The 119,810-nt window shown below is 40.4% G+C and overlaps 6 protein-coding genes across 8 annotated transcripts in view; 4 read left to right on the forward strand and 2 right to left on the reverse strand.

The window, feature by feature from the left end:
• The window catches only part of LOC146629487 (stromelysin-3-like), an 18,198-nt gene extending 17,939 nt beyond the window's left edge, over positions 1-259 (reverse strand). The window contains exon 1 of the mRNA XM_085358637.1: positions 155-259. Coding sequence (XP_085214763.1) covers positions 155-259 — 105 coding nt within the window. The remainder of the gene's footprint in view (positions 1-154) is intronic.
• A 5,749-nt stretch (positions 260-6,008) lies between these two features.
• Positions 6,009-13,268, forward strand: ppp6c (protein phosphatase 6, catalytic subunit). Its single transcript, XM_085358638.1, has 7 exons — positions 6,009-6,137; positions 7,259-7,354; positions 9,048-9,113; positions 9,665-9,806; positions 9,920-9,999; positions 12,198-12,407; positions 12,512-13,268. Exons 1-7 carry the CDS (start codon positions 6,063-6,065, stop codon positions 12,758-12,760), a joined length of 918 nt encoding a protein of 305 aa, XP_085214764.1. The 5' UTR covers positions 6,009-6,062; the 3' UTR covers positions 12,761-13,268.
• Positions 13,269-17,568: 4,300 nt separating this feature from the next.
• On the forward strand, positions 17,569-42,877 carry scai (suppressor of cancer cell invasion). Its single transcript, XM_085358639.1, has 17 exons — positions 17,569-17,672; positions 21,274-21,398; positions 29,051-29,146; positions 29,266-29,352; positions 30,668-30,766; positions 31,849-31,945; positions 32,932-33,030; positions 33,228-33,380; positions 34,086-34,187; positions 35,093-35,194; positions 36,507-36,585; positions 38,857-38,956; positions 39,222-39,303; positions 41,058-41,130; positions 41,449-41,622; positions 41,844-41,944; positions 42,510-42,877. Exons 2-17 carry the CDS (start codon positions 21,292-21,294, stop codon positions 42,654-42,656), a joined length of 1,698 nt encoding a protein of 565 aa, XP_085214765.1. The 5' UTR covers positions 17,569-17,672; positions 21,274-21,291; the 3' UTR covers positions 42,657-42,877.
• A 9,125-nt stretch (positions 42,878-52,002) lies between these two features.
• Positions 52,003-66,630, forward strand: odf2a (outer dense fiber of sperm tails 2a). The gene is made up of 20 exons (XM_085358640.1): positions 52,003-52,034; positions 53,406-53,519; positions 53,686-53,799; positions 53,895-54,071; positions 54,576-54,769; positions 55,032-55,164; positions 55,306-55,431; positions 55,954-56,028; positions 56,144-56,215; positions 56,360-56,476; positions 56,699-56,884; positions 58,010-58,045; positions 59,451-59,560; positions 62,504-62,639; positions 62,849-62,959; positions 63,065-63,328; positions 63,820-63,920; positions 65,315-65,477; positions 66,063-66,188; positions 66,273-66,630. Exons 1-20 carry the CDS (start codon positions 52,032-52,034, stop codon positions 66,441-66,443), a joined length of 2,529 nt encoding a protein of 842 aa, XP_085214766.1. The 5' UTR covers positions 52,003-52,031; the 3' UTR covers positions 66,444-66,630.
• Positions 66,631-70,678: 4,048 nt separating this feature from the next.
• Positions 70,679-108,382, forward strand: sptan1 (spectrin alpha, non-erythrocytic 1). 3 transcript variants are annotated; one of them, XM_085360110.1, is made up of 55 exons: positions 70,679-70,786; positions 78,137-78,376; positions 78,464-78,589; positions 79,215-79,355; positions 82,313-82,593; positions 82,705-82,849; positions 82,949-83,103; positions 83,578-83,713; positions 83,865-83,966; positions 84,061-84,198; positions 84,282-84,392; positions 84,518-84,595; positions 84,690-84,845; positions 84,987-85,191; positions 86,368-86,549; positions 86,631-86,874; positions 87,038-87,160; positions 87,291-87,508; positions 87,838-87,930; positions 88,028-88,162; positions 88,367-88,515; positions 90,094-90,292; positions 91,129-91,233; positions 91,330-91,362; positions 91,468-91,503; positions 92,013-92,060; positions 94,007-94,098; positions 94,241-94,385; positions 94,463-94,644; positions 94,748-94,847; positions 94,950-95,147; positions 95,225-95,371; positions 95,467-95,570; positions 96,805-96,967; positions 97,227-97,241; positions 98,075-98,206; positions 98,576-98,713; positions 98,799-98,903; positions 99,073-99,281; positions 99,366-99,486; positions 99,919-100,040; positions 100,126-100,258; positions 100,355-100,453; positions 100,559-100,718; positions 101,854-101,930; positions 102,135-102,344; positions 102,459-102,755; positions 103,087-103,199; positions 103,562-103,579; positions 104,838-104,892; positions 106,659-106,855; positions 106,970-107,023; positions 107,102-107,248; positions 107,749-107,896; positions 107,971-108,382. In XM_085360110.1, exons 2-55 carry the CDS (start codon positions 78,140-78,142, stop codon positions 108,094-108,096), a joined length of 7,383 nt encoding a protein of 2,460 aa, XP_085216236.1. In that variant the 5' UTR covers positions 70,679-70,786; positions 78,137-78,139; the 3' UTR covers positions 108,097-108,382. The 3 variants fall into 3 exon arrangements, with proteins under 3 accessions (XP_085216236.1, XP_085216237.1, XP_085216238.1); XM_085360111.1 differs by lacking the exon at positions 97,227-97,241; XM_085360112.1 differs by lacking the exon at positions 92,013-92,060.
• Positions 108,361-116,228, reverse strand: dync2i2 (dynein 2 intermediate chain 2). Its single transcript, XM_085360113.1, has 9 exons — positions 116,065-116,228; positions 114,240-114,500; positions 113,897-114,006; positions 113,594-113,751; positions 112,949-113,058; positions 112,548-112,715; positions 109,101-109,333; positions 108,847-109,004; positions 108,361-108,722 (listed from the first exon to the last, which is right to left on the reverse strand). Exons 1-9 carry the CDS (start codon positions 116,140-116,142, stop codon positions 108,484-108,486), a joined length of 1,515 nt encoding a protein of 504 aa, XP_085216239.1. The 5' UTR covers positions 116,143-116,228; the 3' UTR covers positions 108,361-108,483.
• Positions 116,229-119,810: the final 3,582 nt, after the last annotated feature.

Consider the following 119,810-nt stretch of genomic DNA (forward strand, 5'->3'; position numbering starts at 1 on the left):
CACACACACATTAGAAATATCAGGTAACTTTAACATGTTTAATTCATTTATTCATGTCAACTTCTGTATTATTGGATGTTTGTTCACCATTGCATATGTGAACACTTTCCCATTCATAAGGATCTCTGAAAAGTGCATTTACGCTTTGACTCACCTGCAGCTGCTTGGCGGTCCTGTGGTCGTGTACCGGCAGAGAACAGACGCAGAGGAAAAGGTACAAAGGCAGGATGCTGCCGTAAAACACGGCACCTCGCAGCATCTTTTCAACGCTGTGACGGCGACCGTGCAACAGAGCGGACGCAGGAACTGCGTGGATGGAGTGAATGAATGTCGGCCCCGGTGTCTTTGTCCTACTCAGGTAACAGGTTTACTACACACGTGATTTAACCCCTTACACTCCCAGCGGTGCAACTTGTGGGTTTCGCAAACTGCTGTAGTCTGTAAATCAAAGCGAGTATAAGGACCACTGGGAGGTCTTTTGGATTCTTTTTTCCGGAATTCTAAGAAAAAAATCTGCATTTGGGTTTGTTTGTTTTCTGAATTCTGGAAGAAAAACAAAATCCAAAAAACGCTCATTTGTTCCTCTCTCCGGTCGCCCCAGTCCTCTTCCGTAGCACTCAGACTGTAGATTCAGAAAGAAGGGAAACCTGTGCGTCAGAAATGTCTAATCCTTCGTTCTTTTGGATTTTCTCTGGGAAAATGTGCGATTTCTCCCGCTTTTGGTGGAAATCACTTATGTAAAGACATTCTTTATTACTCTCAGATATTTTTTCAGCTTCTTCCTTAATGCTTTTCAGACACAACACGCATATGGTTATGATTTACTTGTCTGCCTTCTTTTGGTCCAGAGGAGGACGTAACTGTTCGGTCTTTTAGTAGGAGCAAATGTGCGTGTGTCACGTATTCACACCAGCAATGCATTCCCTTAAAATTATGAACCATTGGTCTATAATAGCTCAGATGTTTGCACATGTTCAAAACTTTATTCCTTTCTGCAAAAAGTTTAACGAATAAATGTGCGTTCCAAATATGTTTCAAATGCATGTTCTCCCAAATCTGAGCAGTAAAACTAACAAACGGAAATCAGTGACATGAACCATTTCTCTTGTTTGCAAGTATATATCTCGCTACGATTTTTTTCATCGCGGAAAAAATGTCTTTTGAGGATTTATGGATTCATTTTATTATTGTAAAACAAATATCCAGGATCTCAATTTAATAATCATTTAAATCCTTCAGATTTGAATATTTACTTAAAGAGGGTGCACCTTAAATTCTTAAATCTTACCATAACCTGGTTTAAGTTGTTATAATCACGTATTTAACAGTTGCTTTAAACTAGAAATAGCATTGACATTTCAATATATTTCTGGGGTTTAATGGTGAATTAAATCAAAACTACTGTACTTAACTACAAGGAAATTATATTCAAGATTCAAGATTGTTTCAAACAAGTAATTTGTTAAGGAACAGCTGATTAGATCAAAGAAAAAAAATGTTTTAAGGACTGGAACATATTTGCTGTTCAAGCCATCTGTTCATCACAAATCTTCCTGCAGCAGACTGAATTACCTGCAGCACTGCTGGTGAGTGGAAAATGTCTGTCTCCCGTCCAGGTTTCCCTTTGTGTTGCTCATCTAACTTTGATGCATCTGTGACTCATTTTATGGATATAGGTGTACTGTCTGAAAGGGACACTGTAGGCTAATAATATAAGACTGTCTCATAGTTACAGGACTGGAAATGTCTGACTGCTAATTGCACATTTACAGAAACAGTTCATCATGCACCAACGCATGCACTGACATTTGATTGTGTTCGGTTTAAAAGAGTGAGGACATTGTCTAATTACTGTTTGGTTGGAGTTTAACACTAGAATTACTGCGCCTTTTTTTTCCGCTGGTGCAAGTCCCTACTACTAGATTTACTAGCCCTGCGCAAATTTGCGTAAATTCCCCAGACCCTAACACCTCTTGGCACCCCGCTGAGATTTTCACAGGCCTTCAGCTCCATTGTTCTCCAGCTTTTGTTGTGCAAACACACCCTCCTCCAACCCCCAACCATGAGAGATTCAGGTCTTTCCTTCCCTGCAAGGCTACTTTCCTTCCTTACCTGCAGCGTACAATACACCATGTTAGTTTCTATGTGCAATATTTCTCATATGCAATATTAGTTTTTGTCAATCCTTGTCACTACATTGCATGCCTGTCCATAAACATATATACACAGAGTTGTACACATATTTAAATAGCCACACCTTAATGAGAGGTTCAGTCTGTACCAGCTACATCTCATTTCTTTGCAAGCTCCTTTGATCACATTTGCTAATTTACACACTGAACGTTAATATTAAGCACCCATTTCCAAACTACAAAATTATTAACTTGGCGTACAAGTTTCACATCTTCATGATATTATATTACATATTCATGTCACATATTCATGTGACAAACTTAATGTTTGTCACATGAATACGTTAGCTTCTTGTTCAAATGAACAGTTTTCTATTGGCCTAGGTGGAAATGTCTGGTTGAAAACAACAGTCAGGCAGGCACCAGCTCACTCAAGTGTGAGCTGGTGCTCATATGAGTCTAATGAAGCGAGGCTCTGTGGCATTCTGTATTAAATTCAAATAGATACTCTAGTCAATTCTATTTATATATGACCAAATCACAACAACAGTTGCCTCAAGGTGTTTATATTATTGTCACAATGAGAAGCATAGAAAAAAGTGCTTGTATAAATCGATGTGAATAGGTGAATGAGGCAAGTTGTATAAAGTGCTTTGATTGCTCAGGAAGAGTAGAAAAGCGTTGTAGCTATAAGAACCAGTCCATTATGTGTGTGGAGTTTGAACCCAAAATGCAGATTCCATTCAAATAAATGAATACGAATCTTTATTTAAAGGTGAGCCTACAAACCCAGACAACAACAAATGAGAATGTACAAAGAGGCCACACTGGCAGAAAACAATACAAACAGTATTATGCAACAAAGGGAAACTGAGGGCTTAAATACAGACATGTGGTAATCAGGGAGAAGGAACACACCAGGGAACACAGCCGAACAAAATCAGGGAAAAAGGCAGAGGGACACAAAACTGAACAACACAAGACGAAGACTAATAAAATAAAACAGGAAGTAACAAAAGATAGAATCACAAATGGGGAAGATGACTTGGCAAGGAATGGAGAGCACAGGGAAAGGTCGATAAATGAAATAAGGGCATTAATACAAACCAACAAATGTCAAGAATATAACCCAGCAAATCATGATATTGCAACCACAGACACATAAATTATCACTCTAAGGAAAAACCAGAAATACCAAATACAAATGAGAACACAACCTACGCTAAAATATAATATTAGATACACTCAAAACAGAAAAACTACAACAAACCAGGTCAAACAGAGTATATCAAACAGAAACTGAAAGTCCAAAACTGAAAACACTAGGTCCAAAACCCAATATCATGCAGTACCCCACCACCCACCTACTGTCCCACTGTTCAGGGAGAGATGCCAATGCTGGCAACTCAGTTCAGCAGGTCTGCCAGCAGTCAGATGGATGTGATGATGAAACTCTCTGGGCCGGCATCAGAGACAGAACAGATCAGGGGGTATGGCCAGGTGGCCTCAACGGGTTGAGGAACAAAACCAAAAACTTTGAGATGTTATAGGTGACCTAGTTGATCATACAGACAATTGGTCTTACAGGTAAACCCTGTTTATGTATCTTCAGTAAACCACACAAACTTGGTGTAGATTAAGTATTTTCGTCACTGAGCACTGACCTCACAGCCCATTGTTCATTCAGTGGTGCTTGTTTCAGTAATTGTGCAAAGGTACTGTTTATAAGGTTGGGAAAACCTGCAGTCAGGTGAGACTGAAGAAGTCACTGACTGAACTGTCGAAACGTTTCTCAAACTGAAAACGTCCAGATGAACAGAATCAACTTTTGGGGATTTACTTACTTGGATGATTGAGCGCATCAAGACATTCAGGATGGTTGTTTGAACCATTTATAGTTCAAACAAGGCCAAAAAGGACAAACTGCCCTAAGAGCAAACAATGTAAATGTTTAAACTCAGATAAGCAGCATGGGCATTGTTGTTGTAAAAACAAATATAGCTAATTTCAAGATGATTTCTGCAGTGTATTGCTCTCATTAATTATTTATTTCTTTATCTTTTTTTAAAAAATTATTTCTTTTATATTAAAACTTTGTTTGTATCTTTTAGTTGTTATATTGTTTTATTATTGTGTAATTAATATTTTTGTTTTTGTTTATAGATTTATTTGCTGTGCAGTACTTTGGTCGAAGTCTGTGTTTACATGTGCTACATAAACAAACCTTTTTTTCCTTTTTAAAAGTAAATTTAATATCTTAATAAATGTAACCTTTACAATCTACAAAGCTAAGTGAAATACACGTTTTATGTAAAATCACTTCTGAACACTCAATTTAGAAAATTCTAAACAGGAAAATTTCCATGTTTTGTTTTGTGCAACCTAAGGATTTTACAATTGTGTGTAAGAAGGTTACAGTTTATTAGTTTATAAGTTTTGTGGTGTTTTCGTTGTCATCCTTATTGACCTACTGTCTTTTGAGATTTCTCTCTCTTGATTTGTTCCAAGTGCACAGATCTATTAGATATAAAAGATTTGTATGTAATGCTACATGTAAAAACCCATGTTACAGTTGATTTAACCACAAATTAACAATAGATTATTGCAAATGTAAACCTGGTTACTAGTTTTACATCAGTATTTTGTCTTTTCTGGTGGCTGGTATATCATACATTTTAACTTCTCTGAAATTGTGTGTAAGAAGGTTACAGTTTATTAGTTTATAAGTGTAATGTTGACTCGTTATCTTTGTGTTTTCTCCTCTGATGTATTCAGGCTAAAAGAGTCTTCCAGAAGCCCTGCACACATTTTAATGATTTCACGTGGCTCCCAGTGTGAATGTGATTAACATGAAATATCAACCTTTATTTTTAGCTATAGAATAGAATACCTTTAGTTGTAATGTTACAGGTGTACAGCAAAATGTCAAGCATTTCCCTGAGTTGAATACATTTAAGGCAAGTTAAAAAAAAAAACAAGCAAGTGCTTTTATATTATAAATAAATTAAAAATAGAAAATATTAATGCAAATACAGACAAAATACCGACGATTATGAATTACAAGAGACACACGGACATCCATTTCACATTCCTTTGTGATATTGCACAGGATGTTCTGAGTGATGGCAGTGCAGTGTTATGAGACACTTTAATGACTTCTGCAGGGGCCTTTACTGATGTGTAGCGCCGCTGATGTTTGACGTTTCGGCTTCTGTGCTGGTACCTGAGTCTTGGTGGTCTTGTAGTAGTCTTGTATGCTGATACAATAGCTGTAATGTCACCCTCAGTGCAGCTGGCATGCACCTGGCATATGCTGCACTAAATATGCTTTCTACTGAACCACAGTAGAAGGACACCAGCAAGTGTTTGGAGAGGTCGTAGGCAGGAGATAAAACATTTTAAATAAAGTCATTGATTTATTTTTTTGGGTCAAGTTATTATTTATTTAATGTTAGTAAAGTTTGTTATGTAACGTGACTGCTTTCGTTGCCCCGCGCAATGTGTGGCTTCCATAATACTGTATGTAAACAAGTGGATGACACAGTGCTCGTACCAACAGGGGGCGATGTTTGGTTTAGTTGCACAATAAAGCCCATTGACGAGAGTCAAGTTGGCTTCAGTTCATTTCCTTTCAATGCGACGTTCGACATAAAGGTATTATAACATTCGCTATTATCAGCCGGAAATTTACTTAAATGAGCACTTATGGTAGATTATATATTTTCTTTCTTGACATTTCTAAGTTTAATTTAGTTGCTGTTCATTACTAGCCTCTGTGTCATTGGTAAATAGTTTTATTTTGAAAATGTGGGCAGGATGTGGTAGGCTGATTTGATGCAGGGAATTGAAGTTGAAAATGAAGGAGCGGCGAGCGAACAGGAAGAAGAAAAGGAAGCTAGCTGCAGTTTAGCTGCTTTTAGCGTTTCGATAATGGCGCCTTTAGACCTCGATAAGTACGTAGAAATAGCGAGACAGTGCAAATATCTGCCTGAAAATGATCTAAAGGTGAGTCGAAGTTTCTGGATTTAACTTCAGATAAGCTCTGTTAGTATTCGTAAAAGGTCATGGTGCGACTAGACGAGGTTTGTTCAACAAATGTGGCCGGTAGTTTTAACTGGGTTTCACGCTCAAGTAATACTCTGTTGTTTGTTTCAGCTTTTAAAAATGAATCTCACAGAATTATAACGCATGTTGACTCTGTTAAACACGTCGGTGTGAATAGTGAGGAAGGTGCCACTTAAAACATTGTAATGGGAACCACTGCTGTGTCAGTGTCTGCCGTTACCATAAGCCGTATTAACTTTAAATATAAGATATAGGTTTAACTGTGGAAAGATATCATGGTAGCCGAAATATTCCGATGAAATGTGCACTGGGGGTGTAAATAGCATAAGGAAGACAACATCTATACGTTTATTCATCCCTCTGCTCTGAGGCTTTGCTTGAAACGGCGATCAGAGCAGAGCTAAATATCAGACAGACTCTGAGTGCGTTGCAAAGAAAAATGAAACTTTCTGAAAAAGGAGTCATTTTGACTTTGTAAATGTCTCAGAATGAACTGAGATCAAAGTAGTTCCTAACTGTATTCTTTACATCCCATTTGAGTCCTTTAGTCACACTGCTGTGAAAATGTTTCACTTAAAAAACAAGTTAATATTCAGTAGGACATTAATTACTTCATACTTGGAAATAGATGGCCCCTATTAGTGCCCGATCTGACATAGGGAAAAATCTGGACTACAGCTAGTTTAATTAACTGTAACTAGCAGTTAAACTACTTACAAGATTACCACAGAAATATGAAATGTGAAAGTCACATGACTGCAGAAACATAGCACTCAGCTGAGTGCCTACCTTGTCACAGATCATGCCTACAAATCGCCTTTAAAGAGTTCTAGCGTTTCTAGTGCTGTGGTTCGGGAGATAGTGGAAGATCCTTCAGTCTGCATGTAAAAGTATTGTTGCACAAGATGCAGCACAGAATGTAAATCCCAACCCATTTCCCATTTTACAGTCCATCTGTAAGAATAGAATTTAATGGGCTGTGTGATACACACGCTGCCTTTAATATAGTGTGTTTCCAGGTGCCTGTGTCCACTAACAGTGTTGTGTTTTTCCTCCTGTAGAGATTATGTGATTATGTTTGTGATTTGCTGCTTGAAGAATCAAATGTTCAGCCAGTCGCTACTCCGGTTACAGTTTGTGGAGACATTCATGGTCAGGTAGGTCTGTGTGATTTTTGTTTTTTCTTCTTCTATAATTTTCTCCCAGGGTGATGCACAATTTTCACCATGGGCAAAATACAGAAGAAGAAAAAAATGCTTTATTTATCCCATATTTTGAAAATACTTTTGATTACAGAAGTGAATATTATTATTGTTATTATTATTATTATTATTATTATTATTATTATTATTATTATTATTATTGACCAGTAAAATATTTAATCATCATCAAAGCAAATTGAGTTTTAAAATGGCAATAAAACCACAACAGACTGATTGAGCATCTGTAATATTTGCTGCACTTCTGTTTTAGGAAACAGTTTTTACTTAGCCCCTTCTTGTCTGCAGCTTCAGTTCAGCATGCTGTTGATGTGAAGTTGTCCAAGACTTCAGCACTTTTTTTTCAGGTGGACAAATTTGTTCAACTGTTTTTGCAAGTTTGGGAAGCCAATCAGTATTCGCTTTGGGTCTGAATCACCACTACAAGCTTGTCCATCTTATTATCCAAGGACCTCACATTCCCCATATAATAGCTGGAATGGACATTTCATATCCCACTCTTCCACCTCAGCTCTTTGTTTAGCTCCAGCTCTGCAGCACCATTGTCTACTCTGTAGCTCCTCCGAGATAACAGGTCTCATTCCATCATGAGCAGTGGTGTACCCTGTGCCATGAGTCAACTTGTAGCAAAAAAGAGAGAGAAAGAAACCGCTAACAAGAAAAGCGTACCATTTACCATCTAAATGGAATCACTCCATTTAGATGGTAAATGGAGTGATTCTTATGTAGAGCTTTTCTACTCTCCCAGAGCACTCAGGGCGCTTTATATAACACGCCTCATTCACACAAGCACTTTTTTCTATGCTTTAAGCGCTTTCCATCTAACATTCACACACATTCAGACCGATGGAGGCATCAGATAGCAACTTGGGGTTAGTATCTTGTTGAAGGATATTTGGCATGCAGACTGGAGCAGCTAGGGATTGAAACGGCAACCTCCCAATCAGTAAATGACCCACTCTACCTCTACCTCTAAAGCTACAGCCACCCCAATATAGGATCGGTGGCAATATGTTATTGCAGTCATAAAAAGCATTTATAATACGAATATAATTTGGAAATAAGTTAAGTTAGGATTCTTTTTTTCACTAGCACCTACTTGGCTCTGCTCAACTTGACTCTGCTCTACTCTGCTCCGGTCATTTTTAATTGCAATTAATGTGGGTGAGGTCATTATGGCACACAACAACTGAGAACATCAAGACAATAATATACTCGCTGCTAAACCATTAGTAAACATCTGCACCTTGTCATTGGACCACGGTGTTAGTTTGGGTGTAGCCATTTCCCTCGTTGCCTGGTTTCAAAAATTCCGGGTTTGATTCTTGTGAAGGAGTCACTCTTGATTTATCCAGTGATGGCATGCAGTCAATTGACGTCAGGCTCGACTCGGCTCATTGGAACCCCGGCTGAGTCGGTACTATAAAAAGTAGCTGGTACCAGGTACTTTTACCAGTACTGGTACCTGTTGGGAAACCCTAAAAACCAAGTTGAATCAAGTAGTTACTAGTGGAAAAGGGGTTTTTCGTACCCCAGTTTAGTTCATTTTGGTTTCAAGGTTTATTGGTACGTGTGCTAGTTCTAATTTAAATATTTTGATTGATGAGTTCTTCTTAATCTTCCTCTCTAGTTTTATGATCTATGCGAGCTCTTCAGAACTGGAGGCCAAGTACCAGACACAAATTACATTTTCATGGTAAGTAAGCTCCCTTTACTTTTGCCTGAGCTGCAGCACATTTAAATAAATCTGAATGATGAAGGCTGTTAGGCATGTTGTAATACCATTACATAAAATTGTAATGCCTCTCAGCAGCTGAATCAGCCCATGAAAACCTATCATTGAGAATTTTTGAATAACGTGTAATGTTGATAATACATGATGTGAGGTGCCGCACATTTAAGTGGCAGGACTCATTATTGAAGAACGTGATTAATAGTTTCAGATGCCTTTGTTATTAGTTTTTGAAATTTCCCATTAAACGGTTCTCAAATTTAACTTAATATCGGAGCGTGTCTTACTTTTAGACTAGTGGGTTAGTTTATATTGTTTCTTCGTTTAGTCGACTAAGAAATTGGTCACCAGGAACATCCCTAGTTACATGTTGCTTTAACCAGTCTGCATTTGCAAGTTTAATGCAACTAGTTAAAATAAAAAGCAGGTGTTCTGTTCTCATACAAATATCCACCTTTTCCAGAACCTTTTTAGTGTCTGAGTCTTTAATAATGTCTTCTTGTTCTTCTTCCCAGGGAGATTTTGTAGACAGAGGATATTATAGCTTGGAGACTTTTACACACCTGCTAGCTTTAAAAGCCAAGTGGCCAGATCGTATCACACTCCTTCGAGGGAACCATGAGAGCAGACAGATAACTCAAGTGTATGGATTTTATGGTATGTACTTCACTTCATGTATTTATGGAAATACATTTTTTGTGTGTTTACTAAGTTCAAAATTCATTATTAACAATGGTTTACATTTTCTGTTTGTCTGTTGTTTGTTTTAGATGAGTGTCAGACAAAGTATGGAAATGCAAATGCCTGGCGGTATTGCACGAAAGTGTTTGATATGCTGACTGTGGCAGCTGTAAGTCTGATTCCTTCTCTCCGGTTACATGACATTTAACTATTGTTCCTTTTTAAATGCAGCATAATTGGAACCAGTGCATCCATAAAGACATCTTAAGTAGCTATTCACCCCCTGTATGTTATCTTTATGTAAATGGCTGCTTGTTACTTCATTTAATACATTATCATAATAAGCTGCAATTTAAAACATTGGGTCTTTAGCATCACAACAAAACAAAGAGCACACTGGTTTACATAACATTTTCTTAATTTTGGGGGGTTTAATATTAAAAGGTGCCTTTATCCAGCAGGCAGTTAGCTTTGCATTAAATATTTATTACAGTATTCATCATCACAGACAGAGCACAACAAGGATCAAGGCAATAATTCTCCAGGAATTCAATTAAAAAGTACTCTGAGGTTACTTCTTTCTTTTAATGATCTTATGGATATATAAGTATCCATATAATCTTCTGTAACAGGTGTATTACCAACACAAAACTATAGAACGCCAGAAAACAACTCACTCCATACATAAACGCTAGATGCAATCAGTGCTAAACCTATTGAAAATGGTCATGACACAGGCAGAATCATAACCATGACCGTCATCGCAAGCTAGTCTGTTTCAACAGCAGGAAGATAGATTTCAAGAAATTATGCATCCAAGGCTTCAGCTCACTTATGATTTTGGATGTGTTCTTGCTTTTAGAGAAGAGTAAGAACAGTAAAGTGTGGCAGACATTTTTGTAGAGTAAGGGTGTTTTCACATCAATAGATGGTTTATTCTGGTCCCAATCAATTTATGAGTTAATAAACTTGTAGCTTTTCCCTATGATTTGGTTTGAGAAAAATCCAAGTGAACTCAAAGGAAACCAGAATGAGCCGCTAGAAACCATGTGAGAATATTTAGTCCACTTATTGGCCAGGTGTGTCTGGGGAGTGAGCAAATACAGGAAGAAGGTGGTGTTTGTGGGACCGTCGGAGAATTTACGTTCACAGCTAGTTGCTAGCTCATACAGATCATTTTTTCATCTATAGTACCTTTCCACAATCTATAATACAAAGCGTACATGGCTACAATGCACACTTGGTAGTTGGTCTGGATCAAGGGCTGCAAGGATCCATTGAGTAATTCAAATAATTTGATTATAAAAAATCTTCGACCCACATTCTTTGCTTCAATGCATTGTTTAACACACGGCTGTGTAGCCTGCCAATGTGTTAAACAATGGAGACGTTTAACCAACGAGCCTCCTGAATTTATATTAAAATATGCAGATGAACTGTTAACTTAGTCTGATTACCAAGTTTACTTGCACACTGAACTCAAACATGAGCGGACACCAGAACTGCCTCGTTTCAGAACTCTTTTTGCCTCCTATTAATGTTAGGAAGCCAGAAAGAAGACATAGTAAAGATAATTTGTTATGCCTTAGTTTAGATTGAATATATGTCTTTTGACTGTATTGGGATTATTTATGTATTTTTGTATTTAAGAAAATGTTTCTTTTAAAAGAATTTTAATATGCCACATACATGCAATCGAAGAGTTGAGTTTAAATTTGTTGTATGCAGTTAAGTTTTAAAACATTGCAGTTTCTAAAATCTTCTCAAAAACCAGTGAGCAGTTCATTCTGAAAGCCTTGGGGGTTTTTTTCTCTTTTTGGGATATTTATTGCTTATTAATAAGAAGAAAGTATTTCTTAGCATATTACATGATTGATCAATGGAATAATCAATAGATTCCTTGATTTCAAAAATAATCGATAGCTGCAGTCCTAGATTGAGGTCAGATCATGTTCACTCCATAAACAAACCGTTCTGGAGTTGATTCAGAACTGCTCTGAGACCACTTCCTCCAAATGGTCTCAGTATGCTTGTTTGGCGATTCACATCTGCACAAATGAATCTGGCCAAGGAGGAAAACAAACCAGACTTTGATTTAAACAGACTAAACACAGAAGGTGTGAAAACACTCTGACACTGCCCTCTTCAGTTCTGCTACCAGATCTCATGAGCACTCTTTAGCAGCTGAATGTACTGCACTTCAAACTTTCCTGAAAGTTGTTCTGCTGTCAGGATTTTCCAGTTTGTGAAAGAGTAGAACAGAGACAAGCAGATGGCAACTTTGAAGTGTTGCTAATAGAGATGTCTATTGACTTGGGTTTATTCATTGATTTGTTCATAATAGTATGTTTTAAACCCTAATCCCAGTTGATAGATGAGCAGATCCTGTGTGTCCATGGTGGTCTCTCACCGGACATCAAGACTTTGGACCAGATCCGAACCATCGAACGCAACCAGGAGATTCCTCACAAGGGGGCTTTTTGTGATCTTGTGTGGTCAGATCCAGAGGATGTGGACACCTGGGCTATCAGTCCACGAGGTGCTGGCTGGCTTTTTGGCTCCAAGGTTACTAATGAGGTATGTTGAGCCATCCGTGTTGGAAAACCAGTCATTGGAAAGCATCCTTTAACCCAGGTGTGTCAACCTCCTTTTACTTACTTCTCTAATCTGTTGTGTTTTAGTTTGTTCACATCAACAACTTGAAGCTCATCTGCCGTGCACACCAGCTGGTTCACGAAGGCTACAAGTTCATGTTTGATGAGAAACTGGTGACCGTGTGGTCAGCGCCCAACTACTGCTACCGCTGTGGGAACATTGCCTCCATCATGGTCTTCAAGGACGTCAACAGACGAGAGCCCAAGCTGTTTCGAGCCGTTCCCGACTCTGAACGTGTGATACCTCCTCGAACAACCACCCCCTACTTTCTCTAATGATAAAGCGGAAGTTTTCTCTTAGCGCTACCCTCTGGACTTCTCATCCCTCAAATATTATTCAGCAAAAGATTACATGCAGGAAATCTTATAAGACTTCCTGGATTTTGTTTTTTGCACTTCTCTCTGTGCAGCTGAAGAGCACCTGTTGGGTCAGCCATCAGATCCATGCCGTGCTTCCTTCCTTTTTTGTAAACTCACAACATGTTTTAGGAAATTAACACAAGTTAAGAGTGTTTTGAGTAGCAAAGAGTTTCTTTAAGCTACAGTCTGTTTGCACCACACCCACATTCTGCCATAAAAGTAGGAAAAATATCTTTTTATACGCCCAATGCCAGACTCATACTGTTAAATGACTTCATATTTTAAATAATTACAATTTTTGATCTTATGTATCCCTCCCAAGGAAAGTAATTGACAAATATTTATAGTAGCGCGTGCCAACAATAGATGCATATAAGTGACGTGATAAATACTGTTTCCTTTGATTCACTGTGTAAAAAGCTCCTGAGCGATTCTCTCAGCGTTTTGCCTTAACTGCTGATTTCATACTTTAGCTTCAGTTTAGTTTTCCTTTTTTATTTATTCAGTTCAAAAAGTGTCTTGCTACTGCACATGGATTTTTTTTTTCTTTTTTAAATGGCAAGTTCCCACAGGTATCTTTCTTTTTAAAATTTCCCATCCATCTCTGCAGTGTGATGAATTATGGCATTTTATAAGCAGAATCTTTAATTGTGGAAAAATAAATAGCTGAAAAGTAGCTGTAATTCTAGGAGAGCATAGGCCTCTTTAACATTGTTTTCCTGTTTTTGTTTTTTGTTGTTGTTGTTTTAATTTCAATAAAACATTCTTCCTTAATATTTGCAAGTAGTTGTCATTTGAACCTTACTAATGATGTAATTTTGGCCCAGGATTGCCAAACTCAAATTTACTGAGGCTAAATGTAGGTAAAAGGGAGAGGTTTCAAATGACAGAAGCTATCTAGAGCAACCACATCTCTTACCTGACGTGACCCTTCAAAATTTACCCAAAATGCACTTTTTGAAGTTCTCTCCGTCAATCATCAGACAACAGATCAAACATCCAGGGCACCAGTGCTTGTTTCTGTTTCTTCTATAGGTATTAATTTGGTGTGGGTTTACTCCTAAAACAAGCTCAGTTTATTTATTTATTTATTTTATCCTTTTTGGCTTTACACTATGACACTTGGAAAGAATGTAAAATCAATGTGATTAACTTTTTTTTTTTTTTTTTTTAAGTTTAAATGTGTTTAAATTTCAATTTTTTGCTAGGCTTGGACCTTCCTCAAATTTTTGTTAACTAGGTCCAAAACCCCCTGCGGCTTTCTGCGGAACAGCGACTCAAAGGGAGAAAACCCGTGGAGGCCTCCCGCAAACAACAGATGTGCTAACCAGCGAGCTCAATTGCCTTCATCCTCGTGACTAAACTTACAAATCATGAACTTTAAAGTGTTATTCAGCTGCTCCACCAGCCCATCAGTCTGAGGGTGGTACATACTGGTCCGAACAGATTTACAGAATGGTGTGCCCTGGTCATTCAGTATCTATTTGAGGATCTGAAACACCGCCTGCCCCACACTTAGGGTTGCCAACTCCCTGAAAAATAAATAAGGGACACCTCGTGGCCAGGGCCGGGCGACCCAGTTGTCTTCACCCTTCCCAGTGTGGTGAATTTTCTAGCTCTTTTTTTTGTGTGTGAAATTATTTTTTTAACCATTTGACTTGAATTTGATTTAAGTAGATGTTTATTCTTTGTGATATGAACACATGTGAAACAAATGATCATTTAGCCATTTATTTTTAGCTCAAAATGACAACATTAACACAATAAAACAGGTCTCCTTCTTAAACAGAAGCCTGTCATGCTTAACTTTTGAGAATATAAGTAAATCTTTCTTTAAAAGAACTCTGTCCTGCTTAACTTAAAATAATAGAAAACAATAGAAAGAAAAACATTCTTGTAACAGTGCACATTTAGTGCATTTAGTACAATTGGCTTCAGTTGAGGTATTATTTCAGCTTTTCTAATGCTAATCAGCTGCTCCTGTTTGTAAACCCGCTTGTTCCCATGATTACGCATCTTAACTCATCATCATTATTCATCTATGTATTACTTTTATGTATTAGTCATCTATTTGTTGTAATCATCTATCCTTGCAGTTGTTTATTACACAAAATAAATTATATTATCACACTTCTGGCCACATAGCGCTGATATTCACTGCACATGCCCATATTAACTTTTTCCAGCCAGGTGTTTTCCTTTTCCCATTCTTCCCTTTCTCTGAGGGGAACAAACATTGCTGCTCTAATGCTGGGCTTACACTGTGCGGTTTTAGGCCCATTTTGAGCCGATTTTTGAGTGATCTTCATCGTGCGTCGTGTAGTATACGTGGGGTAACGAGAAGCGATTAACACCTCACGACCAGCTCCCGATCATCAATCGCTCGTGAGGGTCTCATCACAGCCGCTCACACTGCTCGCGCGCAAACACGTAAACGTTGGTGTAAAAGATGGAGCAGCACGGCTGTGCAGCGTGTGATCTGGACACAAGTGATGGAGGCACAACTTGTAGAACTTTTCAAAGCTCATCCGAGCCTTTTCGATGTGGCATCACAAAATTATCACGACCACAACAACCGTGAAAATAGTGGGATTTACACTGCTGCTCAATCACAGCTGCCTGATCAATGTTTTTCATTAGCAATTTAGCAAAGTTGATGGTGGTGGTGGTGTGTCTGTGTGAGTGTAATGCTGGGCTTACACTGTGCGATTTTTGGCCCATTTTGAACCGATTTTTGAGTCGTGCGACCGATTTGGCGATCGGCCCGATTTTGGCCTTCATCGTGCGTCGTGTAGTATACGTGGGGTAACGAGACGCGATTAACACCTCACGACCAGCTCCCGATCATCAATCGCTTGGTCGTGAGGGTGTCACCGCAGTTTGTCACACTGCGCACGCGCAAACACAAATGTCAGCGAAAAAGACGGAGCAGCACGGCTGTGCAGCGTGTGATCTGGACACAAGCGATGGAGGCACAACTTGTAGAACTTTGGAAAGCTCATCCGAGCCTTTTCGATGTGGCCTCACAAAATGATCACGACCACAACAACCATGAAAATAGTTGGATTTACATTGCTGCTCAATCACAGCTGCCTGATCAATGATTTTCATTAACAATTTAGCAAAGTTGATGGTGGTGGTGGTGTGTCTGTGTGAGTGAAAGACAGAGGGAGAGCGCGACAGATTTTCTGTTATAACCTTCATTTTATGGAGGCACAGTGTGAGTACTCAGGTCGCATCAGAGCATCGGGCCGTATAGTGTGAGACCTGCATCGTGACCTACCAACTTCTAACCCCTGCGAGTCAATTGTGCAGTTTGAGCAGGAGCTGAATAACGCGACTGAAAAAATCGCACAGTGTCTGCCCAGCTTTAGGTTTACTGTCGTCCGAGACTTGCACCGCAGTGTCGGCGTTTGTTTCCCTGTTGGCCATGCTTCTTGTTGTGGTCATCTGTTGTCTTCCGGTATTTTCTCCGTAAGCGACCTTTCCTCGACCAATGAGATGAGCGGTAATCTGAATTGTCATAAGTGTGCTGTCAGCTCATTGGTCACAAATCAGGAGAGGGGCTGGGAATTATGTTTTCAAACAAAGCGTTAATTCCATTAACATTTATAGACTACTTTTGATTCTCACTGTATTACGGGACAAAGTGCGTCCCTTATTAGCTCAATACGGGACGTGTACTTTTGTTTCGAAATACGGGACGATTCCGTTTTTTAAGGGACGGTTGGCAACCCTACCCACACTTATTGCAGAAATGGTGCATAGCAGCACTGCTTCGAGATACCGTAATCGACCACAACTAGTACAAAGCCTTATTCCCATGCATTCCAGTGAAATGGCCCAGTGAGGACCATACCTATGCACTCAAAAGGGACCTCTATTAATGTCAGTGAGTGCAAAGGCACTTTTGGAATGGCTGGCTGGTTAACCAGCTGAAACTCCAGGCAGAATGCGCACCATTGGCGCACATCCGCTAGGATGACCGGCCAATAAAATCAGGCCATTATCTGCTCCAGAGTTTTATCATATCCCATGTGACCGGCCATTGGGTTGTAATGAGTCGCCTGGAAAATTCATTTCCCGGGGCCTTTTAGGCACCAACCAGCCTCCCCTGTCACCACACCCTGAATCCTCTGCTCCACCCCTCCCCTGAACAGAGCCACAAACTACACCCCACGACACCCTAGTTTTATTTGTGGTTTGTTGGATATGTAAAGGTTGAATGCGAGGCAAAACCTTCAGCTTTCAGGGCCCTCCTCTGTGGAAACAGCTCCCAGTTTGGATTCAATACACAGACAACCCCACTCCTTTTTACGATTCTTCAACTAGGGCTGGGCTGGATCAGGTGACCCTGAAGCCAGCCACCTAAGCCTGAATTGAATGTTAATATTGAAACACTCCACCTTTGAGCCACCAGTATTTTGTAATCATTATCTAAAATGGCATTAAGGAATCATAGGATCATACTACTACTGGTAAAAATTTTGGCTATTAAAAACTGTAACGATGTGAAGCTCTTATTTTGAAATAGTTGACCCGGAAATAGCTAGCCAGTTGGAGTGGAGTAGTGCCAGCGGCGGTCCTCACCCTGCCTTCTGTTTCTCGTCGCCTGTCACAGCCTTTGAGCAGCGTTCAAGCTCGGACAGACAGCAGTCCAATCAACGCTGCGGGGGAACTCGTTAGCCGGTCTGGTGGCACTTCCACGCACTGAGATGCCAGGAAAGTCGCGCTTCAGCAGTAGAGCTCGTCGAGGCTTTCGCTGTGATTTTTGAGAAGCATCTCTGTGAAAGATAGTACAGTTTGTCACCGTTAGCCGGCTGCACAGGTAAGAACAAATGGCAATTACACAAGCAGAGGCGGTTAAAGCCCTGCAACCGCCAGCACTCAGTGTCACCTGCATATATGTGGTATTCTCTGTTATCTTTAATATCCAGATGCTTATTATGTTGAGATTTTATTCATGATGCTGATGTTAGATATCAGGAATGAGCTATGTTATTAGAGCTCATAGCACAATCACGCTCTTTGATACAGATTTTTACCGGCAAAGACAGAAATTTGAATTGGATTTAAATGAATGCCACCCATCTACCAGTGATAATAATATTGGTATTCAGTTTACCTAATTTTTTAAAAAAAATTCTCCAAACTTGATTGTTATTTTTGGAGATCTTTCTTCCAAACATAGTGACAAATACTACTTGTGCTGCATGTTGTGTTGGTTTGGAACAAAGAGATGTTCACAGGTGAGACAGGTTTTTACCAACTCTGCTGCTGTTAACATGATAAGTAAGCCACAAGGGAAAGCGAGAGAAAACAATGGTACACATGATGTATAGCATGAGATTGTCATGCAGACCTTCTCTCACAGCTTCTCGCCTTCATTTAAAACTGAGCATAAGTTTTAGGTACTACAAGTAAAATAAGGCTTCACACACTTCATACAAAGAACATCAGTTTCATGAAATAATTAGACAATACAAAAATAACCAAGGTGCCGTCTTCGCATGTCTTATTTAAGAAGCAGCTAGGGCACTCTAACTTACAAGACAGAAGTGTTCGCAGCATATTCTGAAAAATCTTTACATGAAAAACCTCACTTTTACCATAGCCTAAACGTATTTATTTAAATAAAAATATAAGCAGCACCCCAAAGTAAATGAGTGTAATGACGTGGAATGACACGTCATTACACTCATTTACTTCATTACATAAGTTAAGTAAAGATAGCTTGAGTTCCGTTCACAAGTTTTCCTGCGCACAGTGATAGTCACCATCCCACTAACTCACTTAACTCTAGACTTTGCTAATCTAGCATTGGACTAAACTGTAATCATAATAGAGCAGGGCGATATGGCCAAAAATATTTATCACGATATATATTTGAAAATTTGCGATAACGATATAACTGACGATATAATTGATGCGAGACAAAATACAACTCCACAACATTACTAGTGCAAAAAGACAACCTTCCATTTATTTTCACTTAAACAAGAAGCTGGTTTTTATGTACATTAAAAGCTTTATAAAAATGTAACAGTGCAAATGCAAATTCCTTGCTGAAAGTTTAACCAAAAGGCATTTCCAGTAGAAATGGGCTGACATATCCTGAGCATAACCATGTATAATATCCACTGAAGTTAAAAAGAGGTGCTTTGCAACATTAAACTGCAGTGTGCAGTACGTATTTTTCGGACCATAAGGTGCACGGGATTATAAGGCACATTAAGCGAAACAAAGCAGTCAGATAAATCAAACTTTATTAAACTCATTCTTCTTGCTTCCTCCACTTCTGTACCATTGATTCATTAATGTTGAATTCTCTGGCAGCTGCTCTATTCCCATGTTGTTGCAGTATATTAATGACTAACCTCGTGTTGTGGATGGATTATCTCAGTTGTTCTCCTGACTGAAGTTTGGTCCGTTTACAGCATCCTGCCATGCGATTGCATTTGTCTCTAGCCATGAGGAACCTTCACGTTAACTTTTATAAGTGGAAAAGTGTTAGTGTTCGTCCTCCAGCTTCACTGTTTATGTTATGCTAACATAGCTGTGTCGCTAGCGATCACGTAGCACATCATTATATACCAGCTAGCCCAACTTCAGTAACCCTACAAACGTCACTGCTGTTTAGTTTCCTGTCTTCATTTATGTTGGAAGTGATAGCAGAGCTGTACGTTTGAATTTTTTCAGAAATCTCTCAGTCTGAACATGCTATATCATGCTTAGGTAACTAGCGAGCTAACTTCCGATAGCTTCCTGCTAACTTCTAACTCCGTTAAATGTAATAACTTTTGTTTTCATGGATGCCTGGAAGTTAAACTTTATAGTTACACCTGGTAAAGCAGCAATGCTGATCGTTTTATTAAAGATGAAAGAATTGAGACAGTTTTTAACTCTAAGTGATGCTGCAGTGTTGTTTGACCTGAAGCATACAGAGTTTAGGACCCAGATTACTTCCAGATTTAAGAGCATCTTAGTCCGACAAATACGACAATAACGACGGCCGCTTGCATGTTCTGCAAAAAAATGTGCTTTGTTGTGTATCTGACTGACAAACACCAAACCAGTTCCACATCACGGAAGTTTCACCATTTTTACAAACCAATTCTGGTTCATCTGTTTCACTCAACAATCGGCCATGTGCGTATGAAAACAAAGGCACTGCGCATGCGCGTTTTACTCCCATTCTATCGCGATATTTCATTTTCCTATAGTTGCCTAACATTATACCGGTATTACCGTGAACGGTATAATATGGCCCAGCCCTAAATCATAATATTAGAAATGTAGAAACACTTAGAATAGCCCTTTACTGTCATTGTATCTATTCTGGAATAACTTGGTATAATCCATCATACATAACAGTTCAGTTAACATCCCGACTCTGCTACTGCAAACACTGACACGCCCACAGGCACGCCCACTCAGAAAAGGATTAATGGACTGTTAACTGTATTTCATGACATGCAGCTACATACATAACTACTCAATGTGACAGGGCTTTGTTTGTTGCTATTGCCGTTTCTCACCACATACACCGTCATGGCATCAAATGCCCACACAAGTACAGGAAAATTATACTTTTAGGCAGTGCTTAATTAATCTGAAAAATCTGTTAAGGTGAGGTTTATATTGAATTTCAATGTATAAAAAAATTCCTTTTTTAACTCTTCAGTTTGAAATTATGGATTTACATTACTTAAAAGCCAAACAGATGTAGAGCCACACACATGCACAGTAACTTAGGGGCTATAGCCAGACATGTTTATAGCACGGTAAAATTGTCATTAGCTGCAAATGATTTTAACATGCAGAGCATTAGCTGAACATTGTGCCCTAGCTGTCTGCTGCCTTGACCTGATTGTACATCCTTAGCAAACTGGAGACTGCAGCCACTGTGAGAATGAAATATGGGACATCCCAGGTCAACCTAAAAAAAGGGTGACCATGTGATGCATTTCCTCCTCCATAGTTTCTTATTTCTATTCATAAGTAAGTAGGGCACCAGTAAGACGCTTGGATAACTCCAATTATCAGTGTTTGTTCAGTAGTACAACCATGCATATCAACATGTTACATATGACTAGATTATTTTCAAGTCAAATCAAATTTATTTATAGATGTTTAAAAACAACTGGAGTTTACTAAATCATGATGTAAGTGTTACAGGATAGACAGTATCAGGAATTTGCTCCGGAAATCAAGACAAAAAAAACAACAACAATCTTTTGCTTCATTTTAACGGTCTAAATTGTTCCTCTTTAGTCAGTCACAAGTTCTGATTGGCTGACTTTCATGTAGTTTCCTTCCGTTTCAATGAGTACTAATATTTTTTTGTAACTGAAATGTTTTCTTTAATCCATCACCATCAGTCTATAGAGTATCGACCGTATACGGTCTGTATTTCTCTTTAAATTCAGGTGTGAAAAGTCAGTGTCATGACTGGAGCTGAGACTGAGGATGATATTCCATTAGGTGAAAGGAAGACTGTCACAGACTTCTGCTATCTCCTGGACAAGTCCAAGCAACTCTTCAATGGGCTACGGTTGGTTGGAATTTACTTTGTTTTCTTCTGTCTGCTGGACTGTGTTTTCTACTCTAACATTGGTTTACAGTGCATTGAACAGATACCCCTCAAGAGTGTGTTTTCACTGGATTATTCTGCAGCATTCGGTACCAGTGTAGGAAGTGGTGTGCCCTGTCTGTTAGAGGGGTGGATTGATGTGTAGCTCATGTAAATTTGTAAATTTGTTATTTGATGGCTTAAAAATGAATACAATGTAAACCATAAACATTTTTGGGTGCTTGCATTCATTTATTAAATTATAACTAAGAATGAAATGAGCAGAATATCACGTTAGTCAAAACAAATGTGTTTTAAACATAAAATCTGATATCCTGAAACTTCTGCAGGCAGATAAAATGAATAAAATGCATGCATATGAAACATTTTGTTGGCATTCTCCAAGGTTTTCTGCTTTTCTTAAAAGTTTGAAAAAGCTCTTTCTCTGGGAAGTTAAACTTCTTTCTTTTTAGTCAAAGGAGCTTGCAAAGAAAAGCGTCTGGACTTCTTTAAGTTGCTTGAAGACGTTTCACCTCTCATCCGAGAAGCTTCTTCAGTTCTAAGGTCAAATGGTGGGGAGCAACTTAAAGAAGTCCAGACGCTTTTCTTTGCAAGCTCCTTTGACTACGATGACCTGGATGACTGAGAACCTTCACAGACATATTCGTTCTTTTTACTCTGAGCAACACTTTTCATAAATTTCAATGTAGAACACTCAGGATTTTCCTTCACAGACACATTTTTGGTGCTCACGAAACCCCAAACACTGTGTTTAATCAAACATACAGCAGCTGAAGAAGAAACCTTCCTGGCGGTTTTAGCAGTGGTATATTGCAGAGTTGCTAACACTGGCTCACTTGCCTTTGTTTTGCACAGTGGAATATTTTGTTTCCTTTTGGGTCGCAGATCTACAGCTGCTGTTGTCACCTCCTCACATGCTTTAAACCCTGGTTGTACTAAATGATGCATTTTGGTTCAAATGCTAAAACCAGTTTCCACCTATTGCATTGCTATTTCATTCATATCGTAATATGACTTTCTTTTTCTTTTTTGTTTTTTAAATCACATAAAAATGTATACCAGTATCATCTTGGACAGTAGGATTGTGACACGACCTGGAATGTGCCACATTGGTGGCTTCAGTAATCTGTGAATGTCGCCTTTTTGGTAATGTTCTTCATGGCTTCATTCAGATTGAGTAATGGCAGGAATGGATAGACCTGTGTTACACACGAGTAAGATGGATAGTCGTGTGTTTATTTCATAAAAATGGCGATGATTGTGATTTATAATCAAAAAGGGCTCAAAAAATAAGAATTATCCAGATTATTTTAAAAAAGATAAAGATATTGTGCTTGATAAAACTAAAGACATTGCAAATGAATTTAATGATTTCTTTGTAAATGTTGGCTTTAATTTAGCAAAAGAAATTCCAGAGTCAAGAAATAATAACGACCTGAATAAACATATTACTCAGAATGTGTCCTCCATGTTTATTGGTGCTGCAACTCATAGAGAAATAATTAACATTGTGAAGACATTTAAAAAATAAAAAGTCCACTGACTGTTTTGGTATTGACATGATATTAGTTAAAAGTATTATAGAATATATAGTGCAACCTTTCGCATACATTTGTAATCTGTCCTTTCAAACTGGTGTGTTTCCCTCACAAATGAAAATAGCAAAAGTTATTCCAATCCATAAAAACGGAGAGAGATGTCAGTTTACCAATTATAGGCCAATATCACTACTCCCACAGTTCTCAAAAATTTTAGAAAAGTTATTTGTTAATAGACTTGATAAATATATTGAGAAGCATAATCTCCTAAGTGATAACCAATATGGCTTTAGAGTGAAAAGGTCCACTTCAATGGCAGTGATGGAACTTGTTGAAGGGATATCTAATGCAATAGATAATAAGGAATATACTGTTGGTGTTTTTATAGACTTAAAAAAGGCGTTTGATACAATTGATCATTCTATATTAATGAATAAACTAGAGAGATATGGCATAAGAGGGATAGCATACAAGTGGATGAAAAGTTACCTGGATGAAAGATATCAATATGTCGAATTCAATAATGTAAAATCTAAGCAGTTGAAGGTAACTTGTGGTGTTCCTCAGGGCTGTGTTCTGGGCCCTAAATTATTTATATTATATATAAATGACATATGTAGTGTTTCCAAACTGTTAAAATGTGTATTGTTTGCTGATGATACCACTCTGTACTGCTCAGGTAAAAACTTAGAACAGCTTCTGACTACAGCAGAAAAGGAGTTAAATATATTAAAAAACTGGTTTGATGTAAATAAGTTATCATTAAATATAAAGAAAACAAAATTGATTATTTTTGGCACTAGACAAATGAAAAATGTATCTAAAATAAGGGTTAATGGAATTGAAATTGAAAGAGTGTACGAAAATAAATTTCTTGGAGTGATAATTGATGATAAGCTGAGTTGGAAGTCTCATATAAACCACGTGAAAACAAAAATGTCAAAAACCATTGCTATTCTCTATAAAACAAAGCATGTCCTGAACAAAAAAACATTATACACACTTTATTGTACTCTGTTGCTTCCATATATGACTTACTGTCTGGAGATATGGGGTAATGCATATAAAACGAACACTCTTCATATTTTCAAGTTACAAAAAAAAGCTATAAGAATTATAAACCAATCAAACTATATAGAACCAACTAACATTTTGTTTATTAATCTGAATACCCTGAAATTTTATGATTTAGTTGAATATAAAATGGCACAGATAATGTATAAAGCACAAAATAACTTGCTTTGCCCCAGTACTCAGAAGCTGTTCAAAGTCAGAGAGAGTCAATATGACTTAAGGGGAACAGATTTCTTTAAAAAAAACAAGATAAGGACAAATATAAAGCAGAGATGTGTTTCTGTTAGAGGAGTTAACCTGTGGAATAGTTATGACAGTGATTTAAAAAGGTGTGGTTCATTTTCCTTGTTTAAAAACATGTTTAAAAATAGAGTAATAGAAAAATATATAAATCAAGAATGAAAAGAGCAAAAAGGAGGAAAAAAAACAACCTCTTGATTCTTTTGCTTTGATGTAGTTACTTATCTAAGGTGGAAAGTTGTTTTTTTGTTTTTTGTTTTTTTTGTTTGTTTGTTTGTTTGGTTTTTGCTTTGTTTTATTATTTTCTTCAAGCCCTGTGTACAGGAGCTGCATACAAAAAGATATTTTGTGAAAAGGGTTGGCGTAATAAGCAAATGCTTCAGCCAATACCTTTTGATTAGCCTTGTCTCATGCTTTCTTTCTTTATGGTAGATTTTTGTTCTGTTTTCACTGTTTGTTTGTTTTTTTTTTTCACTGTTTTCACTGAGATTTGAATTTGAATGCTAATCAATAAAATCAAAATCAAATCAAAATTTAAATAATTACAGGCAGCAATCTATAAGGAATGTGGATTATAAAATATTAGCTAAAATTCTAATGAATGGAGTTAATGATGTGTGTGTCATTATTGATAAAAATAGACTTGTAGTCTTCAGATGTGAGATAACTTTAAGAGAAATTGTATATACTGGCAATGACACAGGCTTCTTTATATAGGTTTGCATCAAAAGAAAGCGTTTATGTTTCACATTCCTACTTGTAGACAGTGATATAGACATATGTGAATTTTCATAAAAGTCCATTGTGTAAGTAAAAGTAAATGGCTTTTTGAGTGAACCTTTTAATGTTTCCAGTGGGGTGAAACAGGGATGTCCTTTAGGCGCTTTCCTGTATGTCTTTGCTATTAGTCTTCTGCTGAAAAAATGAATGAAGGTTCCCGTTTTAAGAGATATAATCTCTGTGATTCATCTAGAGTGAGAGCCATGGCTAATGTTGACATAATCACTAGCGATCTCCAATCTTTAATATCTTTCTTATAAACGTATATCTTGGAAACGGGATGGGCAACATTTATGCATCAACACAATTAACTAACTCATGCCACTTATGGCTATTTGTCGTACTTTCCTGATTTGAAGTTTGAAACATTTTATAACTGAAGCAGTTATCAGCTGAGCATTGCTGACCTATTTACACTCTTTAGAAACTAATTGTGATTGCTATAGAGTGCAAGCCATTTTAGTGGATTCATTTCCACCCGTTGTTGGAGTTTGCCCCAATTGCATTTTATGTTCCACCTTCTTGTTATGCTGCTTCTTCTCGTCCGCAATGTCAGCTGACAGAATGATCACGGACATAAATCAAAGATACCAACTGCGCTTTTATTTACATTTTACAAGTGAGATGATCACTTAGAGAGAAAGCTAGAAGCAACATGATGTCTCTATGATGTTTCTGAGGGCCCGGTGGCGCCAGTGTCCGGCAGCCTCGCCTCTGTCAGTGCGCCCCAGGGTGGCTGTGGCTACAATGTAGCTTACCATCACCAGTGTGTGAATGTGTGAATGTGTGTGTGAATGGGTGGATGACTGGATATGTAAAGCGCTTTGGGGTCCTTAGGGACTAGTTAGGCGCTATATAAATACAGGCCATTTACCATTTACTTGCTGCAGCTTACTGAATGTTACAGAAGGAAAAAGAAGTGTCCCTCACACTCTGAGCAGAACTCCTGAGATCAAGAAGCAGTACTGGTCCTAGATTTTTCACTAAGTAATTTATTTATAAGCATAGAAGTAGCCTGTTCATTTCAGGCATGAGTTAGGCAATCTACTAAAAGGAGGACAAATTAATATGTCCAAAACAGGCAGACCCAATTAGACGGCAATCCACATCTTAATAAAGTTACTGTTACTTTGTCCCGTGCATAAAATCACAGCAAAAGTAACTACTCACGCTTTTTATTTGCAAAATTGTTACTGTGGTTTGTTTGTTTGTTTCGATGTGACTTAATATAAATACAATGTAACAACAGAAGAGGATTTTATGCTGTAGACTGGGATTGTAACATCTAGTCCTTTATTGGATCTAAAAGTGCCATTTGTGTTGGGTCTGAACACACAATAAGAAAGGAAGAAATTTTATCAATAACACTACCCATTCTGGGTGAGAAGCTGAATGTTAAGATGTTGCCAAGCATGTACAAAGCTGTCATCAATACAGCAAAGCTTTAAAGCGCTTAAGCGTAGAAGCTCTTTGGTTTTTTTACACTTTTGTCTTTTGTACACAATTCCTTACATCTAGAAAAGATTCTAAGATTAGAGTTTGCTGTTGGAGTTGTAAAAAAAAAAAAAACCAACAAAAAACTGACAAGGGTCATGCTGCTCACAACAATTCAAAAAATGGCAACTACACAAATCACCCTGACTGAAGCCTTGGCCTTACTTGGTTCTTAATTAAGGTTGCTTGTTTTCTTTTTGTCATACACGAAGCAAGATATTGTAGTTTACACTTAATCTAGTCCTCAGATGCATTCCTAGTCACATTTCTTTTGGATTTGTTTCTTGCGATATTGTTAGAGTGGCTATCACAGCTTCAGAAAGCTTCAGAAAAACTGTTGAATAAACAGAGACTGGCCATCTGGAGTAGCAGGAGTTTTCCTGCTGAGTTGGTAAACCTGCCATTTGATATAAGCCAAGCTGGCCAGAACTGACACTAAGAAATTGAGTACAAAATGGGGCCAGGCCCCCGACTGACATGGATATGTTGGGTACTCCCAGTTTTTATGAAAAGTTTCGAAGTTAACTTGCATTTACTTTTCCAATAGTAAAATTTTAGCTCATATTGCCTTTTGAAGCCTAGCTCTTAGTGACTCTGTTCTGCTGAATGAAAAACTGACACAGATATAAACCAAAGCCATGACCGATGTTGGTGCTTCATTTTGCTATTTTCAAATGTACTCACAGTCTGCAAAAGCATCCCATTAATAAGTTAAAGACTGAAAGGTGTGAAAAGAGACATGCTCACTCCAGTCGTTGCACCGGAGAGCAACTTGGGGTTTGTATCTTGCCCAAGGATCTTTGGCATGCAGTCTCGTACAGCCAGGGATCTAGCGATTGTGGTTAATGGCTGGAAGTTGGGAAATCTCTAAAACATTCTAGCCCTACTGTTTGTTTTTCTGTGTTTCTGGTGGCTTGGCACCATATTTTTGTTATTGATCAAGGTTGGTAAGGTAGGCTGCCACTGTTTATGTCTAGTTGCTAATAGAATGATTTTTATTTCAGCTTAAATCTGGGACTTTAAGATGAAAAGAGAAACATAATACTTTTCAGACACAAGTTATTGTGTTATCCTGGTAAATTAATACTTTCTGTTAATTTTACAGACAGGCAGGACTGAAAGTGCCTGCTTCCTGGCTCTTACAATAATGCCCATCATAACTTCATCTTACTGGATAAAACAGATTAACTTTTAGGACATAATTTATTTTATTATTATTTTTTAGAAAAGGTGATAAATCTCAGTATATGTTATTGCAATACTCATACAATAATCATATTGTATGTTTAAAAATTATGAGTGAAGTATTGTGAAAGCGTCTTATGAGCTAGATAATCAGCCAGCCATCCTTTTGTACCCTGGTGCCTTCTGCTTGTTTTGTTCTGAGATGAGAGTGACGCACTGGGTTTGTGATGCATTAGTCAGGGCTGACGCTGCCTTTTGGTCACATTTGAATCATTGACAGAGGGAGCGGGTCATCAGGTCAAAGTTAGGATTTAGAGGGCGCACAAATTCAGAGTATTGTTGAAATATGAAGCACTATTGTTAAACATCCAGTTTAATTTTGGTTGTTCACCATTCACTGTAGTAATGTTGGCGTGTGAGCATTGTAAGAAGAGATCAGCTAGGATCAAATTTAATACCATCAATATATTCTCATATGTGTGTATCAGAATACACTAATTATGTATGCTATCCATGTAGGGTTTTGTCTCAGTTAATGTGCATTTATTGTAGTTTTCTGTCTTTAGTGCATGGTGGTTTTATGAGAATAAAAAGTGTATTTTAAGTTTACCTTGAAAATTTAAAAGCTTGAAAAGGTTTGAAAATTAACCATAGCTAATAACAATGTGCAGCATGGTGTCATTTTATTTACTGTAATTGTTAACCTGCTTTAAAAAGCTGTTTAGCACATTTTACTGGTTGAATATTGGAGCATGAAGAAAGGAAAATCGAATTAATAGCATTCATTAACATTTTAAGGTAAGGCTTTAAGCTGCCCGGTGTGTGTGGCCTTCGAGTGATAAGACAAGGATAATTGTAAGCTGAACATGTGAGATATCCTTGAGCTTTCAGGAAGGGATATGCTGGATGTAAAACTCAAGACAAACAGAGAGCATCTTTGCAACACTAAATGTGGCTTAATAATCACTTTTCTCAAAAACCGGTCACTGGAAGGCATCGTTGCAATTGAAAAAATAGTTTTCAAATAATTACTGAGCTCTGGGTAAAAAGACGCCCCATTTCTGTACAAATTTGTATAATGTGTGTTGCATGTAATGGAACAAAAAGGTCATCGCTTTTCCTTGAACAAAAAAAAGTAACTGGGGTCACAAAAAGCACCAAGAGTGCTAACAACTCTGTTTCACAAATGTTTTCACTGTTCTTTTTATTGGAGTTTGTTTGAAAGGCTGAGCACAATCAGTTGAATTTTTTGTGTGCTTTTCTTGCCTTCTCTTTCCTCTTTTATGCCGTCTTTTGCTGCAGAGACCTTCCTCAATATGGACACAAGCAGTGGCAGTCCTACTTTGGGCGGACCTTTGACGTCTACACTAAGCTATGGAAATTCCAGCAACAACACAGGTTATTTTTTTCTTGTACCGTTTAAATACTTGAATGAAGAATGTTCTTTTTTCTTTCTAAGGGTTGGTTTTATCACTGTCTCAATGTTAAGTTTGACATCTTTGTATACTTACTGACAGGCAGGTTCTGGACAGTCGGTATGGACTGAAGAGATGGCAGATTGGTGAAGTTGCATCCAAAATTGGACAGCTTTATTACCACTACTAGTAAGTGACAGGGCCTCCTGAGTCATGTATCAATGTTTTGCAGCATTATTAATTTGACTAAGGATAGGGTAGTCATCAGGTAGGATACATGTGTTGTTGCCTTTTGAATGAAGTGGACTGCTTATTGGGGTCCCAACATAGGGTCCCGAAAATTCCATGTCTGTTTAGTATCAGCATACCTTCCCTAACTCAGATGGTGGAAGACGACAGTATATTTTACCGTTTTCATGAAGACTTGCCACTGATTTTATTTCAGCATCACGTACATTCTTTGAGAAAACGACAGTACACTAAAATATCAAACACTAACATAGAATTATTGTTCTTGGCTGGCTTAGCGATAGCATGCTGTCTGTGCAGGCGCTTGCAAAGATCTGAAGTTTTGTTAGCAGCACAATGCAGATGTTACTGTATTGGATGCAGTCTCCACTTTACCATCGCGCAATTTTCTTTTTGTGCAATAAAAACAAAAAATTATGTCCTTATACACGCCGCAGCCTGCACCACTATTTTACTCCTCCTGCACACAAACTGAAATCTTTCCCATCCCTACTGCACCTAGAAGGTTTTTTCCAGCAACCGTTAAGGGAAAAAAAAAGAACTGGCAAAGTGTTGGGCATGATGAAATTAGCCACTTCTGCATAAGCAGGAAACGTCCAAACACTGTTTTTACAGCCCACAAAACTCCTTAAATGCACTCCTTAAAAAAATAATAATGATAATTTAATTCAGTGGCAACTACATCTGAAAAAGCTAGTCTGTCACCACAATGGAAGTGCCCATATTTATCCACTTCTTGTTACTACTTTGAGTATTCTAGTCATTATAACTTTAAATATTGCATTACTTAACTGCAAGCAAGCAATGTTTATTTATGTAGAGCTGTTCAAACACAGAACTCAGGAAGTGCTTTAGAGAATGTAATCCAAATTAAAAATTAGGGGAAAAACAGAAATCAGTGGTTTGTGGAAATTCCAACTAGAAAAGGTTTAGAGCAAAGAATCTCTAGACAGCTCTACTGTAAGACGATAGAAAAGAGATCACATTAGTCCAGTTTTCACATCTTTATGTTTTTTTGTTTGTTTGTTTGTTTTATCATTGAAGTAAAACAGTGAATACATGTTAGATCTGGTATGTTATGAAACTTTGAGAGCTCTCAGGTAGCCGCAAACAGCTCAGCTCATTGTCCCTGGTGTCAAAACTAAACACAGAAAAGCAAATGAATGCTGCTGCATTCGTTCAATTTATCAATCACCACTTGCAGATTTGTTTAAAAAGATGCAAATTTGAAATATGTATTCCTCTTTGTTGACAGCCTTCGTACCTCAGAAACAAGTTACCTGAATGAGGCCTTTTCATTCTACTCAGCCATTCGTCAGCGCTCCTACTACTTTCAGGTCAACAAAGAGGACAGGTAAGCTCCAGATATTTTTTGTTAAAGTAGTGTAAGTTGCAGTTTTTGTAAGATGTCTTTAAACGTTATGTATAATAAGCCTGTTTAAATTTACCTTATTAAGAAATGAGATCATACTACGAAAAAACTCCCAATGAAGTTAGTATGATTGCTGATTCAGAGAGGTGTACTACTTTGTCAACTATGTGTGAAAGTGGCTTTCTTATTACCTGGCTGGGTCACCATGGTGACTTATGCTCCAGGCATAACCTACTAGGAGTAGGTTATGTTTCAGTTTAGTCGTCTGGAACCTCCACATTTCACTGATTTTTTTTTTATTTGCACCATGTTTTAAGCGCAATTTAGGTTCCCCGCTGGGCAAACATGTCTCAAATGTGCAAGTTGTTGCCCAGCTGTAAATATATAAATGTTATAATTTATTATAATCTGCTGCCAAGTCTCTTTTACACAGTTGGAACTGCAGCTACTAGTAACCTAGAATGTTTAAAATGATCCAGTTTAAGCTTTCAGAGCTCTAACGTGCAGCTATCACATTTGATATAAACAGCAGCACCAAGATTTCCCTCAGCGTTGAAATAATTAACTGGAATTAAAATGTCTAATTTTTTGCTCGTTATGCTAAATCCCAAGATTAATGAATTTCTGCAGCATTAAGCTCTTGTGCTATTTGTTCTTGTACTGTTACATTTTTAAGTGTATAACATTCTTTATAGATTTTTATCTCCATTTAATCATTATTTGATAATGTGTCTGAGCGGACTGGACTGCACTCTTGGGGATCATTTAAGTGTGTAAGAGTCATATTATGTGTGAAACTCGCCTTTTTATGTGAGTGTGCACGATCTGATGTCTTTTTTTCCCAAAAATGAGCAAAATTTCTCTTTTCACGCTCCCAGAGTGTAGATATTTACATCAAATATTTGTTGAAAAGACAAAAATGTTTATTGGAGTCTTAAGAAACACAGGGTGAACCATTTGGTGGCTCCAGTCAATTTAATAAACACTGCTTCAACTGTGATAGTGCTTTATGTTGATTTGTTTGTGTTTGCCCGCTCATATTGTCTTTTCTTGTCTTTCATCAGGCCTGAATTAGTAGTGAAGAAGCTTCGTTATTATGCTCGCTACATAGTCGTCTGTTTACTTTTAAACAAGATGGACCTTGTCAAAGTTTTGGTGAAGGTATGGAAGCCATATTGTTAGTACTTTATATTACAGCTTGGTATGCAGGGTTTCAGTCATTAGGTAACAGTTTTAATAATGAGGTACATTCACATGACTATAATTACAAAGTGATAACTTTGTATTAATGTGTATATCGACTACTAATACTAGAACGAAAGGCATGTTATAGAGTAAAAAAAGGGGCCAAAAACAGCTAAATAAAGGAAGAAACAGTCAAAGTGTACCTATAAGGGAAAACCATTTTGTAATAGTCGAAACTATAATTTGCCAAGTGTAGTACCTGTCTACAGTCCACTCAATACCTTCAAAGTTGAAGATGCTGTATTATAATGCTTAAAAAAAATCCCCCTTAATATTAAGCTGAATTGGGTGAGGAGGAAAAGGTAAGTGTCTTGGTTTTGGACTAATAGCTTAGTAGTTAGTAATGAGGCCACTCGCATCAAGAGGGTTGTGCATGGTCTTCAAAATGTTTAGGTAGGTTGTGCAAGTCGGAGTAGTATCTACATGAATACCATAAGCCAAGTTTTCTTATGTTAAGCCTTATCTTTCTCAATTAAACAAGTCAAAACACAGCAATCAATGTAAATTCATTCACCTGTCAGTGGTTTTATTGTTTTTGCTGAGAAGTGTATTTTCTTAATTTGTAATAGAAAGTATGTTATCATTATTGGGTATGTTGCTCGTGTTGTCAAAGATCAACACTTTGTACATGTTGAGGTACCATTAACAGGTTTTGCAAATCTCTCTTTTAGGTTCTCTCTTTTTTTTTTAACGTTAGAATATTTTCTAGATCTAAGGAGCTGCAGATATTGTATTGAACTGTGCTAATATTTTGGGTTTTTTCTCCCTGTAAATGTGAATGAGGTAGTCTACTTCATGAATTTTGTTCACGATTTACTTTTATGATTGTGTAAAAATTCAAAACTGTTCGTTTTTTTTCATGACACCTCTTATTGCTCTTCCTGCCTATCTGCCATCTGCAGGAGTTATCTGAGGAAATTGAAGACTACACACAGCGTTTCAACACAGAGGACCAGTTGGAGTGGAACCTGGTTCTGCAGGAAGTGGCAGCTTTTATAGAGGTAAATAACCATCCAAGCCTAATACTGTTTGATGTTATTTCATTATGTTAGTAATTTATTCATTATATTATAATTGTCATGTTTGTGCACATACAGGTAAACAGAGAAGTCTCTGTTCTTCCTCTTGCCTGCTGGGTGATATACTGGATCCGCACTATTTCTTCAACTGCTCTTCTTCAATTGTTTGTCTGTAACAGGCAGATCCTGTGGTAGTTCTGAACGACAACAATTCTGTCGTCACCATCAGCAATCGGCTGCAGGAGGGAAGTGTGCCTCCACTGGAACAAGGCATGGTGGTTGGGCAGCTCATCCTTGCTGACGCACTAATCATCGGCAACAGTAACAACCAGGTTCTAACCCACTAAATCTGATTCATGGTTTCTCAAACTTAACACACATCAGCATGAGCAGCATGGTGGTGCAATGATCGGCACTGTTGCCTCACAGCAAGAAGGCTTGAAACCTGGCTGGGGTCTTTCGATGTAGAAGTTGCATGTTCCTCAATGTACCTTTGTGGTTTCCTTTGGATACTGCATGCATGTTCTAGTTAAATGTTATTTGTAATCTAAAGTGCCTTAACTGGGTACTAAGACTAGAAAAGCAATATATTTCTATTTCCACAATTGCTGCAACTCTTTTCAGAGAAAACTTGAGACATTGACTCTCAAGTAATATGGATGGATGGATTATTTTATTATTTCATATACGTCCTCTCTCTGGGCCTCTGATCTGATCTTTTTCTGCTTTCTGTGCAGTTTACACTAACATTCAGTTTCTGAAGTGCTGATAGTATTTGCACTGCTCACTCCTGGCTGTTATGACCCAAAAAACTAAAATATTTGTCAAACTTTGTAGGAGAAGATTACAATATAACCAGTAGTTGTTTTTGTTTCATTTTCATTATAACTGCAGCACTGATTTATCTTTGAGGGCTCTCATTTTTCTGTGTATGGCAAACAATTGTGTTTGTGTGTGACTTTGAATAATTTTTCAAACCACAATGAAGGCTGAAACAGTAACTTGATATATTAATATTGTTTTGTCATTTATTTTAGGTGAAGTTCAGTGAGTTAACCATAGATATGTTCCGCATGCTTCAAGCTTTGGAGAGGGAACCAGTAAACCTGGCCACACAGACCTCCAAGCAAGGAACGATGGTGAGTGTCAGGCACATCGTGTAGTGGTAATAATGGGCAAGCCCCCCTCCTTCCTGCTTTACCACTTGTCCATGTTGGCCCAAACAGTATGGAAGCCTTCCACAGATGCATTGTCATCTGGAATATCCTGGTTAATCCATGACTCAGTGAAGCACATCAGGCTTCTCTGACTCCAGGCAAGTGCTGTTGGCTCATGCAGCTTGTTTGCTAGCGACCTAACATTCCCCATTATACTACATGGGAGACTCAGCTTAAAGCTCTTCATTGCTTGAAGCCTCCACTGTATTACGGTCTCCCTCGTGCTCTTCTGTCCCCCACCTCTGCATCCATTTCAGCCACAGAGCGTGTGGTGTGTAACTGCCATGCCGCAATCCCATTCCTCAATGAAAGTAATAGTTCTGCGGCAACAAGGAGAAGAAAAACTTTCTCAACCCACATGTTTGAGAGAAAACTATTGAAAACAAACTAACATGCTACAATAATAAGTAAAAGACAAAGACAGTAAGGAAAAAGTTTAAAGTATGGATTAAAAATACAGGAGCAACTGAAACAGGCTGCATGCTGGTTGACGCATGTCCATCGCGTGAGTCTCTGATAGGATTTATCCACAGCACAAACTGTTCCTCTGTATAAACTGTATAGATTTGCACAAGAACACATTTACTGTCCAATCCCAATCTGCTTGTCTGTTAATGAAGATACTATTACTGTACCACATGTATAAATGCACAAATGGCTTATACATTTATAATGTATAGGGATCATAAAACCACATAATACACCTGTACACACAGCAGTGTGCCTCAGCCCCGGGCCTAGAAGCCTTTTGATTTCACTTGCATTTACATAAGGTTTTACAATCTTTTCTTTACACATGCAATGTTTTGTGTGATGTTTCTCCACAGGAACCCAACGAAAAGCCAGCGAAGAGAGAAAACCCTCACAAGTATTTGCTGTATAAGCCAACCTTCAGCCAGCTTTTTACTTTCTTGTCTGCCTCTTTTAAGGTCAGTATGATCGCAGGTTTCCTCAATAAATATTCAATAAGTTGAGATTTTTATCTCCAAGATGTATTATATATTTACATTATTTGCATTGTTAATATTTATATCCTCACTTCTTTCCACTGCTATCTGGGCATTGTTTTCAAGTTAAGCTCATAAAGGGAACATATATATATCCACTCAAGTCAGTAAATCAGGTAAATCGGTGGGATTGGATTGGGCATGATTGATGTCAGAGCCCAAACAAATCCATGGAGTGTGAGGAATCATTTGTAGACCTCTGAGTTAGGATGGTATCGAGGTACAGATCTGAGAAAGTGTGCAGAAAAATATCTGCAGCATTGAACGTCCCAATGAGCAAAGTGGCCTCTATCACTCACAAATAGAAAAAGTTTGGAACCACCTGAACTCTTCCTAATTGTGGCTTCCTGGCATTCGGGGTAGAAGAACCTTAGTTGAGGAGGTGACCAAGAACCCTATGCTCACTCTGACAGAGCTCCAACATTGCTCTGTGGAGAGAGAATAACCTTGCAGAAGCACAATCATTTCTGCAGCACTCAACTATTAAGGCCTGTGTGGTAACGTGGCTGGATGGAAGCCTTTCCTCAGAAAAGGCACATGACAACCCACCTGGAGTCCTTCAGGTGCCTTTTAGGCCATGAGATACAATATTTTCTGTTCTGATGAAGCAAAGATTGAACTCTTTGGCCTGAGTATCATGTCTGGAGGAAACCAGGTACTGTTCAGCACTTGGTCATTACCATACCTGTAGAGAATCATGGTTGTGGCAGCATCATGGTACGGGGATGTTTTTGGCACCAGCAACTGGGAGACTAGTCTGACTTGAAGGCAAGATGATTGTAGCAATGTACATAGATATCTTGGATGGTAATGTGCTCTAGAGCACTCTGGACCCTGGTCTGGGGTGAAGGCTCATCTTCCAACAGGACAGCGACCCTACGCACAGTCACGATAACAAAGGAGTCACGGCCCAGCCAGAGCCTAGACCTGAACCCGATTGAACGTCTCTGAAAAGATCTGAAAATGTCTTTGCCCCAACCCTTCCTGTCCAACCTGAGCTCGAAAGGTTCTACAAAGAAGAATGGGAGAAACTGTCTAAAAAATGGGTGTGCCAAGCTTGTATTATCATACTCAGACAGACGTGGTTGTGAATTGGCGCTATATAATTTCAACTGAATTGAATGGAGTTTTTCGGTTATCATGCGCTGTAAATTATTTAAGATTAGTAGTTATAGTAAAATGAAATACTTGAATTTGTGACTTAATTTTTTTATCTTACCACTTTTATTTCCAGGAGCTACCTGCTAACAGTGTTCTGCTCATCTACCTGTCAGCTACTGGAGTCTTCCCTACTGGGCATTCAGATTATGAGGGTATGTTTTTCTTTTTTTGTTTTGTTTTTTTTGTCTGTAATTTCATGGAATTTCTGAATACGATAATAGACCGATTCGGAGTGGAGATCAGTAATGTCATTACAGCTGTTAGCACATGTTTGTGGTAGGAAGTAAAAGTGAAAATACGTGAAAGAAATCTGATGAAATGTCTTGAAAAAGTCAAAAATGTCTGGTTCGTGAGACAGGCTTCCAGGTTTTATCTGATGTAAAGTTTTTAAAAAACATTCAAGCAAAGTCATGGATGTAACTAATAACAATAAATTAGAGACAACAGCAAATGCAACACTGCCATTTCAAGAGTTTTTTGTTATAGTAGGCATGTTTGCAGCACTCGTGTCCTGCCTTCCATTTTCTTCTGCTTATCGGGGGCTGGGTCGCAGGGGCAGCAGTGTGAGCAGAGAAGCCCAGATTCTTTTCTCCCCAGCCACCACCTGCAATTTATTCGGGGTTTCCTAGACCCGCCGAGATGTATAATCTCTCCAGTGTGTCCTACTGGTTCTACCCCAGGGCATTCTCCGAGTAGGACATACGCAGAACACTTTAACCATAAGGCATCCAGGAGGCGTCCTTGTCAGATAGCCGAGCCACTTCAACTGGCTCTTTTCGGGGAGTAGCAGCTCTAATCTGAGTCTCTCTCAGATGGCTGAACTCCTCACCTATGGAGACTCCAGCCACCTTTTGGAGAAAGCTAATTTCCCCTGATTCTACTCCCAATCTCGTTCTTTTGCTTGTGTCCATGGTTCAGCTTTGGCTTCATTAACTGGTAAATCCGCAGCTTCTCTTTCATGTCCACCTCTCTCTTCATCATGTACCGGTATAATGTCTGCATCACTGCAGCTGCGGCTCCAATCTGTCTGTCGATCTCCTGCTCCCCTCTTTCCTCAATTGTGAACACATCGTGCACAAAAAGCATAGCTGAAATTCTGAGGTCACCAAGCTGGAAGCCTTTCACCACTTGGCCACACCTCAATATTCTGCCCATAAAAAGTCTGAACAGAATCGTGACAAAGGGCAGCCCTGAGAGAGTCCAGCACCCAATAGAAACAAGTCAAACTTATTGCCGGCAATACAGACCAAGGGACTGGATTCCTCATAACAATGGGCTGAACACCCTGACTCACACAGCACCCCCTATAGGGTACCATAGGGTTATAGTCAAATGCCTTCTCCAAGTCCAAAAAACACATGGAGACTGGCTGTGCAAACTCCCACAGACACTCGAATATCCTCGAGAGGATAACGTCCTGGTTCAGTGTTCCCAGACACAGAACAAAACTCGCATTGTTCCTCCTGAATCTTGGGTTCAATTAACGGACAAACTCTCCTTTCCTTTGGCATAGACCTTCCCAGGAAGGCTGAGGAGTACGATGCCCCTATAGTTCCCTCCTGAGTCGCCTCACGGTTTGTCCATCCAAAAATCTTTTTCCATGGCTTCACCGCTCCCACACCACAGTTTGCTCTGCTTGGCCTGCTGACATCAACTGCCTCCAATGTGTTACAGGCTAATCAAGCCCAGCAGGACTCCTTTTTCAGCTTGATGGCTCCCTTCATGGATTACCACCACACCAGGCACCAATCACTTTGCCGCCACATCAAAGGGGATCTAGAATATGGATGGGAATTGATAAGAATTTAGCTGATTCCGTTTTCAACTTCATTTAACTATTCGGTTCCTTATCAATTCTCATTGAGTCCCCATTGGCTCAGTTTTGAGAGTCACCTCCATTGCTCAGCAGTATATCAAAGACATATAGGTATTTCCCCTCTGTTATGATCGGGGTTGGGAGTCATTATTTAAAGTTTATTACAATTAAAAGTAAAATTGTGCATTACTTAATTACTCCCAGGAGAAAGTAATTTGTTACACTACTCGTTACATTACTTTTGCATTTCACTTTAAAATGACCTGAAATGCATTGTCTTATAATTACCATTTAACAATATACAACTGAAATCAGCTGTTTACAGCAAGTGCAAATGAAACCGTTAAGCAGGATCAATAGGCAAGCACACTAACAATTAAAAGAAATTGAACTACTGGGAACCGGTTCTCAAGTCTCATCCCTAATGCAGAACAAGGTCCGTTCAGACTCAGTATACTTAGCCTCTCTTGGAATGCTGTTGAATTTGTACCTCAGGTGGTTGAAGATGTTGTGGACAGTGGCTTCTACCAAGCATTACCAATGCATATTTATGACCGATACAGTCTTTTCAAGTTACACCAAAGAAGCGTCTAACCCTTTCCCACAGGACCATATGATTTTGGAGGAGTTCTCACGAATACAAATCGAGATGTGGTGAATGGAGAGACGGTGCAGAAGAGGAATCAGGCCCAGAAGGAAATGCATTGGTGAGAATTTCCTAGCAATACTTCTAACTTTGCTTTGTTTATTCAGTTGACAGCATCTAAACCAAAATCAGAGGAAGTGATTTTACCTATTACTTTTACTAATAAGTAAATGACTTTCAGGCTTTCGTGCTGAAAGCCTGACTCTAAATATGTTTACATAAGTCATAATGTGTGACAGAGCTTACTAAGAATCTATCTATGTTACTTGAAAAGTGCAGAACCTCACTGAGGGTTTGCTGAGTTACATTTGCTTGGCATATTGCAGCCTTCATCCAGGAGACTTATTCCCTTTCACCCGGAAGCCTCTTTTTGTCATTGTGGATTCTTCAAACAGCACGGCCTACAAGGTATGTAGGTGAAGACCTTCCATTTCAGAGACGTTTAAATGGTGAGGAATTGTTGATGGGCAAATGGAGGGAAAAATGTGATGAGGGAATCTTTTCTCACCTCACAACACAACTTAAGCCCAATCAGCATAAAAAGAAATTCGCTCACTACGCATCACCTTGTAGTTGGCAGCTGAACACTAGTGGACATATGGTTGCATGGGAGATCCTCTAATTCAGGGGATGTGCAAGTTATGATGACAGGGCCAACTTGAAACCTGTAACTGAAAATGTTTGTTAGGTCTTTCTCATGCCTCCTTCATAAATTGCATGAACAAACACCCTATCTTATGTCAATTAATAGTTTTCTTCACTCCATTAGTAACAAGTACTCGCCTCAAAGTTGAGAATAGTTTTATCTGTGTGGATACCGCCACATTGCGTCACTACTAGTGTGTTCAAACAAAATGCAACGTGAAGTTTACATCCACAGTCTTTTGGAAAGAGGTGAATTGACAAAAGCTTGTGTTGTCCAATATGAAAAGATCAGTAATTCTCCGGTTCTTTGGCAAAAAAGTTGCTTTGTGGTGCAATATAAAGACACCTCAGCTGGAATTCTCTCATAGACTGCGTATTCTCCTAATGCAAGACTCTAAAATGTAGGGCAACCTTATTGATGCAGGTTGAGGCCATATGTAGCTGTAGGATTAAACTTGACTTTTATGTAGAGATGGGGGGGAAAGTGAGAGCAGTTGGACCAAGACGGCAAGAGAAAATAATCAACCTTTATAAATTGTATTCCTTTTGTAGAATGTTAGGGGCGAATATTCATGAGTTTCCAGGGATGTGCACATATTGTGTCCTAGCAGACTAATCAACACTGTTGTCACTAGTCAGTACCAGAGTTACTAGTGGTTTAATCTAATTGTTACATTTTAATTGGTGCTCCAAAAGGTCGATGGCCTCTCTCTTAGCGATAGGGTGACGGCTAAAGCTGTCGCCTCCTTGACAAGGTGTTCAGACGGGCACGTCCTACTAGGAGGAGGCCCCAGTGTATACCTGGGACACACTTGGAGAGATGGCTCAATGTTTCCCAGGATAAGTTGGAGGAGGTGGCGGATCGTGGAGGCAGGACTTCTCTGCTCCTCCCTCCACGAGCCGACTTCAGATAAGCGGGAAAAAAAATGGCTGCATAACTTGTTGTTTTGTTATTTTAGATTTGAACTGTTATTGAAGTGGTTGTCATGGTGCGTGCATCATTCATAAAGCATAGCTCAATGTGCCACACTTTAATCACATTTGAATAGTTTTTTAGTTATTCATTTGTTACATTTTAGTAATGAACATCTTGTCTCATCTTACGTAGATTTACATACATAAATTTAAATTAATATTTCAGCGTTTCTTAGTTTTAGACGAGGGGGGTCGAGGTAAGAGTAGGGAATTAAAATGTAGGGGATATTACTGTTAAAGGGGAGAGAGGGATGCTGAGAATGAAGGTGTATGAGAGAATCTGCTCATGGGTTTCCTGACCAAATGTGAAGCTAATTTTTTGCCAAAGTCGAAATATTTATGAATTGAGAAGATGCTCACCTCTGTTCACATCACACAGCACAAGTTTGTGTCAGACGTTCAGCTTTTGTATGGATGTCCCTCAATCTATCTTCAAGATAAAAATGTCACTAGTGTCCACAGCAGATATATCAAACGTGCCACTGTTGTTTGTAAGTATATTTCCATAATTAAAATGCTTGTTTCTGTCTTTGTTTTATTAGAATTTTACAAATCTATTTGGCCAGCCCCTGGTGTGCCTACTATCACCTACGGTATATCCCAAGAGTGTACAAGGTGGGTGTCACTGCAGAACCACACTCCTTTAACCAGAAGACCTAAACGAACTCCATCTTCGTCTGTTTGCCTAACTTCCTCTCTGTGGCTCCGCTGTCTGAGTGTTTTGGTTGAAAGAGAAAGAGGCTTTTAGTCTAATGTTAGTTAGACAAAAGTAAATTCTGGACTGTTTGTAGCAGCTGATTAATCCACATTTAACATGGGTGTCATTGGTATCTACCAGTATTTTTATGTTTGGTAAAGATGCTGCTTTCAGTGGAAGCTTTTCAGGCATCGAATTTCCTTTCAGTTTACAATGTCTCTGCTTCACCTGTTTAGATCAGTCTCAGCGTGGGAGTCTCTTCACTCTGTTCCTCTACAGTCCGCTCTTGGCTTTCTCCTCCGTGTGTGGCTTAAACAGTGTGCAACGAGGTCTTTGGGAAAGAGCTCAAGAATTCCTTCGCAAAGTGTACCGTGACATTGGGCAGATGCTAACACGATCGCGGACCATAGGTATGTTATGGAGATTAGCATGGACTATGAAAGGGTTACTGTGACGACCCATGTGTACTGTATTTGTGACCATCAGGTGAGCTTTGTAGGTCCCTCCATGAAAATAAACTTCTCTCTTTCTTGAGAAGTTTAAATCTATGGTGGATTTAAGGCTGCACTGAAATAAATTGTGATGCATTCGTCTTCTGTTGATCGACTTATTTACACATTGTTTAATGCAGATCAAGCCTTTTTGCAGTTCTTTGGTGACGAGTTCCTGCGGCTGCTGTTGATCCGCTTTGTGTTCTGCTCCGCTGCACTGAGACTGCATAAACTCTTTCGGGTAAGTCTGCTTTCCTCAAGGAGCCACATTGTTTAAGTTTATATGCCAAAAATGCACCATGCATTTCCACAAACCAGTGTTTCTTAAGCACTTGCAGTAAGTCGTATTTATGCATCATCAGGAGGTCATGTCATGTCAGCAAATACTCAGTAAATGAACCCACTAAAGTCCCCAGATTATTACAGGTTGACAGTTATTGATTATTTTAATAATCAATATTTTAATATTAATTATTCCATCGAGTAACTCAATAAAAAACACTTATGTTATTATGGGGGCAATAATAAATAATATTAATAAATGAGAATAACAGATGAGTTTCAAAATAAACTGCTATTTTTTTTAAATTTTATAATAGTTTACCTGCATACAATAATTTTTTAACCTTCTCATTGTGTTTAAATGCTATTTAAATCATGTATTTTTTAAATTTCTCGTAAATGAAGGAAGCTCTTCTTAACGCTTAAACCTTTGATTCTCACTTCAGAGTGAGAACCCTTCAGTGACCACCAAAGTATTTTTGTCAGGTAGCTAAAACACAATTTGGATGTTTGTGTGCTTGCAGGAATCTCAGAGTTTCCCGGAATCCTATCCAGAGCTCCCCAAACAGGACACAGTGGAGAGCAGCCTTCTACAGAAGCATATTTTGGAGCTGGCGACCATGCTGGACGTGCAGAGCTTATTTTGGGATGATTCACTGGAAGCCTACTAACATCTTCACACAGGGCAGTATGGCGTATATGTAAATACAGACTCCACTGCCAAAGCCCTCATGGTCATTTTGTTTTTTAACAGGTAATGAAAAAAAAAAAAAACCCAACATGCAAGTTCATGTCCTCCATGTAAGTGTTAATGTCATGCAACAGAAAGATGTTCACATAGTTTCTTCTCATAAATTCCCCATTTTGACTCTCATTGGCTTGCCTGGTAAATATGAGCAACATAAGAGTAAAACAAATGAGATGCTCCACATTACTGTTCAACTTACTAGTTCTTGTTTATCAGCTTCTAACTTTTTTCATGACAGCAGACTATCATCAAGATGATAACAGCCTTGGTAGTTTGTTGTAAAAAGATTTTTCATCATTTATTAACGTAAAGGAACAAAGAAAGGAAACATTCTTGGCAGCTTTCATGTGGTTTTTGATCCACCTGTAAAAAAGACAAGCATGGTAGAGCTAAAAATGCATCAGGAAATGTAATAGTTATTATATGAGCACATTATTCACCAAAAATATTATTAGTGCTGGAGTTTTGTGTTTGCCAAACAGCGCTTGGTGTATCAACTTGCAGCACGCTAAAGGTGCATGAGGTTTTGTTTCGCCACATGTTGTGAGTTAGTCGCTTTCATATCATTAACAAACTAATTCTGAGACTTTTTTTTTCAGCCTTGTGTGACGTGATAGTGCTTCATTTCCCATTTCACTGTGCTGTACTTGCATGCTAAAAAAGGCAAAGACGTGTGTCAGTTAGTGTGCTCCAAAGAGGATGCTCCACCACACAAAAGAAATTGTAGATGTTCAGATGACTTGGAATGAGAAAGTAAAGGGAAGTAGTGCATGTGTTGCATGGGCCTGTACAGTTTAGTTAGTCAATTGGTGAAGACAATCTAGTGAGAGGTGGGAGAGGTGGTGACCTGTCAGAGGTTCAAATTGTTGTGCTTTCTGATAACACAGATCGTTACTTTTATTACTGAAATGGATAGGCACCTGTTATCTTCATGACGACAGCATTAACGTGTGGCCTGCCACCTAATCAGAACATTCTTAGCTGCTTTCTTATAAAGCACAAGAAATACCAGTCGTGCTCCTCTCGCTATGTCCTTAAGTCATTGTTGTCACCATACTGGCTGGTGGCTTTCACTCCTTTAAGCTCAAAGATGGTTCCAGGCAACTTTGCACCACAGGAATTCAGGGCTGCCCCAAAAGTTGACTATGAATGCCAATTTATCAGGATCCTAAAAGCAAAACTTATGGCTTTCTGGATGAGCTTTGTTTCTACCCTTGCCTGTGGCCCCAAGCTGCAGGGAGTGACTTTAGAGATTATAGCCCAGAGCTTCCTTTGAACCAACTGTGGTGTCTCGTGGCGATAAACCGCATTCACACTGGAAGTGATTCCTACCAACATATCGATGAGAAACCACAGAAAGTGAACAGTATTTAGTGACTATGGGTTTAAAAACATGCTGGCGACGCAACTTCCAGGTGAGCGACTTAAATGACCACCAATGAGAATGAAGAATACTGTTGATTGACAAATGACCTGGTATTAAATACATTAGAGGCTCACCTAAGTGATCGGGCATCAGCTTCAATGCAATGTGCAACGAATGAGTCAGTCAGAAGAGCCTCAGAGTACGGCTTCTGCTCCTCCACCTCGAAAGGAACCACGTTAAGTTGTTCCAGCATTTGACTAGATGCCTGCTAGGTGAGGTGCACGTCCTACAGGGAGAAAAAACCATGACAGTCCCAGGACCCGCTGGAGGGTCGAGCTTCCCTGCAATCTCTGCCAAAACTACAGCCTTCAAATCCTAGACCCATAGATGGATATTAGAATCCCTATTAGCTGTGTCTTAAAGGAAAGCTAATCTTAGTGGGGTCCAAACTACATTAATATCAAATCCATATGAGAACTTGCATAGCACAGTACTAAAACTTCATAAAAGCATACATAAATGTATAAAAAAGAGCAATTTGACATATCTGCGATCAGTTATATTAGTGTCTGTTGCAAATTTTGCACATTTGTTTGTGCTTTAAAAGCATTAGACTGCTACGTATAGACTTTGGCTTTTGTTGTTGAAATCTTAGAGTTTATCCAGTGAGTGAGTCCCCAGTAGGTTGTAAGGGCTGCTAATGCAGTAGGTTTGTTAGCGATCCTGGAAACTGTAGCAGTTCAGAATGAATACTAAAGAGAATGCTGCACTAGACCAGCCTGCGAGTTCCTGCAGTGGAAAACCGCCTCCCATTTGCCATTAAATGTTTAATTCTCAATTCACAATCTGTCTCTCACAGAGGCTTGGAGGAATTTTAGCTCAATTTTACCTCCAACTTATTGGTAGCTTTCTTTGTTTGATTATTTAATTGTCTTTTAGAGAAAACGTTTGATGTTTTTGGTCACACTGAAATGCATTCATTGTTGATTTGGTCTTTTTATGTGATTATTTGTGAATAGAAGTGTGTGTGTATATATATATATATAGTATATAACATCACCAACCAGTTCCATTGAAACCTCTAACATCTAAGAGGTATTAGCTAAAAAGAAAAATTGTCTTTATATTCAAACTTTCAGTATTACATTGGCTAATATGCATGCCTCATATCTTTAATGTAGTGGGGCAGATGTAAAAGGTCCAAAGGTTTATCAGGAACTGCTGTCGATTTATTCCTGGCAGCAGCAGGGGAAAGTGACTGCACATGGCTGCTGAAATTTAACTGCACTTGTTGAAATGTTGGAATGATACAGCAATGCAAGAAGCAGCTGGTTGAAATGACATTTGACTTTTTAGTGTTGATTTTTTTGTTATTGCCACCATTGGAGTGTGCACACATGATGTATAATAGTGTTGCGCAGAGATGTGTTTGTTCAGTATTTTGCAAGACTATGTAATCCATAATGAAATATGAAGTTAAAGCGAGGAGGAGCAACATGGTAAAGAGGCCAGTTTGTTCTTTGACCATTTTTCTCTAGTTACATTCCAGCTTTCCGAGGATGTGAAGAGAGGCAGAGGACGAGTGTTTTCTCAGTGTTACATTTGTCTATGGAAGTCAGCTGTTTCTACATTTTCTTTTCTTTTTACCGTAATGTGTTTCCTGTATTGACAGTTATGACATTTAAAATATTGTAGGCTTGCACTTTATGAGATTTAATGTTCTTCTGATCTTGTTAGTTGTTCTTTAGTCCAGAAATTGAAAAATACTTTCATGTTGTTGTTCTTCATACCAGCCCTACACACTGGTGACCTTCTTTCTCTTGAAGAGTAAAAGTTACGTGGGTCACTGATTTTAAACTTTTCATCTTTTGTCATGTTTTTAATAGCAGTTGGCTGTATTAAGTAGGCAGCAATAACATGTCATTTACATGTGTGAAAAAGAATGAGAAAGATTTCTGTGGTGCTCAAACGTAATGCTGTTGGTGAGGATTGCAATACCAATGATGTTTTCTAACACTTTGTATCAATGGTACACAGTAAATCCTCAAACACTGCATACTGACAAATTTGTCAGGTACTATTCCAAAAGTCTTGTTTCTGTGTTGTTATAACTTCTTACTGTACATTCAGTTCTCAGAGCTCAAAAGATCTCTGAAAAGGTTCAACACTTTGGCCTGCTGACACAAAATTAGCATTTTTCTATTGGAAAATAACCCCAAACACAAACTGCTGCTGCCCCTTCATCGGAATTATAACGACGAAACCTGATAAATAAAAGAAACGAAGAACGTAACTTTGAGCTTCTGTTAACCGTTTGTGGAACTTCTGTTTCTGTTGTTCATGTTCAAAACATCACCACAAATGCAACATTTGTTATGTAGCAGCACTTGGATCATTGATGCAAACAGTGTGTATTATTTAAAGTTGCCTCTCACAGATGTTTCCTGAAACTTGTTTTTTTTTTTGGGGGGGGGTTCATGTTGCAGTCAATTTTATACTACTCTACCCAGCAGCGTATGAAGCATGGTGCGATAACATGTTTATAACATTCTGTATGATGGAAATGGGTCGTGAGTCACATGATTTAATGGCTATGTGAAGACTAGATTGTTAAAATGTTTTTTGGTGCAATATTCTCGAGGTAAATTCACTGCACATTTTTTATTTTTTTTATTTTTTTTAAACAATAGAACAAAAAACCCATCAGTAGTTCATGCAAAATAACAGCTATGTTAAATAAAATGTCAAGTTGTGTAAACAAGGTACTAAAATTGTATCACTAAAATAGCTTCTGTGAACAAAATATTAACAAGCTCATCTTGTATGATATGTATGAATTTGATTAAATAAGGTAGCTTGTGAGAATGAAATATTTACAGATTATACAATTATGCAAACAACATGTTGCAAGTTGTGCAAACAAATTACTAAGAAGGTGGATTCTGTGAGACGGATGGAACTTTTACAGGCATAATATGACCAAGATGACTCGTGTGGGAAACATCACTGCGCAAACGAGAGACTGTCACAGTACATGCTTTACATCCTTTGGTCGGTGTTTTTAGGAGGATTTAAATACTACTAGCAATGAACAAAAACAAATGACACATTATACACTGCAAGTCGAAATGTAAAAGCAGTGTGTGTTACAAGCTAAGTACCCCCTATGATTCAGAAACTCGTAGAACCACGTTTAACAACAATAACTCAAAGTAATCAGAAAGTCCCATCACAGCATTTTAGTCAGGTTGAGGTCTGGACTTTGACTTTTTTCAGTTATTCTGTTATAGATTAGCTGCTGTGTTTAGGGTTAATGTCCTGTTGATGACCCAATTTCATCCAGGCTTTAACTGTCAGACAGATGGCTTCACATTTAAATCTTGAACATTTTGGTATACAGAGCAGTTCATGCTCCACTCAGTGACCGCAAGGTGCCCAAATCATCATCGCTCCACCACCGTGCTGACAGTTGGTCTGAGGTGTTTGTGCTGGTGTTGTGAAATGGAGCTCTTGGGTTTGTTGCAGTGTTTGAAAGATTGACACATGTCTTGAATGTTTTCCACTTGTGAATAATCCGTCAAACAGTGGACAACAGATTGTTTGGAAATGGCCATTTAACACTTGCCAGGTTGATGGGCAGCAACATTTTCTTATTAAAGATCGTTGTTGATGTCTTTCCTCTTTGGCGTTGTGTTAACACACCTGAATGCTCAGGAGCAGCAAACTACCTAAACCTGAGCTTATATGGAGGTGCTCACACTTGCTGATGATCAGATAATCAAGTGGATTTGATTAGCAGTGCCTGGCTGCTGCTTGCCATCTTAATTCCTTTTGAAGCAGTTAAAGTGTGCCTACTTTTTCACACGCTGCTTCTGCATTTGACACAAAATTTAATATGTTGTGTGTTATGTTGTTGTTCATTACTGCAATGAATTTATCAGAATGTGTAATCTGCAGGATTATACAGAGGATATCACTACTGTAAACTAAAATGGAAATCTAAACCCTGAAATCCAACTCTGTCCAAACCACAAAAGACTTTTTATTCCTCTTCTGCTGTCAAGTTGCTATTCCTGTCATAATTATCTGACATGTTGGGTGTTCAAGGACTACAAATGTTCAGCGTTTTGTGACATAAATTTGCCTTATTTTGAAAAGTTTCACTCTTTTATTTTCCAGAATTCACACGGTCATATATTTATATTTTTGTTGCAATCATGCCAATTCAGTCCATTTCAAAGTAATCAAAGTGAAAATGCACAGAAGATGCTGTGATTTTTGAAGGCCAGCTATGGGGGTGAAATCTGCCTAGGCAGTATTAGAATCCAACAGAGCACAAGAAATAAACTTGTTTTTGACATGGACGCACAAAGCCCCAACTCCACGTCAGCAACCTGCTAACGCACGTCACAAATAACTGCCAACTGATCAATTCTGATTTCTTCCCCAGATGTGCAGGGGTCCTTTCTACTGTTTTCTACTTGTAAAATTGTCCAAAAGATGGGAGCACCCGTCCTTTATACCCACATGTGTCACATGCTTGTGATTATCAGTGTCAAAATGTCAAATGTATTTTTAATATTTCTTTAAAAAAAAAAAAAAAAGAACAGATGTTTATCTGTAAGCAGCATGTTTGTTTAGAGTAGGAGGTGCCAAAGACTGGTGTATTCTCATGTTCCCATCTTAACAATGATTAAAATCAGTTATTGTATCACATGTTGCTTTTTTTCCCCTCTGTGATGGAGCCAATAATGAAAACAATATTTGGCTTCATTAAAGGAGTGTCCTGTGTCACAACAGAGATGATGTGTGTATGTTTCTTTATTGTTGTATGTTGTTTGTGTTTAAAGAGTTCTGTGATACAATCAGCTTTACCCGTTTGTAAAGCAAGCCTTTAGCTGTGTTGTAGTGTGGGGGAAAAAAAGGCTAGTGTGCCTGAGTAGCACCTTAAATCTAAAAGCAGCCCATTAGCTGATACACTCAACAGATGTGTTTCAAGGTTCAAAGATTTCAAATATCTTTCAAAGATTTTCTTGGGGCACTGGCTGCTATTTATTCGTATGAATCATGCAAGCACAGAAAAAGGATCTAACTCAAGGAATAAGTCATCTCTACATATAACAAACAACGTAGAATCTAAACATATGTGGTAGACACTTTTTTTCATTTGTCTTATTCCTGTAGTTGAATATTTTTCCATCTACAAAGTTATGGAACATACAAGTCTTGGGCCATATCCTGATCACTTAACCCCCAGCCACTGAGAGAAGCTGCAGCTCTAAGATAAGATAAGATAAGATAGAACTTTATTAATCCCTCGGGTGGGTTCCTCTGGGAAATTCGACTTCCAAAAAAAGCACAGCAACGACCGAAGTTACAGTTACAGAACTGTTTTTTTTATATATATATATATATATATATATATATATATATATATATATATATATACACACACATACATACACACACACACACACACACACACACACACATATATAAATACAGAGACAAATATAAATAAAATATACGAAGGGGATAAATAGAATAAATAGGAATAAAAAATAAAAATACAAGTGAATTGCACATTTCAAGTATTGAGTCTATTGCACTGTTGACTATTTACAAAAAGTATTGCACAAGGTATTGTACAGTGAGGTGAAGAGGCACTACAGCTTAGTTGTTCCCCCCTCCTTTGTCCTCCTGTTTCCCCTCCCTCTCCCCTCCAGAGAGGAGTTAAACAGTCTGATGGCGTGTGGGACAAAGGAGTTTTTAAGTCTGTTAGTTCTTGTCTTGGGGAGAAGCAACCTGTCACTGAACAGACTCTTCTGGTTGTTTATGGCCGTGTGCAGAGGATGCCCAGCATTGTCCATAATGTCCATCAGTTTCTTTAATGTCCTTTTCTCTGCCACTGTCACCAGAGTGTCCAGCTTCATGCCGACCACAGAGCTAGCCCTCCTGATCAGTTTCTCCAGCCTGGATGAGTCCCTCTTTGCTGTGCTGCTCCCCCAGCACACCACAGCATAGAAAAGTACTCCAGCAACCACTGACTGGTAAAACATCCTCAGGAGCTTCCTGCAGATGTTAAAAGACCTCAGCCTCCTGAGGAAGTACAGTCGGCTTTGGGCTTTTTTATACAGGTGCTCTGTGTTGCATGACCAGTCCAGTTTATTGTCCACCCACAGCCCGAGGTACTTGTACTTGTTGACCACCTCCACCTCCTCCCCCTCTATCTGAACTGGCAGTGGACCTTCTCTGGACCTCCCGAAGTCCACAACCAGTTCCTTAGTCTTTGAGGTGTTGAGTTGCAGGTGGTTTGTGTGACTCCATGCGACAAAGTTCCTCACCAGACTTCTGTACTCCTCTTCCTGATCATCCCAGATACACCCCATGATGGCCGTGTCATCTGCAAACTTCTGAATGTGGCATAATTCAGAGTTGTAGCAGAAGTCAGAGGTGTACAGGGTGAAGAGAAGAGGGGACAGCACAGTTCCCTGTGGTGCTCCTGTGCTGCTGACCACTGTGTCAGACGTGATGTCCTTCAGCCTGACGTACTGTGGTCTGTCGGTGAGGTAGTCGGAGATCCAAGCCACCAGGCAGGGGTCCACCTCCATCCTGTTCAGTTTTTCCTGAAGCATACAGGGCCGGATGGTATTAAAGGCACTGGAAAAGTCAAGAAACAGGATCCTGACCGTGCCTTTTCCCCCATCCAGGTGTGAGTGGGCTCTGTGTAGGAGGTACAGGATGGCATCCTCCACTCCGACACCCACCTTGTATGCAAACTGTAGTGGGTCCTGGGCATGTTGTACCTGTGGTCGGAGGAGGTTGAGGAAGAGCCGCTCTAGAGTCTTCATAAGATGTGACATCAGTGCCACCGGTCGGAAGTCATTCAGCTCATTGGGCCGGTTCTTTTTGGGGACCGGGACGATGCAGGATGTCTTCCATAGGGCGGGCACTCTCCCCAGTCGCAGACTGAGGTTGAAGACTCGTTGTAGCGGCTCCCCAAGTTCAGCAGCACACGCCTTAAGCATCCTAGGACACACCTTGTCTGGGCCTGCTGCCTCTAGTTAAAATAAATAAATTATAACAATTTTTAAATAGAAGGATTTTGAGGTGAGTGAAATGTAAATATGTGGTCCTTTAAAGCTACTGCTGGGGTACTGCTCAACTACACTGAACTTAATTCCTCCCAAACAAACAACAGTTCAATTCAGTTTTATTTATACAGCGCCAAATCACAGTTGCCTGAAGGCGCTTTATATTGTAAAGTGCACCCTATAATAATACAAAGAAAACCCCCCCAACAATCATACGACCCCCTATGAGCAAGCACTCTGGCGACAGTGGGAACGAAAAACTCCCTTTTAATAGGAAGAAACCTCCGGCAGAACCAGGCTCAGGGAGGGGCCGTAATCTGGGACCAGTTGGGGTGAGAGAAGGAAGACAACGATGTACTCATGTATATTTTTGTTTTCCTTTTCTGTCATTTAGCATATATTGCATTAACAGAAACGTGAGATTCGCGACAGCAAAGATGATGGCAGAAGAAAAACACTTCACCTGCTTTACCGCATTTGACTGCTTCTTGTTCCTCTGATGATTCAAAGTAAGAGTCCGAGTGAGTTTCAAGATGGCTGCTGAGTGGTGAGCTTACTTTAGAAAATGGAATTGACCTAGCGGGGGAGTGGGGGAGGTTCATCTTCATTCAGCTATTCTCTTTGGTAGCTTGTTAAGTGTGTTGCTAAGTGACGTAACGTCGTCGACTCTGCTCCAATCTCTGTTTGAGAAAGACGTCACGTGCTTTAAAGTGACCAACCAGAAAGAAGCTTTGTCTGTTGGCGTTGACTCCAATCCAACTCCTCTCGAAGCATTAAATGGTGCTTTGCCAATGAATTATATTTCTATTTTGGGGGGTGTATTTTTACGGTTTCTCCTATGGTAAGATTCCTGACTTGTTCGTTTACTATACACATCCTAAAAATGCTGTCGTGAAGGTTTGAAGCTAATGTGATGGGAAGGAATAGTGACCTCATGACAACTTCGCCAACTGTTTAAAACAATGTCGATATGAAGTGTACTCTTTGGTTATACATTAATAAATGGGGCGTCAGCCAAAAGTCTTTTCCTAATCAGACATCAAATACAAGAATGAGGATCAGATTTGTCGGTGACGGAGTGAGTGATAGATGTTGATAGGTGTTGATAGACCAAAGAGTTAAGGTGGAAACTGTGCCTAGGAGGAAAGAGGGAAAGCAAGTTTGATGTGAGGAAAGGCAGGAGTGCAGAGGTGTTTGCAGAGGAACTGTTTTGAAATATAGGAACTATGTCTGGTACAAGGCAAAAGAGTTGGCTGCTATGATGGAGAGGAGGAAGAAGGTAGAGTCTTAGAGCGATACTTAGAGTATTGCGTGTGCAGGAGAACAGATGGAAGCAAGGCCAGGAGCACTGTATTTGGATTCAAGCTGTCCAAGTACTGTGTACATAGGACAGCACCTTTCTCCTCCTAAGGAAGGAAAAAAGGACCAACCTGTGTGATTAAGCTGGAAAGGATGTGAAAAAGGAGAGATTGATGAAGGACAGAAATGTGCTAAGAAGAAAGTGTGTTGAGGAAATTGAAGACGTTCTTTGAGGAGCTGATGAATGAAGAAAACGAGAGAGACGAGGATTGATGAGGAAAGTTAGGGAATCTGAAAGTGAGGGGAGCTGTGAAGATGATGAAGAGTCCGTCCAGATGACATACCTGTGCAGGTATAGAGATGTCTGGGAGACAGAGTAGTGGACGTCTTGACAGATGTGCGGAGCACTAGTAACTACAGAGGGGTAAAGCTGATGAACCCCTCCTCAGCTTCAACAATAGGTGGAATAGACTGGAGAAGTGGAGGCATGTTCTGGAGAGAAGAGGCACGAGTGTCACTAGAATCCAGACAGTAGATGAGGTGGAAAGGTGAACATGCAAGGAACAGCGTTAGTAAAGGTAGAAACGTTTAGAAACATCGAAAGCAGTGCACAAGAGAAATGAGTGTGTTGAGCTGGAGGTGGCAGTTGATGATTTTCATTGGGAGTAACCAGAGTGGACAGGATCCAGAATCTGTGTCGGATCATATCCATAACATTCTTTTTGTAAAAGAATACCCAGTAATTTTTCTAGCTGTTTTTGACTTACCTTAACAGAAAATTATGGATTTTGTGCACTCAAACTAACATATCCTGTCGTATTTATTCGCAAATTATTAAGATATTGTTTTTTTTTTTTATTGAGCTACATGCTGTTCTATTAAGCTTATTCTTACTTAAGCTCATGTGCCACAGAGGAAAATCACGAGAACACGCTCAAATTCACCTCCAATTCATGTGCACATCAATGACACCGTGCCAGTACACGTGCACCTGGAAAGCCAGAGGAGTCCTGGCAGGTCACCTCAGGTTAGATATTTGTATGTGGACTGTCTGTCTTGTGATGTTGTTCATGTTTTATTGTGAATGTTTCTCCTAATCTAATCTCTTGATCATAAGCCGTTTGCTCACTCATGCCCATAGTACATGCCCATTCTAATAAATGCAATTAATATAAGCACACTGTATTTTAAAGGGGAAGACTGCAGTCAACAAAGCAGACCTTCGTCCCACAGCTAAAGTCAAAACTCGAGGTGTGGGGATCACGCCAGGAAAGACCTCCATACGTGATGCCACATATAAGTGGGAGGTAATACCTTCTCTCAGTTTCCAGTCCACTCTGCTATTTTTTTAAAAACACTCACGCAATCAAAGATATAGTGTCACGGTATATTTTGCACCAAGGGGCCAACGCACAACCTTGAGATCACACCACCGAAACCAGAACCTGAAAGCTCGCAGTCTGCACTTCAGTTAGCTGACCTTGCATCAGAGGAGGAAGAAGGCCTACATGGACAAATCAGCCAGTACACGAGGAAGATTGACAACTTATTGACTGAAGTCAGCTCGCTGAAAAATGAGGTCAGTTTGAATTAAGCAACTGTCCAACCTACAACCCTAACCTTACTATTAATTAGACAGATTTCAGATTATAATTTGTTTGTTAGTAGTACTTATGTTATAAACATTGTTGATTTCTATTTTTCTTACATGGGATTTTCAAGGCGAGTCTTGTTACATATTTATTGTTACATAACCATTTAAGGGCACCCAGACAATAAATGGGTTTATTCCATGGAAACTGTTTTAAATACTCCTGGAAATTTGAACTCCTGGAAATTGAATGGTAAAATCTAAATGTAGAAATGTATTAATTTAGTCAAAATTCTCCAGTCTTGCCACTCACGTGTAATAAGTATAGCAGGGAGATAACATGTTCATTTACCCCATTGAAAGACTTGCCCTCATTTTAAACTGCCACATCTGATGATCACAAAGAGCAGCGAGGTTTTCTTGTCGATTTCTGTGCTTAAAGCGTTGGTCCACATGTCCTTTTTCACTTATACCTATCCGGTATATGTGCAGGTAGAAATGCAAAAGAAGGAACGGCTGCTAGAGCGTCAGTCGAAGCAGCTGAGCGTGTCCCAGCGGGTGATCGCTGAGCAGGAAGAGGAGCTGGCTGAGGTGACCAAAGAGCTGGAGGAGACGGAGAAGGAAAACACCAGGTTACGGCTTTCCATGGAGAAGATGCTGGAGGAGAATGACTGTAACAGGCAAATGTGATTCCAAACTCATTCCCAACCCTTCACGTGACAAACAGCCTCTCTTTGCCCTCATTTTCAAAGGGCTTAGAGATCTGGGTGGTTAATTATACTATAGGCAACTGAAAGAAAATAGCTTGATTCAACTGCATTTCAACTATACTACCTGTTAGCGTATGTGACATAAAGGTGGGACAGTCATTTCAGAGTATGACGTTTATGAAACTCATGTTCGAGTAGTAGTATGTTTGTGATTTAAGGTCTGTTTGTTCCTACACAGTGACAGTGGGCATCAGGACAAAGATGCTTTACTCAGGATGCTGATGGAGGCTGAGGTGAATGGAGCAGCAGCTGCAAAGCAAGCCTCCGCCCTGCGAGAGTCCATTTTCAATCTGTGCGCTCCTGGTAGCAATGTGAGTATTACCTCAGGGTCTGCTCTTTCAATGTGTCCTGTGAGACTAGGGGAACATGGGAACTTTAGAAAGAAACAGGAGGCTTTCTCAGTGTTTCGTGATGCAGTGTTTCTATCTCTGTCTGTGTCTTTGCTGCTGAAGAAGCCATTTGGCTCTGAGTCTTCAGCCTTGGCCTGTCAGAACGAGCTGCTGCTGCAGAAACTGGAGACATTTGAGGTCACAAACCGAACACTGCGGAAGCTTCTCAGAGAGCAGCATGAATCTCAGGTACTGTGCAAGATGATTTTTTGATTTACAGCACAGATCATTTGGAGAAATCTAAAGAGAGCCTATTGCGCCTTAAGCTCCAGTGTAAATGGTTGCAGGACTGTGTTGATGATCCATTTCATGCAAGCAGGGTCCAATGAATGAACCGTAACCTCAGTCTAATCCAACTGCCAATTTACAATAGCACAAAATACACAGGAACTCATGCTGCCTTTAGATGAGTAAATATTGAACTGTTTCTGGGACAGTATTCTTTCACATGAAAACAACACAAGGAAACCTCAGTGAAGAGAAACAGAGTGAGAAAAGGGGGCATGTCGCAGTCGTAGTTTTGGTAGGAAGCTAGATTTGCCAGTATGGTGCAGATCTGTTGTAATTTTCAAATAAATGAATCCTTACTTAGTAAGTTGATTATATTCTGTCACAATATTTAGCCTTGGTTGGTCTCTTAACACTTTTGTAGATGCAGTAAATGCTTGTTAAAGAAACTGGTGAAGTTTTATATGTGTGGATGGTTTAAAGCAGATGGAGTCACTCCAGCTGTCAAGGAAGGACGAATTACTCAAGAAACTGGCAGACACAGAAGCTGAAAATGCCGTGAGTTTAATAGAAACTACAAATTCTTTTTGTTTAAGTAACCTCACAAAATACATCCATTTTGTGTTGTTTCCTTTTTTGTGTCAGAAATAATATGTTTTCTTTCCTTTTACAGCATCTTGTTGTTAAACTTCAAGAGAAAGACCGAGAGGTTAATCGACTTGCCAAGCTCTTAGATGATGAAAAGGTGGCTGTCTTATTTAGAGCTCTCTTCATCTGAAATTTTCCATACGGCATTCTTTCACTGCAGCATTACTCATATCATATAATCTTAGAACTAACAAATGTCAAAGCACAAAACAAGTATCTTCTGCTGGCTTTGGAAATGCAGGACAATGCCAGGAGCACAGCTGTTTTTTCAAAGAGCCTGGAGTCAACACGAGCTCATTTACAAGGACAGCTCCGGAGCAAAGACGCTGAGAACAGTCGCCTCACTGTGCAGATAAAGGTTTGTGTGGTATCTTCTGCCATCTGTTGCTGTTTTTGGTGCTGTGTATAATAATGATGGATGGATGGATGGAAAGAAAGAAATGATAGTCAGTGAACACACACCCTGGAGAATATATATTTATTGCAATCTATATTTGTCCAGTTGTTTGTATTGTAGTCAGACATGTTTTTTTCAGTATATCTTTATCTATGCGTCTGTTATCCTCTGCCATTGGTACAGAACCTGGAAAAAGCAGCCAATCAGCAGAAGGTGGAGATAAAACATCTGACAGATCAGCTGGTGACACTAAAGCAGCAGGCAGGCGCAGACCGAGAGGCTCTGAAACGAGCCGCACGGGCCCAAAAGCAGCGAGCTGAGCGCAGCGAGGACACTGCAGGCCATCTCAGCATCCAGCTGCTGGACATGGTACGTCCTTCCACAGCGCAGACATACCAGTCTATTAAAACCTTTAATGTCATGGATATTAAACTTGTTCTGCTGTTTTTTATATTATGTCATTTCTGTCAATTATATTCTGTTCAGTTTGATTTTGTCATATAAGTCAATTCAACTCAATTCAATTAAATTTTATTTATATAGCGCCAAATCACAACAAAAGTCGCCTCAAGGCGCTTCATAGATACAGAGAAAAACCCAACAATCATATGACCCCCTATGAGCAAGCACTTTGGCAACAGTGGGAAGGAAAAACTCCCTTTTAACAGGAAGAAACCTCTGGCAGAACCAGGCTCAGGGAGGGGCGGGGCCATCTGCTGCAACCGGATGGGGTGAGAGAAGGAAGACAGGATAGAAGACATGCTGTGGAAGAGAGACAGAGGTTAATAACAGATATGATTCAATGCAGAGAGGTCTATCAACACATAGTGAGTGAGAAAGGTGACTGGAAAGGAAAAACTCAATGCATCATGGGAATCCCCCCCGGCAGCCTACATCTATTGCAGCATAACTAAGGGAGGATTCAGGGTCACCTGGTCCAGCCCTAACTATATGCTTTAGCAAAAAGGAAAGTTTTAAGCCTAATCTTAAAAGTAGAGATAGCGTCTGTCTCCTGAATCCAAACTGGAAGCTGGTTCCACAGAAGAGGGGCCTGAAAACTGAAGGCTCTCCCTCCCATTCTACTTTTAAATACTCTAGGAACAACAAGTAGGCCTGCAGAGCGAGAGCGAAGTGCTCTAATAGGGTGATATGGTACTACAAGGTCATTAAGATAAGATGGGGCCTGATTATTTAAGACCTTGTATGTGAGGAGCAGGATTTTCTTCCTAGTTTGACTTCAGGATCTGCAGTTAGTTTGGTTCCAGTGTGTCGCAGAGAAGACGGGTCTTATGAAGAATACTGACTGTCTAGATGTGCATCTATGATGTGTTATTTTACAGTTGCCATTCACCATCCTCCTAATGACCTTTGCTGTTTTGTCTTTAAGAAGATGCAGTGACACTAGACTCTTTGTATATTTGAAAACTAATTTAAGGAGATGTTTCTTTTAGATTCAGTATAATACTGATGCCACTTTATCTTCATTATTTTCAGAGGTTGGTTGCAGAAGGATCTCAGGTGCTTAAGAGTGTGAGCTTGAGCCCATACTGTTCTTCTTAATCATTAGGCTGCTTCTTTAGATTGTACCATGATGTGTAGCTTTTTCAGATCTTTTAGCCTGCTTCTCTTTGTCACGCAGGTTCTATTTAAGTGATTTCTGGATTCAGTGGGTTTGGCTGTAATCAGGCACAAATGTGGCCCAGATTTCCAAAAAAATGTGATAAATCACAGTTAATTCGACCATTGGTACAGTTAAAAGAAACATTTGATGCCTTCTTTTATTTGAGCCTGCCCAGATCCTGAAGCCTTCTTCATCGTCTTTGTCACTGACTGAAGAGTTGCCAAGCCAGCTAACTTAAAGAAAGCCTGTCAAACTTGCTTCATAGTCCAACCCTCTGGTCCGTACTGCAGCAAACAAATGTAATAAACACCACAGAGTGTGAGCCTGAAATTTGAGTAGATGAACTGGTAATGTGGAGTTTTAAGTTCCAGAGCAGCAGATCAGAAATAGTTCAGTCAGCTCTGAGTAAGTGTGCAGGTGGGTTATGAACAAAAGTCTTATTTCATGCAGCTCTGACACACCTATAGAGAGTCTGTACTTTAATTCAGTAGAAAAAGCAATATTATTCTGGCTGCTTATATGATGACCAGTAGTAGGTACTGTAGATATTAATGTCTGGGACCTTATTACTACAACTGGGCTGGTTTGTCAGTACTATCTTACCCTCTGGAAATATTTGGCAGGGCTGTTCTCTTTGCATCATTGTCATGGTCCTATTGGCTTGGAGAGCAAATAGCAGACATACAGGATAGCTATAACTTTCTGGATAACCCCAGGAGGTTATAGCTATCCCATTAGTCTACTATTTTGCTTCCCGGTAGTTCTACATCTTTAGTTTGGATCACCTTCTCTGTCTTTGGCATCATTCAGCCACACTTAGTGTGTCCTCGCTCTTGATCCTTTCTGGTGAGGTGCATCAAAGAGTTAAAGCCTTGCAAATTTTCTGGCATACAGCTTGATGCCATATGATGTAAAGTCATAAAACCAAGGAAAAACAGGACTTGTTTTGCTCCTTAAAAAGGTCGAGCCATTCATACATCACCAGCAATCCAGCACAGTGCTTGTGTTTTTCAACTTAAAAAACAGCTGCAGCATGTTCATAGACAGAGCTGGTCACAAACACAACAGTGGATTTACAGATTACAGGTTTTTACAGTTCTACTATATGTTTATGTACATTTCCAAAATGTCTTTGGACATGATTCTAGAACTCAACAAATGGAGATATTTGACCATAATGTACAATCAAATACAGCATATCAACATAAGCACCTCATACCAGGAGAAGTCTAAAAACAAACCAGTGCCCAACTATGACTATAACTGAATCAACCAGTATTAGTGAACAGTGACAAAGATGTATTCCAATTGCAGGAGAAGCAGATAGCAGAGGTGCTGTCAGCAGCTGAGACATGGCAGAGTCAACATGCACGAGAAGCAAAAGACAAGAGTAAACTGGATATTGAATTGTCGCTATTGAACAGGTAACTGCATTTTCCTTTTCTCTGTTCACAAAGGGGGGATAAAAAACCCAAGATCCTAAACTCCTTTTATTTTTCACAAAGGAGTTTTGGACAGCTGAATAGCATGCAGGACAATAAAAGTCTGTTGATATTTTTGGAAAATCACCATGAATACATTTTTATTTTGACGTTTGCAAGGTCTTCAAATGTCACATTGGTAATTGTGCAGAGCAAAATGCCTTATACCACTAATGACATTAGCATAGGGTTATAGACTGTAGCCATATACCGAGCATCCCTTCATTCATTCATCAAGCTTTCTTGCTTTCAGTATCATTCTGGGAGAGAAATAAACAGGGAATTGTTTGAGCTGAAGTTGGATATAGCAGTACATTTGAGGGTGGGATGTGAGAGACATGCAGATATGGAGAAAATGTAGTTGACACAATATGTACATGTATGTACTTTGGCAAAACTCTGAGAGGAGCACTCTTGCTGAGACTCATTTGTTTGGCTGTTTTGTTAAAATACAAAATAAAATGTGATCCTAAGGAAAACGTGTGTGTGAGATGTAAATTTCAACTTAATTAAATTTTTATGTATATAGCGCCAAAACAGAACCACAATCGCCTCAAGGTGAAAACTGTGTAATCTAATAAACCCATATTATATTGACAATAGAACATATCAGCACATGTCAAAAAAGTTGGAATGGAGCAGTAATAGTCTGGAAAAGTAGGTGGTACTGAAAAAAATGTCTGGAGGAACATTTTGCAGCTAATTAGGTTCATTGGCAACAGGTTAGTAACATGATTATAAAAGCAGCATCTTGGATGCAGAATTTCTCAGCGTAACATAGATGGTAAAAAAAAAAAAAGGTTGCCATAGATTGCTGGTCAAAAAAAATGAAGCCGGTATGGAAGTGCATTATATCCATCCATGCCACCTGGTGGCACTAGCTGAGGTTGCAAAAACACTTCCAGTCCTATAGAAGTCTATAGGCTTTCTGTGTTCCCCTCTGCAAACACTTTGCTACTGTGTTCTTTGACCTAGTCATGCATTTTGGGTCATACTGAATAAAATAATGTAAACATTATCATACCATGTTACATAAAGCAGGATGAGCTGTGGTGTTATCTGCTTTCTCATTGGCTAACGACTTGTGAGCGTACTAGCAAGTGGTTTCACAGTCAGAGGTGCCCTTCGTCACTGTCAGGGTCCATCACTGTTTTTTGTGATGAAGATGGTGGAAAGGTTGACTTTGAGACTTCAGAATGGACATTTACAAACTGACGGGTGATGCCAGAATAGCTATGTAGCTACAACAATCTCCAAAAAAATCTGCATCTGCAAATTGTGGAGCAACTGTGCTGTGGTCAGACAAATTGAAATTTGATAATCTTTTTGGAAAACGTAAATGTCAGGGGGGGATTGGCAGGTTTCACATCTGGAAAAGCGCCATCAATGCTGAAAGGTTTAGAGCAAAATATGCTCCCTGTGTGCATAATATGCATATTTAAGCAAGACAATGCTAAACTGCACATTTAATCTATTCCTACAGCATGTCTTTGTAGTGGAAGAATCTGGGGGTTGAATTGGCTTGCCTGCAGGCTGACCCAGATCTTTCAATAACTGAAAACATTTGGCACATTATGAAATAAGAAATATGAAAAAGAAGACATATGGCTGTTGAGTAGCTAAAATCCTCTATCAGATAAGAATGGGACAACATTCCTCTCAAAATTCCAGCAGCTGATCTTCTCAGTTACCAGACATTTACGGACGCGTGTTAAAAGAAAACGGGACACTACCCGGGGGGAAACATGGCCCTGTCCCAAATTTTGTGAGATGTGTTGCTCCCATCAAATTCAAAATGTACCAGTGTTTTTCTTTGTCAGTTTAAATACTTGATATGTTTTCATATTTTACATATTCTATATTGTGTTGTGAATAAAATAAAATGAGTTTATGAGATTTGCAAGTCATTTGTATAAAGCGCCTCGAGGGAACTGTTGTTGTGATTTGGCAGTATTGTCATGGTCCTGGGTCTGGGCACCCTGTGTTTTTGTTTCCTGGTTTTTGAATATACTTTCACTTAGTTAGTTTCTGGTTATATTTGTTGTTTCTACGCCTTAGGGGAGGCACAGAAACAAAAGCCTGTGTTTCATGTGTCACGTCGAGTCCGTTATATACTCATGTCTGTTCTTCAGCAGTCCCAGCGGTCCGTGTCTCAGCTTGTTTCTCATGTTTCCTGTTTTATTTTGATAGTCCCGCGTCTTGCGTTTAGTGTGTTCAGGGTTGCTTCCTCCCTGTCACATTGTCTCTGACTAGTCGCAGCTGTGTTTCCCTCCTGTTTGCCATTTCCTTGTTATCATTGTGCATTTAGTCCTCTGTCTGTCTCTTGTTGGTGCTTTTCTTCCTTTGTGTTCCAAGTTTCAGGTTTCAGGTCTTAGGCTTCATGTGCTTAGTATTTTAGCTTTTCCCAGTATAGCTTCTGTTAGTTCCATCTTAGTCCTTCTTTGCTTTTGTTTGTAGTCTTGTGCAGCCAGAAATAAACTGCTCACTTTCTGTTCACTTCATCACATCTCCATTGTCTGCATTTGGGTCTGCACTCTCTTCACTCCACACAATCTGCAGCAGCAGACATCACAACTATATAAATAAAGTTGAATTGAATTTATTTTTACTTGAGTTTTTATTTAGTCCAATATCACAAACCAGTGTGCTCAGTGGACCTTTTAAACATTATTGAACCATATATAAGTCTTTAGACCCTTAATTCAGATAAGGGCAAGCTTCCAGAAAATGTAACATGAAAATCACAAAGATCCCGTTGTGATGAAATCAGTTACCAAGCTTCATTAATAGAATTTTGACTTTGGACTTTTGCTCTTTCAGATGGATTTTGTTTATATGAATGGAAATCTAATCCTTGTTAACTTGTTATCATATCTGGTATGACAGCCGTATAGCAGAGCTGACTGAGCAGCTTCATACTACTAAGGATAAAGGCAGAGCAGAGAAAGAAGCGCTGCTGGATCGTCTCCGTGAAATCACTGCAGAGAGTACTGCTGCCAAACTGGAGAACCAATCCCTCAAGGTGAAACAGCCAAAGTCACTTATTAATGATAACAGATTTGCTAAATGTTAATGAAACCATGCCCTGATCAGAATTTAGACACATCTGTTATGCTTTTGCGGCTTGGATGTAATCTTTCCATTACTGATTCTAATAGCTTTAGGTTGACTTATATTGCATTAGGAGTATGAACTGTCATTTTTATTTAATAAAAGTTCTGTTTCTCTCAGGCTACAGCGTCTGCGGTGGAGGAGAAGCTGTCCGTGTCTCAGTTAGAGCTTCAACAGGTCAAAGTTTCCATCAGACAGTATGAGGGCCTCCTAGACAGCTATAAGATGCAGGTCATTATTTCACACTCTCATGGGGATACAACAGTTTTACATTGTCATTGTACAGAAATGACACCGTTATTGTCCTTGTTGTCCTGTTAAACCATATCTACAAAGTTGGAGAAAACCCAGGCTGAGGCAGATGAGTACTGTGCTCGGCTGGCTCAAGCAGAGCAGAAGGCTCAGACGGTGCAGGGGGAGCTGGAGAAGGAGATCGATGAAGTGCGCAGGGAGCTTCTGGGACGGCTGGCAGAGTTGGAGCCTCTTCCTGAAGCCCTACAGCGCTCCCAGCTACAGCTGCAGGAAGCTCAGGATAGGGAGTGCAGCCAGGAGAAACACAGCTTGGATCTCAGCACAGCACTGACTGATCTCCGCATGAAGGTTACAACAGTCTTATGCTTTATAGCCAAAGATAGCATTAAAAATATTAACAATATTGAAATGATGTTAATGAAAATAAAAATATAGGATGGTAGTGGTACAAGAGCAAGAACAAATGGAGATGACAGATAATAAATGATAGATGGGCAGAAAGGAATGCTTGTTGGGAAGTGTGGATACAATGGTGCTTTACAAAGTTTGGAAAAATAGCTTTTTAATATAATTATAGCTAACAGACTAATAAACTTGTAGAAAAGGGCACAAATAACAATTCTACCATACCCAACTGGGGGTAATGTGGGTTTTAGCATCTCTCTCAAGAGCATTTCAACTTTAACAGGAGCCAGGGATCAAACTACCAACTTTCCCCCTTGTCTCTTGAGCCACATCCATTCCATTCTGAGACTACTTTTCATCTCTGTGCAGCTTCAGTTAATATTCAGTGAAAATGTTTTCTAAATACATTATTCAAAGGCCTTCTATTGTGTTAGGTGGAGACCCAAGGCAGCCAGATGGAGCTTCTTAGACAGAAGAAAAAGGTGCTGCTGGAGGAGAACAGACAGCTTCAGCAGCGAGTAGAAAGTTTGGAAAGGTCCGTCTTCTCTTATGCTGTTTCACTTTAATAATGTCTAGATATATAATTATTAATCAACCACCATGTCGTCCAACAGCTGTTTCTTGTTCTTGTCTTTACACCTTGTCATTTCCTAATAAAACCCCGTATCTGATCCTGTTCTAGAAAGCAGGTTTCATGAAATTCAGATTTTTCAGTTTAAAAAAAAAAACCCAAACCCCAGGTAACATAACCGGCTTACTGGGACATTTGTTGTATTGCAATTGGTCAAAATAAAACACAATGATGGAGTTAACAAAGTCGGAAGCAGCCATTTCTAATCCTCTTAATACTAATGATATGAGGCTGGGAAGAGAGCATATAGAACTATGTTTGGCCATAAGTGAAGGAGCATGTCCTCCATTGACAGCACGCCGTTGTTTCATAGCATAAAGGGGAGTGGACAGAAGACACTTGCTGCTCCACAAAATCATGTTGTCAGCAAGTCTCTGAAATGCTTTTAGGCAGAGAAATGTCCTGTGAGCTGGGTAAATGCTGAGGTAAACATTAGTGACCCTGTCAAATAGGAGCAGCACATTTTATATCAGGATTCTGAATTTGTATTTTGTGAGGTGAGAATTGAGCAAACATAAATCCACTGATGTTTGTTTAGCTATTGAATCATGATGTCCCGTCTGGCTGAAGAAGGAGAGTTCCCAGGCTTGATTGGCCAGGGGGTCTCCTGAAGCAGCAGAGGAGTATCAGAGGGGGTATCCGGTGCAATTTCTGCAGTTCTGATAGAAAAAACTGGGGTGTGATAGGAGTTTAGAGTCTTTCGGTAGGCCTCAAAAAAGTTCTGGCAAGCTGTCCGCTGACTCAGGAATGGGAAGCTGGCTGGCTCAGGCTGTGTTTGGTTGGGCAGGAGAACTGCTGACTGGGACTGGCAATACACTGCAAAAACTCGAAATCTTACCAAGTATATTTTTTTAATTTCTAGTCAAAATAATCTCATCACACTTAAAATAAGACACAATCAGCTACAGGGTAACACTTCAGTAAGATATATGAACTTGTTTTTAGACAGTGCATCTTGAAACTAGAGATTTTTCACTTATTCCATTGGCAGTTTTTTTTTTCACTTAATACAAGATATTTTTGCTTGGAATAAGTGAAAAAATCTGCCAATGGAACAAGTGAAAATTCAATTAAATTTGTCTATTTTTAAATTTGACAGTGCTTGCCTTGCTTGTCCTGCCTTGCTTGTCCTGCCTTGCTTGTCCTGTCAGAATTCCACTGAATCATATTTGAATTATATCGATTTAATATTAAATACGCTCCCAAAGCCTGTTAATTACGCAATTTGAAATATATGTTCATTGAAAATACTCTAACTGCACCTTGTTGTCATTGTCTTTTTGTTTGCCATCTTCTAGAAAGTTAAAGGAGGCCGGCAGTCAGAATAGCGACCTGCTAGCAGTTATTGCAAAACGAGAAGAGACCGTCCACAGCAATGAGCTCCATCTAAAAGAAAAAACAAGAGAATGCTCATTATTGAGCCATCGGCTGGAGGAGGCTCTGGATGATGCTCGCCAACAAGTCTGATCCTTTTTCATAGTGATTTACTTATAAAGAACTTTACACAAAATATGATTAACCCCAAGTGTGACAGCAATTCACAATAAAAAGACACGATGATACAAAGCACATACAGACCATACAGCCCGGCAAGCTTCAGAGGAAACACCTGGATTTTAATTAACATTATAAAGCAAACTTAATGATACTGCTTCAAATATGTTGTTCCTTTAAACCACTCCATCTACACAATGGACTGTGTATGTGTATCTGTAAATGCAATGTTTTAGCTCTAAATGCCCACTCCCTCAGCAGTATTATAATCACGGGTTTCATTTCTTTGAATTGGGCTCTGGGTTAGTGTTCTGAGTCAGTCACCACCTTAGATATCTTGGCATCTCTGACTATTAAATGTTTCCTTTTTAGCTTGTATTAAATAGGCTTTATTGATGATTGAATTTAACTGTGGTCAAATATGATACACCCATTTTTTCATATATACATACACTGACTATATTTTTATTTGAATTTGTTTATAAGAGCATGTAACATTGAAATAGTGTATAAAAGAAATTATAGTGAAATCCAGTGTGATCTGTTTATCAGATGTCAGAGACCAAAGAACGTGTTGTCAACAAACAACGTTCCACCCAGTCCAAAATACTGGACCTAGAAAACCAACTCAGCAGGACCACTGCAGAAATTAATCAATTGAAACGGAGCAAAGAGCAGGTAAAGGCTTCTGGGAATTACTGACTAAAATTGTCTGCGTAGAAACATCTGCTGGTCTGTAAAGTATGTATTTCTGATGTTTAGATGGAGTGGCGGTACCAGAGCCAGCTGCAGGATTTGAAGGATCGCCTGGAGCAGTCAGACAGCACTAATCGAAGCCTGCAAAACTATGTCCAGTTCCTCAAAGGATCCTATGCTAGTGTGTTTGGAGACTTTTCCCTCAGCAGCTCTCTGCAAGCCTCCTCACCCAGCTGATTGTGTATATTCCAGAACAGTGGCATGACTTAAGCCTGTCACTAGATTTGGCTGGCAGAGCTGGAGGCTGTGATGGTACCACAGTTTAAATAGCTCAGCTGTAATAAAGTTTCCTACCACAGAGCTCACACTTGATTTTGTCCCTATCAGTAAAAGATGTTCATTTTTGTTGTAGTCAGATTTTTATCATGGCAGTCCACAGTGTCTGACTCCCCTATGGAGCCTTAAGTGACCTTAAGAGCTTAAGACAACTGCATTTATTTAGGTGTGTAAAGACATTTTTAAAGAAATGGTAGAGAGCCACAGGTATTTAACCCGGCCACTGGTTATGAGGGTATACTTAGAAGAAGTGCAGTTTTTGGTAGTGGTTGGCTCCTGTTACGAAAGGCTATGTGGGCTTTCATAACAGGTAGTTGTGAAAATATATTAAAAGACTAATAACAAAAAAAAGATGTAACCAAAACAACAGCGAACCACTAATGCAAACAACTTTAGAAGTGTAATTCTGTGAAAGTAATTCTCCCAGACATACACCTTTACAAAAGCCAGTGCTTGCATGAGATGTTTCGCCAGTTTAATATTGCCTTCAGAAAGAGATTTCGCAAGGTGCTGGTGATGGGGCTTTGAGAGGTCCAGTTTGACTAATGTGTGCAGTGTGGAAGATGAGTGTTGCCCTGGGTTGCGGTCGACATTGGTCCCGCTTCCACTCTTCATCGCCCAGCAGCAGGGTGTGGGAAATGGGGGTGCTTACTAAACCAGCTTTGCTGGCTCTCTCCTTCTGGGGGGTAGTCCTTTACATCCAGGTCTTAATCATCCCATCACTGTTGGCCATATCATATCACAATAGAGCTGTTTATCACCAGAATTAACAGTCACAGTTTTGTACTGTTGCTGACTTTTTTGTATGTATGTATGCCGAAACCAAGTCATGCATTTCTGATCCAGTAAGTACTTAAATGTGTCTTTCCTTCTGTTTGTATGGAGCTGAAAACAGTGGTGTTAATATTTTCCTTTGGCTGGTACAAGGCATTGTGTTTATCAATATCATTATTTTGAGTAGCATCAATAACTGTCATTCATGTTTTTTAAACTTGAGTGTATTTAATAATGGAAAGTTTTATATATGTTAAATATAATATTAAACCAGCAATAAAGCAAAAATATTTCTTTTCTCTTTTTTGCCATAATCAAATAGACTTTCCAATCAGTGGCATATAGTACGGCTGTTATGTTATCAAATATCATTACATGATTATCCTGGCCAAAAAAAAACTAAACAAAAAAGAATATATCACAATAATGATATGAGAAAGGCAGTCTGTAATCATATTTGTATAAAAGTACAATACCAGTATATGGTGCGGGATTATAATATTATTTTATGCCATGTTAGACCCCTAATTAAAGATTGTGAATTATTATGTAGTTTTAGTTTGCATTATTCTCCTGAATTAGAAGAAGGTGATAACTATTGCATTTGTTAAACTGATTTGCATTACATTAGACTGCTGATTTATTGTGAATGAATGATATTGTTTTATGATGCATTATACTGCTGAGTTATAAGAAATACTGTTCGCAGAAAGTCATCGCCTTATTTGTCTGATTCGAAGAGAACAGAACACACTGGAGTTTTCTGCCCCATCTCAGCAGGAGCAGATAAACAGGGAGCCAAGGTCGTAGCTTAGGCGCTGTGTGAGAGAAAGAATGTGAATGTTTAGGCTTTTATGATTAGGTGGGGGCCACTAGAGGCTATAAGAGTTTGATCAATGCTCCACCATTTTGAGATCTGATGCTGTCTGCGTACGGTGTCCATCTCCCACGCGTGTGATCATTAAAATCATCGTTTGACTCAACCCGGCCGGACCAGTGTTGTTATTGTGGTTTTTCCTCTTGTATCCATCCCCAATATTTGAATTCGTAACAATGGCAATACTCTTAATATTTATTTTGTTTGTTTTATATAGTTTTAAACTCCCCTAAAAATAGACTTTAATAATAATAATAGACTATTAGCTCATTTTTAATCCGATGGTATGAGCAGATCTCAAAAGTTGGGATGGGGCAACAAAGAGGCTGGAAAAGTAAGTGTTAATAAAAGCAAAAGATTGAGAAACATTTTGCAGCTGATTAGGCAACAGGTCAGTAAAAAGGCTGGTTTATTTTTTTTAATTACATCTTTACTCAGAAGTAAAGGTGGCAAAGTTTCTTCAATCTGCAAAAAACTGTGCCTACAACTTTTGGAACAATTTCAGAATAATGTTCCTCAGTTTAATATTACAAAGACTGGATATTTTAATCTACATTACATAATAAGGTTCAATAATAGTCTGGAGAAGCCTCTGTGTGCAAGAAACACAGAAGAGAAGCCTGAACATCCATCCTGAATACCTGTGATCTCTGGGCTCTCAAGTGCTACTGCAATAAGAGTAAATAAGCAAAATTTCAAATTGTACCTTGCAAGTCACAATAACAAAGTGCTTCACAAAAGAAATGCCAGAACATAAAAATAAAAGTTAAACACAGGTTTAAAAAGGTGGGTTTTTAGTTGTTTTGTCAAAGAGACGACAACAACAGTCACCTCAAGGTGTTTTATATTGTACGGTAAAATCCCTACAGTATCAGAAGGAAACCCCAACAATCACAAAACACCCTATGAGGAAACACTTAGCAAGAGTGGGAAGGAAAAACTCGCTTTTAACAGAAAGAAACTTCCTTTCAGCCTAATCTTAAAAGCAGGAAGAGTGTCTGTCTCTTGGGTCTAAATTAGGCGCTGGCTCTAGAGGAGGGGGTCCTGATAGCTGTAGGTTCTGATCATGGTAGTGAGACGTGCTATGATGTATGGTTTGGAGACAGGGGCACTAATGAAAAGACAGGAGGGCAAGCTGAAGATTAAGATTTTCATTGGAAGAGATGAAGATGAAATGCTCCTTTTATGTGAATATGCTGAGATCCCGAAGCAGAATGCTTTGGTTAACAAAGAAATGTGACAGCTATTGTTGTGCTCTCTGTTATTTCTGACTGTCAAGCCAGCTAATACAAAGAAAGCCTGGCTGTATTGAACTTGCTTCTCATCAGAATCAGCATACTTTATTAATCCCTAGGGAAATTATTATACCTTTAAAAACAATCAGGGAACAAAATAACACAGCGAAAACATGAGCAATATTCAAATAAAGAGGACCCGAACATAAATTTGGATTCAGATGGGATTTTACCTTAAGTCACTATCAAAGTAGTTACACCTTTTCATCAAGTAACTGATGAGTAATCAAGTAATCTTGTATGTCTTGGTCCTAGGCCTTAGGTCCAGCATTTATCAACTTGCCTGACTCATTAACTGATGTGCAGTGTTTCTGTTTAATACCTGTTTTACTTTGCTATAGTCTCCAGTGTATTGTCTCTAATGTTACCTTTAGTCAGTTGTCTTCAGCTTTACTTACCTTCCTGTTTCTAGCTCCCCTTTTACCTCAAGTTTATTTTATAAACTCATTTGTCCATGTTTCCCAGATGGATACTCATAGTGACTCCTTGTTTTTTACCCAAAAAGCTGATTCTGTTCATCTGGACATTACTGTTTGTTTGCTTCTCTCTGGATTTTGTATGTTATATGCACTTCAGGCAAAAATAAAAGGGCTCGGTCCTTGTCCATGACATGCCTGTGTCTGTTAGTCCTACATTTGGGTTCTTAACCTGCAATTCTCCAAATTATGACACTTTCAGCTGTACTTAAACTGTGAAAGTAATTTTCACTTAAAACAAAATATCAAGTATTATAGGTTCATATCTTAAAAAATGACTCTAACATACAATACTTCCTCTTGGAGTTAATGTAAAAATAGTATGAAAAGTTTCACAGCTCTGATGTGCACTCAAAATAATTAACTGTAATTAAAATGTTTATTTTAAGGCTTTGAGTGCAAAAATACAAGATTAACGCGTTTCCGGAAGATTGTTGTCTTGTCGAATTTGCACTTTTTATCTTTGTAGATTTGTATCACCATTTTATCATCTTGATTTGATAGCGTCTGTGACCGGAACCGGCAGCACTCATATGGATCGTTACTCGCAGAGAAAGCCCGGCGGGTTACGTTTGTGTCAAGCCAACTAACAAAAAGAAAGCCTGGCGACCTTGGATGAGACTGGACGCTGTTATCAGCAGAGCTTCGGCTTCTCCCGTCACTCCTCGGTTGTTTCCGCGCAGCTGCTGAAAATGACGTCACATTTGGGTTAAAGAAAAAAAAGGCCACCCCCATCTCCATCGACAGCGGTTGTACGTCCTTCGTCGTCGTTTCGCCTGGACAAGCACCAAGTTGTAAACACTTTTTGATAAACCCACTGAGGTAGGAAAGTGCTGTTATTTTGAATTGAGTATATTACAACAGATTCCATGCACCATGTTTCCAAACTGGAAACGATTTGTTGAATTAATTTCATTGCTCTCCAAATACCGTGCATTCGATAACTGAATGGCTAAGGCTAACCAGCTGCAAGCGTTTTCATTGTTCGATGTTTTCTAAGCTGGTATGTAAAAACCCTAAACGACGAGCGAAGAAGTAAACCTGTTTGGCTCTGAGGCGGTCGGCTTGTTAGCTTTAGCCGCCTACCTAATGACGTTAGCCTTCATTGATACCCGTAAATGTACGCTGCATTCAAACAAAATGATCGGTTTAAACTTGGACAAGTCGATTGATTGATGGGGGGTTATCTATAATAAATCTTATATGTAAGTTGTAATGTTGTTATGATGCCAGTCGTGGGCGATTTAATATGCTCTCAAGAGCGAGTATAGACTCATGAGCTGCTAGCTGGCCCGTTAGTCTTAACAGGTTTTTTCCTACTTGTCCAGTGAAATTGATCTTCACTCACAGTTTTTACACTTAATGTTTTGAGAATTAATCAAGCATTGGTTTATAATATTTATGGAAGCGGCTACATTAGCTTGTCGGCCATGCTACAAGGGAGCCGCCCAGTTCAGATGAATACCTTTGAACATCGGGCCTTATCTGTCTCTCCTGCTTGTATCTCAGTGCGGACTGACTCACAGTTAATCATTTATATGTAATTTGGTGGAGACACTGCTAATCAAATAGGCTAGTGTTTAAGGAGTTTAGTAAGGATGTGAAAATGACACTGTCATTTACATACATTTTGCGCTCAGTTGAGTCACTTATATATTAACAACAGCAAGCATCTGTTCTTTTGTAGCCCGGTTATACGATGTTGATGTTTTTATTGTGAAACAGTTTTGCTGTTTCCACCAGTTTTCTTGCAACTTTCCTAAGCATTGTGCTTTGTTGTCAAAAGCAGTTGGACTCACCTACGCTTGTCTCATTAATGTGTGCACTAAGGAATGTAAATACATGGTGCCACTGTATAATCGATATCATGATATGACACTTTTATGTCATAAAAGTTTGTACCAATGTTATCTTGAACAATACCATATAATCCTGTATTCAGTACCTCTAAAGAAAAACTGTTTGTGGATCTGTGTTTCAGTGGGATCTGTATGTGTTCTAACTTTTGCCAGACCACTTTCACAACTTAAAATGTCAGTGTCGCATATTCTGCAAGCCCATGTCATAGTCTGAGCCATTTAATAGTAACAGGAGGGACGGTGGAAGTCACTGGAGAGGCAGCTGACTATAGCTCCTTACACTTACTGTCAGAGTTTGTATAGTATAATCATTTATTTAAGAAAGCATAGCTGTGTCTGCTTTCATGTACAAACAAAACATATCAGCTTATGTGAGACCAGTTAACATTAATTTATTCTGATCTAACTAATATCAGACACAAATTGTCATTGGTTGAGCTAAAGAAATAAAAATCTAAAATATGAGCACAGAATGAGGCTGTCAAATCCACCTGAGATATCGGCCAAGAGTGCTTAAAATTAAAGTTTCTGTTTGATTGTTTATTGGATCAAAAAGCAAATTGGTGGGGATATCTGGAATCCAGAAGTGTGCAAAGAACTCTTTTACTGTCATCAGTATAAAATTTCTATGAGGACAGTCTGATTTGAAACAGTAACTTGGTGAAAAAGCTGGACCCAAGATACTAACATCAGCAACATCATTGCTGCACCAGACCCTGTGGTTCTGTCAATGGAAGACTGAGTATTTCTAACCAGCAAAAGCCAAGCAGCCTGCATTGCTCACAAATTGCTATTCTTCAGTAGAACTACACTGTGACTATGACCTAAATAGAAACTAGGCCCCCTGTCTCCAGGCCTATCAGGTCTGCCTGCAGAGGCACCATAGCCAGTCTACTAATTTTCTTTCTGCTGCATGAACTTTCCGCTCATCCTAACACCCAGTTATTCGATCTCAAATGTATAGTGATGTACTTTAAGCATTCTCTGATGAACTTCCTGAAAGCGCCCTCTTTTTGCCACTCCTCCCCTTTGATGGCTTTTTAATGACTGCTGGATCGATGGCATGTACTGTAGCCACCCTATACAGATCTGCAACATGTCGACAATTGATAAACCCAAACTCAAGGTAATGATTGTGTCTGTGTAAGCACTGTGTGCCTCCGTGTGTTGTTAGTGTGTTGCACTTTGTGTTTTGGTTTCTTTAAGAAAGAAGATTCGAGAAAAGCGTAGGGCAGCTGGGATGTTATTTTGCTGAGTAAAGGGATGGGAGGAGGTACAGAGCAGAGGGAGAGAGAGACGCATGGGCAGGGCTACATCTTGGCTTATTCTCTTGTACAGCATAGTCATTGCAGGTGCAATGCGTCTGTCTGTGGAGTAGATGAGACAATTCTTTTTTTATCGTCAGTATCAGACTTTTAAGGGGTACAGTAAAGTCTATAGATGCTGCTGCAGGCTACGACTTTGCCACAGATGTAGCCTCTGCTCTTTCAAGATACAAGAGAACCTGAGGAACCAGACTTGACATATCTGGTGTGTGTATTGCTTTGGTTTTGCAGTTTTCTGATCTGGTCTGGATTTCAACTGAGCCTGTTCTCATGGAGACATTATGGGATAATAGGTTTCTTTATTGCATGTCTTGTGTTGCTGTGAAATTCTTTGCATGCACATGAAGTCTGATATTAACATTTAAAAATTTTCTCTGTTAACCTAACAAATGCCCTTCAAAGTCTGGCTGTTCAGTCTTTGAGAAAACTCTTAGATTTGTTGGCTTACTCCTCTCTCGTGCCTGTCAGATAACATTTTTTTTTTCAGGGCTAATGCTTTGATTAGTGCTGGTTTGCACATTTTTTTATCTTCAGTTCTATTTAATGTATTATATAAAGTTAACCATATAATTTCGATGTCAGACATAGATTTAATATTTACTAAAGGGGCTAATCCATGGATAATATGTCTTTTCCTGGAGTCTACTGAAGTAGCTACAAGCAATTTACAGTATTCAAAATAATATTGCTTCCCTTCAGTCTATCCTTAAACAGCTTACCTCGTCTCCCCTGAGGGCCACACTATGTTTAAGATGTGTCTCCCAATTGGCTGTGCGTCTTCGTCAGTATTAGACTATCATTTGAGTGTGTTCGAGATAAGCATATTCGATTTTCTCAGTGATGTCACAGAGATCGAAGAGTAGAGAAACAGTCTGAGCATAATGAGGTGAGGATTTTTACTTGTAAAGGCTTGGGTGTATATGACACTGACAAAACTGTAACACTGTATATGACAGAAAATATTGAAAATCCAAATACTGTAACATTTGTTAGTGATTAAGAGAAGGCCACAAACGTGCTGGATTGCAGGATAACTCCCTTTATACCATCACCTTCATCCTCCACTATTCCTCAGTAGGGAAAAAGGCCTGCCTCGGCTCATGAGACGTGACCCCTATTCAAAACACATGTTTCACCGAAGTGATTGGGTGTTGCTGAGTGAATGACTTCATCCGCTGCTCTGTGGACGTCTCTGATATAAACCCAGTGTTTAGGAAAGCTCAGCGCACTCTTAATCTGAGACATGTACTTGATAGAGTTGATCCTGTGTGGTTTGTCCTTGGCTTGATATTCACCTCCTGTGATCCTGTCTACTACTGCTACTGCAGAGAATCTAAGTTGGCATTAAACACTTTGTTTAATAAGGCTTAATAGCTGTGTTTTTGTTAGCATAACCATGGTGTTACATGGCGTAGTAATGGGTTTTCATACAATGGCATGTTGTTTCTGAAATATGACCATATTATACAACTCTCCAAGTTGTTTGCCATGTTACACATGTTAGAGCTGTGTTTATGACATGGAATACCTTCTTACATTTTTATATCTTAATGGTTTTACTTTAATGGCTTTGATTCTACAGAAAGGGAAGCATAGACAGTGTTAGAGACCATACAATAAAAAATTCATGCAGGTACTTACAAGCACTTTTCTATCCTTACTGAGCACTCAAAGGGTGTTTTAGTCTACAAGCCACATTCATATGCAAAAATTGGTACAGCACTTAAATGCTTTTTACCTACATACACCAGTGGATACAGTGGGTTCATGTTGAGGTTTAGCATCTCTCCCAGTGACACATTGACATGTGATTTAGAGGTGCCGGGGATTGAACCACTCACCTTCTGATAAGTTGGCATCACAGTTTGCTTCCTGAGCTGCCTGATTATACTAGCTATTTCAGGGTCGATATCCATTGTCCTCCATCCACCCACACACTTTAGTGTTTCATCACCTGACAAAGCAAGTTTTCTCTCAACACTTAGAAGCAGCTGGAATCTAAAAATCTGTCAGTGAACCCAACATTACATTTTTTTAGAACGTTTTCAGACAAATATATTCATAGTTGAGGCAACTGTTGTTGTAATTTGGCACTATATAAATAAAATTGAAATGAACAATCGCTAAATTGAGATAATTTGGGTGTTTCTGCGTTAAAGTGAACCTGAAACTTTAAATGTATAGAGGCTAATTTACACCATGGAGCCCTGCTTTCAAAAGCTGACATAGATTTAACCTGTCTATGAAGCTGGATCTAAGAAATAAGTGCCTAAAGTTAGTTTTTAAAACATGTTTAGCACCATCTTGTGCCAGTACAGAACTTTACATCACTAGCAAAACAACTAAGAACCACTGACTGCTTAAGAGATGGAGAGTGAATGTTAGTATATCCTGGGTTTCTTAACATAAAACTCATTGTTGCACCCAGGGATGGTACAAAAGGGGCCTCCTTATACAAAGTTTTGGTTTTAGTGTCCTTATTTTCCCAGAGTTATTGGTTTTTTAAAATTTAACTTTACACACTTATTTCTTATAGCCAGCTTCACGGTGTTAAATCTATGTCAGTTGTTGAGAGCATGGCTCCATGGTATAAATTAGCTTTTATAGATGAAGTGTTTCATGTCCACTTTAAAGTAGATACTTGGACTTTGGAATGCTGCTGACTTCCACAGTATTATGCAACTGGTTGTTCAAAGTTTTGTCATTCCTGCCCAGTATAACATTTTTAATGTGTCTTGAAGATAGAAGCAAGTGTCACATGACTACAACCATCTGTGGGATATAGCTGGCATGCTAACACGGTTGTGGCCACCCCCTTTGCCTGACTGTCAGCAGTGAGGCTAAAAGAGAGAAAGCTGTTATCTAGTGATAGAGAAGGGGAGGGAGTGCTATCAGCAGATGCAGTCTTGTGTTTATGGCGTCACAGGCCTGTTATTGACCTGCTTTCACACTAATGTTCTTCACACTCGCTCACACTCACATGTTAAATTCCAGTCAGACTTTTACTGAAACGTCGAAGTATTTATACCCGGTATCTGACAGTAATGACTATAATGTATCCAGTCCCCTTAAGACTAGTCATCTTTATATTACATTAGAGGGATATAATGATTGTACAAATTTGCTGGGCCATTGCATTTATGAGGTCAGACCAGCAAAATTTGCAGTATGAAAATAATGATTTAGGGATTAATTTCAGCTTTAAAGGAATTAGAACATAAAGTGATGTCTAAGATTTTATCAGGTTAAAGCAGTAGCAGTAGAGACTGCGCTTATATTGTGAAGCACAGTGCTGTCTGACTATAGCGTATTTACCTTTTTTCAAGAAAGGAGTAAACAGTGTGCATTAGTTGAAGCTTGCAAACCCAGAGAAGAATAAGACAAGTGAGATGAATAATTCTGTTGCTGTTACCTTTGTCAGCGGCTTGAGAATGTCATGTTGGTTCTTAGGTGATGGAGACAGAGATTCACAGTCATATAGCAGCCAGCATGACTGTGCAGAATGAGGCTGAGTCCAGTTAAATCCTTGAAATGATTTAGGCCCTCTGATATGGGGTGAGTTAGGAGAGGGGGAGGGGTGCAAGCTGGAGATCACTTTGTGTCAGGCGGTGGGTTGATGGTCGTAATCGGCTTACAGTACACTGTTGGACTAGATTTTTGTGAGTTTTTGCATGTGTTGAGCCCCTGGGATGCTTGCTTGTCTGGAGAAATATTAGCGTCTATGGGGACCAAACCATCTCTGGTTCTTGATAAAAAGCTGAACACAGCTAGACTGCTGACTTCACTAATACCCCCACGTCATTCAGAGAGGGAATTAGTGGAATCCAGGAAATTGTCTCACATTTATCCATCGGTTTTTGTGTTGCTGTCTGCAGCATCAACAAAAACACGCAGATCTAACAGCATGCATAGCCCCGCCCTCACTCAGTCTGGTCTCAGCTGTTGTGCTTGGAGGTTGATTCAAACAGATCAATACCTCCATCCCTGTTTCTGTTTTGCTTCTTATTAGAGAGGCTAAAAGCTCACGTTTCAGTTTGATAAAATCATAAAACTACTAATACTCACATTGGAGTGGCTGCGGTTCAGAAGACAGAACAGGTTTGATACAAGATAAAACCCCAAGTCTGATGCATCCATCCAAGTATGATTGTGTGTTGCTGTTAGTTAGAAAGCACTTGCATAGAAAAAGCATAGAAAAAAAGTGCTTGTGTGAGTGCTCACTTAGAGTATTAAAGAACCAAATAAGAACCCGTCCATTTACCATTTATACTTTTTAGTTTCTTGTTACTGCTTTGATTAAGAATGTATGAGTACGTTTAATCAGATATGTTGTTTAAAGCTAAGCTGCTGGAAATGATAGATTAGTATCCTGTTTTGTTGGATGTAACGTTCCTACTTGGTTGTTGGCCACAGTTCAAGGATACTTTAACCATGGGGCCTAGGGCACAGTGGGAATGAGCTGACTGCTGCACTCTCTTTGTGTAGTGAAGCCTAGTTACTGTTCGCATGCATGTGGAATTTCCGCCCCCACCCCCATTTGTCATTTTTAGTATTTCAGCTGCCGGCCCTTTGGTTGCTTAGCTAGAGACAGGATAGGGTGGGTGGGAGTTAAAGCATGCAGCCTTGCTCTTTGTATCCATGTTTGAGTCCAAAGAAAAGCAGTAAAGTGGGATGTGAGAAAAATAACAATGTTTAAATGTAAACAGGAAAATGCAAAGACTGGGGTCTTTTAAAGAAATATCTAACCCTACTCAGACACAGCAAGACAAGCTGAAGATTGATTTTAACCTTCTTTTCTTTAAAGTTCATGTTTTCCATAATGTGATTATGTGGATAGGATGTGTAGGCGACATATTTTTTCATCCAAATAAATTTCCATTTTGAGATATGTTTCATTCGCTTTTCCATACACAGCTGATTTGTCTCTGCTGTTATTTAAATGTGCATGCAAAATAATCGCACGTATGTCATTGATGGTGCTTTTCCAGAAAATGGACACCGCAGGAGCCAAAGTGCTGGAGACAGCTGAAGATATCCAGGAACGTCGGCAGCAGGTCCTGGACCGCTACCGGCGTTTCAAGGAGCTGTCGATGGTGCGCCGGCAGAAGCTGGAGGACTCGTATCGCTTTCAGTTCTTCCGCCGTGATGCCGATGAATTGGAGAAGTGGATCCAGGAGAAGCTGCAGATTGCCTCTGATGAGAACTACAAGGACCCTTCCAACCTGCAGGTCTGTCAGTTATTTAATGTATATGTATTTAAGTCCTGTTAGACCGTAAGAAGAGCACCTTCTATCATATATGTTTTTCATACACAGGGCAAGCTGCAGAAACATCAAGCTTTTGAAGCTGAAGTTCAGGCCAACGCTGAAGCAATCATCAAACTGGACAAGACTGGAAATCTAATGATCACTGAGGGCCACTTTGCATCTGACACTATTCGAGTAAGTTACCAAAATGCACACTAATATGCAGTGTGTTGACATTTAGGTATGCCTGTGGTGGGCTTTGGGGTTATATGTATGTTCACGATGGATGTAGCCACTGTGACACCAAACATTGCTTTCCTGACTATTTATTAGTTGTTGTTATTATTAGAAAGCTACATCCCTAAATATACAGGAGCAACATACAGAGACAGATACCTGATAATTAGTGCAACATAAGAGAAAAATAAAATATTAGAATTTCACTCACATAAAATGTAGGTCTTCTTGATGACTATTAACCCCTTCCATCCGATTCAGTCCTACACGCCTTACCGGACACAACAGAGGCCAATAGTTACAAGTGTCAATATGGCCGAGTATATAAAAGTAGGTGCTGACCTGTGGTGTGACTCTTGAGTGCTGTGAATTCTTAAAGATTCAGTCAGCTTTCCCCTATTTTTGACTCAACGGTTTCAAAATGTACTTTTTATCGCATGCTCTGTGTTTCATTTGAATCGGCTCTTCCACGATCTTCAGTGGAAAAGACTTCTCTTTGGTTTTCCAACATATATCCAAGATAATTTTCTAATTTCTTGTCACTAACTTTATTAACACTTCCCACCTTTGTCACGTGCTCTAGACTCGTCTGGAGGAGCTGCATCACCTGTGGGACCTCCTGCTGGAGAAAACCAAGGAAAAGGGCATGCGTCTGTTGCAGGCCCAGAAACTGGTCCAGTATCTGCGTGAGTGTGAAGATGCCCTGGACTGGATTAGTGACAAGGTTAGATTCATATCTCTGTGTTTGTTTTAAACATAGAAAGAAAGACTTGAGCATGAGTATATGAACTTGATTTCTCTCCATTTCACAGAATGAGGATGAAGGCAGATGTAGTTACAATTATAGTTACCATAGTTTACCAGTTCAGTTTAGCCGTCGTCATTGCAAGAAAATTAGACATGACCTGTAAAGTGGACATGAAACAATACATGTATAAAGGCTGGATTTAAGAAACATGTGTTTTTAGAACAAGTTTAGTGGCGTCTTGTGCCAGTACAGAACATTGGTGGGTTGGTTGGTTGCAGCTAATAGACCTACATTAGTTTATGTTTGCTAAGTAGTGACGGAACTGATAACTCGGTTGAAAACAAGGAGACAAAAAATAAAAATCAGTCCAAGTTGGTCACTTGGTCAGATTTTGGCTGCAGAAATCTATTTTATGTTAAGACATCAGGGAGGAGCTACCCTCCTCCCTATAAAAGGGTGTGATGCAGCGCCACTCGTCATTCAAGATAAGCGCACTTCTTCCTCGCTTTGTGCAACGAGTGTGATCTGGTGAGACACCAAGTTCTCCTTCAAACATTTAATTTGGTGTCTCACTATGGGGATTTGCATAGTCCCGTATTGCCAGCTAAGCTTATCTGAATGACTGAGTGCCATCTTAAAAGATCTCATGTGGACCCACACTTAAGACAGTGTGGGCTAGGGATGGTGCAGTGATATCTAACCTGTAGAACCTTGCAAAGATCAAAGGTGAAGCCCAGCTTGTTGTTGCAAATATTTTCTCTACAGAGACACCCCTAAAGATGACCCAAGAGGTTGCCATCCCTCTAGTAGAACGTACATAAATCCTCCAAATGACATCCCGGCACTAAGGTTAAATCCTACGTAGACACAAGAAGTTTAGAGAGAAAGTAGAGCTGTCGTGCCCCTTTCATAAAATGGCAGGCTAGTGGTAATGCCTCACCGGGCTATCTGTAAAGCTCCTTTGGCAGGCTGAAATGTCTGCCAGAGATACTTTAATTGTGGAAAAGGCCTTTCCTTTATCTAACAGCCCCTGCAGAAAAGTGGTGATTGCTGTTACAGAGCATCAAAAAACAAACTTATTCTATTACAGTGACATTGTGGAGGGGGCCCTAGCACTATGAATAGTGACTATGACCCTCTAAGGTAGTCCTTCCGTACTCAGATTAGCCCACAGGGCAAGGCAACCTGGGCGGGGTTATACGATTTCCCCCCCCTGGCCTGGGAAACTATGTCTCGTTGGAGGGGAAAGACCTTCCTGGCTGTGACAGCTGCCAGTGACACCCACTGAGTGAAAAATGTAGGATTTCTCCAGTGGCAGAGTGCTGCATTGCAGTGCGCTGTCACTCTGATATGGTAGTAGGCATGGCACTTTGGGCGTAGTTTCAGGGATGCAACCCATCACTGAAATCCCCTCACATGCAGTCTGCCTAGTGGGATGACTGCCAGTGAAGATGCCATTAATTCCAGCATCTGCCGGCATAGCCTAAATAGGAGACATCTCCACACCATGAAAGAGATGGGCTGAGCTGGCTGCAGGACACTCTTTTTGTAGATTGTAGTGAAACCCAGAGCCATCAGGTGATCCACTGCCACCCTGGCATGCTTTCTTCCCATCATTTCTGACTCTGATAGCAGCAGCTAATCGTCTATGCATGTTGCTAGGTGCACTTCACAAATACCCAAGGGCTCAGTGAGACAAATGGCAGGACTAAGTACTCGTGCGTTTTGCCCTGAATCACCAATTGCAGGAATTTAATGTGAAGTGGGTAAATGAGATGTGAAAATATGGGTCCTTCAGGTCTATTAATGTAAACCAGTCACCTGGGCGCACTACATGTAGAGCAGAGTGGCATTTGTCAGCATCCTGAACTTGTAAGACCTGAAATGCTGATTCAGTGCCCTTTAGTCCAGTATCAGACGCAGTCCCCCTCCCTTCTTGGGAACGAGAAAATACTTTGAGTAAAATCTGCATTGGCTCTGCTCCTGAGGTATTTCTCATATTTATAGCAAGGTAGATATTTCTTCTTGCAGTATTCTGGCTGATTCATGATTTTGCATGAGAGGAAATAACTCTGTGAAATCTGTAAGGGTTGGTTGCAAATTGCAAGCGGTATCTTCGCTTGAATGCCCTCACAGCCCACTCTCCTCATCTCTCTACTCTTGCTGAGAGAAGGCCCAAAGCCAGGCAGCCCACAGTGGAAATTACTTTGGCTCCCTCTTGTGATGGGAGAAGGTTTTGCAACCAAATCCCAACTGCCCATGCGGGTGGTCTGAATTTGACCAGCATTCATGAGGCCAGCATTTGACCAGGATTCACTGAGGAAATGCACCCCAGTGGTGTTTGGGGGTGTGAGGGGATTATGCCAAGGGCATGGGATTATTTTCCCAATTTACATTTAGGCTTCACTTTTCCACACCTGTAATATGAAGTAATCCAGTCAGTGAGATGATGTGAGGGAAAAGAAAGACGTCCACAAAGCGTGGACATAGACTTGTATGTTAGGATTCCTGATTGTCCTTTGGTAAGAAAATTAGTTGTGTTTGTGGTGTACTAAACTGTTTGAGTGGGTTTTGGAAAGCTTGGAAAAACATTTTATTTTGTAAAATAGTGGCGATCGCATCTTTTGGCCAAGCTGTTTGTGCCGCTCGGTACATCGGGCCAGAGAGGACGAAAAGAAGCTCTAATTTGTCGACCTGGTCAGTCACCTGTCACCCGACTCAAACAGGCAATCCTCCAAAGAGTCCTCATTTATACACTGCTTTACAAACCTGAAGATTACAGAGGTCGTGTCCGCTTGGAGACTTGAGGCCTATATTTGTTGCAATTATTTTGAATTCTAACGAAAGCCAGACTCATTGTATCAGATAGTAAAGCACCAAGGCATACTTTCTCTCTTTTTTTTAACTTTCTCTTTCTCCACTTTTACCTAAAGGAGGCCATTGCCACATCAGAAGAGCTGGGCCAGGACCTGGAGCACGTACAGCTCCTGCAAAAGAAGTTTGAGGAGTTCCAGACGGATCTGGCTGCCCATGAGGAACGCGTGAATGAGGTGAACCAGCTTGCAGCTAAGCTGATCCAGGAATCCCATCCAGAGGCAGAGCTCATTGTGCGCAAGCAGGACGAGGTCAACGCGGCCTGGCAGCGCCTGAAGGGCCTGGCCCAACAGAGGCAGGGCAAGCTGTTTGGAGCTGCTGAGGTGCAGCGCTTCAACAGGTAAGCAGCGTCATAACCATAACACATGAAAAACTCTTACACTGTGTGTATGTTCATTTTTTTCTTTGTCATGCTGCCGTTAGTAACAGACTGTGTGTTTACCTCGAATAGGGATGTGGATGAAACCATCAGCTGGATCAAGGAGAAGGAGCAGCTGATGGGGTCCGATGACTTTGGGCGTGACCTGGCCAGTGTTCAGGCTCTGCTGCGCAAACATGAGGGCCTGGAGAGAGACCTGGCAGCTTTGGAAGATAAGGTAGGGCAAATGCCGATCTCCGCTATGTTAGCAAATATAGTAAAAGGGAAGTTAAAAACTTGATATCCTGACTTGCTGTGTTCTCCTTCCTTAAATCAGGTCAAAACTCTGGGCGGTGACGCTGAGCACCTGCAGCAGACACATCCCCAGAACGCTTCGCAGATCCATTTGAAAAAGGACGAACTTATCACCAACTGGGAACAGATTCGCACTCTGTCTACTGAGCGCCGTGCCCGTCTGAACGACTCCTACCAGTAAAATACCAATAAATGCAGTAAAACAAGCAAATCATTCATCAACCTTTCACAGAAGCCAGGAGATAAAGTTATATGCAAAGGCCATGTGTTGGAGCATATCACTCTGTTTTAAACAACAAGCTGTTCACAATATATAATTACTTTACCTGACATGTTTTTAGAATTAACGCTGATGAACAACAACAACAAACTAATGTACCCAGGTCTATATATGGGATATAATGATGATGATAACAGTGAAATACTACATACACAACAAAAGTATAACTTATATCGGGGAATGAAAACACACATGCACATAAACCTTTCTAGGATTTATAACTGATTTAGACTTCTGTGTGAATCTTTGGGGACTTTGTGGGGTCTTATGTACAGAGTAATTTTCAGTTCATATTTGCCAAGAGCTCAGGCCTGTCCAACTTGTCCAACCAAGTTTGCTCATTCTGTCTTTTTTTTGATGATTTGTTTTAGGCTGCAGCGTTTCACTGCTGACTTTAGGGATCTGACTAGCTGGGTAACTGAGATGAAGGCTCTGATCAATGCTGATGAACTGGCCAATGATGTGGCTGGAGCTGAGGCCCTGTTAGACCGCCATCAGGAGCACAAGGTAAAATCTTCTAAACTATAGAGACCTCCAGCCTAAAGTGTCTTTGCACTTAGTGTAAAGGCTCAAGAAAGTGTCAAATCCTTTTGTCTCATAATTCACACCCTGTGTTAGTCAACCTGTTTCCATGTTTTTCTTATTTATATTTTTTTAGGGAGAGATTGACGCTCACGAGGACAGTTTTAGAACTACAGATGAAGCTGGCCAGGCCTTGCTCAGTGCAGGACACTATGCCTCTGATGAGGTGAAGGAAAAGGTAGGATTATGACACCGTGTAGGTAGAATTTTCTCCACTCTTCATCTGTATCATACTAGCATTTAAAATGCTCTTCTTGGTGTATTTTGTGTAGCTTGGTGTCCTTGCTGCAGAAAAGGAGTCTCTGCTGGAGTTGTGGGAGGTTCGCAGGCAGCAGTATGAGCAGTGCATGGACCTGCAGCTCTTTTACAGGGATACTGAGCAAGTTGACAACTGGATGAGCAAGCAAGAGGTGAGTTACCACACCAGGAGAGCTTGGTGTTTATTAGCAAAAAGATGTGCTGTGGCAGTTTTTCATGTATTCTCCTTGCGTAGGCTTTCCTCCTGAATGAAGACCTTGGTGACTCCCTGGACAGCGTAGAGGCACTGCTTAAAAAACATGAAGATTTTGAGAAGTCGCTGAGTGCTCAAGAAGAGAAGATCACTGTAAGTTTATTAAATTTGCCCAGTTACATGATGAATATTGCATCTTCTATTCTTGAATTATTGCCACTGTGTGAGAATTGTAAATTGAAATTAACCTTTAATCTGTTTGTGCTGCACATCTCCAGGCTTTGGATGAATTTGCTACCAAACTGATTCAGAACAACCACTATGCCAAAGAGGATGTGGCTACACGCAGAGATGCTGTAAGCACTGCTGTCTGCTTTCCACATCAGACATAAAATCAAATACAATAGGCTTTCTTTGAAAATGTGTTTTCTCTCCTTGTTGCATTTATAGCTACTCAGCCGCCGCAATGCCCTGCATGACCGTGCTCAGTCTCGTCGTGCTGCCTTGGAGGACTCCTTCCACCTCCAGCAGTTCTTCAGGGACTCTGATGAGCTTAAGAGCTGGATCAATGAAAAGATGAAGACTGCTACTGATGAGGCTTACAAGGTAATTTGTGAAAGAAATTGATATTGTCTTCTCCCGATATTTGTGTCTCCCATTTTTTTTTCATTTGTGCATTGTGATGTTTTCTTTTTTGTCTGTTTTCTCCATTGCTGAAATTCTGTGTCTCTGCTCTCCTGTCAACAGGACCCCTCCAACCTGCAGGGCAAGGTGCAGAAACACCAGGCCTTTGAAGCGGAGCTGTCTGCTAACCAAAGCCGAATCGATGCCCTGCAGAAGTCAGGCCAGGAGCTGCTGGATGGAAAGCATTATGCCTCAACTGAGGTTTCTGGTCACATGGAAGAAGTCAGCTCTCAGTGGAAAAAACTGCTGGAGGCCACTGAGCTCAAAGGTATAGTTTGGAGGAAAAGTGAACATAAAGATTTGATTTGAGCTGTGCACAGTGACAAAGTGCATGAAGAGTGGCAGGGCTTTTGTGTATGTTTGTGCACACACACAAAAGAACAAATAAACTGCTGGATACCCACTGAGAAAACAGTGCAACAGTTAGAATTTTATTTATTTTTCTCTAAACCACACAGGGACAAAAGTCATTCAGTTATTCTACCATGGGAAAAGAACAACTCAAAGCAATTACTGTTACATTTCTGCTCATGATGAGTGAATGTCAACATCTGACCACAACTTTAGCTGAGGAATGGGTTATTTGAAGAGTTTCAGTCAGGTTTCAGAGCTCCTCACAGCACAGAAACAGCTTTAGTGAAGGTTACAAATGATCTTCTTATGGCCTCTGACAGTGGACTCATCTCTGTGCTTGTCCTGCTAGACCTCAGTGCAGCGTTCGATACTGTTGAGCATAATATTTTATTCCAGTGTTCAGGGCATGCTGTAGGTATTACAGGTGTTTTGAATCATATCTATCTAATAGACTCCAATTTGTTCATGTAAGTGGAGAGTCCTCTTCGCACGCTAATACTCATTATGGAGTTCACAGGGTTCTGTACTAGGACCAATTCTGTTTACATTATACACGCTTCCCGTAGGCATTATCATCAGAAGACATAGCATACAACTGTATCTATCCATTAAGCCAAATATACACCAATTAGTTAAAGTGCAGGAGTGTTTTAAAGACCAGGTTATTGTACTTGGCCCTGACAATCATAGAAATATGGTATCTAACCAGATGGCATTATCTTTGCCTCCAGTAACACGGTGAGGAATCTTGGAGTCGTTTTTACGAATATTAAACAAATATGTGGGACTGCTTTCTTCTGTTTGAGCAATATCTCTAAAATGAGAAACAGTCTGTATCTGAACTAGTTCATTGGTTCTAGTTTTTCCTTCCCACTGTCGCCAAAGTGCTTCCTCAAAGGGGGCCATATAATAGTTAGGGTTTTTTATTTTCTTTGTTGAGTCTTTATCTTGAGTTATTTAGTACTGTATAAATAAAAATGAATTGAACTGAATAGCTGGGCCATTAATGTACTTGGAAAGCCCATGAAAGAAAAGTCTGTCCCTGGTGATTCGGAACAACAGTCAGAGCTTTTTTCTTTTTTCTTTAAAGGCATCAAGCTGCGTGAAGCCAACCAGCAGCAGCAGTTCAACAGAAATGTAGAGGACATAGAGCTGTGGCTGTATGAAGTGGAGGGCCACCTGGCTTCAGATGATTATGGAAAAGACTTGACAAGTGTTCAGAACCTGCAGAAGAAACATGCACTGCTGGAGGCTGATGTGGCAGCGCACCAGGTAACAAGCACTCAGCCCAAATTATGGAGCTCCCATACACTGCTTTGGTGAATGCGACACTAATGTAAATGTCCCCATCAGGATCGGATTGATGGCATAACAATCCAGGCCCGCCAGTTCCAGGAGGCTGGCCACTTTGATGCTGACAACATCCGCAAGAAGCAAGAGGCTTTGGTGGGTCGGTATGAAGCTCTGCGTGAACCCATGGCTGCACGCAAGCAGAAGCTGTCAGACTCTCTAAGGCTGCAGCAGCTGTTCAGAGATATTGAAGATGAGGAGACTTGGATCCGTGAGAAAGAGCCCATCGCTGCCTCTACTAACAGAGGTAAAATCAGACTAATTGTCTATGCAGCTCTAAGAAATTAAAGTTTGTAATTGGAGGTATATACTCATTGAAAGTGATCATTTCAGAAATAAAGTTTAAACTGGAGCCTCATATTTCAGATCACTGGAGCTCCATAAAATGTTTCTCTGACGTTTTTTCTCAGGCAAAGACTTGATTGGTGTCCAGAACTTGCTGAAGAAGCACCAGGCTCTGCAGGCTGAAATCACAGGTCACGAGCCTCGCATTAAGGCTGTCACCCAGAAGGGAGAAGCTATGGTGGAGGAAGGTATTGATTTAAATCCTAAGATTCCTCTGTTATCTTCAGTGAGATGATGGTGATGTTTAAATGCAAGTAAAATATCACTGCAACAGTGGGGGGGGAAAAACAGCTGAGGTTTCATGGGTGTGGTGTCCAGGTCACTTTGCTGGTGAGGATGTGAAGGCTAAGCTGGCTGAGCTGCATGGGCGTTGGGACACTCTGAAGGCCAAGGCCTCCCAGAGGAGACAGGACCTTGAGGACTCTCTGCAGGCCCAGCAATACTTTGCTGATGCTAACGAGGCCGAGTCTTGGATGAGGGAAAAGGAACCCATTGTTGGGAGCACAGACTATGGCAAAGATGAGGACTCAGCTGAGGTACAGATTTTACAACAGAAGAATATACAGTGGTGTGAAAAAGTTTTTGTCTAATATTTAAATATGTTCTGAAACATTTAAGTGTGGCAAACATACAAAGAAATAGGAAATCAGGAAGAGAGCAAACACTTTTCACACCACTGTAACTGTCACTACCAATGAATTATTGTTGTGCTGTTAAAGTTTAAAATCTTATGATGTCGTTTTGGGGGGTTTTGTTATTTTTTTTGTTTTGTTTTTGCTCTATTAAAAGTTAAAGCGGGCTTAAAGCTTCCAATTAGTTCCCTTTGTGAGAAATGTAGTTGTGCTGAGTTGTTTCTTCTCCACAGGCTCTGCTAAAGAAGCACGAAGCCCTGATGTCTGACCTGAGCGCTTACGGCAGCAGTATCCAAGCCCTGAAGGAGCAGGCCCAGTCCTGCAGGGTAAGTTTAAAAAGTCCCTGAATTCTCATCTGTTCTGAAGCATCACTGTCTATTCGCAGAACACAAAATCAGTAACAAGTTTCTTTTAACTAAACAGCAACAAGTTGCACCAACCGATGATGAGACCGGGAAGGAGCTGGTCCTGGCCCTGTATGACTATCAGGAGAAGAGCCCACGTGAAGTTACCATGAAGAAAGGAGACATTCTCACTCTCCTCAACAGCACTAACAAGGTACGGCACTGTGAAGTAGTCCAGCATCAGTAAATATCGTAATTTAGTATCTTGGTCAAGGATATTGCAGATCTGGCATGCAGATTGCAGCAGCCAGGGATCAAACTACCAACCTTCCTATTAGTAGATGACCAGCTCTACTGCCTGACTCTCATCCACCCCGCCACATTACATACTAATGACTTCATCTCTCCCCTGCTGCAGGACTGGTGGAAAGTGGAGGTGAATGATCGCCAGGGCTTCGTTCCTGCTGCTTATGTGAAGAAGCTCGACCCCACCCAATCCTCATCCAGGGAGAACCTGCTGGATGAACATGGCAGCATTGCACTCCGCCAAGACCAGATTGAAAATCAGTAAGAAACCCACAGCCTGAACTCTTCTGTTTCAGAATCGGGTCCACTAATCCACTTTAACCTGTCTGCTCTGCACTTTAGTCTTTCTTTACTTCCATCCAGTTGTTTAACACTAATTACCTTGCTCCTGGCCCCTTGTCCTGTTTCGTCTGCTGTCCTATCTCTGTGTTTAACTACTTAATCTTTTCTTGCTGTGCTTTCGCCTTGCCTTGCCGCTTGTGCAGGCTTGTCACCAAGGAGGCCTGCAGCGTGTCTGTGCGCATGAAGCAGGTGGAAGAGCTGTGAGTAGGAACCAGTGCCCCTCTGCGTGTACTTGTGGTCGTGATACCTATAATAGATATCATCCATCACCCACTCCAAATTCCATGTTGTGTGACACTGTGTGTATTTCACCCCTGGCCTCTATTCAGTCCAGGATAGAAGCAGCTTCTGATGCACATCTGTTACATCCTTCTTATCCCAGGTTACCCTATAGGGATGTCAGTTTATGTTCTGCCCTACACACACTGGGATTTGATTGGTTCTTAGGTGTCTCAATGAATCAGTGAAATATTCAAAAATTATTTGAAATTTGTGTGACATATGTTTGTGTAACAAACTGGCTTGTCGATGTGTCTGGGTTTAGTTTGGAACAACGTTACTACAGCTGTAACCCCAGAGGCTAGGTGCCTTGCTGGCACCTAGGTTTCACAAAAGTGGATGAAAAGTTATTAAAAGGAGCATACAGTATTTATGTCACTACTTTTATTTTACAGCAACATCCCAGAGCCTTATTAAAAATCTAACAAAGCAAACACAGCTCTCAGGAAAAATGACCACACATTATTTTAACCATGTTCTTTATGATGCCTTTAAATTCAACACAAAATGTGCTTATTTACTTTTAGACTGGTAGAAAATAAATAAGTAAAGAAGGATAAATGATTAAAAGAAAAAATATTAGTCTGACTTTGACCAATTAGGCTTTTTCCCTGACATTACGAATTTCCAATGTAATGCTTGCTAAACTTCAGATTAACATTCCCTGCTAAAATAACACATCTCATTTTATTATCATTGTAGTAGTGTTGTTGAATGCTCTAAACACTTCTTAGCCCTGCATGAAAGTGGCAACCTGTCCAAGGTGTGCTCTGCCTTTCACCCCATGGTAGCTGGGAGAGGCTCCCCCCCCCCCCCTCTTTTTATCAAGATTTTCTAGATGCTTTGGTCCTTAAACACTCCCCATCATCAGGATGATGCCTGCCCCCAGGTACTGGTTTTATTAGATTATTCAATGCATCTATAAAATGTCATGAAGACCAGAGAGAAATATGTGTGGATGTTTCCTGACACAAGAGTAAAACGTTGTGGAGAATGGGACCCCTTCATTACTACACTACTCATCAATTATGATAATAAATTTCTGTCAGCCATACCATGCAAGGCTTCCTTCTCATGTCCCATGTCTACAGACTCCAAACACAAAGCATGTCAGTGTCCACCCACTTTTTAAATTTTATTTCACTTTTTTAAAGTTTGTAAAAATCTTTTTCTACTGCTTCGCTTACATTCTCTTTCTTTAATGTTCTTTTTTCCAAGATATGGTACTCTGTTAGAGTTGGGGGAGAAGCGCAAGGACATGCTTGAGAAAAGCTGCAAAAAGTTTATGTTATTCCGTGAGGCCAACGAGCTCCAGCAGTGGATTCATGAGAAGGAGAGCACCCTCACTAATGAGGAGATGGGCTCTGATCTGGAGCAGGTTGAGGTTCTACAGAAGAAGTTTGATGACTTCCAGAAGGTAATGTCTGTTGTTTTTCGTTTGTTTTGTTTTTTAAGCTTGATCCTTTTCCCAAAAATTCTACATGACTATTGACTTAAAGTTATCTGAATTACTTGCATATGGTCTTTACTTGTATGTGAATTGTAAACACAACAATTCAGTGACCATATAACAACTAAATTTGGCCCATGCAGTAGGACAGTGATCCAGAGCACAGAAGCAAATCTACAAAAAACAAAGAAAAAAAGCATAGAGGTGTTGCAAGGCCCAGTCAAAATTCAGAGCTCAGCCCACTGAAATGATGTGATTGGATGTTCACAGAGTTGTGCAGAAGCAAATTCCTGCGAACTGAAGCAACACTGTAAAGAAAAGTAGGCAAAAAATTCCTCCACAACAGTGTGCGAAACACACAAATAATTAAGTTGTGTAACATAGAACTGCAGCAGTCATATGAAAACCTTCTTTTTTTTATGGTAAATGGCCTGAATTTATATAGCGCTTTTCTAGTCCCTAAGGACCCCAAAGCGCTTTACATATCCAGTCATCCACCCATTCACACACACATTCACACACTGGTGATGGTAAGCTACATTGTAGCCACAGCCACCCTGGGGCGCACTGACAGAGGCGAGGCTGCCGGACACTGGCGCCACCAGGCCCTCTGACCACCACCAGTAGGCAACGGGTGAAGTGTCTTGCCCAAGGACACAACGACCGAGACTGTCCAAGCTGGGGCTCGAACCGGCAACCTTCCGATTACAAGGCGAACTCCCAACTCTTGAGCCACGATCGCCCCATGTATGTATTTGAATTTGAACAGACAGTGTATGACACTGTTCTTTCTCTCTTTCCAGGACCTCAAGGCCAATGAGTCTCGTCTGAGGGATATCAACAAAGTGGCTTCAGAGTTGGAGTCTGAAGGCCTTATGGCTGAGGAGGCCCCCATGGTTCAGGCTCAGGTAGGCGCTACCTCTCTGGATCGTATGTTATGTCACATAAATGAGCCATAATTAGCTGTCCTTTTAAAAAAACGTTTTTTTTCTCCTCATCTCCAGCAACAAGAGCTGCTTGGTGCTGCTCCTGGCAAGGTTGGTGTAGTTTTTGTTATTTATATTTGCATCCACTATAATAATTAAGACATTTTTTAGATATCATAGCAGTGTGCTTACTTGTGTGTCTCATTTGTTGAACAGGATGAAGCGGATTCTAAGACTGCATCTCCATGGAAGGTAAGCTCTAACTAACAGTAATTGGCCTCAAGACATCCTCAAACCTTCAGATGATCTTGTAAAGAACATGCATCACCTGAAAATACTTGGCAGCTAATCAGTCTTGATTTGATACTGTAACCATGCATGACTGCTCAGTGTTTGATACTTGTGTACTTGTTTCCTGCAATCATGCCCAGAATTACATTTTACTAGCATGGGGCATGATGACTCATGACTTTGTAGAATATGATTAGACATTGATGAGACAACTGAAGAGCTTGGAAACTCGTAATTTATTCCTAAGATCCTTTGTAACGGTTTTCATGTCTCGGGATGTCTCGATTGTAACAAAAAACAGTGCTTGATTCATTCTCCTCCAGCCATGGTTGCAGTGCTAGTGAATGGTGTCTCAGTTGGTCTTGTGAGAACCAAGATTAACCCCGGGATTTTCCATAACGCTCTTGACTGGTGTGGTGTTTTTTGTGTCCTTCCCTCCATGTCCATGTTTGGTTTACCTTTGACTTTAGAATATACGCTTGGCTGTTCAAACAACGGCTAACTTTAATACAATCAAGGTAAGATGAACAAGTCCAATCCAACCACTCTGCGCATTGCGATCAGAAACACTAACCATACTGTGATAGTGTCACATGATCTATCCCCTCATGTTCACTGAAACCTGACTTCAGTATGAGCAGTGTTCCTTTTGTTTTTGTTTTTTAACACAATGCTTCCCGCACCATTTGTCCTGTCCTGGTCCTAATTATTGTTGCTGTAATATGAATGACATAATGCATAAGTTATGCTAAACCTGTCATGTTCTTTGTTTGTAATGTTCTTACCATGCAACCAGTCCTGTGCATCTCATCTCCATCATCCACCTACTTTTGTTTGTCCATCGCTGTCTGTGCTCATCAAATACTCAGTGCAAAGTAGCATAAATTGAGCACATTATTTGCATGACTGTGCTTGAGTGAAATATGTTAAATCTAGCTTTCCTTGTGTCACTGTTAAACTGTTCTTGAAATGTATCTGTTAGTGGGAATGACTTTGACCCTCTTAGCCACTTTTCCACCAAAAGTGCAAAAAAATTTAAAACAGGATCTCTTTTCAGGAGCTCCTTTCAGTCCACTGATGTTCTGTGTTTACACTCTAGCCTCAAGATCAGTATATTTTATACGGTCTAACTGCAAATGCTTAACCAGTTAGATAACTTCATTTTTGCAACCCCAAAGCTTATGAATTCTCATAAAGTACCAACCTGTAATTGTGAGCTTTTGGTGATGGAAAGTAATTTCTCTGGAGCTGATTTGGATTTCTGGCCCTGCCGCAGAAGCACTGAGGGTGTTGTGGAAACGTGGCTTAGTTAGGCGCTTTCAGACTGCAGAAGCTCAGGTCCTAAAACTATTGTAGGAAGTTCCCCTTTTCTTTCACCTCGGAGGATTTTAACTTACCTTTACTCAAGATGTGATTGAAGTCCAGACTTTGAATTGAAGCAGAATAGAAACAGAATAACTGTTTAAGATTTGTAGCTATTTCTATGAAGGCCACCATAGTTAGTTAGTATATAAATATACAAATATATTTAAAACATAATTTTGAATGAACGCTGTTTTTTATTATGTGGATGAAAATGAATGCCTAACATCGAGATGCTCTTGGCAACTTTTTTGCTGTCTCCTATAGGCTGAAAAACAAAAATAAATCTAAAGATTTCCTCCTTTACTTGAATCTACGTCTCTTCGTACCTTATATTGAGAGTTGCCATACTACTTTTTAATAGTTTGACCTAAAATCCAGTCAAAATATTAAACGAAATAGGAAGAATTAACAATTTTGACTCATCAAAGCTAAGTCTTTTCTTCTCGTTACGTGCGTTGTTGTCGTCACCCCGGTGAGAGGTGGGGCAATGTTGACCCCGAAGTTTGTGAATGCAATAACTCGAGGATCATAGTTGTGACGTAGGGTTCTTAAATTAATACCATAGGTGCATGTACTAGGAGGCTGACAGCTGCAGGTATTTTTATTTATTTTTTGGCTATGATTGTCATCCACATAAAAGAAAAAGTATTGTAGAAATGGAAGAAGCTGAAAAAGCATTACAAGGAAGTGAGACCACAAAAGTTGTTTATAAAGCCGTCTGCTTAACACGTGTCACAATAAGTGGATAACATCATTAACTTACAACCAAACCAAACATGGATTGAACTTCCTTTTCAGGCCTGTCGTCATCAAACCCATAAAGCACAATAAACACACAGCATGCTCCTTCTTGTTGTAGGGCCAACTGCAACCTGTTGTGCCACATTGGTTTTCCTATTTTATTGCAAATCCAAAATAAAAAGCACTTAGAGTTGTGCTCCCTGTGAGTCTGAAAGCGCCTCTTGTTTAGCGTATGCTCATTTCAATTGGTATACTGCAACTCATCTCAAATGTTACCACTAATGTCAGAAAAACATGCTCCAGACACAGGGAGCAGTGTGTGGGATGAGTGCTGTTTCATATTGTATGCTATGTGCAGGAGCTGAACAACCGCTGGCGATCCCTGCAACAGCTGGCTGAAGAAAGGAGCAACATGCTGGGCAGTGCACATGAGGTGCAGCGCTTCCACAGGTACAAATCCAAAGTGGGATATCGCCTGTGATCATCAGTCATCGAGTTCACTCTCTGCTTTGTGTTATTTATTAGAGAAACAGGCTTTTGGAACATTTTGTCAGCTACAACAATTAACTTGAGTTGTGTTGTGTGTCCTAAGGGATGCTGATGAGACTAAAGAGTGGATTGAGGAGAAGAACCAGGCCTTGAACACTGACAACTACGGTCACGACTTGGCCAGTGTCCAGGCTTTGCAGCGCAAACACGAGGGCTTTGAGAGGGACCTGGCTGCCCTGGGGGATAAGGTCAGATTTACTTTTAGTAATTTTAAGCCTGAAATCTTGTATTTATTTTTTATTAATTTTCCCATTTCTCTACTTAGGTTAACTCTCTTGGAGAGACAGCAGAGCGCTTGATCCAGTCTCACCCTGAAGCGGTGGATGACATCCAGGAGAAATGCACAGAGCTGAACACTGCCTGGAGCAGCCTGGTGGGACGTGCTGACCAGCGCAAAGACAAGCTTGGCAATTCCCATGACCTGCAGCGTTTCCTCTCTGACTTCAGGTGGGGGCGGGACTGCTGGATCCAAAAATGTTTAACATTTTTTGAGGAAATGTCTTAGAGATATGCAGGGTTTTGACTGACTGCAATTCTTTACTGTGCATAGAGATCTCATGTCCTGGATCAATGGCATCCGAGGATTAGTGTCCTCAGAGGAGCTGGCTAAGGATGTGACTGGAGCCGAGGCCCTTTTAGAAAGACACCAGGTATCAAATATTTAGTCTTGTTCTTTCTTTGCGTGTTTTCCAATATAAGTTATTGCTTAACTCTAACTCTGTCTTCTTTCTTGTTTGTTTTTCTCTCTCCAGGAACACCGTACAGAGATTGATGCTCGGGCTGGTACTTTCCAGGCGTTTGAACAGTTCGGACAGCAGCTGCTGGCTCGAGGCCACTATGCTAGTCCTGAGATTCAGCAAAAACTCGAGGCTTTAGACCGTGAGCGCGCTGATCTGGAGAAGGCCTGGGTGCAGCGCCGCATGATGTTGGATCAGTGCCTAGAACTCCAGGTAATGACATCCTTGGACATGAAGCAGACAGTTAAAGACCATATTTCAGCCACTGAAGGTTGTTTGCCCATCCACAGCTTTTTAACAGAGACTGTGAGCAGGCTGAGAACTGGATGGCAGCTCGTGAAGCCTTCCTCGCCAGTGATGACAAGGGTGACTCCCTGGACAGTGTGGAGGCCCTCATTAAGAAACATGAAGACTTTGACAAGGCCATCAACGTTCAGGTCAGTGAGGCATTTCGTTGCTCCGTGAAAGCTTTGAAAACCGACTGCTATTACCCTCTTTTGTCTTGATCATTAAATCCTGGCTTGATTTACAGGAGGAGAAGATTGCTGCTTTGCAGTCTTTTGCTGACCAGTTGATTGGAGCCGACCATTACGCCAAACCTGAGATTCTTAACCGCCGCAATGAAGTTCTTGACAGGTAGAAAACGTGGTTGTTAAACTTGATCACTGACACAATCCTAATTTTGTTTATCTACAGATGCTCAAGTTGTGTGATAAAGTAGTTTTGTGGACAGTTGCATTTGCATTTGGAAGTTGTTGCTTGCACTACAAAAGGGGAGCTTAATTCAAAACGCACATATGTTAGTGACGCCGCGAAATAGAAATAAAAAAATAAGACGCACCTGAGAAAAAGCATTTGGAGTTTCTAAATAATGAGGAAGCAATAACACACAGGTGTGCTGTGCAACAGAACAAGACCTAAACTCCCATAGAAAACAAAAGGACTTTCCATGGTTAAAAAAGAAAAGTCTCTGCTATGATAAATAACTTCCAGTTGCATTGTGTCAGGAGATGAGCACGGTTGTGTGTTATCCTATGCAGAGCCTACACACAGCTCTGTGGGCCATTGTCTACATTTTGTAACTGTTGTAACATATTTACAACCAAGGTTCTGTGGTCTATTCTTGCTTGTGCTGGTGGTAGTCCTTCAGCCACCTGCAAAGAAGAGTGCAGTTACAACAGACGAAGCGCTGAAGTGAAACCAGTATTTGACCTACTCACAGTCAAGGGTCCCAAGGATTTTTGAAGGACATTTGTGGAGGTGTCAGTGGACTTTCCATATGAAAACACCTACACTAATGGCACAACAGATGAAAATGCCCTAAAGATAATGCATTGCCTTATTTTATTTTATTTTTTTCATCCCCTCAAACTGATTTAAGAAATGGCGACACAAACAAATCGGTCAGCTTTGGAATGGAAATGGAAATAGAGGCCTCCGAGTTGAATATTCTCACTTTCTAATGAACACAAAAAACTTGATTTTATGAGCTAATTCATTGTTATGACAGAACGACCACTACAGCTTTGCAGTTTATACACTGTGTACATATCATAACTTAAATTATATAGTCTTCTAACAGTGGGAACTCGTCTGAAGAACGATATTCTCATTACTCCCTACATCTTAAAATTCTCGAGTACGTTATTTTCTTAATGTCATCTTGAATTGTACCATTACTTATGATGAGGTGATAAGAAAAGCTACATTTTCTTTGTTCACATATCATAAACGTTTTGGGGGAAAAATCATACATGAGATCTCCCAAAGCATCAAGAATCTGCCAAACAAACCCGTGGCGGATTCTGTAAAATGTTTGTGTGCTGTGTTTGAGCTTGCCTTTAAAAGCTAATTTAATGATGTTTGAAAGGTGGCGCCGGCTGAAGGCACAGATGATCGAAAAGCGCTCCAAGCTGGGTGAATCCCAGACCCTGCAGCAGTTTAGTCGTGATGTGGATGAAATTGAGGCTTGGATCAGTGAGAAACTGCAGACTGCAACTGATGAGTCTTACAAGGATCCCACCAACATCCAGGTACGCACTTGGGAAACCCGACTCGGAGCTGAAGCTCTGCTGCACATACAGAACGAGTTTTAAATGGGAATGTACGTCTCACATATGGATTTAGTGAAGAAATATGAGATAATTTACTTACGTTCTAAGGCAAGAGGCTAATCCAAATATAAACATTGTTTGTCTGTTTTGCCTTGTTGATACTCTTTACCTGATCCCTTCCAGTGCCCTGTCTGCAGTAAGACTGAATCTTTCTCTCACTCTTATTTTGTTTTTATAGCTGTCCAAGCTGCTGGTAAGTCTGAGTAGTGTGTCAGCTGACTAACAAGCAAGCAGAATATCTGCTGTGTGTCTATGTCTGTGCTATGTGTGTAGACACAATAGAGCGTGATAAGCATTCCAACCGTCCTCATCCAGCACTGTTGAGTGCCAGCTTCTTTTCACTTGAGTTTCAATTCAACTCATTCATTCTTCTTTAATTCTGTGTTAATTTTGTACTTTATCCCAGGTTAGTTTATCAAAGACTGCTGGTTGGTGGGTGTGACTTCCATTTTTATGTTGATTTCTTGGTTGAGGAGCTACTTTAAGCTTGCTTCAGATGTTTAAATCCAGACTCAAACTGATTAGAGTAATGATTAGATAGCACTACATACTGATAGCTGTGGAATTTTCCACTGGTGCCATTGCATCTCTTCAGAGCAGCTGTAAAGGAAACGGATGGATATAAACAAGAAGCAACTTTGTAGCGACTCCTCCCCCTCTATATTTCCTTAAAGTCAGGTCCGTTGCAGACATTGCTGCCATTTTGTGTTGTTTACTCATTTGTTTTATGTGTCTGTCAGTGTCTTGAAACATTGCCTGTCATAGTTGCTTTTAGGTTTTTTTGTGTCCTTGTACATTAAAGTGTTTCCGTTACAATAATTATATAAACTAATTTACATCTGACGTTAATATCGACTGCATATCAGTTCGTTGGCTTTAATTTTGGCTTTTGCATTGAATGTAAGTATGAAAGCATTGCTGCGTTAAATGACTTTGTGAAGCTGTGAGCTGTAAATATTTCCGCCGTTAATAAGGATGATGTAGTTCTAATGTCGTGGTTCTTTCCCCATCTGTGTCCACCATCAGAGTAAGCATCAGAAACATCAGGCGTTTGAGGCCGAGCTGCACGCCAATGCAGACAGAATTCGTGGAGTCATTGACACAGGCAACGCCCTGATCCAGAGAGGAGCCTGTGCCGGCAGCGAGGATGCAGTCAAGGTGCATTTATCAAGTGTGCATACTGTGGAACATTTCACCTGTCAGCACCTATACATGAATGTCATGACTATAGTGACCAAAATGAAGACTATCGGTAGAACGTGTTTAAGAAGCATGATGCTGACCATTTTATTTCACCAGATTTTACAGTGAACAAGAAAATGTCCTGTGCAAATAAGGGTTAGAGAACAGAAAAAACATATTGAATATTGAAAATAATCATTTGTTTTTGTTTTTTAATGAATGTGAAGCCGATCCCTCACATAGATTTCCACTTCTCTGAACAGAACATACATGGCAGCATCATTTTATGTCAAAAAACGGAGATCTGATGTACAAACCTATAAGCTGTACCTGTCTGTTGCGCAGGCACGTCTCAGTGCTTTGGATGAACAGTGGCGGTTCCTCGTCAACAAATCTGCAGAAAAGAGCCAGAAACTCAAAGAGGCCAACAAGCAGCAGAACTTCAATACTGGCATCAAGGACTTTGACTTCTGGCTCTCTGAGGTAACAATCTGCTTGCCGACTATAAACACTGGTACTAACAGAAAGCAGATGATCTCAAAGACGGATGCATGGTGTTGTTTCTCAGGTGGAAGCCCTTCTTGCCTCAGAGGATTATGGAAAGGATCTGGCTTCAGTCAACAATCTGCTGAAGAAACACCAGCTGCTGGAGGCTGATATTTCTGCCCATGAGGTACACAGCTCATTTTTTTATATAAATGTATATCATTCTCTACGCAATACATACTAAAGTAAAGCCTCCCTCTGACTGGGTATTCTGCTACTGTAATAAATCAGTAATTCCAAACGCAAGTTGTCTAAAATATAGTGAAGTTCTCTCACCGTATTTTTTCTGCTTGCAGGATCGTCTGAAGGATCTGAACGGCCAGGCCGACAGCCTGATGGCCAGCAATGCTTTCGATACTACTCAGGTGAAGGACAAGCGTGATGCTGTCAACGGCCGCTTCGCTAAAATCAAGAATATGGCAGCCAGCCGTCGTGCTAAACTAAACGAATCCCACCGCCTGCACCAGTTTTTCAGAGACCTGGATGATGAAGAGTCTTGGATCAAGTGAGAAAGTGCCCTATGTTCATATTATTTCTATGAGGAGAATCTCCACTTAAACATGTGAAATTCTGCCGGTGTCCCACACAGAGAGAAAAAGCTACTTGTGAGTTCGGAGGACTATGGACGTGATTTGACAGGAGTACAGAATCTGAGGAAGAAACACAAGAGGCTGGAGGCTGAGGTTGGAGCCCACGAGCCAGCCATCCAGGTAGAATTTGTCATATTCATTCTTTAAGATTTTTCTACTTAGCCTAAGGAAAATTAAGCGATCCAGATATTATTACAGTACCGCTGGTTTCATATTTTCTTTTCAAAATATGAAACCAGCTGACATTTTTTTATTTCCTTTTAAATCTGTTTTAGTCCCTTCCACAGGGGGAAATGATCCAAGGCTAGGTTATGGCTAGATGGGTGGCACGGTAGTTAGCACTGTTGCCTCACAGCAAGAAGGTCCCGAGTTTGCATGTTCTCCCCATGTTTGCGTGGTTCTATCCGGGTACTCCAGCTTCCTCCCACAGTTCAAAGACATGTAGTTAAACTCTGAAGGGTTTACTCTAAATTGCCACATTGTGAATTTGTCGATTATGCTGTAAAATTCTTGTAGAATGGCTGATTGGATCTGTGTTGTGTGTGTTCCAAGTCTGTGCTGGACACTGGGAAGAAGTTGTCAGATGACAACACTATTGGCCAGGAGGAGATCCAGCAGAGGCTCGCCCAGTTTGTTGACCACTGGAAAGAACTTAAGGACTTATCTGGAGCGAGGTGGGCTCCCTGGGTTACACAGATTCACCCAACTCACACACACACACTCTTACACATCTGCTTTTGTCTGTGTTTGTGGTCCCAGAGGAAAGAGGCTTGAGGAATCGTTGGAGTACCAGCAGTTTGTGGCGAATGTGGAAGAAGAAGAAGCCTGGATTAATGAGAAGTTGAATCTAGTGGGAAGTGAGGACTACGGAGACACGCTTGCTGCTGTGCAGGTGCTTCATTGTTACACTATGTTGCATAACAGATCCTGAAATGAGGCTTGTTGATGGGTTTTACTGATTATAACTGAAAATTGTTGTTTTTAACAGGGTTTACTGAAAAAGCATGAAGCATTTGAGACTGATTTCACTGTACACAGAGACAGAGTGAATGATGTGTGTGCTAACGGAGAGGAGCTCATCAAGAAGGTACCTGCTCTGCTCCATACCGAGTAAAAACACTGTTTTGCAACTATATCAAGCAGTAGAGCTGAAAGAAAAGTTCCCAACATGGCTTTTGTGTATTTGCAACAGAACAATCATCATGTGGACAACATCAGTGCCAAGATGTCAGCTCTGCGAGGAAAAGTGTCTGAGCTGGAGAGGGCTGCAGCACAGAGGAAGGCCAAGCTGGACGAAAACTCTGCCTTCCTGCAGTTCAACTGGAAGGCCGACGTTGTGGAATCCTGGATCGGTACAATAACAGTTTGTTCAGTCTCTTCTATAAAAGTCTATCGTGAATATGTGGCAAAGTACTATATAGATGCCAGTATAGTTCTACTTTTAGTGTACACCTTCCATAAGTGTTTAATAAGAGATGATAGTCATTGTACTCAGTTTATTAGTGTTAATCCTGATTAAACAATATCTTTCATATTTTTTCTTCAGTTACAGTTTTAGTTTCATGCTTTTTGTCACCCGAGTTTACAATGGGTGTGTATGGGATGGCATGTTGGCTGTTTCAACTGCTCGAGTTTCAGAAATGATAAAAATTAATCTAAAAACTTTCTTTCAACTGCTGCTGTGTCCAGCGTTCACTCTATAGCAGTCGTTTAGCCTCAAAACATGGCCACCACTGCCCACTTTCCAACGATTCTTTCCTAGAAGTTATAACTTTTTAAACTTTTTGAACTGTGTGGATCCAAGTGAAGGGAGTAGCCGTAATTTCTAACCGACTGATAGAGATCTATTGTATTTTCAGTAAGTAGTTTCTCTCAGCAGCACTTTTTAACCACATTTTTGACACCAGGAATATTAAAAAAACACTGTTTTGTAGAACAAGTCCTTGAGACTTTCACCTTGATAGGAGTTGTGGTCTTGAATTTAGAAGCAGTTTTTCAGCAGGTGCACTGAGGCAGATTTGACAGGGATTTGTCACAGAGTAACAGTATGTCAGTAGTTACTGCTGTCTAACCGAAAGCTGTTGGCTCCATTTTCAGTTTATGGGAATGATAGAGCATTCTGATTGGCACATGAACTTCAGGGCTATTTTTCATTGGTGGATTTGTCTTCAGCAGACAGCTGGTTCAAATCTGGCCAGTTGGAGGCGGTTCATGAATTTTAGAATTAACTTTTCTAACCCGATGATTAGAAGTGAAGTCATTTACCTGTCAGTATTTTTCTAATGTACATTTTAAAGTTATTCAGCCACTTCTGTGTGAACTTGGGCTTTCAACAGTTCTGAACTTTGGCTTTCAGGTGATGATTTGGTCTATTTCAGCTCATTCAACTTTTTTTTCCACCAAAGCTTCAGCAATTATTTTTCTTTAGGAAATGCATTCTGTAGTTTCCTGCGTTACCATAATTTATAACTTGCACTTTGTGTTTAGGTGAGAAAGAAAACAGCCTGAAGACTGACGACTATGGCAGAGACCTGTCCTCTGTGCAAACGCTGCTTACCAAACAGGTCCGCCCTCACCCAGAAAAGTTCCCTGTTTTCCATCCACACCATTTTGTTGTTTTGCTCTGTGCTGGGCCTCGCTGTTTGTCATTTGTATTTCATATATGGATTTGGATGAGCAGATTGCCATCAATTCTATAACACTGCAGATGGAAACAACATACATCCTAGACTAGTGCAATCCTGATCTTTTTGTATCTCTATGTACAGGAGACGTTTGATGCTGGCCTGCAGGCCTTCCAGCAGGAGGGCATCACCAATATTACAACTCTGAAAGACCAGCTGCTGGCTGCCAAACACGTCCAGTCAAAAGCCATCGAAGCTCGTCACGCTTCCCTAATGAAACGCTGGAATCAGCTACTGTCGAACTCTGCTTCACGCAAGAAGAAGCTTCTGGAAGCCCAGGAACATTTCAGAAAGGTAAATAAATGTTTTAAGTTCCCCTCTCAAATCGGAGCATTTTATCAATCCCGAAGGACTTATCTTAAAGTTTGACTCATTTTAAGGATCCTGTCTTCTCTCCTCCTTCTCTAGGTCGAAGACTTGTTCTTGACATTTGCTAAAAAGGCGTCAGCCTTTAACAGCTGGTTTGAGAATGCTGAGGAGGATTTGACAGACCCTGTGAGGTGCAACTCTCTGGAGGAGATCAAAGCCCTGCGTGAAGCCCACGAGGCTTTCCGTTCCTCACTGAGCTCAGCTCAAGCCGACTTTAACCAACTGGCAGAACTGGACCAACAGATCAAGAGCTACCAGGTGGTGTCCAATCCCTACACCTGGTTCACCATGGAGGCCCTGGAGGAGACCTGGAGGAACCTGCAGAAGATCATCAAGGTTCTCCATGATAGAATATGTACTCCTTACATTCACAAATGCACTTCTGCACTTCTTCTGTTGGCTTTTCCAATGACATCTCTCCACGTGCATATCGTTTCTTACCAGAAAACTTTATACTTTTCTGTTTATTGGAAATATTCTACAATATACAAACTATCTGCCTTATCTTCCTCTTTAACCCAGCTCAGTCTGCCATTTCTTAATTTATGTCTGAACCATCATTGCTTCGCATCTTTGTACACATGCAAAGATGTGAAGTGGTGGTGTAGTGTAGATTTGTGTGCCTTCAGTTCAGTTTAACTGTTGCATTCTCCGTAAATGTGTGTAGGAGCGTGAGCTAGAGCTGCAGAAGGAGCAGAGGAGGCAGGAGGAAAACGACAAGCTGCGTCAGGAGTTCGCGCAGCACGCCAACGCCTTCCACCAGTGGCTACAGGAGACCAGGTAAAGGATGTGCTTATCCAGCTGACCCTGTGATTCATGTGGCGTTTGTGCTGTGTGGCTCAGGCTGCTTTATCAGAAGTGTTCAGTAATCTTGTGGTTTTAGAAGACAGGCTGACTCAGTTGCATGATTTGAAACGCTGCTAGTGACTGAAGTTTGTGTAAAGGTGCTCTCTGCATTGTTGCATGTCTGTGTTTGTGCTGAGGTAATATTAGGTAGATTTACACAAAGCAAAGTCGAGCTGTGGTACGTTGGCAAGTAAGCAAGTGTGATGCTGTATTGTCATCTCATGTTGTTAACGTGTATTTCTCTCTCTCTTTGTCCCTCCTTCCTCGTCGCTGCTTGGGATCACTGTGCTAATCAGGACATATCTTCTGGATGGGTTAATATCACTTAAACTTTTATTATGATTAAGTGTGTGTGGGTGTGAAAGTGATGTAGGATGTGAAAGTAAATCTTGATCTCAAAGGTGGGTGATGTTTAGAAATGATCTCCTTCCATGTTTTTGTGTGCTGTCTAATCTCTAGTTCTTCCTGCCCCATCCTCTTCTGAATAGCATATCAGTGTCTATCAGTAACAAATTGCTTTCTGGGAGGCCAACCTCTTTCAAGGATTGCTCTTGTTTCTGGGGCTTTCTCTTAGGGCTGTGACCTCATGCACTTAGGTTTAAAAGAATAGCACACTGAGCCCTGGTGTGCTCAGCAGCACCTAGCTACTCCACTAACACTCCTCACTCAGTCCTTGAACTTTAAGCACCAGGCAGCTCTGCTTTCAAGCAGTAGTCTGTTCCCGTGTACGACAGGTAAGGAAACTGCAAACAGTTTGAATCCATAATCTGCTACAAATTAAAATGCCTGCTCACACATGCGGCACCTTTTTATAATTAGACAGATGAGCTGTCAGTGGAGGATGAATAGGGCCAATCTGTGAGCGTATTGTGATGTCTAGCAGTGCAGTCAATCTACACCAAACTCTGGAGCTACAAAAAACGAAACAACGATGGAAGAGCCAAAAAGTGTAGTTCCTCTAATGGCCATTTGAGTCTGCTTCCACAGACTACCAATTTTACAGCAGAAATATACACGTTTACCTGGAAGCACGAACCATTTTCGTCTCTGAATAGTTTCAGAGGTTCTTGGTCTTCTACATTGGCACTGTCAAAGTAAGAAAATGAAACATCAATGCAAGAATTACCTCATAGTTAGTCTTTGATTTTAATGCGTTGTGGCTGATGAATGTATATTCACACAAACATGCAGTGACTTTAGGGCCCACATCATTCCCTGTAACAGAAAACTGATGATCCGCTGCAGTTTTCACTCCTCTTTGCATGGTTTGGATTATCATTAAATTTATATTATGAAAGCTGCTCTTCTATGTGGCAGTTAAGTCAGCATAAAAACGCTCAACTTTCAAATGGGAGGAAAACAGTTTGATCTTAGAGGTGACGGCCCAAATTATACATTAAAGACGCTGAATTATTTGGATCTGCAAACACTGTTTGGTGCATCATTTAGAGTGGTTTTTGTGGGAACACTGGGTGTAGAAGAGTGTGTCTAATCCTATTAACAGAGTGTGTGTGAGATTGATTCCAAACATTATCTGTTTCTGCTTTTATAATAACTCCTTGTTGCTGTCAGGTCATGTATGGTGGAAGAGTCTGGTACCCTTGAATCCCAACTGGAGGCCACCAAGGTAAATACTACTTTTACTGTTAAAGTCACATCAAGGGATAAGTGTGAGGGGTTCAAGGCTGTCTTCACACAGTATGACGACAGACCATGGCCCAAGGCAGAGGGGATATATACCTATACGTTTCAGGCTTCACTTTGTATGGGGTGATGGTATGCACTGCCCAGCTGAAATGTTGATCTGTTACTTTGCTTGTAATGTACTGACCACTCAAAGCATTTTAAAGTACAAATCGCATTTTACACTCCGTTCTTCTAGACTCTTACATCCATGATCAATTCAAATTTTTATATAGTGCACTAAATCACAACAGCAATCGTCTCAATGCGCTTTATATTTTAAGTTAGAGACCCTACAATAATACAGAGAAAATCCCAACAATTATACGACCAACAGGGGGAAAGAAAAGCTTCCTTTTAACTGGAAATAACCTTTGGCAGAATCGGGCTCAGGAAGGGGCGCCCATCTGCCGCCACCAATTGGGGGCAAGGGGAGGAAGACGGGACAAATACACACCATGGAAGAAACTGTGACCAAGTTAGTTTGTATACAACTGGGCTATTATTCACCACAGTGATGAAGTTCCCCTTTGTTTTGATGCCATACAGGATACTTTCATGACATGATTTGATTTGCTGATGCCAACACTAGAGCCTTTGAATAAATTGACAGGTTAGCGATTAAAATGTTTTCTCAACTTTTAAATGCAAGGGCTTAATACCATTCTACCCTAAAAATTTCTGTTCTGGTTCTGCCTGAAGTTTCTTCCTGTTAAAAAGGAGTTTTTCTTCTTCCCACTGTCACAAAGCGCTCATGGATAGGTTGTTTGATTTTTGGGGTTTTCTTACTATTATTACAGCAGGGGTGTCGAATCCCAGGCCTCAAGGGCCGGTGTCCTGCAGGTTTTAGACCCTGGGTCAACACACCTGAATCAAATGATTAGTTTATTACCAGGCTTCTGGAGAACTTCAAGACATGTTGAAGAGGTAATTTAGCCATTTAAATCAGCTGTGTTGGATCAAGGACACATCTAAAACCTGCGGGACACCGGCCCTTGAGGCCTGGAGTTCGACACCTTTGTATACACGTTCTTCACTTTACAACAGGGGTCTCAAACTCCAGTCCTCGAGACCTGGTGTCCTGCAACTTTTCCATGTGTCCCTGTTGCAACAAGTGGCAGTTCAGCCATTTGATTCATGTTACAGCAGCTCATGAGTGAATGAACAGTGCAATAAAAGTACACTTAAATTTATTTGAGTAGTGTTAGGGGTTGCCACTTCAGCATGCAGTCAAGTTCTGTACTCTTGCTAATGACCTACTGATTTTATTCAGGTGTTTTGCAACAGGGACACATGGAAAAGTTGCAGGACACCAGCCCTCAAGGACTGGAGTTTGAGGCCCCTGCCTTACAATATAAGGCCCCTTGACACTGTTGGTGATTTGGTAAATCATCATTAAAAAGAAAAGAAAGAAAAGCAGAAGTAATAAGCAGCTATTTAACTGCTAATGAACTCACAACTTCCCTTGTGAGTTACTCATTGATGTCACTAGATATAGATTTCCTAGTCACTCCGGTAATGAGGCACACTCACTGTCAAGTCTTGAAGCAAGATGGGCATGTTAGTTTCCCCTTAATTATGCTTATTGTTCAAAATTAGGTTGATAATAAACACAGACTAAAATCAGAAAGGAAATGCATTGTTAAGCATCGCACAGTTGTTTGCAGCTTTTATTGAAGTGTGTGTGTGTGTGTGTGTGTGTGTGCACAGCGTAAGCACCAGGAGATCCGTGCTATGCGCAGCCAGCTGAAGAAGATTGAAGACTTGGGTGCAGCTATGGAAGAGGCACTGATCTTGGACAATAAGTATACAGAGCATAGCACAGTTGGCTTGGCCCAGCAGTGGGACCAATTGGACCAACTGGGAATGAGGATGCAGCACAACCTGGAACAACAGATACAGGCCAGGTATACAGTGCAACAGTAACTGCATGTCACTGAAGTGATGTGAATCTCAAACACTCTACTGCTTTTACAGTTGCTGCGTGAAATGCATGTTTCTTTTTATTCTTCCTCTTTCAGAAATACCACTGGAGTGACAGAAGAGGCTCTGAAGGAATTCAGTATGATGTTCAAGTAAGTGGCTCTCTCCTGACTGCATTAGGTCTTTCTGTGTCAAGGTCAAAATCCTTATCTTCACCCATTTCTTTGTAGACACTTTGACAAAGAGAAGTCTGGCCGTCTGAACCACCAAGAGTTCAAGTCATGTCTCCGCTCACTGGGCTATGATTTGCCCATGGTGGAAGAGGGAGAACCTGATCCTGAGTTTGAGGCCATACTCGACACTGTGGATCCCAATAGGTCTGTTGCATTTCAGGGCGTTTAGAGATCATTTATCCAATCCATATTAATTACCAGTGTCTTAGAAGACAGCACGCACTCACTGCAAATTCACCTTCTTGTAATTGTTGCACTGCAGTTTTAATTTTCTTCTCTGCCAGACATGCTGAACAGGTCTCCTTCAGTGCATGTTTGCTTCATTTTTATGATACCAGTTTAACTTGGCAGGAGTTACAGACCTTCACATTAACCAATTATAGTGTCCAGCACAAGCTGACCTCCAGTCCCCTGCTGAGGTTTCAATTTCCAAGACCTGTAATGTTACCACTCTTACGAACAGGATGCAAACACATTAGAAAACTCTGCTTTACAGCGCTGTCTCCTTTGGCATCATTATTGGATCATTATTTGATCTCAAATCTTTTCAAGTTCTTCATTAGAGCAGCATTTAAATGTAGCATATGCTCTTTCCTATGAGGAGGAAAGCTAGTATGTTTCCTGACTGTGAGAACTGTCTGCAGGGATGGAAACGTGTCGCTGCAGGAGTACATGGCGTTCATGATCAGCCGTGAAACTGAGAACGTCAAGTCTAGTGAGGAGATCGAGAGCGCCTTCCGAGCCCTCAGCGCTGAAAACAAACCCTACGTCACTAAAGAGGAGCTCTACCAGGTCAGACATGTTCTGCTCAGTGTGTCAGTGTCAGGTTATCAGTGGTGGTCTCATTGTTGCCTTCTTTCTTTCAGAACCTGACTAAAGAGCAGGCAGACTACTGTCTGTCACACATGAAGCCCTACCTCGACAGCAAGGGCCGCGAGCTGCCGTCAGCTTTCGACTTTGTCGAATTCACTCGCTCGCTCTTTGTCAACTGATCCTTTCCCCACCAGTGACCAATCGGGAAGCGTTTCCCACACACACTTCAATATGAACACACAGCTGAAACTGCATGATCGTGGCACTAGCAATACTCACCAATACCAAAACTCTGTACTCTATTTATCTCGCTCTGACCTAACTCTTTGTGCTTCTCATGGTAGTGAATGTGATTGTTTTTAGCCATTTTAGCTTGTGCTTTCAGTAAATTTAAGAACCTTGCAACAATGATGTAACACCACCTTAACATTTGCAGTGTGCTTTAATAAACGCTACTGGTTAAAACTGGAATCTGCTGTTCTGCATTTATTTCTGTTTTCAGACTTGGAACCACAGTTGTTGTCAGTGAGTCAGGCTGGTGCAGTCTCTGTCCTAGCTAATCTGTGTCACTCTGCCACTTGATTGGCTATTTTCTCCAACTGGCTGATCTCTCTGGGGCTCTGCTCCATCAAATCGGCACTCAGCTGCCAAATGTTGACTGTCCCATCGGTTTTTCCAACCGCCAAGAGGTGAGGTTTCTGACAGTTGAAGGCCAAACAAGTTGCAGCTTGGTCCGCATCTCCCTGCTCAATTGTAGCTGCTGCTCTCAGTGACCTGTGGCTCAGGTCGAACATCTGCACCTCACCTAGGAAAGTTACACACATGAAGAATCTGTTTTACACGCCGATGTACTGTTGGCTTTCTCCAAGAGGCTTCATTTCTTCATTGTAACCCCACACACGCAGGTACATTTGAAATCAGTGTACTACCTTTTCCAGTGGCTGCAGCAAAAACCAGTGGCCTGGTTGGCGACCACTGCACCTGAAAAATGTAAGAGTCTGAAACTCTGAGAGAGAGCAGTGGGCTGGCCTGCAGCAGCGAGTGAAGGTGGACCAGACCATCAGTTGATCCACTCACAAACAGATTCCTGTAAAGACCATGAGACAGATGTCACTCATGACAAATGTGAAAAGTAAACCCCCTCCTCTTTAATGAATTTATTGTGTGTGTTCTGCAAGTTTACCTGTGGAAGGGGGAGCAGTGTATGGAATGGACAGGGCCGCTGCGGGGCCTAAATGAGAAGACTGCCGGGGCTCTTAGTGTTGCATTCTGGCCCTCAAAGGCTGTTGCAGCTAGTGTTTGAGAAGAGAAGGAGCATCTGAGCAGCAGGCCTCCCTCAGACCCCACGAGGAAGGTGTCAGAATCCCATGGGGACAGAGCCATTGACGTGATACCTACAGTGCTGTTGCTGCGGGCCTGAGGACAACACAAAAATCTGTCTTTTACACAGAAGCATGGTGAGCAGAGGACTGCAAGAAGAATTATGTTCTGTGTCTGGAAAAATTTATGTGTATTATGACCTGAACTGGACTTTTGCATTACTCAAACTATGACCGTCTAAGTAAGTGGGCAGTGACAAGTCAGCCAGGGACTAGAGTCTGAACCATGGTTTGAATAACCCTCATCACTCAGACCACTCAGACCAAGTCCATTCCAAAGACTTTGCAACCTGTGACTTTCTCTTTTTTTCTATATATTCCTCCTGTTTGTTATTTATTCCTGCTGTCTTACCATTTATATTTTATTCCTCTTCAGTTGGTGCAGAGCACCCACAATTTCATTGTACATGTACAATGACAATAAGGAGCTATTCAATTCTATAAAGCACTCTACCAAAACCACTCAGTTGGCTCTTTTCAGGGTCACATTTTCACTGATTCTCTTCATTTTTATTGCGCTCTTAGATAGAAGCCATATTATTAATATAAACAACAGGAAGTCAGCCAGTGGGGTCTTTGCTATGCTACTGCCTGAACATTTCCAAACCATGTGAAACTTCTCGGTACCTCATCAGAATCAGAATGGGTTTATTGCCAGATGTTGAGGTTTACAACATTAGGAAATTGCTGCGGTGCTTCAGTGCAGACAATAAGAATTAAAGTGCTATGTAGAAAGAAAGATATGTGCATGAGATATACATGAGATATATACATGAGAATAAGAATAAGAATTATGAGTGCTACGTAGAAAGAAAAAACAAGAACATGAAAAAAAAACAAAGAAGATCTAAAATGTTTACTCAGTAGTAGGATGGTCTATCCCCTGAATCAACACACTGATCCAGGGGATAGACCATATTCCCTCCTTCCAATGTTATTGCTAACATTCATTTCAATTTTTTTTTATATAGCGTCACTGAGGCGTTCCCTGTCCAGCTGTCTCTCCAGTGTGTCCTGGGTCTGCCCCGGAGCTTCCTCAGGGTGGCACATGCCCAGAACACTCAGCCAGGAGGTGCCCAGGAGGCATCCTTGTTAGATGCTCAAACCACCTCAACTGACTCCTTTCGACGTGGAGTAATTGCTCTACTTTGAGCCTCTCTTGGATGGCTGAGCTCCTCACTCTGTCACCCTTTGAAGAAAGCTAATTTCTGTTGTTTGTATCTGCGAGCTCGTTCTTTCAGTCACTACCCACAGTACATGACCAGAAGTGATGGTGTGGACGTAGATCGCTTCGCCCTTATACTCAGCTCCCTCTTCATCACTGCAGCCGCAACCCCAATCCGTCTGTTGATCTTCCCTTTCCCCTCACTCGTAAGCAAGACCCCGAGACACTTGCGGCAGCAACTCGTCCCTAACCTGGGCACTCCACCCTTTAATGGCTTAGCACCATGGCCACAGAATCAGAGGTGCTGATTCTGATTCCTGCTGCAAACCATTCCACTGCGACCTGATGAAGTCAAAAAAATCAACATCATCTGCAAAAAGCAGACAAGATTCTGAGACCACCAAAGTGGAAGCCTTCCACCACTTGTCAAAAAATCATGAACAGAATCTGTGAGAAATGGTAGCCCTGTTGGAGTCCAACACTCACTAAGAACAAGTCCAACTTATTGCTGTTAATGTGGACCAAGCTCTTGCAACAGTGGTATAAGGATCAAATGGCCCGTTGCTATGAGCCAGACAAAATACTCAGAGGGTCTGCCAATCCAGAAGTACCCCCCCCGCCCGATCTCCATATCCAGATCATTACAACATCCAGCGCTTTCAGGAACTCAGGATTAACCTCATCCACCCCAAGGGCCCTGCCGCCAAAGACTTGTTTAACTGCCTCAGTGACCTCACCCACAGTGATGGGGTGATGAGTCGTCCCCCTTATCCCACTGGGACACTCACGGGGAAAACCTGGTCTTGTTAAGAGAGACACCATCCATCCCACTTTGGATGGAGCAGCTTTCATTTCTACAAATCTGGCCAAACTGACTGTGTTGAACTTGCCTTGTAGTGGTACCCCTTTGTCTTTGCTTATACATGAAGGTGGTTATCAACTCAAACAGTAAACTCAGGGTGTCCCAATCTAGCTATGAGCAAGTTCACATAAAAGGGGCAGCATACAACCAGTCACAATAAGGATGACTAGTGGCAGTACAATAGCCATACAAAAGAGAAGACTATAATCCCTTATGTTAATTCTCTCAGCTGCATCGGTGAGTTTGAGATCAAGTAGAGAAGGAGTATAAAATGTGGAGATTTCTGTGAATGAGACCAAACAACCTTTTATTAGCTGCTACAAACAGGAAATACTATTTAGTGACAAGGTTCCGTCCAGTCACCGGTACTGGGTGCAATTACAATCACATTACATTTATCAGTAACAGTAGGACATCCATCCATCCATTCGCTTCCGCTTATTCTTTTCAGGGTCGCGGGGGGCGCTGGAGCCTATCCCAGCTGTCATAGGGCGAGAGGCGGGGTACACCCTGGACAGGTCGCCAGTCTGTCGCAGGGCCAACACACAGGGACAGACAACCATTCGCACTCACATTCACACCTAGTGGCAATTTGGATTATCCAATTAACCTATCCCCACAAGCTGCATGTCTTTGGACGGTGGGAGGAAGCCGGAGTACCCGGAGAGAACCCACGCAAACACGGGGAGAACATGCAAACTCCACACAGAAAGACCCCGGCCTGATGGTGGAATTGAACTCAGGACCTTCTTGCTGTGCAGCAGCAGTGCTAACCACCGTGCCACCGTGCTGCCCTAACAGTAGAACATGCTGTACTAAATTGTTGTTTTTGGGTTCATACCTAAAAACTAAGAGAAAGATCATATGTGTATCCTCATTAGGATAGGGATTTGTGTTGGTGTGTAGGGCTGTAGCCTCGGGTTTACATTGTTAACTGGTAATAAGAGTAATGAGCAATGAGTGATAAGTAAATAGGAAGTAATGTGACTAGTTTAACGAATTGCTTTCTCCAGCAGGTAATTAAGTAATTTTAGCTGCATTACTTTTAAGAAAAGTAATGTGTAATACATGACATTTTTTGAGTAATGCCCCCAACATTGGCAGTCAAAAACAGAAAATGCTGTGCCTACCTTTTCCATTGTGTTGCACCTCCACACCACCATAACATTCAGGAATTTCAAAGTGTTGTTTTTCTGCAGATGAAGAGTTCAGCCTGAAGCTCACCTTGAAACGGCTGCTGCTGTGGGGAACCTGCTGTTGTAGCACGGCATAGGCGGCTTTCTGGACAAAACTGCCTTGCTCAAAACCAACCGTCCACAGCAGCACTCTTCCTCCCGAGCAGGCACTGAGCACCCCGAACTCTCCCTTCTTCTGCAGAGGCACCCAGGAAACCTGCACACATAAATCCTCCCTTCACACTCATGCAAGACCACCAAGCAGGGTCATGCCTGGTTAATATTTGCATGGGAGACTGCCTGTCCATTTACCATTTACTTTACTCTGGAATAATGCTATTTCAGGTTATCCTGGAGTGCTGTGATCAAGTTCAAGTGTGTAAGATCAAGCAACATGCAGCAGGATGAAGAGAGTTTAGCAGAAATGCCAAAAGCATTGTTTCCTCTTACCTGGTAAACAGGGTCTCTGTGGCTGTCTGCAGACAACCCAGTTTGAGCCACTACAGAGTCTTGAGTCCGACTGGTGTCCCAAATCACCACTTCTCCACTGTACAGACCCCCTGCAGCGACAGCATTACACACAATAAATAATTCAGTATTAAAGCTATTAAAATAGCTACTTAGAAGAAGCTTTGTGAAGTCTGGGAAAGGCAGCACCGATCATGCTGTCAGTGATTTCTCAGCCAGATTAGGAGCAACAGTCAAGAGACAAGTAGCAGCTGATGAAGATGGTCAGACAGACCAAGATAGGGATGAGGCTTTATGATAGCTTTATTAACTTTGAAGGATTTAAAACAGCTAGATTTATTTTGGCCAATACAGCTGATCCTAGTATAAGACAAAGGAGCACCAATGACAGCAGACAATGCTCAGATATTACCAATACTCTGAACCAAAGATTATTCTCAAATATGGTCACAATGTCCCCTTCGAGTCGTGAATTTCTGAATATTAAAGAAGATCAAGTTCACCTCACATTTCAAGCTGGCAGTAGTTAAACTATTACTTAAAAAGCCATCACTTAATACTATGTTTAATACTTTGGAAAAGAGTTATTAGGGCATATTTATTTCTGTGAAGGTGGCATCACTGTACCTGCGATGAGGGAAGGCTGGTTGGGATGACAGCACAAAGCTGTGACTGCAGTAGGAACATCTATGACCAGGTCCGCCTGACTGTGATGCAGGCCTCGACGGTCCAGGTTCCAGGTGCAAACACATGACTTCTCATTGCTCCAGTCTCCATTGTCAATCCTGCCCACCATAAACACAGATCTGAGCCACAATGATAACAGCAGAGCTTTTCCAGCAGTTTACACTTTTTATGACCTGGAGAAAAACATCAGGAAATAATAAGTGGACTGTTAGTATCGTATACATTAACATCAGACACACATACCGACCATAGGCACAGGCAATGACTGAGCCAGTACAACTCCACGAAACACTAGTGACATGCAGGCCTTTCTCTTTAGCGCCGGGATGTTGAAGGGAATGGATGAGTAAGACCTGAAAGATGGAACACCGTCATACAGAGATGTGAACAGGTTTTAGGCAAATCAAAACAGCGATCTGCTGTGCTGATGCCTTGTGAATAACGGGACAGCTGAAAGTAACTTTTTAGTGCAATGTTTCACTTTCACTTCATGATAAAGACCATCAGGTAGTAATATGACCATTCTAGATTCCTTCTGCAGCAGATGACAAACCCTCTCTGACATACAAACGAGTGTTCTGCTTACCCGCTGACTGTGGTCTTCCCAGCTTGCCTGAAACCCGTCAAAGGCATGGCTCCTGACATTTTTCACTAACTCTCTGACGACCATGTCTTCAACCTGCTGTAGGAAGTCCTTCAAGCCAGGCGGCTCTGGTTCATCTTGGTTTTGCTGGATGAGCTGCTCTGTGGCCTGCTCCTGTAGCTCTGTCTGAGTAGAGCTAATGGTAGTGGAAATGACCTGGACCTCTGACTCAGCACTGCGAAACATCTGAGTCTGACATCCTTTCTGAAACCCCAGCAAAAATAATGGTCTTTTTACTAAGGAAGCAAGAAAGGTGAGATGCCTTATGTGATTCACAGTTCAACATAATCCTTATGTATCTTATAAACCCTGGTTTAGCCCATCGCTTCATCCACAGTATGCATAAAAGAGAGACAAAGCCACAGTGGAATCACTCATTGGTTTCGAATGTATTTTGAAGGCTCAATGTTAGCATTTTGGCCACTGTCAACCAGATGTTTGTGTGCTAAGTCCATGGTGTGTCCGCTCCAGAACTGCATAAGCAGATGGATGGAGAATTGGGTTTTCCAAAAGGTATGAACAGCACAGATACAGTTAAAAGAGCCTAGCAGACACGTATCAGCTATTGCTGCCCAGGGAAATACCTGTTATTTAAAAAAGCCACACTCAGAAATTTAAGACTTTCCTGTTTAATTACAGGATGAGCTTAAAGGCATTAAAATAATTTTAAAAAAGAATGATGTTTTGATTAGCTGTCCCTTGCAAACAGAAGGTCTGAACCCCAGGTAGGTGGGGCTTTATCATTACTCAAGGCCACAGCTGTGTGCCTGATCTTACTGAAACAGTGATATCTTCTGCCACTGATATACAGAGAGCAAACACTGTGTCTCAATGCGTCTATAAGTGATCCGCCCTCATCATTTGAAATCGTGGTCATGTTTAATAGATGTAACCTATGGAAGCCCGTTTCCGCCACTAAAAAAAAAAAAAGGATCCATAACTCAAAATTTCGAGTTATTTTCTCGAAATTTCGAGTTATTATCTCGAAATTTCGACATATTAACTCAAAATTTTGAGAAAAGCAACTCGAAATTTCGAGTTAGCGCTGCCAATCAGTAATCTACGTGAATGACGTCATTTCCATGTTACCCGGAAGCTGAAGCCCTCAGCTACAAATGCTACAGCTAAGCTACCGGTATTACATCCAGTCGTGAATGCACAGATTGCTGAGTGTTTTCAGCCTGGCTTCACAAATGATGAAATCCCTGTGTTATTAGCTGAATCACATGGTGTTACTATCAGCAAACATACTTTAATTTGTTGGGATCCGTTTTTGAGTGCGCGGTCCTGCGCCATATGCTTCCGGGTAACAAGAAAGCGACCTCATTCACGTATATTTTTGATTGGCAGAGCTAACTCGAAATTTTGAGAAAAGTAACTCGAAATTTCGAGTTATGGATACTAGCTTTTTTTTTTTTTTTTTAGTGGCGGAAACGGGCTTCCATAGTAACCTGCCATAGATAATGCAACATTATCTATGGCAGGTTACAAGAACAAGAAGAAGTGTTTTCTATCAACGTTAAGTCGGTGCAGTCTGCATGAAATGTCCCTGTTTGCTTGATGCTGCATATTTCATGATGTCATCTTGCAATGCATTCTCCTCTGAATGCAAATGTGTCCACCCAGGAACACCTGAACACGCATGTGTTGCATCAGCTAAAGTTAGCTTCGGATCCAACCAATATTCTGCAACTGTAGACAGCAAGCACGTCGCTGTCCAGGCTAACAGAGTTCTGTGGGGGGCAGACTCGGTGCTGCCCAAACTTACCGACTCCTGCGCCGCCTCGTGAGACTTCCTCCACAGTGACTGGACACTCACCGTGTCCAGGGCTTCGTCTGCGAACATGCTAATAAAAAGGCATTATCAAATATTTTAACATTGATCAGCTAAACTCTAAGCACTCCGAGGGCCGTTTGATGCCTTTGGAGCCATTTTACATAAAGCTGGCGTTACCGTGGTTACTGAGATTATCACGCGAGGCAAGAAATAAATCCCACATTCACTTCCGTGTTTGTAGGCGTGAACCAGCGGACATCTTCAGCGTTAAACCCGTGTTCACTAATTGCGGCGGTTGATAATTACATTTCTTTTAAAATACATACAAACAATGGTGTATAGTCTAAAAGATTACCCGTCTGTATGTTGTTAAAAAACTAAGACACCGCCCTTTAATAAAAACTAGGAGTTTATCAGCCTGTCACCGAACTCCGAATGATCTCAAAAGGTCGACTTCGTTCATTTGGACATGGCGTTTGCAGTGGGAGAAACGTTTCGTCATCTAAGCGATTTCTTCAGTCTCAGCTGACTCCAGGTTCCCCCTCCTTATTATAAGCAGTACATTTGCACAGTGACTGAAACTAGCACCACTGAATGAACAATGGGCTGTGAGTTCAGTGGACGAATTTTGGGCGCAGTGTGTTTTGAGCTTTAAAAGCTCGGATGAGTGACGAAACGTTTGTCCCGCTGAAAACGCTACGTCCAGATAAACAGAATCAACCTTTGGGGATTTACTTATTGCGTTTTATGATTTGCAAACCTCTGTGATGGGTCTATGCAAGACAAAACCTTTCCATGTATGAATTTGGCCAAGTATTCTGTCAAGATGATCTCCTTGTATGTGCTTGAACCATTTTCAGAGCAGTGGCTGTTAAGCGGTCATCTGTAGTTGTATCTCTTGATGCAAATATAGCCAGTGGTGAGTGAAGATTGTGTTTTTATGCTTGCAGCCCTTTTGTAGTATTTTCCCAAAAGTCTTGAGGATCATCAAGATGTTTTCTGGCAAAACTCGGAAGACCCTTTATGTTCCTTTTGCTCAGCAGTGGTTTTCGTCTTGGAACTCAGCATGCAGGCCATTTTTGCCCATTTCTGTCTTACGGTGGAGTCATGAACACTGATCTTAACTGAAACAAGCAAGGCCTGCAGTTCTTTGAATGTTGTTCTGGGGTCTTTTGACCTCTTGGATGAGCTGTCATTGCCATTTGTGGATAATGGCTCTCACTGTGGTTCGCTGGAGTCCCACAGCTTTAGAAATGGCTTTAAACCTTTCCAGACTGAGAGATTTCAGTTACTTTGTTTTTCATTTGTTCCTAAATTTCCTTGGATTACCACATGATGTCTGACTTTTGAGGATCTTTTGGTCTACCCCGCTTTGTCAGGCAGGTCCTATTTAAGTGATTTCTTGATTGTGGCTAGAGAAACTGAACTCATCTTTCCAAAGATGGGATGCACCACAGTTCATTTATGTTATAACATATCTATATACGTGTTAGAACATTTTTCATATTAAATTCTCACATAAAATATTTGATCCTGCCCATTAAGCTGTAATGTATGGGGTCCACATTAATCAGAGCTGTACCCATTATAATAAACACTCCACAAAATCTACATGCAGAATTGTGCAGATATATTTTAATTGTACAGTACTGTGCAAAAGTCTAACTCTCATTCAGCCTAATGCAAAAGTTAATAAACTTCTGTTTATTAAAACAGACCGAAGGATGACAACATAGAATCATAATTTATGATTTACATCATTTCCATTAGTCAAACCATAAAGTAATCTCTTTTGTCCTGTGGCTGAGAGGTTTTATCATTCTGGAAGAGATAACTCCCATCAGAATAGAAGTTATTTATTCAGCTAAGAGGATGAACTGAAGGAGCACACAGCATATGATAAATGAGGATTATTCTGAACTGTGAAACATGCAAAGCTACTCTAATAGCTTTCAAGAATAGTTCAGGAATAAATCCAGAGTTGGGAATGATTACAATAGGTCCACATTTACTGGTTCTTTATCACGCCTCTATATAAATAGCAACACTATGTACTTGCCGTTAGAAATAACTTTTCTAGTCTTACTGACCATTCATGTTCCTTTAGGCCTAACACTCCCACAGCACTTTAATCTACTTCATATCTATAGCCAAGTAAGAAACCCCAGTTAACTTAACATGTCTTTGGACTATGGGAGGAAATACCTAGGGGAAACACACTAGAACAAGGAGGGCATATAAACTGTAGTTAGAAATTCCTTCACCTTATGCTGAGATGACTGCTTACTGCCATCCACTATATGTGATCCAAACAACTAAGAAGTAAACCTGACTTTGCCATGCGATGACTCTGCTGGGTCCACTAAATACACTTCTTTGATTGCAGACAAATGGTAGTTTGTTTAAGTGACCAAAATGTAATTTAAATAAACACGTGCAAAACTGTTTTCAAACCTGAGGCAGCCCAAATAATTTATTTTAACATCCACTAGCAGCAAAGTCATAAACAGTGAGGGTAAAGGTCACACTGAAGAGCTAGTAGCTTCCAATAATTTACTTTGCTTTTCTTAAAAGTAGCTAATCACTAGAGTCAGCCAGAACCTGCTCCCAGTTGTAATTATAAAAGTGACATTCTAACTTTTCTGGACAAATATTTCTGGAAGTCAATTCACTTTTGCCAAATACAGATAATTTTTCCCAGTATGATTTATCCTTAAACAGTGCTTACACCATTAAAGAATCACACACCAAACAGATTTTGTCAGCTGTTTGACCAGAGGCCTGTGCTATGTAACAGGATCAGGGATCAAGTCAAAGGCTTTACAGGGGTACACCAACACAGTAACATATGCTGTAGACCTAACCTGCTACAGATGTTCAAGATGAACATGAAATCAATTCTAGCATTACTATTCCTGGAAAAGAAGATCACTCAGATAGTGGTAGGGTGTAAAGTCGTTGGACAGGCCTAATAGCACTAATCCTGTGAGCACATGAGAAAATGGGATGTTGTGAGATTGGTTATGTTAGCTGAACTGGCTAAATGTGATCAAACTACTCCAAACATCATGTATACATTTATTTATTATAACAAAGTAACTAGTACACTTAATTTAATGGGAACAGGTCTCTAGCAGTACAGGAGAAAAGCTGCAGACTCCAGAGGACTCAAGAGAACAGCGTAGTCTCCCATCTGAACGTGTTACACTAACCTAGAACTCTGAGTTTTAGTGTAATCTCATATATATATGAGAAAATGTACATTACAACTCTTTGTTGTGGGTGCCTGGAAAACAAGACAATGAAACTTTATTTAACAGAAGTCCAGAGTTGGTGTCAAAGTCCCCCTGCCCAACCATACCCTCCCCCATTAAACTGTGTACAATTAACTGGCCTACCAAGATACATGGATATCCCAAAACATTTACAACAGTTCAAAGGAACAAGCTGGTGCTTTTAATCAGTTCATTAATACAATAAGTCACAAAGGAAAATGCAGCTTCTAATAAGCCTCATTACCCCCACCACTGAATATATAATAATAAACACATACACATATGTATACACACACACATATATGTATATATATATACATACGTGTGTATTGATATATGTGTGTATGTTATATGTACGTGTGTGCACGCATATTATATATATAATATGCGTGCACACGTATGCGCTAAGGATGCTATGATTAAGTTATCACTGCACCATAGCTTATTTTTATTGAACTCACA

The sequence above is a fragment of the Diplotaxodon limnothrissa genome, linkage group LG7 (genome assembly GCF_057381915.1).
Source record: "Diplotaxodon limnothrissa isolate DT_005_m linkage group LG7, D_limnothrissa_male_GT1.1, whole genome shotgun sequence".
Lineage (NCBI taxonomy): Eukaryota > Metazoa > Chordata > Actinopteri > Cichliformes > Cichlidae > Diplotaxodon > Diplotaxodon limnothrissa.

Coding starts and splice junctions, on each gene's coding strand:
- ppp6c (XM_085358638.1), top strand. CDS start 6,063: ATGGCGCCTTTAGACCTCGATAAGTACGTAGAAATAGCGAGACAGTGC. Junction 6,138..7,258: donor TGCCTGAAAATGATCTAAAG/GTGAGTCGAAGT, acceptor TTCCTCCTGTAG/AGATTATGTGATTATGTTTG. Junction 10,000..12,197: donor ATATGCTGACTGTGGCAGCT/GTAAGTCTGATT, acceptor CCCTAATCCCAG/TTGATAGATGAGCAGATCCT.
- scai (XM_085358639.1), top strand. CDS start 21,292: ATGACTGGAGCTGAGACTGAGGATGATATTCCATTAGGTGAAAGGAAG. Junction 29,147..29,265: donor AAATTCCAGCAACAACACAG/GTTATTTTTTTC, acceptor ACTTACTGACAG/GCAGGTTCTGGACAGTCGGT. Junction 41,131..41,448: donor ATATCCCAAGAGTGTACAAG/GTGGGTGTCACT, acceptor TCACCTGTTTAG/ATCAGTCTCAGCGTGGGAGT.
- odf2a (XM_085358640.1), top strand. Junction 59,561..62,503: donor GAATTGTCGCTATTGAACAG/GTAACTGCATTT, acceptor CTGGTATGACAG/CCGTATAGCAGAGCTGACTG. Junction 62,640..62,848: donor TGGAGAACCAATCCCTCAAG/GTGAAACAGCCA, acceptor TGTTTCTCTCAG/GCTACAGCGTCTGCGGTGGA.
- sptan1 (XM_085360110.1), top strand. CDS start 78,140: ATGGACACCGCAGGAGCCAAAGTGCTGGAGACAGCTGAAGATATCCAG. Junction 84,596..84,689: donor TGGCTACACGCAGAGATGCT/GTAAGCACTGCT, acceptor TTGCATTTATAG/CTACTCAGCCGCCGCAATGC. Junction 88,163..88,366: donor TCCTCAACAGCACTAACAAG/GTACGGCACTGT, acceptor CCCCTGCTGCAG/GACTGGTGGAAAGTGGAGGT.
- dync2i2 (XM_085360113.1), bottom strand. CDS start 116,142: ATGTTCGCAGACGAAGCCCTGGACACGGTGAGTGTCCAGTCACTGTGG. Junction 114,007..114,239: donor GGGAAGACCACAGTCAGCGG/GTAAGCAGAACA, acceptor TCCATCTTTCAG/GTCTTACTCATCCATTCCCT. Junction 113,059..113,593: donor CCAGCCTTCCCTCATCGCAG/GTACAGTGATGC, acceptor CTGTCGCTGCAG/GGGGTCTGTACAGTGGAGAA.